The 144,179-nt window shown below is 47.3% G+C and overlaps 1 protein-coding gene across 2 annotated transcripts; it reads left to right on the top strand.

Annotated features, from left to right (window-relative positions):
• Nucleotides 1–48,256: 48,256 nt before the first annotated feature.
• On the top strand, nucleotides 48,257–130,921 carry LOC146869713 (uncharacterized). 2 transcript variants are annotated; one of them, XM_085654550.1, is made up of 5 exons: nucleotides 48,257–48,401; nucleotides 91,368–91,406; nucleotides 102,666–103,454; nucleotides 124,131–124,252; nucleotides 129,297–130,921. In XM_085654550.1, exons 1-5 carry the CDS (start codon nucleotides 48,323–48,325, stop codon nucleotides 129,585–129,587), a joined length of 1,320 nt encoding a protein of 439 aa, XP_085510676.1. In that variant the 5' UTR covers nucleotides 48,257–48,322; the 3' UTR covers nucleotides 129,588–130,921. The 2 variants fall into 2 exon arrangements, with proteins under 2 accessions (XP_085510676.1, XP_085510671.1); XM_085654545.1 differs by lacking the exon at nucleotides 48,257–48,401 and adding an exon at nucleotides 69,861–69,993.
• Nucleotides 130,922–144,179: the final 13,258 nt, after the last annotated feature.

The raw sequence follows: 144,179 nt of genomic DNA, 5'->3' as shown, positions 1-144,179 counted from the left end.
GCCACTTATTTACACCCTCTGCGCCAATATTCTGTCCTCCTAACAGTATTTTTTATCGATGGAGATATTGTCCACTTTCAATTAACTGCAGTCAGGTTCACCCCGACGCCCGCAGCACTGGCTGTACAGCTCCGCTGACACACCTCGGCATCCTGTGAGTTTACGCGGCGGGTCTCCCATCTGTGACAAGGAAACAAAACGAGCCTAGGCGTCGGCTCAACATCTTGTAGTGTTGGGAAAAACACTTGGAATCCCGGTTCCTAAAGAAACAAGCAGTCACGATAGTCCCGGCAGCTTCGAAAGTGAAAGCGCGTGCAGCGTGCTGAATGTAAACAAAGCTTGTCATCTTGCCTGAAGTAGGACAAACTCAATAAAGAAAATATTGCTTACAACACTAAAACAACACGTACCGTGCAGGAACCGAAGTAAAGGGGCCAGTAACCATGGGGGGTTGCAAATGAAGATAAGGCCGTACTAAAGCAGTACTAACAAGCCTATTAAGGAATCAGAAGCCAGCATTTAAGAAGGACAAAGACACAAGCCAATGAAAAATCTGGGCGGGGGAGTGGGCGGGGCTTCTCTTCTGTACTCTACTACAACAGATCACCAGAGCAGCGCATGCACGCTGGCTCAGGCTCGTCCTAAAAACTACATGAAGTGGGCAGCTTAAGGATAATTCTTATAAATACCCTCATATGAAAGAGATGCAAATACCAATGTCTTTTTAAGAATTTCATAGTTAGGTGATATATTGGAGAAAAATTGTATGTTGCTAATAGCACAATGTTATTTGTTTTTCCATGTTAATTGTGAACTTTATGTTTATAACAGCTCTTCAGTAGTCCAATCATCAACCCAAGAAGTCTAAGAGCTACTAATCAAGGTAGTAACAGAAGAACCCTAGAGAAAAGGCAGAGGCTGTCTCTTCTCAATGCCCATTCCCATTGCCCCTCAGAGTCTCATTCCCAGATCTCTTACAATTATATGGATAATGAGGAGAGGTCAGGTGGGGCATTGGGAGTTTAGCATCATTCTGCTTCTATGACAGATGAGTTATTAATCTCTGATAATTCGAATGACCCAGGAGATTTACTGTGTTTATTTTTTTGTTTAATGTTGTTGGGGCACTGCTACACTCTCTCCAGCCCTCCGCCACATTACAAAAATACTTTGTGGTGCCCCTAGCACTCCTAGGAGCACCACTAGGATCCCAAAAGTACTTAAAGAAAAGCCCTTGCAAGGTATTATGGGGCACTCCCTAGCTAGAGAATTGAATGTGAAACGAGCGGCTACACAGATAATTTCACATTCATAGTGTTTATTTATTTATTTATACATTTGGGGAGGGGGCACATGGCCCCCAGATACAAGCTATTTTATGGCCCTAGGTACCCCATCCCTTAGGGCCAATCCGTTGTTTTTTTTTAATGCGGAGGGGGTGTGCTGCCTTTCTTCATGAGGCACAAAAGAGCTCTGGGGACCCCAACCTCTGGGGCCATTCATTTGCTTTTGGGGAGGGGGGCATCTGACCTCCAAACCTTTCTCCATGGGCCTGCAAAGGAACCCGGGAACCCTATCACCCAGACCAATGCTTTTTTCAGGGGGAGGACTTACAGGGTTCCCTCCCAGGGCCAGGTAAGGGCCATGGGGACCCCACCCCCTGGAGCCTGATTGCAGCAGTGTCCCAAGGACTCCATCCCGCAGCACACTGCAGTTTCCTGTCTGCAAGAGTGTGAGTTGGGGGAATTTCAACTCCCTGCTCATGTAGGCATGGAACACAGACTTGCTCCTGCCCAGTAGGATCAGAGAAAAGCTGTACAGTTCGGGTGGGAGCAAACCACAGCCGTCAGCTTACACCACATTGTAATGGGTGCAGGTAGGGGATCCGAAGGTGGCTGCTGTGTCTTCCCCTCCAGCCCCATTGGCTCATTCTTCTGTGGGTGTCCCAGGGTATTTTAACGTCTTTTGGCTCTGAGGATGGGGTCCCAGGCCTGTAATTCACTTAGGGATGCATATGGTATGCCCCTCCACATTGAAAATGTGTTGGGCCCAGCGGTTGGAGACTTGGGGAGCCTAGTATTGGCTTGGGGATGTGGGCTGCATGACCACATTCCCATTCAAATATAGTGCAGCTCCAGAGGATGAGGTCCTCTCCCCAGGGACTGTTACCAGCTCGGGACGGGTGGGACCATGTGCATCCCTCTCCTTCATATATTATAAAATTAACCCTCCCCTGGCCCTGGCCCATCTGGGGGGCAATAAAGCTTAAAAAGGTGGGAGCCTGTTTTTTTTATTTTTAGAATCAGTAACACAGGTCTGTGGTACTGATTTAAAAAAAATAAGTTTGGGGTCCCAGTGGAGATCCCTCTGGGACCTCACCACCAAGCTGAATGGGGAGCTGGGTATCCTTACCTTACCTTACCCCTCATAAGCTTTTTCATAACTTTTTTGGACCTGATGCTTAGTCCCCCAGTCCTAAAATGACTGCTGACAAATCATTGTTGATATGGTGGTAATCAATCAGATCATATCTTTAGAAAAGTTGGCTCTGCGGATCCTCCACAGTGTGATACATACATACATTTCAAAGCTTAATTTCACAAAAGCTACTAAATGCTTTGTGGACAAAGTTCTAGCTGTCTGTCAAATTTGGTGTAGTTCCGTTCTACTATTTTGGCTGTAGCTGTGTCTAAGTTACTTATTGAAAATTGCATGGGGAAAATGCATTTAGGGATCCCCTCCATTTTAATCAACCGCTGCTTGACGGATCACCCCAAAACTTTACAGGGAGCTGCTGAGGTTGATGAGACTTTTTAAAAATGTTTTGTTAAGATTCATCAAATGACATTAACATTATTCGCAAACCAACAAAATCAATTTCCTATGGAAACGTGGTGTTAACTATAACTACCCAGTGATGACTGGGTAATGTATCTGTGTATGTGAGTGTCCTGAAACTTTATCTTGAAGGGGGTCCTAAAGGCGTGGAGTAGGAGAACATTGAACCCTGGCCCTGAACTGATAAGTATAACTTGCACCACTGTAATGCACTGCTTATGACCACACATATTACAATAATGATGACATTTGAAATCTAGTGCAGTGCAAATTATGTTATGACAGTTATGTGTACTTATTTGCAAATTTCAAGGATTTGTTTTGGTTTTAAGCAATAGTGCTTTTCAGTGAATTTATTAGGTTTTTTTTTAAGCAAGTTAAAATCGTACTACCTTCCTCATGTATAACTCCACTTTAATCTTTGTTTTCTAGTCAACATATATATGTACCCATTTTACTTCTACATTCCCTTTCCTTCTTCTCTCCCCTGCATCCTAAAATTACCCTTACCTTCATTTACCTCTACCTACCTATAAACCCTAAAACCACCCTTACCCCCCTTTACTAAACCCTAAATCCTAAATACCCGTATTACCCTTATCTCTATTTACCTCTACCCACCCAGAAACCCCGGAATCCCCCTTAACTCTATTTGCCTCTTCCCACAATATTGCCCTCTTTTTTTATATAACATAAACATGTATGGTACTTAAACATAAACTTACTTGTGTGGTAAATGCTAATTGGTAAAGGCTGTTCCCCTAGAATGGCTACTGCAGAACAAATACTAGTACAGTTTGAAAGCAGATAGAGGATCAAATGGAAGTGTCTAACCTTCCCATCTTCATCTTGCATAGCAAGGACTGTAGCCCTTGGACCCAGTTATTTGACCAGAATACCCAGAGTATAGTTGTCTTTCTCCCAAATTCAGTCTTTAAAAGTTGGTCGGAAAGACTTTACATTAGACTATGTTGTAAACAGCTGGATTTGACACATGCAAGCTAGTGTCAACTATTAGAGGTGGTGAGTGCTGGACACCTGCGTGGAGATTAATGACCATGGCACACATTCCTTCTATCTCATAAAGCTCATGCCTAAGAGGATGATTCACCGTCTATCAAGCTGCAATCATATTGGATGAGTAGCAAGCGTGGGCACCGCCCTGGAGGTTTCAAACATTGAGGGTGGATGTAATAAGACGAGGAGCTTCTGAACTGCTGGATACAGACCACCTTCAGAAGCATGGACTGTGAAGTGAGCAATTACCAGCCAGGCTGCCCTGGAAAATCCCAAATTATGCCGGGAAGGGATTGAATATGATAACTGGGTTCATGGTAGATGGATCACAGACAGATATGTTCCTAACTTACATGAGAAGCCATTTTAAAGTGAAGAGGAAATTGAGATATGGTCGCCGGTCTTTCTACCCTTGACCAGCCTGCAGCAGCGGAAAGGGCAGCTTTGAATGCTCAGTCTTTTTGGCAGAGGGAGTTTGTTCTTGTGCACAGGCATCTTCCTTTTGCTTTAGCAGTAGTCCACCTGGGGGGCTGGGAAGATGTGCTAAATTTGTGAATATTTTAAATCAATTACTGTTGAATGTCCGGGCGATCGACTTTTCAATAAAATAACATCAGTTAACAAACTACATCATTCACAATTAGTACTGGGCTACCTGCTCAATAGTGGGGTGTAAGTAAGAGCGGATTTGGAGGAAAGTGCCCCCCTAGGATGGACGGCACCGGATAGCGAGGATTAAACCTTCCTAGAAGAAATATTTGGTGTTTTAAGGTCCCTACAAGAAGATTACGGTGGGTATTTACGGGAACCTTTATATTTTGGCATCCCACGCTGGAGAGGGAGGTACCAGGAGGGTAGGTCAGAGATAAGAAGAGGGACAAGCTCAGCAAGCATTAAGCTCAAGCAAGTACATTGGAGGATTTAAATATGATAAGATCAGAGGGCACTAATCAATCTCTCACCTTAGATCGCACTGATCCATTGGGCCCAGGGAAAGGATTTATACGTAACTGCATTCTTGCTCACCGTAACTATAAACCAGGTCTGGGTAAATATCTCTGACTATTTATAATGAATATTTTATATTGAATATGAATTTTTGTGGATATGAGATTCTGTTTTACTTTAATGAAGGAAATTGTGCATTTAGATTGGGTCAGATCATGGCTCATGGCACTTGAATAAGGTATTTTGTGCTGACTACCTGAATAACTGAATATTGCGGATTTTAGTACTAATTAAGCATTTGCAAATGTAGACTATTGTTGCTGATTGTTTGTTTATTTTATGCTTGCTATGGATTTATATACTATACAATACAATTTTACTACTACTACAGTCAGACAGAGTCCAAGAATATCCATCTCAAACCCTCGCTACGTGAGTCGTATCTGCAGAGTATTGATTCATTGGCAATGGCTGGGGTGATCCCTCAATGATCAGCCTTACACACCCCCCTCTGCTCTTGAAGCAGTGCACCCCAGCAATAATCTCTGGGTTCAGAGGTGTTGAATATGTACTCTGTCTTTCAAACTCGGTGGAAATGTGTTCAACGAACCGTCTAATGTTCTGATATTCTAATGATCATTGATATGGCTCCAAAGATAACTGCACGATACCGGGGATACTGGCAGCCATGCCAGATCCCATAGAGGCAATGGTGCCAATGGCACCTTGGAATGGACACCACTGCCTCCAATGAGGGCCTGCACCCACGCAATACACTTGTGGTTAATACCAGAGAGTGACATGGTCACCCTCAAGAATTGCTTTGCAAGCCTTCTGAGTTCTTCATGGGTGTTACCTACAATTACAGTCCAGGTTGGGGGATTCCTCCCTGCCCAGTGCACTGAGACTGCTGCAACATTGGTTTGTGACACAGATTAGTTGGTAATAACACACCACAGCTGCCAATGGGAGGGCAGGGCAGGTTTTTGTTTCTACTCCTAATCTGTAAATAGGCGGATAGGGTGCTGATTCTTTATTCACATAATAGTGAAGGGATTAAAATCTTGCCCCTGCATTGTAATCATTGTGGCAACTGACAGAATTGGGGTTATCCTATTATGGAGCTCACCTGGATCGTTGAGCATTGATGGAGTATCGATGGAGCATCAATGGACCATCAATGGAAAATTGAGCCAGCGTCCTTTCCCTTTCAGTGGCCCTTTGATGATCTCTTCCTTAGTCCCTCTTTTAACCAAATCCTCAGCCCAACACAGGAAAGAAAGGGGTCAGATGTTCAGAAATTATAATACATCAGCCATTGCAGCGTTAAGGATTTATGCCTTTACAACGCATGCCATTACCACACATGAAAAAACAACAAGCATTGGCATAGCCAATAGGTCTTGCCTTTGGGACCTTATAAGTTTTTAGCCATGCAACAGTTGCATAACTAAACACTTATAAGGTCCCAAAAGCGAGACCTATTGGCTATGCCAAGCGGCTGCAAAAGTGAGCGATCAAACATCAAAGCGGCCGCAAAAGTGAAAGTAATCACGGTAAAAGAGGCGCGCGAGCCCGCGCACATGCACTGTAGCTCTAGGCTGGCCTGGTAGCACTTTTTGGAGCCCTCTCAATAAGTCTCGCCAGACCAGCGCATGCGCTGGGTCAGGCGAGACCTAAAAAGAATTAAGTGACATCATAGATAGGTTAAAATGTAAGTTAAATAGTAACATTTTAAACTAGAACAAATGCTGCAATTCACATTATAGTTAAATGAAGCAACTATCGCTTGAACACTCACTATGCACAGTGATGTAATTATTGATGTAATCAGTGATGTTATCAATGATATCATAGATCATGTCATGAGTGATGTAATATGTCAGGTCATATGTGAGATAAGCAGTGCATGGCGAGGGTAAAAGTTATAGTTAGCTTAAAATGTTATGTTTTAACTTACATTAGCAGCTCCTATGGATTTGTTTTTTGCAGAGAATTTTTAAGACTTTTTTTTATGTAAAGTAAGATATTTTACCATATCTAACTAGATGGTCACATTAATTTTTGTTGGCTTTAGTTCTGTGCGCCGCTTGGTGTTGACTACAGGATCTGGCCTGTGGCCTGGCACTGTATTAAACCTCCCGTGGGTGGGCGACCAACCCTTTGACCATGCGCAGCATGGGGTTGGAAGCAGAGCCTGGCAAACAGCCAACTCTCATTGGGCGACGACCCTTTCACCGTGCACAGTTCAGCATGGGGTTGGCTGCTAGGCCCAGCCTGCACTAAGGGACACCCACTCCACCTTTTTTTTAAATTGTTTTTCAAGCCTGCAGAACTCTCAGGGGACAAAGGGGGCACACTAGCTACCCCAAACTTACCAGATGACTACAGCAGCCCATACAAAACATTTTAGGAAAACAATTGACCACAGGTATGTACTACTAACCTGCCCCTTATGGTTGATTTTTTTATTTTATTTTCAGGACATGTTCAGGAATGCTCATGTCCTCTAATGGCAGCCGCAACATATTTCTTCATGTTGAGGGCCTGCCAATCAGAGCACCTCATGTGAGTGAGGCTGCTGATGGGGGAAAACGCTCCGTGGGCCAATCAGATTGCTCTATCATTTGAACTTGTGTGCCTGCGGGTTTGCCACGTTCCATCAGGTATTCATACATTTCGAACCTTAATTTCTCAAAAACTACTGAGTAGATTCACACTACAATACAAATCTGGTGCAATTCATTTCCGCTATTTTAGAATTGCGCTGTTCAAAAATCACTATGGAAATGGAATGAGGAATTTTTGTTTTGGGACTACCCCCTTTTTCTCGGCCCCCACTTGACAGATAACTCCAAAACATTCCAGGACGGACTTGAGGTAGATGAACAGTTTTTGGAACATTTTGTGAAGATTTGTCAAGTGGCACTAAAGTTATTAGCAAAGCAAAATATTAATTTACTATGGTAACAGAGTCTTAATTATAACAACAAAGTGGCACTCACCGATGTGTAATATATATGCGTGTGTAGGTGTATTTGTGTGTGTGTGTGTCTATGTATATGTATGTGCACACATACACAAATTTACTGAAATAAACAAAAGTTAAACGGACATTATTGTTAAGTGAAAATGTCACTTAAAACATACCATTTTAAACAAACAAAACCATTGAAATTCACCAGTTAATGTTATCTCAAGTAACTATAACTTGTGCCCTAAAGTCACTATAACTTGCTTCCCCACCATGCACTGTGTTATCATCAATGATGTTATTTCAAATATTGCAGTAATGTCATCAATGATGTCATAGAACATGTCATGAGTGATTTAATATAGGAGAAATTAGCAGCGCATGGCGAGGTGCAAGTTATAGTATCTTTAGGTGTAAGTTATACTTACTTTATAGTTACTTGAGATTACTTTAACCCCTTCAGTGCCCATGACGAGCTGGACTCGTCATGGGCCGCGGTGGCGCTGTGCCCATGACGAGTCCAGCTCGTCATAGACCCCGCCCGCTAATACAACGGCCGGCACAGGGCGGGGAAAGGGGCGGGCACTGAAGGGGTTAACTGGTGAACTGTATTGGTTTTGTTTGTTGAAAACGGTATTTATTAACTAACATTTTCACCTAACTATAACATTCCTTTAATTTCTTTTTTTTTCAGTATATTTCGATGGCGCTTTAACAAAAAAAGGATGTTCATCATCGTGTGTGAGTTGGGTTTGGGCACCCAATACTCCCACTGCCACTGCCTTTGACTGTGCATGGTGTGGGGTTGGGCATGGGCCTGGCCTGCAGCTTGCCCTGTGCCCACTCTCCCTTGGGCACCCTATCCCCCATGGGCACGTCCAGGTGACCGAATGATGTAACAATATAAAAGGTGTCATTTCAAGAAGGGAAGGCCTAGTGACTTTCTAAAAGGTTCAGAACACTCAAATGCAAAAGGCAGACCTATTGGCTTTATCAAGGGGCCACCATGACAACATATATAAAGCAGACCTCCTAACTTTGTCCAAAATTCACCAATAACCATAATCAAATATGTATTTTATAAATTCACACATAGCAATGTTTAATAAAAGTGATGGTCATCAAATACTTTCAAAAAAGCCTTTAAAAAAAGCATTTCCATGTCTGAGGATTTTTAAAACACTATTCAGGTTACAAAGTGCAGCTATAGGGCCAACCAGAAGGGGTCGCCGCACTCCAGCTGAAGAGCATAAAGCACCAACTCAGAGGGCTTTAAAAATATGGTAAGATCTCCGGGGGGGTATCAGGCAAAAAAAAAAATTCTGATACTTCTGAATTAATTTGCCTGAGTGATTGGAAGACCCAATTGAAGAGGAACTAAACACATCATTTTATGAAACTAATAATTGCCAGTGCAGATGTGTTCAGTTGGAGCCCGTTGTGGAGAAAACAGAATATCAACATGGCAGCCATGTTTAATGACCCTGCACCAATTGGTTAAGCGGTAAGCTCTAGCAATATAGGAACACAAGTATACACAAAAGCCTGAAAAGGTACTCACCAAATTTGTTGTTGAGTAGTGTTCCCTCTTCGTGCGTTCAATTTCCTCAAAGGAAACACTGAATGGTTCCCTGACTATTCGGGTGATTCCTAATTTTTCATTTTTTTAAACATGTCTTTTTATTGAACGTTGTATACATACCACAACAACCTTTAACATTAGCACTGTCTTACATCTCAGAATACCTTCAAGCATCGTTCAAGCTCCTCCCGTCTCACCTTTGTCTCCCTACTTGCTGTATGTTCCTCTCTGAATTTTCTTTCGATATTCCCCATCTTCGTCAGCTAGGCCCAAGTTCTCTTGGATAAGGTCCCTATAGAAGTTCCATCCATTCCAAATCATCCCCAACTTCCGGGGACATCCTCCAACCTCACACACCACCTTTTCAGCTAACATGCACCAATCCATGTCCCGCTTCCATGCCCCAAGGTCCGTAGCCTAACCAACACCCCATGACTTTGCTACATTTCTCTTTGCCACTGCCCGGCCCAATGTCATCTGTGTCCGCTGAGCCCTGCCGAGCCCTGCCTCTCCCAAGATATTAAGAACACATTGTGTGGCGGAGACTGTTAGGCCCCCCATCTTCTCCCCCCCCACCTTACCCAAGCATTTCACCACTTCAGACTCGAATTCCTGTATTGGTGGGCATTTTCACAGGATGTGTAAGAAGGAACCAGTCTGCCCACAGGTGTGTAAACAATGTGCATCAGCAGCCATCCCCATCTTTACCACACTCGTTCGAGCATAGTGGGAGCGGTGGATGATCCCTAACTGGAAGCCTGATCGCTTGGCCACCTCCCTAGGAGGTGCGAGGGCCTTCTCCCATTCTCCATCTTCAAGACCATCAAGCTCCCTATCTCATAGACCCCTTAGGTGCTGCAGGTCATAAAGTATGTGGTTCAGTTGCTCTAACAGGTCAGTGACGTAGCCTTCCAGGGCATGGGATCTCCCAACATTCTATCCTCAAGTGGGAGGATTCTTCAATCTAAGTCTCCCTTGGAAGCACAGCTCTGAGTGCATGCCAGAGTTGCCTATACTTGTATGTATAAAATAGTGATAATTCCTATTTGTAAAATGCAAACATATCACCCCTTAAGGGTTTCAAGGTGCTGGGGGCCATCGGGAAGATTAAGTGAGCTATTGGCCAGGGTCACAAGATGCTGAGCTAAGTTGCCGCTGGCACCAGGGATCGAACCGTGAGCCCAGCGCGCTGGAGTCAGCCTCTCTGGCAACTTAGCCACACCTCTCCCTATGTATCGGAAGGGGCCAGTTGGTATTCCCCCTGTAAGTCAGTTAGGGTGGTAACATCTCCCTGGGTCCATATGTCTCCAATTGTGGAATTTAAATGATTTCCCATTTGTCAAACCCCGGTTGCTTCCTCTGTGTCCCCAGAATCTCAGCATCCCAGAGCAGAGTCGCCTGTGTAGCCGTGTTTTTCCTCCCCTCTTATGTTGGAATGATTTTCCAAAGTTTCACTACCCTCATGATGGGTTTCTGACCAGTCTGCCACCCTCTCACCACAATATATAGGGTGTTCAAGTATCCCCACAGTCCAGTACACACATATCCATACTGAACGCTGGCTCCATCTGTGGAAGGAAACCCAGCTATTAATCGTGCTCAGCTGTGACACCCAGTAGTATTTCTGAATATCCGGCAAAGCAATGTCTCCATCGTACCAACCTCTTGTACACTTGGGTAGCTCTGTTTCTGCTGGGCCTCCATTCCATAACAGTGATCAGACGTCCCCCTCAATCTTTTCCAAATAATATTTGTGGACCTCAAAAAGGGTGTTCTGCAGTTAATTAAAAAAGTGTGGTTAAGACATAATTTTAAATATTGACAGTCTCCCTAATAGAGAGTGGCAAAGACCGCCAGTGTCGTACATCCTGCCATAACTTATCTAACAAGGGGGCCAGATTATTCTCATAAAAGAGTTCAGTGTCCGGTGTTACATATATTCCCGGGTAGCAAAAGCCCGTCCACGCAATGTCGCCACACTGCCTGATGGCAGTCACAGGTCTGAACCCTATGCGGATACACCAAGGATTTATGCCTGTGGATAGTGCCGCCCGAATGCTTGCCATAAATATTTAATAATCTGCAATAAACCAGACAGTGTTAACTCTGTGTCAGACACATAAAGCTGCACGTCATATGCGTATAGTGATATTTTGTCTTCCCAATGTGCCTCCCCATTGCAATCCTCCAACCAGTGAATCCCACCGGATCCATGCCGCCAAGAGTTCCAGGGCCAGATAAAAAAATTAAGGGCCAGCCCTGCCTGGTACCTCTCCGGAGTCTGAACCGTCAGGAGTGCCCACCTTTAACGCTAATTTACGCCATCGGGCTAGTGTATAAGAGGTGGACCAATTGCATGAAGTGGGTCCAAATCCCAATTTGGCCCTCACCACTAAGATATAGCCCCATTCCACTACGTCAAATGCCATTTTGACATCCAGTGTCAGCACCAGGGCCTGCTCACGTAAGTTGGTCTTCTGCGCCAGTACCCCATGGAGGTGCCAGAGATTAAATTTAGTGCTCTGGTGAGGCATAAATTCTGACTGACCTGGATGGATCAGGGATTGGATCACTGTATTTAGGTGCCTGGCTAACATTTTAGCCGATATTTTGACTTGAGCCAATATTCTGATTTCAGCATTTAAGAGCCTATAAGAGGCGCTGTCCTTCAGCTATTTCCCCGAAGTAGTATAATAGGGATCTCATTTAGACCCATTGCTTCTCTGGATCGGATCTCCCTTACCGCAGTCACCAGTTCCCCTTTTGTAATATCCATCACCAAGAATTCCCGATCTGCACCCGCCAGACTTGGCAGGTGTATCTCTTGGAGTAACGGACGGGCATTGTTGGCCGTTGTATTTACAGCCGGGGAGTATAGCTGGGCGTAGTAGTCTAGGAATGTCTCTGGTATACAACGTCTCTCCCTGACCAGTTCTCCCACCCCTGTCTTGCCCTCCAACACTTAGTTTTGGGACTGATCTCTATTATCATACCACGCCAAAAGCTTGCCTGTTTTATGTCCTACTTCATACAGATGGTTTGTGGCACAGTGTTCGCACAAGCAGCTTCTGCAGCCAGGTCATTATATTCCCTTTGTTTTAGGGATAAAGTGTGCCACACTTCCGGTCCCCTCACTGGTGTGAGGTGTTGCTCCAATGACAGTGTGTCCCCCTCGAGTTCATCAAGTTTGCTCCTCCAGTCCCTCTTGCAATCTGAAATATGGGAACTCACCTGACCCCTAACCACACTTTTATATGCCTCCTAGGGAGTTTGCGCCAAGTCGACCGAGGCCAGGTTCTCTTTAAAGTAGTAGTCTGTGCTTTCAATAAGACCCTCTTATACAGAGATATGGTTCAGGTACCAGGGATTTATTGATCGGGTCGCATCAAAATCATTTTTCTCAAGCGAACACCACCCATACCGGGGAGTGGTCAGAGATCCCCCTCTCTAAATGTCGAACATCTGAGTAATGATGTACCTGTCGGTGTTGTGTGAGAAGGTATTCGATGCATGAGAGGCTACCTTCTGTGCCAGAATAAAAAGCACATTTCTGTCCCTCCAGGTTGTGTTTGAACCATATATCAAACTTGGGGAGAGGATGTAGCCTTACGGTTAGAGTGGTCAACCTCGAAGCTGGGGTACCGGGTTCAAGTCTCAACAATGACGCTCAACATCCTGTGATTCTGTGCAAATCACTTAATCTCCCTGTGCCTAACAAAAATTAATGAGTCAATCTGTAATGAAATTGGTGCTCATGTTAAGTGCTCTGATACCCGATGTCTCAGGTTTAGTTCGCGGTATATAAAACTGTAAAAAGAAAAAAAACATCCCCAGAGCGGTAAGAAATTCTGAAAGTGGATTTTGATCCATCCCTATGCACCGTGGGAGCCATTGGTCCTACTCTTCGCTGACTGCTAAATTAAAGTCACCCCCCCATGATCAGCATTCCGTCTGGTAATTGTAGTGGCAGAGCACTAAAGTCAGGGAGCATGGAGGCATGCATATGTGGTGGCACATGTATTGAATATATATTGATTGTCAGCTCATCCCATCACCCCGATAGTGGCACATACCTCCTGTATGAGTCCAGCTATGTGCATTGGGCAGTAAAATGGGTCCTCCATTTCATTAAACCCCCTCACATTGTGACCGCTGTGAAGGTGGTTGCATCGTAATGTGGGCAGCAGGACTGCCGACTTCTAGTCAGGCGGTCCTGCTTCTGTTATGGTGCTGGTCGGACAATAGTACGACTGGCATCGTAATATGGCTCTTAATTTTGGTGTTGCTGGGAGAGATTCTGAGCCCCCTGGCCCCCTGCTGGCCTTCAGCCTTCAAGCCAGTTCCAGGCCTCCTTCGGGGATCCAAAGTTCCAAGTTTTACCCTGCATCAACACTCTAAACTTTGCCAGGAACAACATTGAATACTTCAGGTCTGGTTGTCGCAGTGTCCTTTTCACTTCATTGAAACTTTGTCGGAGCCTCTGGATTCGAAGCCAGGAAAAATGAAGCCAGGAAAAAAGCTGATGGCTATATTGTCATGTTTAAGGGGCAGCCCTGGATGTCCAGCCTGGAGGATAGCATCCCAATCTCTGTGATTAAAGATGACAGTAAAGATGGTTCAAGGTGCCTCGCCATGCCTCGCCGGAGGCCCAGGGACCCTATGTGTGCGTTAAATTGAGAAGAACTTAGAAAGACACCACGGTTGTACATTATTTAGGATTAGGTATTCAAGGAAGAGAACTGCACTTGGGCCCTCCACCCTCTCCGGGACCCCAACCACTTGAATGTTATTTCTCCTGGAGCATCATTCAGAGTCCTCCAGGCTAGCGTCCACTGACACTGTGCACGGCCGAAGGCTCTCTCATGATCCTAGTCTCTGCCTTGAGGGCTGCAATCTAGTCTTCTGCCTCTTTCACCATCTCCCCCATTTTTCAGAGGTCAGCCCTGACAAGTGTATCCTCTGTGGTGACTAAATCGGTCTCTGTCAATAAGGAGATCCAGACCCCTTATATCACCTCCAAAATGTACTTGAGGATGAGGGCCTCGCCCTCCTGTGAGGAACCTGCTCCCGGCTCTTGCAGCACCCCCGGTCATCTCCTTGGGAAGGGCACATCTGTCTAGTTTCCCTTGTTGTGAGGCCTTTGCCCATTTGCGCTCATGGTCTCTCAGTTTTCCCATCACCTGCTGAGGGGTTCCCCTCAGCACCCGTCCATTGAAACTGGGGTCACTAACTCTGGAGGGGCCAAGGCCTGTGAATCTGCCCCAGATCTGGGATATCGTTAGCCAGTGGTAGTCAGCCATGGGAGTCTAATCACCAAGCTGGTCCTCAACACCGATGAACCCCGCACTGGGCTCTTTGTTCTTTAGCACTTTTCAAGTCTAGTGACCAGAACTTCTTCAAATCTTCTGACGTGCACCTCCTTTCATCCCCTATTGATATACCGGGGTCTCTACTTTCTGAGACACTCCGGTACTCTGTATGTTGGCAGGCCCACATGGGTCCCAGGCCCCTCCTACTGCAGCATGCCCTCTCCATCTTTCACACAGCCATGGCCCACATTCCATCTCATCTGGACCACCTCCGCTGGTCTAAAAGGGTTCCTCCCCTTTGTCTCCATGTCTATTCATTCGGCTTTCTGTCACCACTACTGTGGCCCTGCAGAGCAAGGGCTGCCAACCCAGTGGAGGCAATCCCACATCTCCTGAGTCCTCATGGGATTCACAGGGGACATGTCAGCAGAAACACTCTTGGTAATCTAACACTGATGCGGAGCCCAAGAATCTGACTCAGCCCCACGCTGTGCTCTTCTACTTTTGGCGGAGAACCACCTTGCTGCCACAGCGCTACAGTCAATCCTCGCTACGGGCTCTCCAACTTCTCCAATGGTCTTCCCCCCCGTTCCCCACAGCACAAGCAGGTGCCTAGCAGGTGGGGAGAGCGGATTGTTGCATGGATGTGTGGGGATTTATCGGTATAGGCAGCGGAGCCATTTCAGCAAGCAATCATCTTGCTCAGTGGTTGACCACAACCCACAATTCCTCATTTTTGACATTGGACAGAAAAAACTTCACCGAAAACGACTCTACACAAAACGCGCTTATCAGCGTCTCCTGAGACATTTTTCTGCAGTGCTTCACTAGGTACCATTCAGGTATTTGTAGAATTAGAGTTAAAAATGCTATGAAGTGAATATTTACTTAGTTGAGGTATTACTCAAAAGTAATATATATTTAATACATTTTTTAGTACTACTAGAGTTGGCTTGTTTGTTCCTATATGCCTTGTTGTGAAGACCCCATAGTTACGAATTCCATGGACTACCTTCACCTAGTGACTTACCAAATTACTCATAAGGAATATTGACTTAATTTTCAAGAATATAAACCCAAGAGAAGAAAACTATATCAAGTGGTATGCCTTAAGGATAATGCCGACAATCATCCTTTCATGAAAGAGAGGCAAATGCCAATGTTATTTCGGGTTTATCAAAGTTAAGTGATATATAGGAGAGAAGGACTAGTTACCTTCAGTACCACCTTCTCTGGTTGAGACTATCTAGCAGTAGCGGCTGCTGCTTAATGGCGGTGGAGGGCGAATCACGCGGGACCGGAAATGAAATGAAAATAAAAAACACTTACCTGTGTGCTGCTGCCACATCTCCGTCCTCTTTGCCCACTTCCAGGAATTCCGGGCAGGAAGCAGACACAGGAAGCACCCAGGCTTCCAGACTTTCCTAGTCAATCACAAAGCTGCTGATTGCAGTGTCACTGCTGATAGCAGTGTCATGATTGGTCTGACAGCCATGACTCGAGGCTCAGAGAGGGAGCTGGGGACTGGGCGTGTTCTTTATTGAGGCTGTAATACAGCCTGGGTGGAGAGCATGCAAAGTGTGCATAACTGTTTGGCCGGCCCAAGACAACCAGGCAACAATCATTCATGCGCACTTAGGAGGGTGCCACCACTCCTCCCCCTGTTCCTCTGACAGAGACCAGCCACACCCTGCCCCTTACCAGCTGAGCAAGGATGAAAAAATAAAATGATAATAACAATGCGTCAATATTGCTTTATTTTTCCTTTGTCACCTGCTCACAGAGCAGTGATTTGACGCTCGTCTGCCTTAGCCAAGGAGCCGCCCCTGCTATCTGGTTGCAGATTGCTTACCTTATAATTGTCCACAGGCACCCGACTTTATATCGACAGTTTTAGTGAGCAGTACCCCATGAGGGCCAGTAGGTGGTGCCTTTCAGCTCTATGTGGCGTCATCCAAGTCAGAAGTGATGTGCACGGTGCCTATATAGGTGCCACCCCAGCAGGCTAACATCAGTTTTTTTCCCACAACTTTCCATGCTAGGAGCGCAGAGACCCAAAGAACAATAGCAACTGATGAGTAAAACTAGGGCCCCTGAAAGAGGAGAGCCCTGTCCCTAGAAATCCCTTCGCAGAGCGGGGACGATGGATGGGTCCGTAAGGAATCTACGGCTAGATAGAGTCTCTACCAGATAAGGCGTTACTGAAGGTAAGTAAGTTGTTCATCTGATAGAGACTTCTAGCAGCATATTCCTTACCTCAGAATAGATACCCAAGCAATAGCTCCCCAGAGGTGGGTCTGCAAAACAGTTTCACTCCAAAAAGTCTTGCAGAACTGAACCGGCAAAGTTTTCATCCCGACGAACCAGACTGTCCAGGCAGCAGTGCTTGGTAAACATGTGGACAGATGCCCATGTTGCTGCAAACTCCTCATGTTGACGCAGTGGTTGAATCTTTTGCTCTGTTGGAATGAGCACACCAATCCTCAGTGTGTTGCTGCCTAGCCGATGCATAGCAGCTCTGAATGCAGCACATGATCCATCAGGAATTCCGCCGGAGACCAGAGTCCCTGATCTCCCCATTTCCTAGATGGCTGACCCATCCCAGTAGGGATGCATCCGTCACTACTGTGAGATTGATTGGGGAAGACAGAAAGGTCTGCCCCTGACCCAATTGCAGTTCATAGCCCACCAGTGAAGGTCTTTTGCAGTTCTCTTCAAGATCTGGACCATGTCGGAGAGATTTCTCTGATTAGGGGCCCACTGGAACTTCAGGTCCCACTGAGGAGCCCAGATATGCCAGTGGGCATGTGTCACAAGCAGGATGCTGAAGGCCATGAGACCCAGCAGCCTCTAAATCAGTCTCACCAAAATCCACGCTAGAGGCTGAAACATCAGTATTATACCCTGAATAGCTTGGAATCGTTGTTCAAGAGGATAAGACCAAAACCGCATCATGTCCAGAAAAAGGGAGAGTCTGAGAGGGAGTCAGGTGTAACTTTGGCACATTAATAGTGAACCCCAGCAAGTACAGGAGTTCCGTCGTAGTCTGGAGGTGGGAGACGACAGCTTGGGGAGAGCCCGCCTTCAACAGCTAGTCAAAGAGATAGTGGAAGACTGGCACCCTTGATCTCCGCAGATGAGCTGCAACCACCGGCATCATCCTGGTGAACACCCGAGAGGTGAATACAAAGTGCATGTTGCATACCGTGCATCGCAGGTAAAGCCTGAAGGCAGACAGGATGGGAAAGAGGAAGTAATCATCCTGCAAGTCCAACGATACCATCCAGTTTTCCGGGTCCAGGGAAGACAGGATTTAAATGAGCCTGCGCGTTTTGATGTTCTGCTTCTTGAGGAAGATGCTGACATGGCACAGGACCAGGATTGGATGAAAGCCTCTGTCCTTCTTTGGCACCAGAAATTAGAGGGAATAGCAACCATAATCTACTTCTGGCACCAGCACCATCTCCATGGCTCATAGCGGAGAAAGTAGAGGTTGTCCTCCATCAGTCTTTCGGACCTGTGTAGTATGGAGGTTGGGGAAGTCACAAAGGTGAGATAGAAGCCTCGTCAAACTGTTAATATTGATGTCAATTTACACAAAGATATATGTATTTTCAAAAATGTGATCAAGTCACTATTGTCTATATCTCCCAAAATGACATCTCCATGAACATCAAGTAAGAAATACGTGGTCAGGCCTTCTGTGCTACCTAGGCCTGAGGCTACTGATTACAGGTTGGGTGGCACGTAACCAGTCGGACAAACACGCACACAGGAAAATCCCAGATTAGTCCCACAGATAGGCAGCAAAACCACCATGGTCCCAGGAGATTGAGCCTAATAAAGCACATATGGCTGGATGGGTGCATGCATTCCCAAAAAAACATAAAGTTAGATGTCACATGAATTTAGGAACACTTGTCCAATCAGAGCACAGCACACGCAGTAAATGTAGTAATCACATGCTCTCCATGCCAGACACCTGGACACTTCACCCATTGAACCTCATTTTGTCTACGCAGGGTCGGGACCCACCTGCATTCATCATCATGTGGCTGATTTACAACCCCATGACTAGGCCTGCATTCCTTCCTTTAAAATAAGATCTACATTGTTTTATGATGCTCCAAAGACTGCATGTAATGACACTCAGAACGGACGTATGTTGAGACAGTCCTCAGACCCATTTCTGTGAATATTTCCCAGCCGAAGCATTCAATTAAACAAACTGTTCCTGTTTTGCCAAACGCCTCTTGTCTTTTGTTTTTTCAAGGTAAATTTATATTCCTGCAACATAACAATTTGAAGAGTCCACTTGTCTGATGTTATAGACGACCAGTAAGGCAGGTGATGGCATATCCTGCCTCTCACTGTGCCCATAATGGATTAAATGCAAATTAAGGGGTTTGAAGGCTACAACTGCTGGGAGAGTGGTGGACTGGCCAAACCTCTTGCTGCCCAACCCAAAGGCTCTGTGGGTACAGCACCCCCAGCCAAACAGAGACTGGGAAGCTTGCATGCCGTGGTAGCTGGGAGTGTAAAGACGGGTGGCCACAAAAGGAGCAGTTGGGTAGGGGAAATGGATAGACCCAATGATCTGGCCGTAGCCCTACTATCCTTGAAGCGCTCCTGCGCTGAGTCTGCCTTGTCTCCAAAGAGAGGGGTGGCATCAAAGGGCGTGTCCATAAACAATGCCTAGACATCCTGTGAAAAGCCAGTCCTCAGCCAGGCGTGTCGCTGTAAGGCCAACATCAATGAAACTGTTCTGCCTAGTGAGTCAGTTTTGTCAAGTCCACATTGGATGGTGAACTTTGCTCCTGTAAGCAACAGCTTGGAAGAGTATGGCCCGGGTCTCCTCTGGGACCGTTGGCAGCACCTGCACAACTATATCCCACAGCGCATGGAAGTAGCTGCCCAAAGGCACAAAGGCACATAGTTTTCAAAGACCGCAGTGCCAGGCTGGCAAAATAACAAATTCTCTTCCCTGAGGTATCCAGCGTCTTGGATTCTCTATTCAACAGGGTGGTAGGGAAGGTGCCAGGATTTAAACAGGAGGGTGAGGCTTGGACCAACTAGCTCTCGGGGATAGCGTGAGGAAGCTGCTTTCTCTGGGGTGAGGTAATCGTCCTGTTCACAGGAGCCCCTGTTCAGGGTGTGGACCAAGACTCTAGTGGGAAGTCTGTAAGGACTTCTTCAAAGGGAAAAGCGGTTCTGAAGGGGACACTCCCAGTTGAATCACCACTGTCAAGACATTAGTCTAGATTGCCACTGAGGGCAGGCTAAGGTCTATGACCTAGCTACTATAACGAAAGATGCTCCCTCCTCCATTGCCATGTTAAGAGAAGAGACCATGCTAGTATCTGGAGAAGTATCTAGTACACTGGCATCTGCTAGGTCCTCCCACTAGTCCATATTTGCACCTAGATGATGGTATTCTTCAGGGTCCAGCGACCCTTCCCATTCCTCCCCGAGTCCCTACCCATATGAATAGAGTTCAGGATCTGACCTGGGAGGCAAGGCCCAAGTCGGCGTCGGGCGACACCCCTTCGGATTCGTGTTGGAGTCGGGGTTTAGAATGGGGATGGCGGCACCAGGGAGCACTGGCAGTGCCAGGAGCACTGGGGCCGGGGATGATAGAGGTGGTATGACCTGCACCGGTCCAGATCCGTCCATGGCACCAAAGTCCCCAACTGGCACTGGAGTCGCATGCACAGGACAAGTAGGGGCCCATCCCAAACCTGCATGGCCTGAAGGCATGTTGGCGAGAACAGGCCACTCGAGCTACTGGATTTGAGCGGAAGTTGCTCTGGCTCTCGGAAAGGTGAGGTGGCTTGAAGTCGGCTCAGGCACTGATTCAACCGCATTCACTCCCTTGTCTCGTAGGATAACTTTGATGGATGGGCGAAGTCCTCTTCGACTTCTTGCTCTTCTTTTTTCGGTGGAACTTAGCCAAGAGGATTGGAGACTTTGAATGCAACAAAGTCTTCAGACTCTGCAACTAATCCTGGGTCCTTACTCTCGACTGGGATCCAGACCATCGTGGCGTTGCCTATTGAGCCACCAGGAGCTTGAGGGACTGCTCCATCAAGGCCTGCCGGTCCATGCTGCGACAATCGAAGCAAGTCTTCATGTTGGCCACAGTCGAGGCACCAAAGGCAATAAAGGTGCATGTCTGTAACTGACCTCTGTCAATGACAGGTGCTGCAGGGCTTGAAGCCGATCTTCCTAGAGAACATTCCTGTTATGTCAGGATAAAAAGGTCTTAAAAAAGCTTCAACAGAAGTTGAAAAAAGCTCAGTCAAATAGTGGCTGTAGGGGTAGCTCTCTCCGGATCTGCACTGAGTGGTGCGGAAAGAAAAGAACAGACTTCAGAGCGCTGGGGTGGGGCATATAAAGCCAATGCGCATGTCACTTCTGGCGTGGAGGATGCCATGTGGAGATGAGTAAAGCCACCTACCGTAGTGCAGGAGTACTTCTCAAGAAAAATTTCCATATTTAGTCTGATGCCTGGGGAAAATTCAATGGTAAGGAATCTACGACTAGAAGTCTATATCAGATATCACCATTACCTCCCATGAATAACCCTTGAATCCTAAAAAGACCCCTCTTTCTCTTTACCTCCACCTAACCCTAAATCCTGAACTCACCCTTAACTCCTTTTACATCTACTCGCACTATTACCCACTTTTTTAAAATAACATCAAAATGCATGTTGTTTAAAAAAAGAAAAAATGTTCCTGTGTGATAAACGCTACATGGTAAAGGCTATATCCATAGAATCATAAGTACAGAGCAAATAGCAGTACAGTTTGGAAGTAGATAGAGTATCTAGTGGAGATGTCTACCGATACCATCTTCATCTCGGGCTCAGTTTTTCGTCCAGAATAACCAGAGTTAGGTTGTCTTTCTCCCCAAATTCAGTCTTTGAAGCTTGCCTGCAACACTTTGCATTACACTATGTTGTAAACAGTTGGCCTTGATAAATGCAAACTAATGCAAGCAATTTGAGGTGTTGAGTGCTGGACACATGTGTGGGTGATTGATTGTCATGGCATGCATCCCATCTATCTAATAAAACTCGTGCTTGAGAGAATGATTCACCGTATATCAAGCTGTAATCATATTGGCAGAGTAGGCAAACGTGCACCGCCCTTAAGGTTTCAATATTAGTATAAGGAGCTTTCTAACAGCTGGATACAGACCACATCCAGAAGTATGGACCAGTGAAATGGCTAGTCACCAGCTAGAAAACCAAGGCTGCCCTGGAAAGTCCGAAATAATGCTGGGGAGTAATCAAATATGATAACTGGGTTCATGACAGGAGGGAGCTTCAAAAATAGACTTCAAAATCAGTTTAAGAGTATCCTGGAAAATTTTTGAATGTGATCAGAGGGCAAAAAAGCCACCTTCTCTTTTATGCGAAAGATGCCACAAATCGCTAAACATGATAGAAAGTATGTGTTCTCAATCAACTAATGCATAATGAGTAAAAAAACTTTGATATGTTCAAGCTAGCAGAGAGTGAACAGTTCGTCTGTCCCATGAAAAAGGTAAGGTGAGGGCCCATTTCATTTCTTTTGTCCACCTTTCAATACAAATACAATGAGGGGACCTTGCATTACATAGCTCAGGATATCAGTGAAAGCTGCACTTAGGCAACACCCGTTTCAACAGTACTTATTTTCTGCAACCCCTAAAAACACTATTTTATCATTAAACCATTGTAGAGAATTATGTTTTATTGTTGAAAATTGGTGCTTGGAACAATGTTTTATTGCTGAACATTGCTGCCTGGAATGGTGTTTTATTGTTCAACATCGGTGCCTGGATTGGTGTTTTATTGTTGAACACTGGTGCATTGAATGGTGTTTCATTTTTGAACTCTGGTGCCGGGAATTGTGTTTCATTGTTCAAACTGGTGTCTTTAATGGTGTTTTATTGTTGAACAGTGGTGCATGGAATAGTGTTTTATGGTTGAACAGTGGTGCCTTTAATGGTGTCTTAATGGTCAAACTGGTGCCTTTGATTTGTGTTTTATTGTTTAACATTGGTGCCTGAAATGGTGTTTTATCACTGAACATTGGTGCCCGGAACTGTGTTTTATTGTTGAACAGTGGTGCATAGAATGGTGTTTCGTTGTTGATCACTGGTGCTTGAAACGGTGTTTTATTGTTGAACATTATTGCCTGGAATGATGTTTTCTTATTGAACAGGGGTGCCTGGAATGATGATTTACTGTTGAACAGTGGTGCCTGGAAATACGTTTTATTGTTGAAAAGTGGTGCCTGAAATGATGTCTTATTGTTGAACATTGGTGCCCGGATTGGTGTTTTATTTTTGAACATTGATGACTGGAATAATGTTTTTATTTTGAGCATTGATGCCAGGAATGATGCTTTATTGTTAAACAGTGCTGCCTGGAATGATGTTTTATTGTAGAACAGTGATGTCAGAAACAGTGTTTTATTGTTGAACATTGGTGGCTGGAATTGTGTTTTATTGTTGAACACTGGTGCATGGAATTGTGTATTATTGTTAAATACTAGTGCCTGGAATGGAGTTTTATTGTTGAACATTGGTGCTTGGAATGGTGTTTTCTTGGTGAACACTGGTTCCTGGAATGGTGTTCTATTTTTGAACAGTTGTGACTGGATTGATGTTGTATTGTTGAACACTGGAACCTGTAATGGTGTTTTATTGTTGAAAATTGGTGCCTGAAATTATTCTATATTGTTGAACACTAGTGCCTGGAATTGTGTTTTATTGTTAAACAGTGGTGCCTGGAATGGTGTTTTATTGTTGAACAATCAGCGCCATTACCTTTATAAGCAAATTCCTTCAGTTCACACATTGCTGCGATCGTTAGGAAGTTCCCCGCTGTGACAGACCTCATCAGACACCAGGTAAGTGCGCTCATAATGCACGCGCTCCCCACGGAAGAATTTTTCCAGAGGAGCCCTATCTGACAAACATAACCTTATTGGTTCAGATCGGCTTCCCTAATTTCCACGAATCCGCACACGACGCCTGTGCTGACACTGCCCTTGCTGGCTTCATGAATGTTCCATTCTCAACAGTTAAAAACGTTTTTATATTTGCGGATACCCCTGATTTCACCGCCATTGAACACCAGACTAATCAGTCTAATCACCTCTCCTCTAGTTCTCCATACGACCCTTGCAGGACATCTGTGAGACCGCCAACGTGGCTCCAACTATTCTAATTCTGTCACAGCTCTACTATTAATTGGTAAGCCTCAGCCCTCCTTGCGCTTCATATAACTTGCTTAATTAGCACACCCCGCTTTTAACGGCAGACCTTTCCTCCCTTCTCAGGTTAAAACTCCTCCAGCGCCACCGTGCACCGAAGCTTCCTATAGACCATCACCTTGCAGCACTACCAAATTCTGGTACGCCTTTGTCATTATACGTGCCTCCCATACCTCCGCACCCGCAATACATAGTCTCTATACTAACAAAGTGCGATTGAGCACTCGAGAGACTGCTCGTGCAGCTCCATCCTAAATTTGCCACTCGGTCCACCTAGGACATACCGCGCATATTTCAATATGACACCTGCATAGGTAATAAGCGCCCACTCACATCACTTCATCTGTCAATCCTCTGTGTGCATACTTTCTTCTCTGGACCCTATGTGGCTCGCAACAGCTATCTCACCTTAATCGCCGACACCACTTGTTAATCATCACGTGTTCCTTGACTGCATGCTCACAGTGGATTGTCCACTTCACCCTGATCTTGCCCACGCATTTTACGCATCTTGACGGGACTCCTTGTTCCCTTTTTTAACTCACTGCACAGGTATTTCACATCATTTACAAGTATGCTAGATCATGTTCTGTACGTCTTCAACATGATCATCTGCCCTGCATCTTTCGCCCTCTCTATGCCTCACTCACATCGTATATAATGCACGTCAGATGCACATGCACATTCTCATTCTCACAAACGTTCTCCTATACGCCGGATGCCATGCCAGAGACTGTTTCACGTGCACTTGTATGTATATATTGTCCTTTGCCCATATTGAATCCTTTGCATTTCCTCTCTCTTTTTCTCCATGTTAAGTTTTCCCATGGTTCTAGTCATTGCAGGCATATGTACACAGGCATGTTATTTCTAATGTCCTGAAGATGATCCTAGTATGTTCTCTAAGGATCGAAACGCCGTCGACAAGTTGTACACCTTATACACTTCCTTATTTATCTATTACTTTGTGTAACAGTGTCTCTCCTATGATCTGTTTGTCCTATCAAAACGTTGTTTAAACAAAGAATTTGCTTTGCCAGAGCCTTCTGCTTTATGTTGTACGTCCCTTCACTATAGTTGGATGCAGGCTTGTGTCTTACTTAAATTGTTCCTTGCTTATTATTATGTATAATTACCTGATTGAATATTAAATACCTGGCCGGCTGGACAGTGTTTAAATATAGCACTGATTGGGTCTATATTTACTGTTTTCTTTAATTAATTTTTGTCTAGGGTCCATTGTCTTTAGAAATAGTGGTTCCAGGAATTATGTTTTATTGTTAAACACTGGTGCCTGGAATGGTATTTTATTGTTGAATGCTGGTTCCTGGAATGATGTTTTATTGTTTAAAGCTGATGCCTGGAATGATGTTTTATTATCCAGCACTAGTATCTGCAATGGTGTTTTCTTGGTGAACACTGGAGCCTGGAATGGATTTTTATTGTTGAACAGTGGTGCCTGGAATGATGTTTTATTGTTGAACATTGGTGCCTGGAATTATGTTTTATTGTTGAACATTTGAGCCTGGAATGGTGTTTTCTTGGTGAACACTGGAACCTGGAATGGATTTTTATTGTTGAACAGTGGTGCCTGGAATGATGTTTTATTGTTGAACATTGGTGCCTGGAATGATGTTTTATTGTTGAACATTTGAGCCTGGAATGGTGTTTTATTGGTGAACACTGGAACCTGGAATGGATTTTTATTGTTGAACAGTGGTGCCTGGAATGATGTTTTATTGTTGAACAGTGGTGCCTGGAATGATATTTTATTGTTGAACATTTGAGCCTGGAATGGTGTTTTATTGTTGAGTACTGGTGACTGGAATAGTGTTTTATTGTTGAACAGTGGTGCCTGGAATTATGTTTTATTGTTGAATAGTGGTGCCTGGAATGATGTTTTATTGTTGAACACTGGTGCATGGACCGGCGTTTTATTTTTGAACTCTGTGGCCCGGAATGGTGTTTGATTCTTAAACACTGGTGCCTGGAATTATGTTTTATTTTTGAAAAGTTGTGCCTGGAATAGTGTTTTAACACTGAACATTGGTGCCTGAAATTATGTTTTGTTGTTGGACATTGGTTCCTGGAATGATGTTTTATTGTTGAAAAGGGGCGCCTGGGATGGTGTTTTCTTGCTGAACAGGGTGTGTTGAATGATTTTTTAGTGTTGAACATTGGTGCATGGAATGATGTTTATTGTTGAATAGTGGCCCAAATGGTGTTTTATTTTCAAACATTGGTGGCTGAAATTATGTTTTATTTTTTAAGTTTCATGCCTGGAATTATGATTTATTGTTAAACAGTGGTGCCTGGAATGGTGTTTTATTGTTGAACACTGGTGCCTTGAATGGTGTTTTATTGTTGAACATTGGCGCATGGAATGATGCTTCATTTTTTAGCAGTAGTGCCTGGAATGGTATTTTATTGTTGAACACTGGTGCCTTGAATGTTTCATTTTTTAATACTGGTGCCTGAAATGATGTTTAATTGTTTAACAGTGGTGCCTGGAATGGTGTTTTATTGTTGAACAGTGGGACCTGGAATGGTGTCTTATTATTATTTGTTGGCATACAGTTTAGCGTTTTTTAATGTTCACACAGCTGTGGCTAGAAGAGCATTTATTGTTCATTGACTGCACTAGTATGATTTCATTGCCTATAAACTGATGTTTACATCAGTGTTGTCTACAGTGGTCTGTTGTGGTTGAACAATTGTAGCTTGAATAGCACTTCCTTTGTTATTAGAGGTATCTAGGATTTTTTGTTATGGTGATAGCTTGTTTCTGGAATTGTAATTTATTGTTAGACATTTTCTATGGAAATATTTTGAACGCTGACTGGTAATATGTGAAAACATATATTCTTGTCGAAAATTGAATCCAGAAGGTACTTAGCTGTTCATTGTTTGTTTCTGTAAAAAGTACTTGTTACTTGTTTTTCAAATGTTTTTATTATTGTACAATTTTAAGAAGTATGAATTCTTACTGTAAATACCCTGTACTCCGAAGGATTGTGTTTTGGTTGATTTTTTTTCCGGTATGTTGTTGATTGTTGACTCGGACATGTTTTTTATTCGCGGTGGGCTGTGTCGTTCTATTTTCCGATGCTTGTGCGTGAGTGACTCTCACGTTTGATCTGACTTCAGGTATCTCTGACTCACAAGAGTCTAGTTTCATTCAACGGTTTTATAGTCATTCATCACTCCCGAAGGGTGCTATTTTGGTGAGGTCAGGTGCATGAATTACATTTTCAGAAAGTGAGTGACTGAACTCTGTGCCAGCACTGAGAGCCGCTCCCATGAATTTAGATACAATGCGGGCGTCTTTGATGATCGCCTGCTGTGTGAACGTACATATAATCAACATACATAAAGGTGGGACCAAGCACCACACTTACTTGTGAACGCATTTCTGGGGCTGCTGGACCTGTGGCGTGTGGCCTTTCAGGCAGCCAAGGAAGGGATTCAGGAGCCATGATGACCCGGGGAAGGCGAGGAGCAGACGCCGCCTTAGCGGGCATCATTCTGCTGCTGGTTGTACGTCTTCACACGGCAGGTAAGAGGCTTCTTAAACCGCCTTCCAACTCGAATAGTGCATTAGCAGCCAGCAACGACTTCAAGTCCCGACGGTTAACCACGACCTTTCATCCTTTCAAGGTCGATAATAACCTGATAAAATGAATGATGCCACATTAAGGATGCATCTGTGGTCCAAGACGGGTCCAGGCTGTTGTGGCGTGCAATTTCCTTCTGCGTAATTACGCAAATAATTACAATATGGATTTTTCTAGCAAACTCAATAGCGCCAAAAATAACCAAACCGACCAGCCCCTTTCGAGGTCTGATCATTCGCGTCATCGCCGTCCTCTCGCGAGAGGATGCTTACCTGGCACGAGTCCGCAGTGTGAGAGGCTGCGGTGCGAGGGCATGAACACCTAGGGCAAACCCCGCTGTCAGACATCTGGCAGCGGTGCAGCCCTCGTCAGTAATGTTAGAGGGTTCATGAAAAATCCAAGTGTTACTACACAAAAAACAAGGGTAGCAAACGCACTCCAGTAGCAGTGTGTGCAGTGGGGCATTTTGTAACACACTGATCTAAATACACAAGTATGGTGTGCTGGGGTGCTTGCCCCTTGCGGAGAGCACACTTGTGATTGAAAAGGCCTCTTGAAATACCCATAATACTTTGCGGTGCAAAAATGAAACGTGTGAAAATAAGATTTAGGCACCTGTTTATCTTTTTCGCATAAGATCCGTAAACCGTATGGTTTGTTTTGCCACAATCACAATCTTTTTCCCATCACAATTAGAAAAAATAATGGACCTCAATTTTACTTTGTTTGTTGCTGACAGATTTTGAGATCTGTTTAGTTCATTTACAAGTATTTACATTTTGTTGTGTGTTAGAAAACATGCAGCCTTTCCTTTCACACCTCCTGCGCCCAGGCAATATTATCGTTTGGCTCATATTATAAGATTCCAAATACAAAAGGAACGGAAAAGTAAGAAACCTTCATGTTAAGTAATCATTTGTTTGGCTTTCTGCTGTTCGCTGCACTTATGTTTTCTTTACAGGATTCTTTTTTCTAAAAACAAAAAAACAGATTGGCATGTTTTGTGTAATTTCAATGTTTTTTATAATTCTCTTTAATAGCGAACCTGCAAAGGCATAACAAAAACAACATATGGAAAGCTCCAGGCCTGACATCATCACGCATATAATCAGAGCCCACGTGTCTAATTTTATATATAACCGGAGCCCACGTGTCTCATTTTGTATAATCGGAGCCCATGCAGTTCTGTACAGCCGGGGTGGCACCTGTCTCCAGAGAGTCATGTGCATGTCTGTGACCCCATGGGCCCAGGGTCTCCAGCCCCTTGTTACAGCTCTGGCCAGCGTCCACAGGCACTATTTTAGGATCAAACAGTGTCTGTATATTCGCTCCATTGTTATCAGACCCCGGAGATTTGTTGGGGGCACCCCAGGGATTGGCATATGGGCTCTTCCGCATGCATGCCCCGGTCCATATTTTGGGTTCCCCCCCGAGATTGTCCCACTGCCCCATAGTTGGACAATGTCCCTCTTGGCCTTCATCAGTTTAACCTTGCAGAAGGGTAAAGCATATCTTGGGATTGTTTGATTTCTTCATATCCCAAGGTGCACCAGCTGTGGGGTGAGCTTAATTGGTTCTCCCATGACGCGGGACAGTCGGTGTCCTATCCTAGACCAGAATGGCTCTACCATGGAGCATTCCCAAATAGTGGGGATCAGGGGTCTTGGCCGGTGACCGCAGCGAAGGCATATATCACTGTATGCCCTTCCGATTCTAAGCAGACGTGTTCTGGTGAAGTTTGACCTGTGGAGAATCTTCACTTGGATGAGTTGGAAGTCTAAGCTGATCACGATGTCTCCATGGTATCTACTGGCCTCCTCCCTATCTCCGTTGGCCAACGCCTCTAGTTCCACCTCCCATTAATGCCTGGGACCCTTAAGCAGGCCATGACTGTTGGCGATCGGTGTCCTATAGATTAGGGATATAGATTGTTTTCAGAGTGGTGCCGTCAAGAGTTTACATTCCAGATGACACTCCTCCTCCGGGGACTCCAACAGGGGCCATATTTGGTCAGTGTGTGCTTAAGTTGTGTGTAGAGGCCGTGTGCTGAGTGTCGGCAAACTCATATTGTCGTTGGAGTTCATCAAACGACAAGAGACCTATGGGACCCAACATGTCCCCTAACTTTGAAATGCCCAGCCAATCCTATTTGAAGTGTCATTAGTAGAAAGAATAGTACAGTTCAAAGGTAGAGTGAGTGTCAGAAGGGAATATTAACCATCTGCGTCTCATCATTTGAGACCGCAGCCCTCAGGCCCAGTTCTTTTACCAGAATAACCAGAGTGTGGTTGTCTTTCTCCCCAAATTCAGTCTTTGAAAGCTTGCCTGCAACACTTTGCATTACACTATGTTGTAAACAGTTGGCCTTGATTAATGCAAGCTATTGCTTCACACCTGCGTTGGTGATTGATTGTCAAGGCATGCATCTCACCTATCTCATAAAACTCATGCTTTAGAGAATGATTCACCGTCTGTCAAGCTGCAATCACCCTGGCTGAGTGGTAATCGTGGGCACCTCCCTTAAGGTATCAAACATTAAGGGTGGATGAAATAAGACAAGGAGCTTCCCAACTGTTGGATACAGACCACCTACAGAAGCAGGAAACTGTCAAATGACAAATCACCAGCCGGGATCCTAAGGCTGCCCTGGAAAATCCCAAATAATACCTGGGAGTAATCGATTATGATACTGGGTTCTTGACAAGAGGGCGCTTGAATAATAGACTTCAAAATCAGTTTAAGCGTATCCTGGAAAATTGGGAATGTGAGGGGAGGTTGAAGAAGGAATCTTCTTTCTTATGCCCCTTACAAAGATGCCTCAAATCACCTAGACAGTGTATCTCTGAGAAGCTGGCTTGGTTAGTATATGGTGCACACTTATGTAAGTGGGCACCCTGCACCAATCCAGACAACCCTTATGGTGATTTTAGTGATCTTAGACAACCTTAGAAGCTCTCTAAGTGGTCGCTAGGGGGAGAACAAACCATATACAAATATAGTGCTATGCAAACCACGACTCAAGTCAAGACTATGCCTAGAAGATGCAGAATTGCCGGGGACCCAAGAAACCACCTAAGGTAAGTAACCAGGAACCCCACAGAGGCTGTGCACAGAGTGGGAACACAGCCGAGAGATCAATACAAGTCAATGGGTAAGTCGCGGTTGCAAGATTAAAGAAGAAGAACCCTTCCCAGGGGACCCTGAGGACACCCCATGGAAGACAGTAGGTTGGAGAGCCAGCCCACCCATGGATACCCTCGGATTCAGGATATCTACAACCACTGTTGAGCACAATCGAGGACTTCAGGACGAGACCGCTGTGGCAGAAGAATGAAGAGTCTGTTTGAACCCTGGCGTGGGTTTGTGTCGAACAGTACCAGAAAGCAGAGGGTACAGATTCTATGCCACACCAGGATGTCCTGGAGGCATGGGTGATGAAGGCCACTCAAGTTCAGGAAAACAGGTCAAATGATGAAGAGGCTTCAAGTACGGGTACAACAAATCGGTAGCTCGGCCTGAGCCACTTGGATGCTGAAGATGACAGGATCTGTCCGTCCAACCAACCGCGTCGGCATGCGTCAGTTATAGCAAGGACAGACTCGTCAACAGAACATTTCAATGCGTCCGACTCCGTCAGTGTGAGTCGGTCATAGTAACCATTGCCATTACCGCGTGAAGGAGCAACGCAATGACACAGGGGTTTGGTTGCAGTGCGTTCTATTAGGGATGCTGGCCTTAACTCGACGAGAGGACAACCCCGGCCTCGAGGGAATACAGAACCACCACCTGTATTGCTGAGCCTTGGAGAATCCGGGGAAGCCCAGGTTTGGCAGACTGGTCGATTTTGCTAAGGTGCCTGAGGATGGAGGGGAGTGACTCCTTCACTCCAAGTGAGATTCCTTTGGATGTCTTTATATGTCCACAGGCCCAGGACAGAATCTTTTTGGAGTACAGACACTGATGGTGCAGCAGGTTTGCAGGACTACGAGGTCAGGAGTAGAAAGAGTCTTCTCATTTGCAGTCTCTGTCCCAGAGCAAAGGAAGATGCAATCAGTTTTGTACGGTCAGTGCAACTCGGCCAGAATATCCAGACGGTCAAAGTTGAAGTAGGGTTGGAGATTATTCAAATCCCACGCCGAATCTGGGATCCCATTCAATGGTAAGCTTGCAAGTACCCTAAGGAAAGGGTTAGGACGATTCAAGGTTCCCTCCCAAGGGAGGGGTTGGACAGTGGGAAGGATACTCCCATGTCCTTTGTCCAGTTTCCCACAAGAGCGGGAGGCAACGGCTCCCTGAGCTGGTTTGAACTGGACTATTCAAGGAGGGCACCAAATGTGACCCTCAAGCAGACTGAGTGGCAGTGACAAGAGCACCCACCTGGCCCCAATACACTGAACCCTGTCTGGAAAGTGGTCAAACCTCCTTGTCATAGGATACCTATTGTTCTGTCTTCCCCTGCTCAAGCTTGGCTCAGCAGCAGGAGGGCAGAAAAGTGTGTCAGGTCGACAGCAGCCATGTCATGCTGTACTGGTCTAGAAGATTGGTACCGGGAATACTGAGGGCCACCCGGAGGAGATGTACAGTGCATGGAATCATGGTGAAACCAAACATGATAGGGTTTGTTACAGCCAGTTTAGAGATGGTCATCGCGTAATGAGGCATGGCCACTCTATGTATCGTAATGGCTGATGCACTTACAACTCGGAAGAATGGACTACGAAGGTTCTAGGGGTGTCCTCTTCATGCATGGCCTCCCTCATACTTAGAACCAAGCCCCCTTACTTCAGGATTGAAAGGCCTGCCTTAGGGGTGACTTATAGGTTTTAAGTACAGTGACCTCAGATATAGGGAATACTATATCTGTCGTAAGTGGTGCTAGCACCAGCTTACACAGGCTGCAATGACAGTCCCGCAGTTACCATTTGAGTGGTCTCCAATGGGTGGCAAATTACATGTTTCAGCCCATGGCAGACCCCTGGGGTACCAATGCCCTGGGTACCTCAGTGCCATTTACCAAGGACTTATACACCAGTATCCAACCTGGGATGTACCTAAGTACTACCATAACCAATTTAGGGTAGAAAGCACAGAGGATGGGGTCCTGAGTAGCAGCATCCCAGTTAGAGTGGTCTGAAACAGCACAGCAAAAGGCCAAACGTCGGGGTAACCATAAAAGCAGATCCTACGTTCCTACAGTATCCATGCTAGAAAGTCTGTACTATGATTCAACAGTTGTGAGTTGAGTAAAAACTGTTAGATATGAGCTAGAAGCTAGCTAATAGTTAGTCTGTCCCATGAAAAAGGTGGGCTTACAGGTGCCGTCGAGAGTCCATTTTCATTGCACAGAATGATGTTTTATTGCTGTCTCCAGACAGTCATGTGCATGTCTGTGACCCCATGGGCCCAGGGTCTCCAGCCCCTTGTTACAGCTCTGGCCAGCATCCACAGGCACTATTTTAGGATCAAACAGTGTCTGTATATTCGCTCCATTGTTACCAGACCCCGGAGATTTGTTGGGGGCACCCCAGGGATTGGCATATGGGCTCTTCCGCATGCATGCCCCGGTCCATATTTTGGGTTCACCCCCGAAATTGTCCCACTGCCCCATAGTTGGACAATGTCCCTCTTGGCCTTCATCAGTGCAACCATGCAGAAGGGTAAAGCATATCTTGGGATTGTTTGATTGCTTCATATCCCAAGGTGCACCAGCTGTGGGGTGAGCTTTATTGGTTCTCCCATGACGCAGGACAGTCGGTGTCCTATCCTAGACCAGAATGGCTCTACCATGGAGCATTCCCAAATAGTGTGGATCAGGGGTCTTGGCCGGTGACCGCAGCGAAGGCATGTATCACTGTATGCCCTTCCGATTATAAGCAGACGTGTTCTGGTGAAGTTTGACCTGTGGAGAATCTTCACTTGGATGAGTTGGAAGTCTAAGCTGATCACGACGTCTCCATGGTATCTACTGGCCTCCTCACTATCTCCGTTGGCCAACGCCTCTAGTTCCACCTCCCATTAATGCCTGAGACCCTTAAGCAGGCCATGACTGTTGGCGATCGGTGTCCTATAGATTAGGGATATAGATTGTTTTCAGAGTGGTGCCGTCAAGAGTTTACATTCCAGATGACACTCCTTCTCCGGGGACTCCAACAGGGGCCATATTTGGTCAGTGTGTGCTTAAGTTGTGTGTAGAGGCCGTGTGCTGAGTGTCGGCAAACTCATATTGTTGTTGGAGTTCATCAAACGACAAGAGACCTATGGGACCCAACATGTCCCCTAACTTTGAAATGCCCAGCCAATCCTATTTGAAGTGTCATTAGTAGAAAGAATAGTACAGTTCAAAGGTAGAGTGAGTGTCAGAAGGGAATATTAACCATCTGCGTCTCATCATTTGAGACCGCAGCCCTCAGGCCCAGTTCTTTTACCAGAATAACCAGAGTGTGGTTGTCTTTCTCCCCAAATTCAGTCTTTGAAAGCTTGCCTGCAACACTTTGCATTACACTATGTTGTAAACAGTTGGCCTTGATTAATGCAAGCTATTGCTTCACACCTGCGTTGGTGATTGATTGTCAAGGCATGCATCTCATCTATCTCATAAAACTCATGCTTTAGAGAATGATTCACCGTCTATCAAGCTGCAATCACCCTGGCTGAGTGGTAATCGTGGGCACCTCCCTTAAGGTATCAAACATTGAGGGTGGATGAAATAAGACAGGGAGCTTCCCAACTGTTGGATCCAGACCACCTACAGAAGCAGGAAACTGTCAAATGACCAATTACCAGCCGGGATCCTAAGGCTGCCCTGGAAAATCCCAAATAATACCTGGGAGTAATCGATTATGATACTGGGTTCTTGACAAGAGGGCGCTTGAATAATAGACTTCAAAATCAGTTTAAGCGTATCCTGGAAAATTGGGAATGTGAGGGGAGGTTGAAGAAGGAATCTTCTTTGTTATGCCCCTTACAAAGATGCCTCAAATCACCTAGACAGTGTATCTCTGAGAAGCTGGCTTGGTTAGTATATGGTGCACACTTATGTAAGTGGGCACCCTGCACCAATCCAGACAACCCTTATGGTGATTTTAGTGATCTTAGACAACCTTAGAAGCTCTCTAAGTGGTCGCTAGGGGGAGAACAAACCATATACAAATATAGTGCTATGCAAACCACGACTCAAGTCAAGACTATGCCTAGAAGATGCAGAATTGCCGGGGACCCAAGAAACCACCTAAGGTAAGTAACCAGGAACCCCACAGAGGCTGTGCACAGAGTGGGAACACAGCCGAGAGATCAATACAAGTCAATGGGTAAGTCGCGGTTGCAAGATTAAAGAAGAAGAACCCTTCCCAGGGGACCCTGAGGACACCCCATGGAAGACAGTAGGTTGGAGAGCCAGCCCACCCATGGATACCCTCGGATTCAGGATATCTACAACCACTGTTGAGCACAATCGAGGACTTCAGGACGAGACCGCTGTGGCAGAAGAATGAAGAGTCTGTTTGAACCCTGGCGTGGGTTTGTGTCGAACAGTACCAGAAAGCAGAGGGTACAGATTCTATGCCACACCAGGATGTCCTGGAGGCATGGGTGATGAAGGCCACTCAAGTTCAGGAAAACAGGTCAAATGATGAAGAGGCTTCAAGTACGGGTACAACAAATCGGTAGCTCGGCCTGAGCCACTTGGATGCTGAAGATGACAGGATCTGTCCGTCCAACCAACCGCGTCGGCATGCGTCAGTTATAGCAAGGACAGACTCGTCAACAGAACATTTCAATGCGTCCGACTCCGTCAGTGTGAGTCGGTCATAGTAACCATTGCCATTACCGCGTGAAGGAGCAACGCAATGACACAGGGGTTTGGTTGCAGTGCGTTCTATTAGGGATGCTGGCCTTAACTCGACGAGAGGACAACCCCGGCCTCGAGGGAATACAGAACCACCACCTGTATTGCTGAGCCTTGGAGAATCCGGGGAAGCCCAGGTTTGGCAGACTGGTCGATTTTGCTAAGGTGCCTGAGGATGGAGGGGAGTGACTCCTTCACTCCAAGTGAGATTCCTTTGGATGTCTTTATATGTCCACAGGCCCAGGACAGAATCTTTTTGGAGTACAGACACTGATGGTGCAGCAGGTTTGCAGGACTACGAGGTCAGGAGTAGAAAGAGTCTTCTCATTTGCAGTCTCTGTCCCAGAGCAAAGGAAGATGCAATCAGTTTTGTACGGTCAGTGCAACTCGGCCAGAATATCCAGACGGTCAAAGTTGAAGTAGGGTTGGAGATTATTCAAATCCCACGCCGAATCTGGGATCCCATTCAATGGTAAGCTTGCAAGTACCCTAAGGAAAGGGTTAGGACGATTCAAGGTTCCCTCCCAAGGGAGGGGTTGGACAGTGGGAAGGATACTCCCATGTCCTTTGTCCAGTTTCCCACAAGAGCGGGAGGCAACGGCTCCCTGAGCTGGTTTGAACTGGACTATTCAAGGAGGGCACCAAATGTGACCCTCAAGCAGACTGAGTGGCAGTGACAAGAGCACCCACCTGGCCCCAATACACTGAACCCTGTCTGGAAAGTGGTCAAACCTCCTTGTCATAGGATACCTATTGTTCTGTCTTCCCCTGCTCAAGCTTGGCTCAGCAGCAGGAGGGCAGAAAAGTGTGTCAGGTCGACAGCAGCCATGTCATGCTGTACTGGTCTAGAAGATTGGTACCGGGAATACTGAGGGCCACCCGGAGGAGATGTACAGTGCATGGAATCATGGTGAAACCAAACATGATAGGGTTTGTTACAGCCAGTTTAGAGATGGTCATCGCGTAATGAGGCATGGCCACTCTATGTATCGTAATGGCTGATGCACTTACAACTCGGAAGAATGGACTACGAAGGTTCTAGGGGTGTCCTCTTCATGCATGGCCACCCTCATACTTAGAACCAAGCCCCCTTACTTCAGGATTGAAAGGCCTGCCTTAGGGGTGACTTATAGGTTTTAAGTACAGTGACCTCAGATATAGGGAATACTATATCTGTCGTAAGTGGTGCTAGCACCAGCTTACACAGGCTGCAATGACAGTCCCGCAGTTACCATTTGAGTGGTCTCCAATGGGTGGCAAATTACATGTTTCAGCCCATGGCAGACCCCTGGGGTACCAATGCCCTGGGTACCTCAGTGCCATTTACCAAGGACTTATACACCAGTATCCAACCTGGGATGTACCTAAGTACTACCATAACCAATTTAGGGTAGAAAGCACAGAGGATGGGGTCCTGAGTAGCAGCATCCCAGTTAGAGTGGTCTGAAACAGCACAGCAAAAGGCCAAACGTCGGGGTAACCATAAAAGCAGATCCTACGTTCCTACAGTATCCATGCTAGAAAGTCTGTACTATGATTCAACAGTTGTGAATTGAGTAAAAACTGTTAGATATGAGCTTGAAGCTAGCTAATAGTTAGTCTGTCCCATGAAAAAGGTGGGCTTACAGGTGCCGTCGAGAGTCCATTTTCATTGCACAGAATGATGTTTTATTGCTGTCTCCAGACAGTCATGTGCATGTCTGTGACCCCATGGGCCCAGGGTCTCCAGCCCCTTGTTACAGCTCTGGCCAGCATCCACAGGCACTATTTTAGGATCAAACAGTGTCTGTATATTCGCTCCATTGTTACCAGACCACGGAGATTTGTTGGGGGCACCCCAGGGATTGGCATATGGGCTCTTCCGCATGCATGCCCCGGTCCATATTTTGGGTTCACCCCCGAGATTGTCCCACTGCCCCATAGTTGGACAATGTCCCTCTTGGCCTTCATCAGTGCAACCTTGCAGAAGGGTAAAGCATATCTTGGGATTGCTTGATTGCTTCATATCCCAAGGTGCACCAGCTGTGGGGTGAGCTTTATTGGTTCTCCCATGACGCAGGACAGTCGGTGTCCTATCCTAGACCAGAATGGCTCTACCATGGAGCATTCCCAAATAGTGTGGATCAGGGGTCTTGGCCGGTGACCGCAGCGAAGGCATGTATCACTGTATGCCCTTCCGATTATAAGCAGACGTGTTCTGGTGAAGTTTGACCTGTGGAGAATCTTCACTTGGATGAGTTGGAAGTCTAAGCTGATCACGAAGTCTCCATGGTATCTACTGGCCTCCTCACTATCTCCGTTGGCCAACGCCTCTAGTTCCACCTCCCATTAATGCCTGAGACCCTTAAGCAGGCCATGACTGTTGGCGATCGGTGTCCTATAGATTAGGGATATAGATTGTTTTCAGAGTGGTGCCGTCAAGAGTTTACATTCCAGATGACACTCCTTCTCCGGGGACTCCAACAGGGGCCATATTTGGTCAGTGTGTGCTTAAGTTGTGTGTAGAGGCCGTGTGCTGAGTGTCGGCAAACTCATATTGTTGTTGGAGTTCATCAAACGACAAGAGACCTATGGGACCCAACATGTCCCCTAACTTTGAAATGCCCAGCCAATCCTATTTGAAGTGTCATTAGTAGAAAGAATAGTACAGTTCAAAGGTAGAGTGAGTGTCAGAAGGGAATATTAACCATCTGCGTCTCATCATTTGAGACCGCAGCCCTCAGGCCCAGTTCTTTCACCAGAATAACCAGAGTGTGGTTGTCTTTCTCCCCAAATTCAGTCTTTGAAAGCTTGCCTGCAACACTTTGCATTACACTATGTTGTAAACAGTTGGCCTTGATTAATGCAAGCTATTGCTTCACACCTGCGTTGGTGATTGATTGTCAAGGCATGCATCTCACCTATCTCATAAAACTCATGCTTTAGAGAATGATTCACCGTCTATCAAGCTGCAATCACCCTGGCTGAGTGGTAATCGTGGGCACCTCCCTTAAGGTATCAAACATTGAGGGTGGATGAAATAAGACAAGGAGCTTCCCAACTGTTGGATACAGACCACCTACAGAAGCAGGAAACTGTCAAATGACCAATCACCAGCCGGGATCCTAAGGCTGCCCTGGAAAATCCCAAATAATACCTGGGAGTAATCGATTATGATACTGGGTTCTTGACAAGAGGGCGCTTGAATAATAGACTTCAAAATCAGTTTAAGCGTATCCTGGAAAATTGGGAATGTGAGGGGAGGTTGAAGAAGGAATCTTCTTCCTTATGCCCCTTACAAAGATGCCTCAAATCACCTAGACAGTGTATCTCTGAGAAGCTGGCTTGGTTAGTATATGGTGCACACTTATGTAAGTGGGCACCCTGCACCAATCCAGACAACCCTTATGGTGATTTTAGTGATCTTAGACAACCTTAGAAGCTCTCTAAGTGGTCGCTAGGGGGAGAACAAACCATATACAAATATAGTGCTATGCAAACCACGACTCAAGTCAAGACTATGCCTAGAAGATGCAGAATTGCCGGGGACCCAAGAAACCACCTAAGGTAAGTAACCAGGAACCCCACAGAGGCTGTGCACAGAGTGGGAACACAGCCGAGAGATCAATACAAGTCAATGGGTAAGTCGCGGTTGCAAGATTAAAGAAGAAGAACCCTTCCCAGGGGACCCTGAGGACACCCCATGGAAGACAGTAGGTTGGAGAGCCAGCCCACCCATGGATACCCTCGGATTCAGGATATCTACAACCACTGTTGAGCACAATCGAGGACTTCAGGACGAGACCGCTGTGGCAGAAGAATGAAGAGTCTGTTTGAACCCTGGCGCGGGTTTGTGTCGAACAGTACCAGAAAGCAGAGGGTACAGATTCTATGCCACACCAGGATGTCCTGGAGGCATGGGTGATGAAGGCCACTCAAGTTCAGGAAAACAGGTCAAATGATGAAGAGGCTTCAAGTACGGGTACAAGAAATCGGTAGCTCGGCCTGAGCCACTTGGATGCTGAAGATGACAGGATCTGTCCGTCCAACCAACCGCGTCGGCATGCATCAGTTATAGCAAGGACAGACTCGTCAACAGAACATTTCAATGCGTCCGACTCCGTCAGTGTGAGTCGGTCATAGTAACCATTGCCATTACCGCGTGAAGGAGCAACGCAATGACACAGGGGTTTGGTTGCAGTGCGTTCTATGAGGGATGCTGGCCTTAACTCGACGAGAGGACAACCCAGGCCTCGAGGGAATACAGAACCACCACCTGTATTGCTGAGCCTTGGAGAATCCGGGGAAGCCCAGGTTTGGCAGACTGGTCGATTTTGCTAAGGTGCCTGAGGATGGAGGGGAGTGACTCCTTCACTCCAAGTGAGATTCCTTTGGATGTCTTTATATGTCCACAGGCCCAGGACAGAATCTTTTTGGAGTACAGACACTGATGGTGCAGCAGGTTTGCAGGACTACGAGGTCAGGAGTAGAAAGAGTCTTCTCATTTGCAGTCTCTGTCCCAGAGCAAAGGAAGATGCAATCAGTTTTGTACAGTCAGTGCAACTCGGCCAGAATATCCAGACGGTCAAAGTTGAAGTAGGGTTGGAGATTATTCAAATCCCACGCCGAATCTGGGATCCCATTCAATGGTAAGCTTGCAAGTACCCTAAGGAAAGGGTTAGGACGATTCAAGGTTCCCTCCCAAGGGAGGGGTTGGACAGTGGGAAGGATACTCCCATGTCCTTTGTCCAGTTTCCCACAAGAGCGGGAGGCAACTGCTCCCTGAGCTGGTTTGAACTGGACTATTCAAGGAGGGCACCAAATGTGACCCTCAAGCAGACTGAGTGGCAGTGACAAGAGCACCCACCTGGCCCCAATACACTGAACCCTGTCTGGAAAGTGGTCATACCTCCTTGTCATAGGATACCTATTGTTCTGTCTTCCCCTGCTCAAGCTTGGCTCAGCAGCAGGAGGGCAGAAAAGTGTGTCAGGTCGACAGCAGCCATGTCATGCTGTCCTGGTCTAGAAGATTGGTACCGGGAATACTGAGGGCCACCCGGAGGAGATGTACAGTGCATGGAATCATGGTGAAACCAAACATGATAGGGTTTGTTACAGCCAGTTTAGAGATGGTCATCGCGTAATGAGGCATGGCCACTCTATGTATCGTAATGGCTGATGCACTTACAACTCGGAAGAATGGACTACGAAGGTTCTAGGGGTGTCCTCTTCATGCATGGCCACCCTCATACTTAGAACCAAGCCCCCTTACTTCAGGATTGAAAGGCCTGCCTTAGGGGTGACTTATAGGTTTTAAGTACAGTGACCTCAGATATAGGGAATACTATATCTGTCGTAAGTGGTGCTAGCACCAGCTTACATAGGCTGCAATGACAGTCCCGCAGTTACCATTTGAGTGGTCTCCAATGGGTGGCAAATTACATGTTTCAGCCCATGGCAGACCCCTGGGGTACCAATGCACTGGGTACCTCAGTGCTATTTACCAAGGACTTATACACCAGTATCCAACCTGGGATGTACCTAAGTACTACCATAACCAATTTAGGGTAGAAAGCACAGAGGATGGGGTCCTGAGTAGCAGCATCCCAGTTAGAGTGGTCTGAAACAGCACAGCAAAAGGCCAAACGTCGGGGTAACCATAAAAGCAGATCCTACGTTCCTACAGTATCAATGCTAGAAAGTCTGTACTATGATTCAACAGTTGTGAGTTGAGTAAAAACTGTTAGATATGAGCTAGAAGCTAGCTAATAGTTAGTCTGTCCCATGAAAAAGGTGGGCTTACAGGTGCCGTCGAGAGTCCATTTTCATTGCACAGAATGATGTTTTATTGCTGTCTCCAGACAGTCATGTGCTTGTCTGTGACCCCATGGGCCCAGGGTCTCCAGCCCCTTGTTACAGCTCTGGCCAGCATCCACAGGCACTATTTTAGGATCAAACAGTGTCTGTATATTCGCTCCATTGTTACCAGACCCCGGAAATTTGTTGGGGGCACCCCAGGGATTGGCATATGGGCTCTTCCGCATGCATGCCCCGGTCCATATTTTGGGTTCACCCCCGAGATTGTCCCACTGCCCCATAGTTGGACAATGTCCCTCTTGGCCTTCATCAGTGCAACCTTGCAGAAGGGTAAAGCATATCTTGGGATTGTTTGATTGCTTCATATCCCAAGGTGCACCAGCTGTGGGGTGAGCTTTATTGGTTCTCCCATGACGCAGCACAGTCGGTGTCCTATCCTAGACCAGAATGGCTCTACCATGGAGCATTTCCAAATAGTGTGGATCAGGGGTCTTGGCCGGTGACCGCAGCGAAGGCATGTATCACTGTATGCCCTTCCGATTATAAGCAGACGTGTTCTGGTGAAGTTTGACCTGTGGAGAATCTTCACTTGGATGAGTTGGAAGTCTAAGCTGATCACGACGTCTCCATGGTATCTACTGGCCTCCTCACTATCTCCGTTGGCCAACGCCTCTAGTTCCACCTCCCATTAATGCCTGAGACCCTTAAGCAGGCCATGACTGTTGGCGATCGGTGTCCTATAGATTAGGGATATAGATTGTTTTCAGAGTGGTGCCGTCAAGAGTTTACATTCCAGATGACACTCCTTCTCCGGGGACTCCAACAGGGGCCATATTTGGTCAGTGTGTGCTTAAGTTGTGTGTAGAGGCCGTGTGCTGAGTGTCGGCAAACTCATATTGTTGTTGGAGTTCATCAAACGACAAGAGACCTATGGGACCCAACATGTCCCCTAACTTTGAAATGCCCAGCCAATCCTATTTGAAGTGTCATTAGTAGAAAGAATAGTACAGTTCAAAGGTAGAGTGAGTGTCAGAAGGGAATATTAACCATCTGCGTCTCATCATTCGAGACCGCAGCCCTCAGGCCCAGTTCTTTTACCAGAATAACCAGAGTGTGGTTGTCTTTCTCCCCAAATTCAGTCTTTGAAAGCTTGCCTGCAACACTTTGCATTACACTATGTTGTAAACAGTTGGCCTTGATTAATGCAAGCTATTGCTTCACACCTGCGTTGGTGATTGATTGTCAAGGCATGCATCTCACCTATCTCATAAAACTCATGCTTTAGAGAATGATTCACCGTCTATCAAGCTGCAATCACCCTGGCTGAGTGGTAATCGTGGGCACCTCCCTTAAGGTATCAAACATTGAGGGTGGATGAAATAAGACAAGGAGCTTCCCAACTGTTGGATACAGACCACCTACAGAAGCAGGAAACTGTCAAATGACCAATCACCAGCCGGGATCCTAAGGCTGCCCTGGAAAATCCCAAATAATACCTGGGAGTAATCGATTACGATACTGGGTTCTTGACAAGAGGGCGCTTGAATAATAGACTTCAAAATCAGTTTAAGCGTATCCTGGAAAATTGGGAATGTGAGGGGAGGTTGAAGAAGGAATCTTCTTCCTTATGCCCCTTACAAAGATGCCTCAAATCACCTAGACAGTGTATCTCTGAGAAGCTGGCTTGGTTAGTATATGGTGCACACTTATGTAAGTGGGCACCCTGCACCAATCAAGACAACCCTTATGGTGATTTTAGTGATCTTAGACAACCTTAGAAGCTCTCTAAGTGGTCGCCAGGGGGAGACCAAACCATATACAAATATAGTGCTATGCAAACCACGACTCAAGTCAAGACTATAAACAACCGCAATGGACCGCACTCCGCTAGCTCCTCCTCCGGGTCGCCCCAAGGGAAGCTGGTACATGAAGTTCTTGAGTGGTTCACCCCAGTGGGTGCAAGTAAGTACTTGTTGAACTGATGATCTCTGATGGAGTTCTTGAGTGGTTCACCCCAGTGGGTGCAAGTAAGTACTTGTTGAACTGATGATCTCTAGACCCGATACATGTCCCGGGTTTTAAAATATCGCCCGAGACATGGCTCGGGTTTCGGGATAACTTCCCTCCTCAGTAGAGAAAATAGTTAGGGGTGGAAGAGAGGGCCGCCAAGCAACCATCAAGGGCCTCAGTGCCCGCACAGGCACGCAGGTGCGTCGTCCAGGAGCACGTCAGCTCAAAGCTCGAGGGAGCCATTTTTATAAACAACCGCAATGGACCGCACTCCGCTAGCTCCTCCTCTGGGTCGCCCCAAGGGAAGCTGGTACATGAAGTTCTTGAGTGGTTCACCCCAGTGGGTGCAAGTAAGTACTTGTTGAACTGATGATCTCTGATGGAGTTCTTGAGTGGTTCACCCCAGTGGGTGCAAGTAAGTACTTGTTGAACTGATGATCTCAAGACCCGATACATGTCCCGGGTTTTAAAATATCGCCCGAGACATGGCTCGGGTTTCGGGATAACTTCCCTCCTTAGTAGAGAAAATAGTTAGGGGTGGAAGAGAGGGCCGCCAAGCAACCATCAAGGGCCTCAGTGCCCGCACAGGCACGCAGGTGCATTGTCCAGGAGCTCGTCAGCTCAAAGCTCGAGGGAGCCATTTTTATAAACAACCGCAATGGACCGCACTCCGCTAGCCCCTCCTCCGGGTCGCCCCAAGGGAAGCTGGTACATGAAGTTCTTGAGTGGTTCACCCCAGTGGGTGCAAGTTGTTTATAAAAATGGCTCCCTCGAGCTTTGAGCTGACGAGCTCCTGGACGACTCACCTGCATGCCTGTGTGGGCACTGAGGCCCTTGACGGTTGCTTGGCGGCTCTCTCTTCCACCCCGAACAGTGGTGCCTGAAATGATAATTTATTGTTGAACAGTAGTGCTTGGAATGGTGTTTGATTATTATACACTGGTGCCTGGAATGGTATTTTATTGTTGAACATTGGAGCCTGGGATGGATTTTTCTTGTTGAACAGTGGTGCCTGGAATGATGTTTTATTGCTGAACATTGGCGCCTGGGATGGATTTTTATTGTTGAACATTGGTGCCTGGAATGATGTTTTATTGTTGAACATTCGTAGGGGGAATGATGTTTTATTGTTGAGCAGTGGTGCCGGAAATCATGTTTTATTGTTGAATATTGGACCGTGGAATGGTGTTTTATTGTTGAACATTGGTGCCTGGAATGAAGTTTTATTGTTTAACAGTTGTGCCTGGAATGGTGTTTTATTGTTGAACAATGATGTCTGGAATGGTGTTTTATTGTTGAACGCTGGTGCCTGGATCAGTGTTTTATTGTTTAACAGTTGTGCCTGGAATGGTGTTTTAATGTTGAACATTCGTGCACGGAATGATGTTTTATTGTTGGACAGTGGTGCAGGAAATCGTGCTTAATTATTGAACATTAATGCCTGGAATGGTGTTTTATTGTTGAACATTGGAGCCTGGGATGATATTTTATTGTTGAACACTAGTGCCTGAAATTATGTTTTATTGTTGAACATTGGTGCCTGGAATGATGTTTTATTGTTGAACAGTGGTGCCTGGACTGGTGTTTTATTGTTGAACAATGGTGCCTGGAATGTTGTTTTCTAGTTGAACATTGGTACCTGGAATGGTGTACTATTGTTTAAGAGTGGTGCCTTGAATGTTGTTTCATTGTTGAACACAGGTGCCTGAAATTAAATTTTAATAATTAACAGTGGTGCCTGGAATGGATTTTTATTGTTGAACATTAGTGTCTGGAATGGTGTTTTATTGTTGAACAGTGGTGCCTGGAAAGATCTTATATTGCTTAATGGTAGTTCCTGGAATCTTGTTTTATTGTTCATCACTGGTGTCTAAATTAATGTTTTATTATTGTACATTAGTACCTGAAATTGTGTTTTATTGCTGAACATTGGTGCCTGGAATGGTCTTTCATTGTTGAACAGTGGTGTCTGGAATTGTGTTTTATTGTTAAACATTGGTGCCTGGAAAGGTATTTTATTGTTGAACATTAGTGCCTGGAATAGTGTATTATTTTTTAACATTGGTGCCTGGAATAGTATTTTCTTGTTAAACATTGGTGCCTGGAAATGTGTTTTATTGTGGAACATTGGTGCCAGGAATGGTGCTTTGTTTGTGAACATTGGTGCCTGGAATGATGGTTGTTGCAAGGTGAAAGTATTATGTGATATGGAGGGGTGCCTTGCCATGTAATACTCGCACAAAACACAAAGACGGACCCCCAAGTACTCCCTTGCATAACTTTTTGCGGTCCTTTTAGAGAGGCTAGAAGCAGACAGGCTACTTAGAGGAACAGGTGCTAAGCATTTCACATCACCAACATGGACAATAAGTAATTGACACTGCTTGAAAGAAATTCAACACCAATTTATAACAATAGTTCTGATATTTATATATTTGTAGCCACCAGAATCAAATCGGTACATACAGGACAACCGGTGTTATCAATTTCAAAGCATTAAATATATCAGTACTTTGTAGTGTAAATCCATATAAACGTTGCGGACAATGGGCAACACACATAAATGAAATCGGTTACTTAGAGAGTGAGTTCAACTGAACCCACTTGAGGTTAAGGTCTTGTGATTCCCTAGACCAGTTCACAAAAGCTTGGAGAATGTTACCTGGCTCAGGGGAGCAGGGTGCAGAGGTTTTCTTTAGCTGTCAAATGGAGCTGTCAATCAGGCTTGTGGTCTTTAAATGGCTACCTTAGCAAAAAGCTACTTGTGGTCTGTGTTGAGCAAAAACATTTGGCACCTAAGCAAGGAACTGGCACTGGACAAGGAGCCACTAGGCAGATCCCATCTACCTGGCTCGGCGGTCCCTGTCACAGAGCTGCAGTTGAATCTCTCCTCTTGAAGTGCCAAGTAAAGCAAGTAGTAGTCGGATTGACCACCAGCAAGTCTTGGTTTCTGCAAGCACTGCGATTGAGGACATTTTCTTCCAGAGGACCAGGGTCACAGTGTAGAAAACCGAGCTTTGCTGAGGGTCAGGGCTACAGTTCCAAGAAGTCACATGCACAGTGACTTTGAGCAGCCATGCCGGATAGCTTGGAGGACGGTACTTCAAGTTTGCAGACTACAGGGGACTAGTTCCTCGAGCCCAAGAAAGTTCTTGTGAAGTCTGGAGTTTGCAGGGGGGTTCACCTACCTTCTGGAACTGGTCTCATGCCTTGGTTGAGTCGCAATTCAGCTGGTGCAGGGTGGCTGCCACAGGTGCAGAGCTTAGCACCGCTTCGTGGAGTCCTGCCTTGTTATCACATTGAAGCTAAGGTTCTGGTGTCTGGGGTGCCCATTAAATCTTGAATTTGGGGGGTGGTTAATGGATTCAACAACTAGTAGCAATGGGTATCTAGTCCTTCTGCTTATCTGCTCCAGTAGTGACCATATCCAGTGTGAGTATGTCACTAAAACATATCAGAACCTGCTTCTTAGCATAAATTCAAATTGGGGTGGGGCACGCTTCCTGCATAGTAAATTTCCCACCTGCCCGTGAAAAACAGTGGCTCGAACAGGGGGAAGCTTTGTCCTCGAGTGGGGGACAAGTTCCTTTGTTCCATGGTGCCGGTGAAGCCTTTGAGGTTCACCAACGTGATGGTCCATTCACTAGCCATCCTTAGTGGGCAGAGGTGTCACCTCTTGGGTACACAGGTCCTTTGTCTCTGGCCTCTGGGAGTGGCACACACTTCCTAGCATGAGGGCAAACTTCTGTCTTGGCGGAAAACCCTTGGGAAAGCTTGCCAAGGCACGAGAACACTGGTTTAACTTAGTTTGCACTGTCTAAAGGGTCACCTAAGGACATACTGATTAAACCTCAATAACCACCATCGAGTCACGGGTAAAAAAGAACAGTGTTTGATACCAAAGATAAAATAAATCAACTATCCTCGAGCTGGACATCTGGGGTGTGTAAAATGTCCAGCTCATATTATCCCATGGGAGGTCGGTCACTTGCGGTAGATTTAAGTTTAGAATGCTACCACAGGCCAAAGCATGCTTGCATATATATTTCCACACATATAATATAATGCACTCTGCCTCCTGGGCTATAGGAGGCCTACCATAGATGTGACTGACATATATTAAATGCAGTGAAGTGACCCGGTCACACATGGTGTGTTCAGGGTTGAACTTGAGCAGGCAAACTGCTCGTGCAGATTTGACAATGCAGAACTGCAGACTTTACTTGGGTTACCCAGGGCAGCCCTGGTACCCCTTTTGCAGCCCTGCCCTGGGTACCTCTGGTATCATATACTAGGGCCTTACAGGGGAGTAAAAGTACTTGCCAGGTGGGTATACCAACTCTCACTTACAATTTAAGGGAAAGAGCACTTGTGCTGGGCCTGGTGAGCGGGACCCAGCTTTCTTTCAGATCAATTTCCACAGCTTCTAGCGGTTCAAATGGGGGCAAAAGAGTGGGAGGGGTGCATCTGAAAGCTGCCCAGTTTGTAACAATGGGTTTTGCTGCCCAGTTTGTTACAATGAGTTTTATCTAGAAGTTGTTTTAGTAATGATTATTTTTGGGACAGTGTTTTATAGTTTACAGAATGTATCTAGAATTGATGTTCAATAATAAAGTTTTGTTTCTGTTTTTGGGTTTTATATTTGGTTATGGCTCCCTTTAATACTAAAAAAGTTAGCTGATATTTTACACAGCCTTATAACTGATGTAATGAGCCCCTGCGCTCTAAAGTTCTGTTTTCCGATACCTGTGTGTCGGGTGATTCTCACGTTTTATCTGACTTCAGGTATCACTGACTCACAACATTCCAGCTTCATTCAAGATATTACACTCTTTCATCACTTCCGATAGGTGCTATTTTGGTGAGGTCAGGTGCATGAATTACATTTTCAGAAAGTGAGTGACTGAACTCAGCGCCAGCACTGAGAGCCACTCCCATGAATTTAGATTCAATGTGGGTGTGTCGTTGATGATTGCTTGCTGTGTGTACATACATACATATATATGCATATATAAACCTGGGACCAAACACCACACTTACTTTTGGATACATTTCTGAAGCTGCTGGACCTGCTATTTGTGGAGTGTGGATTTTAGGAAGCCAAGGAAAGGATTCAGGAGTCATGACCTGTGGAGTGCTAGGGTCAAAAGTCCCCTTAGCGGGCATCATCCTGCTGCTGGTTCTACGTCTTCACACGGCAGGTAAGAACACTTCACTGCTTAAAGTGCTTTCCAACTAGTGCATTAGTTGCCAGCAATGACTTTGAATCCCATCAGTTAACCACAGCCATCCATCAACTCAAGGTCAATACATTGAGTGCCATTGAGCTGTGTACAGCAAGGTGCTTTGAGAGTTTGATGATGTCAGCCTAATCAAAGAGTCCAGCTGTTGGTGTTTTTACTTAAATAACTGACAAAATGATGGAACATTAAGAATGCATCTGAAGTCCAAGTAGGGTCCAGATTTGTATTGGTGCGAAAATGTTGCACAATTTCCTTTTGTGCGCTTATGTGAAACTACCCAAAAATAAGTGAAATTACACAAAAAATGCCAATATGTTTTTGGGCAAAAAGAATACAGCGAAAATCCATAAGCACTACAAACAACAGCCGCTCAAGTTCTGTTAATTTGCCTCCAGTGGTCTAAAAATGGGATTTTGTCTCGGTGTATACATGTGTTGCCAGAATGGGTGGCGGGGGTGGACGGGCAGCAAACAACAGCCACTCATGTTCTGTAAATTCACGTTCTTCCAGTGGGTTTGCAATAGGATTTTTATCTTACATGACTTCCCAGTATGGGTGGCAGGGGTGGGAGGGCACAAACTCCTGAGCCCAAATGCCGCTATCAGACATTAGGCTGCAATGCTACCAAGAGTGGTATTGCAGACGTCAATACTACGTCACCAATGTCGGAGGGATCATGAAAAATCCAAGTGTAACACAAAAAATAAGTGGAGCAAATGCACCTTAGTGGCAGTGTGTCCAGTTGTGCACTTTGGAACACGCTGCTCTAAATAAATGACCAAGTATGGTGTGCTAGGGTGCTGCCTTTTACAGAAGGCAGATTTGGGATTCAAATGGCCTCTTAAAATGCCCACTAAACCTATTCGGTGCACAAATACGTGTGAAAATAAGATTTTGGGTCATTTTTATCTTTTTCGCATAAGACGAGTAAACTGCCTCAGTTTATTTTGTCACTATTAAAATAATTTTTCCATCACACTTCACAATTAGAAAAAATACTGGACCGCATTTTTAGGTCGAGTCTTGGCAGTGCGCATGCACTGGCTGGAAGACCTGCTGTAATCACTACATGGAGTGTAATCCCTCCAGCTGCTTGCCATTGGTTCACACCTGTGTCACTCTTATTCGCTGTCTCCTGATTTGTTCATGTCTCCAATACATCAATTTAGTTTCTCTCAAGCAGCACCGCTCAAGTTCAGATTAATTCAACTTTATTAGTGCCCCTTAGCTGATGCAATGCAAGTACTATTTATTTGCATTTTGCACGTCTGTCTCTTTTGCCCCATTGCTCCTTTTCTCAAATCGCTTGTACTCGCTTGTTTGAGCTTGATGGATTTTGTTAACTTTTCATGTTTTTCTGTTGTTTATGTTAAGTTTGATTTGAAATGGCACCGCTGCCTCCGTGGTGCAGACGCAGCGCCCCACTGTCATGTTTTATGGGTGAATCGTACAGCCGATTACAGGCTTTGACCTGCAATCAGTTGTGATGTGCTCCACCCTCACGTTAATAAACAACATAAGATTCCAAAATACCGGAACCGCACGGTCCCATCCATATAGTGCTGGCCTGATCGCCGCCTTGGCAGGGGTTTTAATCGCACCTGCCAGCTTATATTTCCGGAATCCTTAGCAACACCAGAGCCGCCAGTAACAGCAGCTGCAACCCTATTTTGCCAACAACATACGGCTATTTGAGACCAAGGGCAACAAGCCCAAGCGCGTGAATGACAAGATAAGCTTACCAGCAAAGTCCAGCACCTCAGCCAAGCGATGTTTCATTTCGTTGTGAAATGCTGTGAGCACCATTCAGATATGGAAGAGGAGGAGGTAAAAACAGACTCCCTGAAAAGAGAAACTCTTTACTAGTGAGACAATCTTTGTGATCAAAGAAAGCACTTGGGGGTTCTTGGGTTTACTGCATAGGACTTACCTCTGTATCTCACATACAGCATGTACTTGTGCGCTGAAGGGTCCAGTCAGGAGGGTTTCCGGCTCAGCACTTTCCTCTGTTTTGCGGCACTCATACTGCTGTATGGAGGGCCCGGGCCAAGCCCAACTGCAAACGTGTTAAACTAGTGCATCGCACCTTCCCCCAGCCTGCTGCTCAGTCTGCTGCCTTCATCTCCCAGCTGTGCTATATTTACCACTGCCTCTTTCCTCACACTCCTGCTGTTAGAGTATTACTCTTGGCTTTGTTGCTAACTGGACTCCGACTTTTTTGTTGTCTCCTCTCCTGCCCTTGTGTATTGCTAGCCTCTGGCTCTTTCTGCTACTTCCTACCCCCTGCGTTCATCATTTTTTAACCTACTGCATTTTGTCCCAAACTCCCCTCCGACCCCCTTTTATCCATGATTGAATAAGAGAGCTGTGCCCAGGTGACTGGGAGTTGTGTTCCATTGAATAAGAGAGCTGTGCCCAGCTGACTGGGAGTTGTGTTCCATTGAATAAGAGAGCTGTGCCCAGGTGACTGGGAGTTTTGTTCCATTGAATAAGAGAGCTGTGCCCAGCTGACTGGGAGTTGTGTTTGATTGAATAAGAGAGCTGTGCCCAGGTGACTGGGAGTTGTGTTCCATTGAATAAGACAAGAACCATAAACTCTGTCGAAGAATTGAGCCCTGATAGGTTTTAGCAGAACTGTGTCTACTTCCAGAGAGCTTTCCCAGAATATTTAAGTGGTTTTTACAGTTTTATATAGCGCAAACTTGACCCGAAGGCATTGGACCCTTTACATGAGCACCAGTTACATTTCAAAAGGACACATTCCTTTTTGGTTGGCACGGGGCATTAAGTTATTTTCCTAGAATTACAGGATGATTGAGTCGACGCTGAGACTCGAAAGTCGGCACCTCGGGCTCTTATGCTACATCCTCTGGTTACTTTGCTTGCTGCAGATATATTCTGAAATGTGCTTAGTTTATTTACAAGTATTAACATTGTGTTGTTGTGCGTTAGAAAACATGCAGCCTTTCCTTTTACACTTCCTGCGCCCTAGCAACATTGTCACTTGGTTCACATCACAAGAGTCCAAATACAAAAAGAACTGGACAGTAATCACAAACCTTTGTATTGCTGTTCACTGTGCTTTATGTTTTCTTACAGGATTCTTTGTGCAAAAAAATCTAGATTGGCATTCTTTGTGTAATTTCAAGTTTCTTTTGAAATTCTTTTCATTTAGCAAAACTACAAAGGCATAACAAAACCAACATATGTCAAACTCCAGGCCTATGACATCACCATGCAAAAAATTGGAGCCCACGTGCCTCATTTTGTATAATTGGAGCCCATGCAGTTCTGTACATCAGGGGTGGCACCGGTCTCCAGACAGTCATGTTCATGTCTGGAACCCCATGGGTTCAGCGTCATCCGCCTCTTGCTACAGTTCTGACCCACAGGCACTATTTAAGGATCAGACCGTATATGTATATGCGCTCCATTGTTCCCACACCCTGGAGATTTGTTGGGTTGATATATGGTCTCTTCTGCATGCATGCCCCTGTCCATATTTTTTGGCCCATTGGTTCACCCCGGGATCGTCCCACAGCCCCATAGCTGTACAATGTCCCTCTTGGCCTTCACCACTGCAACGTTACCGAAGGTTAAAGCGTATGTAGGGGGTGTTTGATCGCTTAAAATCCCAAGGGGCACCAGCTGTGGGGTGACCTTTATTTGTTCCCCCATGACACTGGACAGTAGGTGTCCTATCCTAGACCAGAATGGCTCTACCGTGGGGCATTCCCAAATAGTGTGGATCAGGGGTCTTGGCCTGTGACTGCAGCGAAAGCATGTATCACTGTCCGATTCTAAGCAGACGTGTTCTGGTGAATTATGCCCGGTGGAAGATCTTCAGTTTGATGAGTTGGAAGTCTAAGCTGATCGCGTCGTCTCTCAGGTATCTACTGGCCTCCTCCTTATCTCCGTTGGCCAACGCCTCTAGTTCCACCTCCCATTAATGCCTGAGACCCTTAAGCAGGCCATGACTGTTGGCGATCGGTGTCCTATAGATTAGGGATATGGATTGTTTTCAGAGTGGTGCCGTCAAGTGTTTACATTCCAGATGACACTCCTTCTCCGGGAACTCCAACAGGGGCCATATTTGGTCAGTGTGTGCTTAAGTTGTGTGTAGAGGCCGTGTGCTGAGTGTCGGCAAACTCATATTGTTGTTGGAGTTCATCAAACGACAAGAGGCCTATGGGACCCAACATGTCCCCTAACTTTGAAATACCCAGCCAATCCTATTTGAAGAGTCATTAGTAGAAAGAATAGTACAGTTCAAAGGTAGAGTGAGTGTCAGAAGGGAATATTAACCATCTGCGTCTCATCATTCGAGACCGCAGCCCTCAGGCCCAGTTCTTTTACCAGAATAACCAGAGTGTGGTTGTCTTTCTCCCCAAATTCAGTCTTTGAAAGCTTGCCTGCAACACTTTGCATTACACTATGTTGTAAACAGTTGGCCTTGATTAATGCAAGCTATTGCTTCACACCTGCGTTGGTGATTGATTGTCAAGGCATGCATCTCACCTATCTCATAAAACTCATGCTTTAGAGAATGATTCACCGTCTATCAAGCTGTAATCACCCTGGCTGAGTAGTAATCGTGGGCACCTCCCTTAAGGTATCAAACATTGAGGGTGGATGAAATAAGACAAGGAGCTTCACAACTGTTGGATACAGACCACCTACAGAAGCAGGAAACTGTCAAATGACCAATCACCAGCCGGGATCCTAAGGCTGCCCTGGAAAATCCCAAATAATACCTGGGAGTAATCGATTACGATACTGGGTTCTTGACAAGAGGGCGCTTGAATAATAGACTTCAAAATCAGTTTAAGCGTATCCTGGAAAATTGGGAATGTGAGGGGAGGTTGAAGAAGGAATCTTATTTCTTATGCCCCTTACAAAGATGCCTCAAATCACGTAGACAGTGTATCTCTGAGAAGCTGGCTTGGTTAGTATATGGTGCACACTTATGTAAGTGGGCACCCTGCACCAATCCAGAAAACCCTTATGGTGATTTTAGTGATCTTAGACAACCTTAGAAGCTCTCTAAGTGGTCGCCAGGGGGAGACCAAACCATATACAAATATAGTGCTATGCAAACCACGACTCAAGTCAAGACTATAAACAACCGCAATGGACCGCACTCCGCTAGCTCCTCCTCCGGGTCGCCCCAAGGGAAGCTGGTACATGAAGTTCTTGAGTGGTTCACCCCAGTGGGTGCAAGTAAGTACTTGTTGAACTGATGATCTCTGATGGAGTTCTTGAGTGGTTCACCCCAGTGGGTGCAAGTAAGTACTTGTTGAACTGATGATCTCTAGACCCGATACATGTCCCGGGTTTTAAAATATCGCCCGAGACATGGCTCGGGTTTCGGGATAACTTCCCTCCTCAGTAGAGAAAATAGTTAGGGGTGGAAGAGAGGGCCGCCAAGCAACCACCAAGGGCATCAGTGCCCGCACAGGCACGCAGGTGCGTCGTCCAGGAGCTCGTCAGCTCAAAGCTCGAGGGAGCCATTTTTATAAACAACCGCAATGGACCGCACTCCGCTAGCTCCTCCTCCGGGTCGCCCCAAGGGAAGCGGGTACATGAAGTTCTTGAGTGGTTCACCCCAGTGGGTGCAAGTAAGTACTTGTTGAACTGATGATCTCTGATGGAGTTCTTGAGTGGTTCACCCCAGTGGGTGCAAGTAAGTACTTGTTGAACTGATGATCTCTAGACCCGATACATGTCCCGGGTTTTAAAATATCGCCCGAGACATGGCTCGGGTTTCGGGATAACTTCCCTCCTCAGTAGAGAAAATAGTTAGGGGTGGAAGAGAGGGCCGCCAAGCAACCATCAAGGGCCTCAGTGCCCGCACAGGCACGCAGGTGCGTCGTCCAGGAGCTCGTCAGCTCAAAGCTCGAGGGAGCCATTTTTATAAACAACCGCAATGGACCGCACTCCGCTAGCTCCTCCTCCGGGTCGCCCCAAGGGAAGCTGGTACATGAAGTTCTTGAGTGGTTCACCCCAGTGGGTGCAAGTAAGTACTTGTTGAACTGATGATCTCTGATGGAGTTCTTGAGTGGTTCACCCCAGTGGGTGCAAGTAAGTACTTGTTGAACTGATGATCTCTAGACCCGATACATGTCCCGGGTTATAAAATATCGCCCGAGACATGGCTCGGGTTTCGGGATAACTTCCCTCCTCAGTAGAGAAAATAGTTAGGGGTGGAAGAGAGGGCCGCCAAGCAACCATCAAGGGCCTCAGTGCCCGCACAGGCACGCAGGTGCGTCGTCCAGGAGCTCGTCAGCTCAAAGCTCGAGGGAGCCATTTTTATAACCAACCGCAATGGACCGCACTCCGCTAGCTCCTCCTCCGGGTCGCCCCAAGGGAAGATGGTACATGAAGTTCTTGAGTGGTTCACCCCAGTGGGTGCAAGTAAGTACTTGTTGAACTGATGATCTCTGATGGAGTTCTTGAGTGGTTCACCCCAGTGGGTGCAAGTAAGTACTTGTTGAACTGATGATCTCTAGACCCGATACATGTCCCGGGTTTTAAAATATCGCCCGAGACATGGCTCGGGTTTCGGGATAACTTCCCTCCTCAGTAGAGAAAATAGTTAGGGGTGGAAGAGAGGGCCGCCAAGCAACCATCAAGGGCCTCAGTGCCCGCACAGGCACGCAGGTGCGTCGTCCAGGAGCTCGTCAGCTCAAAGCTCGAGGGAGCCATTTTTATAAACAACCGCAATGGACCGCACTCCGCTAGCTCCTCCTCCGGGTCGCCCCAAGGGAAGCTGGTACATGAAGTTCTTGAGTGGTTCACCCCAGTGGGTGCAAGTAAGTACTTGTTGAACTGATGATCTCTGATGGAGTTCTTGAGTGGTTCACCCCAGTGGGTGCAAGTAAGTACTTGTTGAACTGATGATCTCTAGACCCGATACATGTCCCGGGTTTTAAAATATCGCCCGAGACATGGCTCGGGTTTCGGGATAACTTCCCTCCTTAGTAGAGAAAATAGTTAGGGGTGGAAGAGAGGGCCGCCAAGCAACCATCAAGGGCCTCAGTGCCCGCACAGGCACGCAGGTGCGTCGTCCAGTAGCTCGTCAGCTCAAAGCTCGAGGGAGCCATTTTTATAAACAACCGCAATGGACCGCACTCCGCTAGCTCCTCCTCCGGGTCGCCCCAAGGGAAGCTGGTACATGAAGTTCTTGAGTGGGTTACCCCAGTGGGTGCAAGTTGTTTATAAAAATGGCTCCCTCGAGCTTTGAGCTGACGAGCTCCTGGACGACGCACCTGCATGCCTGTGTGGGCACTGAGGCCCTTGACGGTTGCTTGGCGGCCCTCTCTTCCACCCCAAACTATTTTATCTACTGAGGAGGGAAGTTATCCCGAAACCCGAGCCATGTCTCGGGCGATATTTTAAAACCCGGGACATGTATCGGGTCTAGAGATCATCAGTTCAACAAGTACTTCCTTGCACCCACTGGGGTGAACCACTCAAGAACTCCATCAGAGATCATCAGTTCAACAAGTACTTACTTGCACCCACTGGGGTGAACCACTCAAGAACTTCATGTACCAGCTTCCCTTGGGGCGACCCGGAGGAGGAGCTCGCGGAGTGCGGTCCATTGCGGTTGTTTATAAAAATGGCTCCCTCGAGCTTTGAGCTGACGAGCTCCTGGACGACGCACCTGCGTGCCTGTGCGGGCACTGAGGCCCTTGATGGTTGCTTGGCGGCCCTCTCTTCCACCCCTAACTATTTTCTCTACTGAGGAGGGAAGTTATCCCGAAACTCGAGCCATGTCTCGGGCGATATTTTAAAACCCGGGACATGTATCGGGTCTAGAGATCATCAGTTCAGCAAGTACTTACTTGCACCCACTGGGGTGAACCACTCAAGAACTCCATCAGAGATCATCAGTTCAACAAGTACTTACTTGCACCCACTGGGGTGAACCACTCAAGAACTTCATGTACCAGCTTCCCTTGGGGCGGCCCGGAGGAGGAGCTAGCGGAGTGCGGTCCATTGCGGTTGTTTATCAAGTCAAGACTATGCCTAGAAGATGTAGAAGTGCCGGGGACCCAAGAAACCACCTAAGGTAAGTAACCAGGAACCCCACAGAGGCTGTGCACAGAGTGGGAACACAGCCGAGAGATCAATACAAGTCAATGGGTAAGTCGCGGTTGCAAGATTAAAGAAGAAGGACCCTTCCCAGAGGACCCTGAGGACACCCCATGGAAGACAGTAGGTTGGAGAGCCAGCCCACCCATGGATACCCTCGGATTCAGGATATCTACAACCACTGTTGAGCACAATCGAGGACTTCAGAACGAGACCACTGTGGCAGAAGAATGAAAGAGTCTGTTTGAACCCTGGCACGGGTTTGTGTCGAACAGTACCAGAAAGCAGAGGGTACAGACCCTATGCCACACCAGGATGTCCTGGAGGCATGGGTGATGAAGGCCACTCAAGTTCAGGAAAACAGGTCAAATGATGAAGAGGCTTCAAGTACGGGTACAACAAATCGGTAGCTCGGCCTGAGCCACTTGGATGCTGAAGATGACAGGATCTGTCCGTCCAACCAACCGCGTCGGCATGCGTCAGTCATAGCAAGGTCAGACTCGTCAACAGAACATTTCAATGCGTCCGACTCCGTCAGTGTGAGTCGGTCATAGTAACCATTGCCATTACCGCGTGAAGGAGCAACGCAATGACACAGGGGTTTGGTTGCAGTGCGTTCTATGAGGGATGCTGGCCTTAACTCGACGAGAGGACAACCCAGGCCTCGAGGGAATACAGAACCACCACCTGTATTGCTGAGCCTTGGAGAATCCGGGGAAGCCCAGGTTTGGCAGACCGGTCGATTTTGCTAAGGTGCCTGAGGATGGAGGGGAGTGACTCCTTCACTCCAAGTGAGATTCCTTTGGATGTCTTTATATGTCCACAGGCCCAGGACAGAATCTTTTTGGAGTACAGACACTGATGGTACAGCAGGTTTGCAGGACTACGAGGTCAGGAGTAGAAAGAGTCTTCTCATTTGCAGTCTCGGTCCCAGAGCAAAGGAAGATGAAATCAGTTTGGTACGGTCAGTGCAACTCGGCCAGAATATCCAGACGGTCAAAGTTGAAGTAGGGTTGGAGATTATTCAAATCCCACGCCGAATCTGGGATCCCATTCAATGGTAAGCCTGCAAGTACCCTAAGGAAAGGGTTAGGACGATTCAAGGTTCCCTCCCAGGGGAGGGGTTGGACAGTGGGAAGGATACTCCCATGTCCTTTGTCCAGTTTCCCACAAGAGCGGGAGGCAACGGCTCCCTGAGCTGGTTTGAACTGGACTATTCAAGGAGGGCACCAAATGTGACCCTCAAGCAGACTGAGTGGAAGTGACAAGAGCCCCCACCTGGCCCCAATACACTGAACCCTGTCTGGAAAGTAGTCATACCTCCTTGTCATAGGATACCTATTGTTCTGTCTTCCCCTGCTCAAGCTTGGCTCAGCAGCAGGAGGGCAGAAAAGTGTGTCAGGTCGACAGCAGCCATGTCATGCTGTCCTGGTCTAGAAGATTGGTACCGGGAATACTGAGGGCCACCCGGACGAGATGTACAGTGCATGGAATCATGGTGAAACCAAACATGATAGGGTTTGTTACAGCCAGTTTAGAGATGGTCATCGCGTAATGAGGCATGGCCACTCTATGTATCGTAATGGCTGATGCACTTACAACTCGGAAGAATGGACTACGAAGGTTCTAGGGGTGTCCTCTTCATGCATGGCCACCCACACACTTAGAACCAAGCCCCCTTACTTCAGGATTGAAAGGCCCGCCTTAGGGGTGACTTATAGGTTTTAAGTACAGTGACCTCAGATATAGGGAATACTATATCTGTCGTAAGTGGTGCTAGCACCAGCTTACACAGGCTGCAATGACAGTCCCGCAGTTACCATTTGAGTGGTCTCCAATGGGTGGCATAATACATGTTTCAGCCCATGGCAGACCCCTGGGGTACCAATGCCCTGGGTACCTCAGTGCCATTTACCAAGGACTTATACACCAGTATCCAACCTGGGATGTACCTAAGTACTACCATAACCAATTTAGGGTAGAAAGCACAGAGGATGGGGTCCTGAGTAGCAGCATCCCAGTTAGAGTGGTCTGAAACAGCACAGCAAAAGGCCAAACGTCGGGGTAACCATAAAAGCAGATCCTACGTTCCTACAGTATCCATGCTAGAAAGTCTGTACTATAATTCAACAGTTGTGAGTTGAGTAAAAACTGTTAGATATGAGCTTGAAGCTAGCTAATAGTTAGTCTGTCCCATGAAAAAGGTGGGCTTACAGGTGCCGTCGAGAGTCCATTTTCATTGCACAGAATGATGTTTTATTGCTGTCTCCAGACAGTCATGTGCATGTCTGTGACCCCATGGGCCCAGGGTCTCCAGCCCCTTGTTACAGCTCTGGCCAGCATCCACAGGCACTATTTTAGGATCAAACAGTGTCTGTATATTCGCTCCATTGTTACCAGACCCCGGAGATTTGTTGGGGGCACCCCAGGGATTGGCATATGGGCTCTTCCGCATGCATGCCCCGGTCCATATTTTGGGTTCACCCCCGAGATTGTCCCACTGCCCCATAGTTGGACAATGTCCCTCTTGGCCTTCATCAGTGCAACCTTGCAGAAGGGTAAAGCATATCTTGGGATTGTTTGATTGCTTCATATCCCAAGGTGCACCAGCTGTGGGGTGAGCCTTATTGGTTCTCCCATGACGCAGGACAGTCGGTGTCCTATCCTAGACCAGAATGGCTCTACCATGGAGCATTCCCAAATAGTGTGGATCAGGGGTCTTGGCCGGTGACCGCAGCGAAGGCATGTATCACTGTATGCCCTTCCGATTATAAGCAGACGTGTTCTGGTGAAGTTTGACCTGTGGAGAATCTTCACTTGGATGAGTTGGAAGTCTAAGCTGATCACGACGTCTCCATGGTATCTACTGGCCTCCTCACTATCTCCGTTGGCCAACGCCTCTAGTTCCACCTCCCATTAATGCCTGAGACCCTTAAGCAGGCCATGACTGTTGGCGATCGGTGTCCTATAGATTAGGGATATAGATTGTTTTCAGAGTGGTGCCGTCAAGAGTTTACATTCCAGATGACACTCCTTCTCCGGGAACTCCAACAGGGGCCATATTTGGTCAGTGTGTGCTTAAGTTGTGTGTAGAGGCCGCGTGCTGAGTGTCGGCAAACTCATATTGTTGTTGGAGTTCATCAAACGACAAGAGGCCTATGGGACCCAACATGTCCCCTAACTTTGAAATACCCAGCCAATCCTATTTGAAGAGTCATTAGTAGAAAGAATAGTACAGTTCAAAGGTAGAGTGAGTGTCAGAAGGGAATATTAACCATCTGCGTCTCATCATTCGAGACCGCAGCCCTCAGGCCCAGTTCTTTTACCAGAATAACCAGAGTGTGGTTGTCTTTCTCCCCAAATTCAGTCTTTGAAAGCTTGCCTGCAACACTTTGCATTACACTATGTTGTAAACAGTTGGCCTTGATTAATGCAAGCTATTGCTTCACACCTGCGTTGGTGATTGATTGTCAAGGCATGCATCTCACCTATCTCATAAAACTCATGCTTTAGAGAATGATTCACCGTCTATCAAGCTGTAATCACCCTGGCTGAGTAGTAATCGTGGGCACCTCCCTTAAGGTATCAAACATTGAGGGTGGATGAAATAAGACAAGGAGCTTCACAACTGTTGGATACAGACCACCTACAGAAGCAGGAAACTGTCAAATGACCAATCACCAGCCGGGATCCTAAGGCTGCCCTGGAAAATCCCAAATAATACCTGGGAGTAATCGATTACGATACTGGGTTCTTGACAAGAGGGCGCTTGAATAATAGACTTCAAAATCAGTTTAAGCGTATCCTGGAAAATTGGGAATGTGAGGGGAGGTTGAAGAAGGAATCTTCTTTCTTATGCCCCTTACAAAGATGCCTCAAATCACCTAGACAGTGTATCTCTGAGAAGCTGGCTTGGTTAGTATATGGTGCACACTTATGTAAGTGGGCACCCTGCACCAATCCAGAAAACCCTTATGGTGATTTTAGTGATCTTAGACAACCTTAGAAGCTCTCTAAGTGGTCGCCAGGGGGAGACCAAACCATATACAAATATAGTGCTATGCAAACCACGACTCAAGTCAAGACTATAAACAACCGCAATGGACCGCACTCCGCTAGCTCCTCCTCCGGGTCGCCCCAAGGGAAGCTGGTACATGAAGTTCTTGAGTGGTTCACCCCAGTGGGTGCAAGTAAGTACTTGTTGAACTGATGATCTCTGATGGAGTTCTTGAGTGGTTCACTCCAGTGGGTGCAAGTAAGTACTTGTTGAACTGATGATCTCTAGACCCGATACATGTCCCGGGTTTTAAAATATCGCCCGAGACATGGCTCGGGTTTCGGGATAACTTCCCTCCTCAGTAGAGAAAATAGTTAGGGGTGGAAGAGAGGGCCGCCAAGCAACCATCAAGGGCCTCAGTGCCCGCACAGGCACGCAGGTGCGTCGTCCAGGAGCTCGTCAGCTCAAAGCTCGAGGGAGCCATTTTTATGAACAACCGCAATGGACCGCACTCCGCTAGCTCCTCCTCCGGGTCGCCCCAAGGGAAGCTGGTACATGAAGTTCTTGAGTGGTTCACCCCAGTGGGTGCAAGTAAGTACTTGTTGAACTGATGATCTCTGATGGAGTTCTTGAGTGGTTCACCTCAGTGGGTGCAAGTAAGTACTTGTTGAACTGATGATCTCTAGACCCGATACATGTCCCGGGTTTTAAAATATCGCCCGAGACATGGCTCGGGTTTCGGGATAACTTCCCTCCTCAGTAGAGAAAATAGTTAGGGGTGGAAGAGAGGGCCGCCAAGCAACCATCAAGGGCCTCAGTGCCCGCACAGGCACGCAGGTGCGTCGTCCAGGAGCTCGTCAGCTCAAAGCTCAAGGGAGCCATTTTTATAAACAACCGCAATGGACCGCACTCCGCTAGCTCCTCCTCCGGGTCGCCCCAAGGGAAGCTGGTACATGAAGTTCTTGAGTGGTTCACCCCAGTGGGTGCAAGTAAGTACTTGTTGAACTGATGATCTCTGATGGAGTTCTTGAGTGATTCACCCCAGTGGGTGCAAGTAAGTACTTGTTGAACTGATGATCTCTAGACCCGATACATGTCCCGGGTTTTAAAATATCGCCCGAGACATGGCTGGGGTTTCGGGATAACTTCCCTCCTCAGTAGAGAAAATAGTTAGGGGTGGAAGAGAGGGCCGCCAAGCAACCATCAAGGGCCTCAGTGCCCGCACAGGCACGCAGGTGCGTCGTCCAGGAGCTCGTCAGCTCAAAGCTCGAGGGAGCCATTTTTATAAACAACCGCAATGGACCGCACTCCGCTAGCTCCTCCTCCGGGTCGCCCCAAGGGAAGCTGGTACATGAAGTTCTTGAGTGGTTCACCCCAGTGGGTGCAAGTAAGTACTTGTTGAACTGATGATCTCTGATGGAGTTCTTGAGTGGTTCACCCCAGTGGGTGCAAGTAAGTACTTGTTGAACTGATGATCTCTATACCCGATACATGTCCCGGGTTTTAAAATATCGCCCGAGACATGGCTCGGGTTTCGGGATAACTTCCCTCCTTAGTAGAGAAAATAGTTAGGGGTGGAAGAGAGGGCCGCCAAGCAACCATCAAGGGCCTCAGTGCCCGCACAGGCACGCAGGTGCGTCGTCCAGGAGCTCGTCAGCTCAAAGCTCGAGGGAGCCATTTTTATAAATATATAAATCAGCTCAAAGCTCCCTCGAGCTTTGAGCTGACGAGCTCCTGGACGACGCACCTGCATGCCTGTGTGGGCACTGAGGCCCTTGACGGTTGCTTGGCGGCCCTCTCTTCCACCCCAAACTATTTTCTCTACTGAGGAGGGAAGTTATCCCGAAACCCGAGCCATGTCTCGGGCGATATTTTAAAACCCGGGACATGTATCGGGTCTAGAGATCATCAGTTCAACAAGTACTTCCTTGCACCCACTGGGGTGAACCACTCAAGAACTCCATCAGAGATCATCAGTTCAACAAGTACTTACTTGCACCCACTGGGGTGAACCACTCAAGAACTTCATGTACCAGCTTCCCTTGGGGCGACCCGGAGGAGGAGCTTGCGGAGTGCAGTCCATTGCGGTTGTTTATAAAAATGGCTCCCTCGAGCTTTGAGCTGACGAGCTCCTGGACGACGCACCTGCGTGCCTGTGCGGGCACTGAGGCCCTTGATGGTTGCTTGGCGGCCCTCTCTTCCACCCCTAACTATTTTCTCTACTGAGGAGGGAAGTTATCCCGAAACCCGAGCCATGTCTCGGGCGATATTTTAAAACCCGGGACATGTATCGGGTCTAGAGATCATCAGTTCAGCAAGTACTTACTTGCACCCACTGGGGTGAACCACTCAAGAACTCCATCAGAGATCATCAGTTCAACAAGTACTTACTTGCACCCACTGGGGTGAACCACTCAAGAACTTCATGTACCAGCTTCCCTTGGGGCGACCCGGAGGAGGAGCTAGCGGAGTGCGGTCCATTGCGGTTGTTTATCAAGTCAAGACTATGCCTAGAAGATGTAGAAGTGCCGGGGACCCAAGAAACCACCTAAGGTAAGTAACCAGGAACCCCACAGAGGCTGTGCACAGAGTGGGAACACAGCCGAGAGATCAATACAAGTCAATGGGTAAGTCGCGGTTGCAAGATTAAAGAAGAAGGACCCTTCCCAGGGGACCCTGAGGACACCCCATGGAAGACAGTAGGTTGGAGAGCCAGCCCACCCATGGATACCCTCGGATTCAGGATATCTACAACCACTGTTGAGCACAATCGAGGACTTCAGAACGAGACCACTGTGGCAGAAGAATGAAAGAGTCTGTTTGAACCCTGGCACGGGTTTGTGTCGAACAGTACCAGAAAGCAGAGGGTACAGACTCTATGCCACACCAGGATGTCCTGGAGGCATGGGTGATGAAGGCCACTCAAATTCAGGAAAACAGGTCAAATGATGAAGAGGCTTCAAGTACGGGTACAACAAATCGGTAGCTCGGCCTGAGCCACTTGGATGCTGAAGATGACAGGATCTGTCCGTCCAACCATCCGCGTCGGCATGCGTCAGTCATAGCAAGGTCAGACTCGTCAACAGAACATTTCAATGCGTCCGACTCCGTCAGTGTGAGTCGGTCATAGTAACCATTGCCATTACCGCGTGAAGGAGCAACGCAATGACACAGGGGTTTGATTGCAGTGCGTTCTATGAGGGATGCTGGCCTTAACTCGACGAGAGGACAACCCAGGCCTCGAGGGAATACAGAACCACCACCTGTATTGCTGAGCCTTGGAGAATCCGGGGAAGCCCAGGTTTGACAGACCGGTCGATTTTGCTAAGGTGCCTGAGGATGGAGGGGAGTGACTCCTTCACTCCAAGTGAGATTCCTTTGGATGTCTTTATATGTCCACAGGCCCAGGACAGAATCTTTTTGGAGTACAGACACTGATGGTGCAGCAGGTTTGCAGGACTACGAGGTCAGGAGTAGAAAGAGTCTTCTCATTTGCAGTCTCGGTCCCAGAGCAAAGGAAGATGCAATCAGTTTGGTACGGTCAGTGCAACTCGGCCAGAATATCCAGACGGTCAAAGTTGAAGTAGGGTTTGGAGATTATTCAAATTCCATGCCGAATCTGGGATCCCATTCAATAGTAAGCCTGCAAGTACCCTAAGGAAAGGTTTAGGACGATTCAAGGTTCCCTCCCAGGGGAGGGGTTGGACAGTGGGGATGATACTCCCATGTCCTTTGTCCAGTTTCCAACAAGAGCGGGAGGCAAAGGCTCCCTCAGCTGGTTTGAACTGGACTATTCAAGGAGGGCACCAAATGTGACCCTCAAGCAGACTGAGTGGCACTGACAAGAGCCCCCACCTGGCCCCAATACACTGAACCCTGTCTGGAAAGTGGTCATACCTCCTTGTCAGAGGATACCTATTGTTCTGTCTTCCCCTGCTCAAGCTTGGCTCAGCAGCAGGAGGGCAGAAAAGTGTGTCAGGTCGACAGCAGCCATGTCATGCTGTCCTGGTCTAGAAGATTGGTACCGGGAGTACTGAGGGCCACCCGGAGGAGATGTACAGTGCATGGAATCATGGTGAAACCAAACATGATAGGGTTTGTTACAGCCAGTTTAGAGATGGTCATCGCGTAATGAGGCATGGCCACTCTATGTATCGTAATGGCTGATGCACTTACAACTCGGAAGAATAGACTACGAAGGTTCTAGGGGTGTCCTCCTCATGCATGGCCACCCTCACACTTAGAACCAAGCCCCCTTACTTCAGGATTGAAAGGCCTGCCTTAGGGGTGACTTATAGGTTTTAAGTACAGTGACCTCAGATATAGGGAATACTATATCTGTCGTAAGTGGTGCTAGCACCAGCTTACACAGGCTGCAATGACAGTCCCGCAGTTACCATTTGAGTGGTCTCCAATGGGTGGCATAATACATGTTTCAGCCCATGGCAGACCCCTGGGGTACCAATGCCCTGGGTACCTCAGTGCCATTTACCAAGGACTTATACACCAGTATCCAACCTGGGATGTACCTAAGTACTACCATAACCAATTTAGGGTAGAAAGCACAGAGGATGGGGTCCTGAGTAGCAGCATCCCAGTCAGAGTGGTCTGAAACAGCACAGCAAAAGGCCAAAAGTCGGGGTAACCATAAAAGCAGATCCTACTTTCCTACAGTATCCATGCTAGAAAGTCTGTACTATGATTCAACAGTTGTGAGTTGAGTAAAGACTGTTAGATATGACCTAGAAGCTAGCTAATAGTTAGTCTGTTCCATGAAAAAGGTGGACTTACAGGTGCCGTCGAGAGTCCATTTCATTGCACAGAATGATGTTTTATTGTTGTCTATTGGTGCCTGGAATGGTGTTTTCTTGTTGAACTGTGGTGCCTGAAATGGTGTTTCATTGTTGAATACTGGTGCATGGAATGGTGTTTTATTGTTGAACAGTGGTGCCTGTGACGATGGGTTTTTAGAACATCGGTGCGTGGAATGGTGTTTTATTGTAGAACAGTGGTGCCCGGAATGATGTTTCATTGTTGAACACTGGTGCCTGAAATGATGTTTTATTGTTGAATATTGGTGCCTCGCATGGTGTTTTATTGTTGAACACTGGCGCCTGGAATGTCTTTTTTATTGTTGAACAGTGGTGCCTGAAATTATAATTTATTGTTGAACAGTAGTGCTTGGAATGGTGTTTGATTATCATACACTGGTGCCTGGAATGGTATTTTATTGTTGAACATTGGAGCCTGGGATGGATTTTTCTTGTTGAACAGTGGTGCCTGGAATGATGTTTTATTGCTGAACATTGGCGCCTGGGATGGATTTTTATTGTTGAACATTGGTGCCTGGAATGATGTTTTTTTGTTGAACATTCGTAGGGGGAATGATGTTTTATTGTTGAGCAGTGGTGCCGGAAATCATGTTTTATTGTTGAACATTGGACCGTGGAATGGTGTTTTATTGTTGAACATTGGTGCCTGGAATGAAGTTTTATTGTTTAACAGTTGTGCCTGGAATGGTGTTTTATTGTTGAACAATGATGTCTGGAATGGTGTTTTATTGTTGAACGCTGGTGCCTGGATCGGTGTTTTATTGTTTAACAGTTGTGCCTGGAATGGTGTTTCAATGTTGAACATTCGTGCACGGAATGATGTTTTATTGTTGAACAGTGGTGCAGGAAATCGTGCTTAATTATTGAACATTAATGCCTGGAATGGTGTTTTATTGTTGAACATTGGAGCCTGGGATGATATTTTATTGTTGAACACTAGTGCCTGAAATTATGTTTTGTGGTTGAACATTGGTGCCTGGAATGATGTTTTATTGTTGAACAGTGGTGCCTGGACTGGTGTTTTATTGTTGAACAATGGTGCCTGGAATGTTGTTTTCTAGTTGAACATTGGTACGTGGAATGGTGTACTATTGTTTAAGAGTGGTGCCTTGAATGTTGTTTCATTGTTGAACACAGGTGCCTGAAATTATATTTTAATAATTAACAGTGGTGCCTGGAATGGATTTTTATTGTTGAACATTAGTGTCTGGAATGGTGTTTTATTGTTGAACAGTGGTGCCTGGAAAGATCTTATATTGCTTAATGGTAGTTCCTGGAATCTTGTTTTATTGTTCATCACTGGTGTCTAAATTAATGTTTTATTATTGTACATTAGTGCCTGAAATTGTGTTTTATTGCTGAACATTGGTGCCTGGAATGGTCTTTCATTGTTGAACAGTGGTGTCTGGAATTGTGTTTTATTGTTAAACATTGGTGCCTGGAAAGGTATTTTATTGTTGAACATTAGTGCCTGGAATAGTGTATTATTTTTTAACATTGGTGCCTGGAATAGTATTTTCTTGTTAAACATTGGTGCCTGGAAATGTGTTTTATTGTGGAACATTGGTGCCAGGAATGGTGCTTTGTTTGTGAACATTGGTGCCTGGAATGATGGTTGTTGCAAGGTGAAAGTATTATGTGATATGGAGGGGTGCCTTGCCATATAATACAAAGACGGACCCCCAAGTACTCCCTTGCATAACTTCTCGCGGTCCTTTTAGAGAGGCTAGAAGCAGACAGGCTACTTAGAGGAACAGGTGTTAAGCATTTCACATCCCCAACATGGCCAATAAGTAATTGACACTGCTTGAAAGAAATTCAACACCAATTTATAACAATAGCTCTGATATTTATATATTTGTAGCCACCAGAATCAAATCGTTATATACAGGACAACCGGTGTTATCAATTTCAAAGCATTAAATATATCAGTACTTTGTAGTGTAAATCCATATTAACGTTGCGGACAGTGGGCAACACACATAAATGAAATCGGTCACTTAGAGAGTGAGTTCAACTGAACCCACTTGAGGTTAAGGTCTTGTGATTCCCTAGACCAGTTCACAAAAGCTTGGAAAATGTTACCTGGCTCAGGGGAGCAGGGTGCAGAGGTTCTCTCTAGCTGTCAAATGGAGCTGTCAATCAGGCTTGTGGTCTTTAAATGGCTACCTTAGCAAAAAGCTACTTGTGGTCTGTGTTGAGCAACAACATTTGGCACCTAAGCAAGGAACTGGCACTGGACAAGGAGCCACCAGGCAGATCCCATCTACCTGGCTCGGCGGTCCCTGTCGCAGAGCTGCAGTTGAATCTCTCCTCTTGAAGTGCCAAGTAAAGCAAGTAGTAGTCGGATTGAGCACCAGCAAGTCTTGGTTTCTGCAAGCACTGCAATTAAGGACATTTTCTTACTGAGGACCAGGGTCACAGTGTAGAAAACCGAGCTTTGCTGAGGGTCAGGGCTACAGTTCCAAGAAGTCACATGCACAGTGACTTTGAGCAGCCATGCCGGATAGCTTGGAGGACGGTACTTCAAGTTTGCAGACTACAGGGGACTAGTTCCTCGAGCCCAAGAAAGTTCTTGTGAAGTCTGGAGTTTGCAGGGGGGTTCACCTACCTTCTGGAACTGGTCTCATGCCTTGGTTGAGTCGCAATTCAGCTGGTGCAGGGTGGCTGCCACAGGTGCAGAGCTTAGCACCGCTTCGTGGAGTCCTGCCTTGTTATCACATTGAAGCTAAGGTTCTGGTGTCTGGGGTGCCCATTAAATCTTGAATTTAGGGGGGGGGGGGTTAATGGATTCAACAACTAGTAGCAATGGGTATCTAGTCCTTCTGCTTATCTGCTCCAGTAGTGACCATATCCAGTGTGAGTATGTCACTAAAACATATCAGAACCTGCTTCTTAGCATAAATTCAAATTGGGGTGGGGCACGCTTCCTGCATAGTAAATTTCCCACCTGCCCGTGAAAAACAGTGGCTCGAACAGGGGGAAGCTTTGTCCTCGAGTGGGGGACAAGTTCCTTTGTTCCATGGTGCCGGTGAAGCCTTTGAGGTTCACCAACGTGATGGTCCATTCACTAGCCATCCTAAGTGGGCAGAGGTGTCACCTCTTGGGTACACAGGTCCTTTGTCTCTGGCCTCTGGGAGTGGCACACACTTCCTAGCATGAGGGCAACCTTCTGTCTTGGCGGAAAACCCTTGGGAAAGCTTGCCAAGGCACGAGAACACTGGTTTAACTTGGTTTTCACTGTCTAAAGGGTCACCAAAGGACATACTGATTAAACCTCAATAACCACAATTGAGTCACGTGTAAAAAAGAACAGTCTTTGATACCAAAGATAAAATAAATCAACTATCCTCGAGCTGGACATCTGGGGTGTGTACAATGTCCAGCTCATATTATCCTATGGGAGGTCGGTCACTTGCGGTAGATTTAAGTTTAGAATGCTACCACAGGCCAAAGCATGCTTGCATATATATTTCCACACATATAATATAATGCACTCTCCCTCCTGGGCTATAGGAGGCCTACCTTAGATGTGACTGACATATATTAAATGCAGTGAAGTGACCCGGTCACACATGGTGTGTTCAGGGTTGAACTCGAGCAGGCAAACTGCTCGTGCAGATTTGACAATGCAGAACTGCAGACTTTACTTGGGTTACCCAGGGCAGCCCTGGTACCCCTTTTGCAGCCCTGCCCTGGGTACCTCTGGTATCATATACTAGGGCCTTACAGGGGAGTAAAAGTACTTGCCAGGTGGGTATACCAACTCTCACTTACAATTTAAGGGAAAGAGCACTTGTGCTGGGCCTGGTGAGCGGGACCCAGCTTTCTTTCAGATCAATTTCCACAGCTTCTAGCGGTTCAAATGGGGGCAAAAGAGTGGGAGGGGTGCATCTGAAAGCTGCCCAGTTTGTAACAATGGGTTTTGCTGCCCAGTTTGTTACAATGAGTTTTATCTAGAAGTTGTTTTAGTAATGATTATTTTTGGGACAGTGTTTTATAGTTTACAGAATGTATCTAGAATTGATGTTCATTAATAAAGTTTTGTTTCTGTTTTTGGGTTTTATATTTGGTTATGGCTCCCTTTAATACTAAAAAAGTTAGCTGATATTTTACACAGCCTTATAACTGATGTAATGAGCCCCTGCGCTCTAAAGTTCTGTTTTCCGATACCTGTGTGTCGGGTGATTCTCACGTTTTATCTGACTTCAGGTATCACTGACTCACAACATTCCAGCTTCATCCAAGATATTACACTCTTTCATCACTTCCGATAGGTGCTATTTTGGTGAGGTCAGGTGCATGAATTACATTTTCAGTAAGTGAGTGACTGAACTCAGTGCCAGCACTGAGAGCCACTCCCATGAATTTAGATACAATGTGGGTGTGTCGTTGATGATTGCTTGCTGTGTGTACATACATATATATGCATATATAAACTTGGGACCAAACACCACACTTACTTTTGGATACATTTCTGAAGCTGCTGGACCTGCTATTTGTGGAGTGTGGATTTTAGGAAGCCAAGGAAAGGATTCAGGAGTCATGACCTGTGGAGTGCTATGGTCAAAAGTCCCCTTAGCGGGCATCATCCTGCTGCTGGTTCTACGTCTTCACACGACAGGTAAGAACACTTCACTGCTTAAAGTGCTTTCCAACTAGTGCATTAGTTGCCAGCAATGACTTTGAATCCCATCAGTTAACCACAGCCATCCATCAACTCAAGGTCAATACATTGAGTGCCATTGAGCTGTGTACAGCAAGGTGCTTTGAGAGTTTGATGATGTCAACCTAATCAAAGAGTCCAGCTGTAGGTATTTTTACTTAAATAACTGACAAAATGATGGAACATTAAGAATGCATCTGAAGTCCCAGTAGGGTCCAGATTTGTATTGGTGCGAAAATGTTGCACAATTTCCTTTTGTGCGCTTATGTGAAACTACCTAAAAATAAGTGAAATTACACAAAAAATGCCAATATGTTTTTGGGCAAAAAGAATACAGCGAAAATCCATAAGCACTACAAACAACAGCCGCTCAAGTTCTGTTAATTTGCCTCCAGTGGTCTAAAAATGGGATTTTGTCTCGGTGTATACATGTGTTGCCAGTATGGGTGGCGGGGGTGGACGGGCAGCAAACAACAGCCACTCATGTTCTGTAAATTCACGTTCTTCCAGTGGGTTTGCAATAGGATTTTTACTTTACATGACTTCCGAGTATGAGTGGCAGGGGTGGGAGGGCACTAACTCCTGAGCCCAAATGCCGCTATCAGACATCAGGCTGCAATGCTACCAAGAGTGGTATTGCAGCCGTCAATACTACGTCACCAATGTCGGGGGGATCATGAAAAATCCAAGTGTAACACAAAAAATAAGTGGAGCAAATGCACCTTAGTGGCAGTGTGTCCAGTTGCGCATTTTGGAACATGCTGCTCTAAATAAATGACCAAGTATGGTGTGCTAGGGTGCTGCCTTTTACAAAGGGCAGATTTGGGATTCAAATGGCCTCTTAAAATGCCCACTAAACCTATTTGGTGCACAAATACGTGTGAAAATAAGATTTTGGGTCATTTTTATCTTTTTCGCATAAGACGAGTAAACTGCCTCAGTTTATTTTGTCACTATTAAAATCATTTTTCCATCACACTTCACAATTAGAAACAATACTTGACCTCATTTTTAGGTCGAGTCTTGGCAGTGCGCATGCGCTGGCCGGAAGACCTGCTGTAATCACTACATGGAGTGTAATCCCTCCAGCTGCTTGCCATTGGTTCACACCTGTGTCACTCTTATTTGTTGTCTCCTGATTTGTTTGTGTCTCCAATACATCAATTTTGTTTCTCTCCAAGCAGCACCGCTCAAGTACAGATGAATTCAACTTTATTAGTGCCCCTTAGCTGATGCAATGCATGTACTATTTATTTTCATTTTGCACGTCTGTCCCTTCGCCCTATTGCTCCTTTTCTCAATCGCTTTTACTCGCTTGTTTGAGCTTGATGGATTTTGTTAAGCTTGCATGTTTTTCTGTTGTTTATGTTAAGTTTGATTAGAAATGCACCGCTGCCTCTGCGGTGCAGATGCAGCACCCCACTGACATGTTTCATGGGTGAATCGTACAGCCAATTACAGGCTTTGCCCGGCAATCAGTTGTGATGGGCTGCACCCTCACGTTAATAAACAACATAAGAGCCCAAAATACCGGAACCGCACTGTCCCATCCATACAGTGCTGGCCTGACGCTGCCTTGGCAGGGGTTTTGATCGCACCTGCCGGCTTATATTTCCAGAAACTTTAGCAACACCAGAGCCGCCAGTAAAAGCAGCTGCAACCCCATTTTGCCAACAACATATGGCTATTTGAGACCAAGGACAACAAGCCCAAGCACGTGAAGGCCAAGAGAGGCTTACCAGCAAAGCCCAGCACTGCAGCCAAGCGATTTTTCATTTTGTTGTGAAATGCTGTGAGCAGCATTCAGATATGGAAGAGGAGAAGGTAAAAACAGACTCTGTGAAAAGAGAAACTCTTTACTAGTGGGACTTTCTATGTGATCAAAGAAACCACCTGGGGGTTCTTGGGTTTACTGCATAGGACTCACCTCTGAGTCTCACATACAGCATGTACTTGTGCGCTGAAGGGCCCAGTCAGGAGGTTTTCCGGCTCAGCACTTTCCTCTGTTTTGCGGCACACATACTGCTATATGGAGGGCCCGGTCCAAGCCCAACTGCAAACGTGTTATACTTGTGCATTCTGCCTTCCCCCCAGCCTGCTGCTCACCCTGCCGCCTTCATCACCCAGCTGTGCTATAGTTACCACTGCCTCTTTCCTCACACTCCTGCTGTTTGAGTATTTCTCTTGGCTTCGTTGCGAACTGGACTCCGACTTTGCTGTTGTCTCTCCTCTCCTGCCCTTGTGTATTGCTTTCCTGTGGCTCTTTCTGCCACGTCCTACCCCCTACTTTCATCATTTTTTTAACCTAATGCATTTTGTCCAAAACTCCCCTCCGACCCCCTTTATCCACCGTTAGCACAAGTTTTCTCTCACAGTCTCTCATTTTCATTGCTCTGCCCTTTCTCTACTCACCGGTCCTCCTTTCCTCCCCTTCTTTTTCTTGGTTCATTTGGCCCTTTTCCTCTTACGTTCTAAATCCCTCTTCACCTCTGTATATCCATCTGCCCTTTCTGTCACCAAGTTCTCTATTGCTTGTTTTCCCCCTCCTCACTGTCTCAGTTTAGTCCCATCTTCTTTCTCTCTCTCTCACTGCCTCACTTTTCTTGCCCAGTTTTCCTCTCATTTTTTCGCTCTCCGCCCCACAGCCTCCATCTCTCTCCTCTCATCTCCCTACGGCAGAATGGCGCAAGGAACTCGACCTGTTTTTCTATGAAAAAATCATGACTATTCAAAACAGCTTCCAGAAACCAGCACCTCTATTACAGAGTCAAGGGCCGTGGCTATCTCCTTCCACACCCACCTATGCCACCTTAGACATCTTTGCTCCGATCTCCCTCGCTCAGTCTCTAGCAGCATTAAAAAGCCTCAAATCCGGCTCCCCCCTCCTGAACCTTATATTTAATACCTCGCTGGTTACAGGGGAGATTCCTTCTATGTGGAAAAAGGCAAAAGTCTTACCGCTACTAAAAAAACCTGCAGCAGACCCTAAGCAAGCAGTAAACTACAGGCCTACCTCCCTTCTCTCAGCTTTCTTTAAAATTCTGGAGAAAGAAGTTAATCGCCAACTCTCCAGGTATCTGTAAGATAACGGTATTCTCCACCCTACTCCACCCCTTCCACAGGGGTCGGCGCTCAGCCCCACGCTGTTTAATATATATGTGTCTCCACTAGCAGCCCTCATACGATCATTTGGTTTCCAGCTGACCTCCTATGCCGATGACACACAAATAGTGTTATCTATACAAAAGGGTAAAGAGGCTGAGACTGGTCGGGACTGCTATAACTGCATGCAGTCTATCGCAGGCTGGATGTCAGCAAACTGCCTCAAGTTAAATGCAGGGAAGACAGAGGTGATCATTTTTGGAAACCCCCCAAATCTCTGGTCCACCGATTGGTGACCTGAAACATTGGGTCCACCTCCATCCCCCACTGTTAAGGCAAAGAATCTGGGAGTGATGGTGGACTCTAAACTGTCCTTTGGGGACCATATCGGCAGAGTGCTTTCCTCCTGCTTCCATCTCTTCAGGATTATGACGAAAATTAAATTTCTTCTTCCTGTGGCTAGCCTTAGGACAGTAATAACTGTGCTCATTCTGTCTCGCCTAGACTATTGTAATGCCCTGTATCTTAACATCCTAAAAAGGCAGCTGAACCAACTGCAAGTGGTGCAAAATGCAGCACCAGGGTCCTTCTGGGTATCCCTAGGTTTGTCTCAGCTAAGAGGGGACTTCGGGACCTCCAATGGCTTCCAATGAAATAACGTGTGGAATTTAAGGCCCTTTGCCTGGTCTTTAAGGCCCTTGAGGGGCACGGCCCTGCCTTTATGAGACAACATCTTCAATGGTACATTCCCTCCAGGGCTCTACGTTCAGCTGAGGCAAAGCTGGTAAAAGTTCTACGCGTTAAAACAGCCAGTTGGGGGGGCAGGAGTTTCTTTTGCTGCACCGCAAAGGCCTGGAATGGCCTCCCCCTGCAGCTTAGAGGAGCAGCCGGGCTCCTAGAGTTTAGAAGGGGCCTGAAAACCTGGCTATTTTCTTAATTGGACATTCTCTCTTTCACCATGTAGGCAACATTTCAGCGCCAGGACACCTCAGGGTAGCAGTGCGCTTTATAAGCATCATTAACATAACATAACATAAAATCTGGCTTCCACCCCCAATTTAGCATGGAGCCCGCTCTCCTTGAAGTTGTAGAGCACGTCCGGAGCACCCTGGATAGGGAAGGTAAAGCCATGCTGATACTGCTCGACCTCACAGCGGCATTTGACACCGTGCCCCACCTCAAGCTGCTGGAGCGCCTTCACGAGATAGGGATCAGACACCGGGCCTTAAGCTGGTTAGCATCATTCCTAAACAGACGGACCCAGGAAGTCTGGCTGCCACCGTATACAGCTTAAACCAGACCCCTGTTGGTGGGTGTTCCGCAGGGGTTGGCCCTCAGTCCTACTCTGTAAAATGTATACCTGACAACCCTTGCTACTCTTGCGGGGTCTCTTGGCGGTAAAGTAATTTTGTACGCAGAAGACATGCAGCTTCTGTTTACATGCGAGAAAGCCTTCGACTCGGACGGTAAGCTATGAGCTGCCGGGCACAGTGGCAGCTGCACACGCCGAGCCAGCCTGCTGCAGCCTGATCCGAGCAGTATGAGTGCTGTGCTGTCCTTCCAACAGGTAGGCCAAGCCGCACAAGAGCTGTGCCCAGGTGACCGGGAGTTGTGTTCCATTGAATAAGACGTGTCTGTTTCACAAGAGCCATGAACTCTGTCAAAGAATTGAGCCCTGAGAGCTGATAGGCTTCAGCAGAACAGTGTCTACTTCCAGAGAGCTTTCCCAGAATATATATGTGTTTTTTACAGTTTTATATAGCGCAAACTCGACCTGAAGGTATTGGAGCGCTTTACATGAGCACCAGTTACATTTCAAAAGGACACATTCCTTTGTGGTAGGCACGGGGCATTACGTGATTTTCCTAGAATTACAGGATGATTGAGTGGACGCCGAGACTCAAAAGCCGGCAGTTCGGGCCCTTATGCTATATCCTCTGGTTACTTTGCTTGCTGCAGATATATTCTGAAATGTGTTTAGTTTATTTACAAGTATTTACATTGTGTTGTTGTGCGTTAGAAAACATGCAGCCTTTCCTTTTACACTTCCTGTGCCCTAGCAACATTGTCACTTGGTTCACATCTCAAACTTTTGTGCTGCTGTTCACTGTGCTTATGTTTTCTTACAGGATTCTTTGTGCAAAAAAATCTAGATTTGCATTCTTTGTGTAATTTCAAGTTTCTTTTGAAATTCTTTTCATTTAGCAAACCTACAAAGGCATAACAAAACCAACATATGTCAAACTCTAGGCCTATGACATCACCATGCAAATAATCGGAGCCCACGTGCCTCATTTTGTATAATCGCAGCCCATGCAGTTCTGTACATCAGGGGTGGCACCGGTCTCCAGACAGTCATGTTCATGTCTGGAACCCCATGGGTTCAGCGTCATCCGCCTCTTGCTACAGTTCTGGCCCACAGGCACTATTTAAGGATCAGACAGTACATGTATATGCGCTCCATTGTTCCCACAACCCGGAGATTTGTTGGGTTGATATATGGTCTCTTCTGCAAGCATGCCCCAGTCCATATTTTGAGCCCATTGGTTCACCCCGGGATCGCCCACAGCCCCATAGCTGTACAATGTCCCTCTTGGCCTTCACCACTGCAACGTTGCCAAAGGTTAAAGCATATGTAGGGGGTGTTTGATCGCTTAAAATCCCGAAGGGCACCAGCTCTGGGGTGAGCTTTATTGGTTCCCCCATGACACGGGACAGTAGGTGACCAGAACAGCTCAACCGTGGGGCATTCCCAAACAGTGTGGATCAGGGTTCTTGGCCTGTGACCGCAGTGAAAGCATGTATCACTGTCCGATTCTAAGCAGACGTGTTCTGGTGAAGTATGCCCGGTGGAAGATCTTCAGTTGGATGAGTTGGAAGTCTAAGCTGATCGCGTCGTCTCTCAGGTATCTACTGGCCTCCTCTCTATCTCCGTTGGCCAATGCCTCGTGCCACCTCTGATTAACATAACATAACATGTGTATTCATAAAACCCACGATTACCCATAGGTGTCCTGCCACTGAATAACAGATGTTTATTGTTACGCAACTCAATGGTACTCATTTGATCGACCTCAAATGGATAAAAGGCTAAGTGGACTTACGGAGATATGAACCTGTGACCATGAGGTTGAACACAGATCCTTGCAGTGGCTGCTTTAGTCCACCGAGCCACCAGACCCGGCTTAATGCCTGAGACCCTTAAGCGGGCCATGACTGTTGGCGATTGGTGTCTTATAGATTAGGGATATAGAATGTTTTCAGAGTGGTGCCGTCAAGATTTTAAATTTCAGATGACACTGATCCTCCGGGGACTCCAACAGGGGCCATATTTGGTCAGTGTATGCTTAAGTTGTGTGTAGAGGCCGTGCGCTGAGTGTCGGCAAACTCTTATTGTTGTTGGAGTTCATCAAATGACAAGCGGCCTGTGGGGCCCCACAAGCCCCTTAACTTTGAAATGCCCAGCCAATCCTATTTGAAGTGTCCTTAGTAGAATGAGTGCTACCTTTCAAAGGTAGAGGGGAGTGTTAGAAGGGAATGTTTAACCATCCTGTTTTCATCTTGTGCAATAAGGACTGTAGCCCTTAGGCTCAGTTCTAGGACCAGCATGACCAGAGTTCAGTTGTCTATCTCCCAAATTCAGTCTCAGAAAGCTTGTCTACAACACTTTGCATTATACTTGGTTGTAAACAATTGGCCTTGATTAATGCAAGCTATGTGAGGTGATGAATGCTTCACATCTGCATGGGTGATTGATTGTCATGGCATGGATCCCACCTATTTAATAAAACTCATGCCTGAGAGAATGATTCACCGTCTATTAAGCTGCAATCATACTAGCTGAGTAGCAATCGTGGGCACCGCCCTTAAGGTTTCAAACATTGAACATGGATGACAAGAGATGAGGAGCTTCTGAACTGTTGGATACAGACCACCTACAGGGGCTGGAAACTGTCAAATGACCAATCACCAGCCGAGACCCCAAGACTGTGGTTTTGGTTTTCAGACTGATTCCGAACACACCCACCGGATATGTACGCCTGTATTCCAGCTAGCTCACAGTGCCACTATGAACTCCTCTTACCAAGGAGCGGATTGTTTCTGGCAACTATCGAACATGACAACCCTGACCCCTTAGGGGTCATGGAAACAGTACAGTACTGTTTGCTCAGTTTGTGCAGAGAGATACACAGAGTAAATGGTGGGGACGTTTTCAATAAGCAATTATTGAACCAGCATTATTCTAGTGTAAAACTTGTGTGCTGCAACAGATATAAACTATTATAAGCACCAACAGAGTAAAAGGATGGTAGATTTCTACCATCATGCTAAAACAATGCGTATATGCAGGCATATAAATACTTGACAGTAATAATTCATACTCCTACGATCCTAACCCTAACTAGATGTTCCTAAATTTACCTAGCATGTATGTAGGTGTTTAGCCAAGAATCCCCCAAAGACATAACTAACCCCATTACCTGGTGTGAGAGAATGAAGGACCCGTTGGTCTCGAGATGGACAACCACGCGAGGGATGTCAGACTACTGCGTGCTGGAGTGTCTGCATGCAGGAGCTTCAGGGTCTCGTGTCAGCATGGAAGTCTTTCACCTCTGCCTTCCTCAGCAAAGATAGGGTTTTTATATACCCAAAAGGTTCCCGCAGGGGTTCTACCTTGGTGTGTCAAGTTGGCCGAGGATGACGAAAAGAGATGACCCTTTTACATAGTTATTATGCAGAAGATGGTGTCCTGCTGTGATTCTGAGAAATGTCATGCATAATAAATGAGGCTAGTTTTCAGAGAAAAACCACACAACATATATGCAGCACCCAACTAGGTAAAAGGTCAGCACACACCTGTTATGTGTATGTAATGGTACGGTAAACGTAAGTGAAAGGTTAGGTGGCTAACCAAGCCTATATTGGGGTACATTATAAATCATAACAATTGGAAAATCGCAAACCATGCTGGGAAGCGGTGAGATATGATAATTGGGTTCATGGCAATAATTGATAAATCAGCTTAAGAGTATTCTGGGAAATGAGGAATGTGATCAGAGGGAGAAGAATGCACCTTGTTTTTTATACCCATTCCACAGTCACCACAAATCACCAAGACAGTGTATCCATGATAGAAAGCATGTGTTGATACATGCAATGAGTAAAAATGGTTAGATATGTCCAAGCTGGAGGAGAGCAAATAGTTAGTCTTTCCCATGAAAAAGGTGGGCTTCTAGGCACAACCGAGGGTCCTTTTCATTTTTATGGTGTCCCTGTTTTAATTTATAATTCGGTGACCTGGCATTACATAGCTCAGGAAACTAAGGAGAGCTCTAACCAGGCGACACCGTCTCTCTTCTTGGGTAGGCATTAGTAGTAGTATGTTGCACTCCCTTGTCACATCCACATGAATAACAGCAGCTGGTGGGTTCATGTTTCTAAAGGAGTGAAAGGGTCCCACAAAGGAGCCCCCTGGACAGTTGTGACATTTTTACTTTGTGCTTCTGGATGGACAAACCCTGGAGGCACAGAAAACTGTAAGAGACTCTTCCTTTGAAGCCCTTCTTCTGAGTGGCTGCATTTCACAGACACTAGTTTCTCCACCCCCAGAAATAACCTTTATAGGGTTCCTGTTAAATCCATGGGGGAAAAAACAGGAATTTTGAGAGTTTGTGTAATGCCATGTCAAATCCAGATGTACCATGCTGAGGAACTCTCAGGCTTTGCCCGCTTGCCTGCAGGTGAAATCTTCAAGTGAAATAGAACAGAGCTGCTGTTTTGCTGTTTTGCAATCTGACAGGGCTGCTAACTCTTGCGAGCAGTCCCATCAGAATTATCGGCACTCTTAACAAGGGACTGAGTGTCTTTTCTTCTTTACAGTTACTTTGGTGACTCCGGGTCATACATATAACGCTATCTAAATCTAAAAACTGCCCTATATTCCTATGCTGAAGTGAGGCATTAAAAGCCCTATTCATAAAGGTAAAGTTACATGTATAGATTTAATCATGTTTAAACTAACTATTGCTTCTAGATGAAAGTCTACACTTTTTTGCTATTCAGCATTTCCAAGTCTTCACCAGGAGGTGGACCATAATAAAACAAAATTTACTACGGTAAAGTTACTACTGATAATTTTTCACATATAGTTGGAAGACTCTGCAACCGGGATATACGTCTCCCTATAAAGTGCAGGGGAGAAAAATCTATTTTCTTAATAATTATAAACCTATTTTAATGTAAAATGAGAATTAAAATTAAAAGAACTTTAACAGCAATAAAAAAAAATACATTAAACTAGCTCATCAAATATTAATACATTATTTAAAAAAAACTAAATATAACAATTGATTTATAAAAGAACTTCACCTTCCCTAACATTTTTTACATTTAATAAATGGTTAGTTAATGTACTTTAAAGTTATTTTATTACTTAACTTATTTTTTTTTAGAGTCCTAAAATGTCCCATCATTATTTAAGAAGTTAATTAATTAATTAATTTATTAACTTGAAAGCATATGTATATTAATAATGAACTTATATTCACTGGGAAAAAAGAAAGATTAACGTGATGATACATTTTGGTGACAGTATCAGTTAAAAATAAAATTTTAAATGAAAAACAAAACCACTGAAATTCACTAGTTACAGTTAACTGAAGTAACTATAACCTGCGCCATGCACAGTGTTGTCATCAATGATTTAATTTCAGATGTCCCATTGATGTTATCAATGATGTCATAAAATACATCATGAGTGATGTAATATGTGAGGTCATAAGTAGTGCATGGCACAGATAAATAGGGCTTTTCATGACAATTTGACACCAAAACAATGATTGTTCTACACGCATATGACTGACTCCCTCATTGAAGATGCGTCCCTGTCATTGGCGCTGGGGTGGAAACGGAAACTAATTATTGTTCTCAAGCTGGAATTGACCCAACCATAGGATCATCAATAATTGTGGCAATCCGAAATATACTTGAATCTATTTTGTCTCTTATCTAGAGTGCTGAAAGATTCTGCCCATAATATTGATATTGTTCAGCTATTTCATAACAAATGTAAGATCTAAAGAGAGAAAGACTTCTATATGATGAATATTGCATACCAAACATTATAAGATGTGAAAAAGAGCGTCAGACCCATGGTGAAGATAATGTGCAAAGTAACAAGGAGTTTGGCAAGCTACTCCTGGAGGCAGATATTATTAGACCAGATCAGACTAAAGAAGATAACCAAGGAATTCTCAAAGTTCTCAAGAAAAACAAGGATAATCACCAGAAAGACAATTTGAAAGGGAAGAAAATACGATTGTTGACATCAAAGATGTGATTACCGAAACTGATGATGTATATTCTGTCTTTGGAAAGAAGAACTCTAAAACTGGTTGCCACAGATTGAACTAAAAGAGAAAAGAAAAAAAGTATGCAAAGAGGTATGAGATTAATCTGCTTTGATAAAAGTAAAATGAATAAGTCTTGTAGAGATTAAGCCTGGGCAAAGCACTACGCAACGCTCGCGTAGTTTGCAAAGTTTGTGCTACTTCGCACTACGCGAATTGCATGTAGCACAGTGCAAATATGCGTAGCGTAGCATTGCGTAGTGCAGCGGTCATTTTTTGCTTACTCGCGGTCCTCAACATCAAGTTGGCGACCGCGAGCAAGCAAAATGACATCCCGGCGAGACTTTTTCCTTGTTCGCGATCAGCAACATCAAGTTGACGATCGCGAGCGTGTAAAGTAAACATCCCGGCGAGATTCTCAACGCGAAGAGGTCAGGTTTCCGCACTGTGCAATCATTGAAAACGGCATCTTGCACAGTGCGAACAGGGTACTACGCAGTTCGCGAAGTGCTACGCGTAGCTCGCGTAGTGCGAAGTGCACTTTGCGTACCTTCGCGTAGTGCTACTTCGCAAACTACGCCCAGGGTTAGAGATGAACGAAAAGAGACTCCGAAGCTTAACCATCTGGTAAATAGATTTACTATAGTAATACCTATAAATGAAGAGGATACGGAAGTGGAAATAACTCCTCCCGCACTCAGGAATGTGGAAGTTAATGATCAGCCTCCAGAAAATTCAAAGAAACAAAACATAAAAGCATCAGGCAAGAAAGGAAATAGATCTGACCCAAACATATCTAATAATAAACAAAGCAAACCTGAAAATGAAGAAGAAAGGGAGAGCCACTTAGAAAATTTAGAGAGGGCCCTAAGATCAAAATAAAAGGGATTTAAATAAATTGGAGCCAGTAAAAAAACAACAACAAAAAAACACTTGTTTTACAATTTGCAGATTGCAATCCAGTTTATCATCCCTAAAGCTTGTTGCCTTCACCCTCCTGTTTTCTGAACCCATGCTTGTTGGCGTTTAGGACTCTGCACGCTTTATCACTGCTAACCAGTACTAAAGTGCTTGCGCTCTCTCTTTAAAACATGATAGAATTAGCTTATACCCAATTGGCATATTGCATTTATGTGTAAGTCCCTAGTAAAGTGGAACTACTTGTACCAAGGACCTGTAAATTAAATGCTACTAGTGGGCCTGCAGCACTTATTGTACCACCCATTTAAGTTGCCCTATAAACTTGTCTCAAGCCTGTCATTGCAGCCTGTGTTTGCAGCTTCAACCTACCATTTCAACCTGGCAAAATGAACCTTTTGCAAAGCTCAAACATTCCTTTCTTATACATATAAATCAACCCTAAGATAGGCCCTGAGCTGCCAAGAGGACAGCGTGTGGTGTATTTAATATTAGGACATGTATTTTTAAGTTTTACATGTCCAGGTAATGAACTTTTCAATTTGAGTTCAATATAGTAAGGCCCATCTTTCCCACAGGATAACATTGGAGCAGCTTTATTGCATTTGATAAGGAGTAACATCCAAATGGAAACAGGTAGCCAGTTCATGTTTGGTGTCTTTGGAATTGTAATGAAAAATCCTTTCTTAGGGTGAAGCCTGCTTTTGCATTACAATTTTGAAAATGCCACTTTTAGAAAGCTACAAACACCTACAGGGGTTAAGCCCAAAGGACCGGGGCCAGGTAGGGCTATTCAAAATTCAGAACACAAAGCAATGAACCCGGCTCTGTACTACCGTACACTCCTACTACTTATGGAGTAACGAACAGTCAACTCTTTTATCTGTCCGAATGGAATTTTTATTAGACCATTCCTGTTTCTTTAAAAGTTAATCAAAACAATTTTTTGGACTGAAAAAGAAACATAGACTTATCAAATTCACACATGAACTTACACATATATACAATTCACAATAACATACACATACAGACAAAAATGGACTGAAACATTGTGAAAAAAATTATTAGCAACAGCTTGCAACATGACAAAATCAGCAAATGAATTCATACAATAATCTGATGCAAAACACATTTTTAGAAAAATGTACATCATATACAAAACTTAGTAATGAACATGAACATATCCAATGTTATGAACCACATGTGTTATTCCAGCTCCAGCGTCAAAAGTGTATCTGAATAGTGTATCAATCCTTTATCCAATAGTTTCCTTCAACACTCGCTGCATTCAGAATTAACTAAATGCCTCCCAAAATGCAAACCGTTTTAAGACCCAGGCGAATAGTACTGGGACTATCAACAGGGCTTCATATAAATGGACCCTTTATATGAAACGGGACAGTGGGGTATTCCTCCGGCGTTCCTGGAACGGGAAATCCAATTGCAGAATAGCTCATGGAGTGAGATCCGATCAGGCAACAATGGAGCTTTGTCAAGGAGGACTGAGACCCCAGATGGACTAAGGCAAGGATGTACCTTGCCTGCTCTGGCATTCTGAATGTATACAGAGGATACACCTCATGTTTTGAACTCCATTTGCTCATTTCTGCCAGATCCCTAGGCCTGGGCGGTAAATTCTGTTCCGCTCGCGGACTTTGCAGAATTTGGGGAATTTTGCGTTCCGCAGAGAACCCCGAATAGGCCAAAATTGTGCGTTCCGCGGCTTCGTGTAATTTTTTGCTTGTCCGTGTTCTCAAAATGCGTGTTCGCGAGATATTTCCCCCGAGCATGCAAACAGCGTTCACGATCAGGAAAAAAGCATCGTGAACAAGCAATTCCGCGTGTTCACGGAATTTCTGCATGTTCGCGGAGATTTTTTTACCATTTCACAGAGCTTTGCGTAGCGCGACTATGCAAATTCCGCCCAGCCCTACCTATCTCACACCTGTTCTGTGCAGACGATACTCACTCAATGGACCCTACACCCACAGGCTGGCAGAGGCAGCTGAAGGAATTTGCTAAATACTTTAAAGTACATAAAATATCAAAACGAAGCTATGTTTTTTTACTAAAAGAATAGGTATAAAAATGAAGGAGTGGATTTTGAATGACCAATAATTAGAGGTTGTTAACGAATATACTCATCTAGGAGGGATTTTCTAAAGCAATCTGAATGTTATTACAGATATTGCGGTCCTCTAACAGAGAGCAGAAACAGTGGCAGGGGCACTGAAAAGAACGTATTATAAATTGGGCGGGCGTGGCTTCCAATCTTTGGAGGTTCTGAAAGACACATATATGGAAATTGTTATTTTTCTGATTTATGGCGGTGAGATAGAAGAGAAAGAGATAAGGTGTCTTTAGCCTGTGAAGTGAGGGCCTGGAAGAATGGTTGGGTCCCCCGAGGGGGACAATACATAGTGGATTAAGTAAGGTTGGAACTGGGATTAACACAAATTATATTTAAATACTGTCAAAGGTCAATTAGCTATTGGCATACAATACACATCCATTTACAGTCTTCTACTAAGGATGCAAAGTGTGAAGATCTAAACTCCATCATGCTTAGTGAAACCAGGTGATCCTACCCCCATTTAAAAGAAACAGATTGAGGAAATGTCTGCCCTACTGAAACAGATCTACAGAATGAGCTGAGATGTGCGCATGACTGGACTCAACCTATACCTCTGCACTGCATCTATGAGTGAAGCATACACTGGGTGGAGGTAAAAATAAGATGAGGACCCCAATTTATTTTAGGGAAAGCGAATAGGTCTGAGATGAGACAAGACGTTGATCCTCTACAAACCTTCTCCTTTGTGGAACAGCCCCATCACAACACTGCACCCGATTCTGTTTTGCACATATTTTGTACATGTAGGAAATTAATAGTTTATATGTAAGATTGTATTATTTCTGTACACTCCGGGACATTTTAAAGTTTCAAGAGAAGTTTTTTAGAATAATATTCTATGCACATCGTTGTTCTGGCCACCCTGCACTTTAATGCACCCTTACATTTTGAAGTATTTTTTATTGAAGAGCAGAGGTTGGGCAGACTTGGGGGTATTTGCACATTCTTTAGCACTTTAATGTTTAAAGATCATTTAGAGGGGCAGCTAAGACTGTTTCATATATCTGTGCCTCGTTAATATGCGTTCCAGTACATCTCTCCATGTATGAGGAGGCTCCAGTGCTACAAGGACAGTGTTTGAGTACTGTTCATATAGCGCCACTTTGATCTTTTTGCACTTTGGCGCTGGATTGGCTCCTGCACTTTACTGTATCACTGAAGTTCAGAGTAAAGAAAGATGAAGCTATACTTTGCACATTGATTTTCATCTTAAAGCATTTTTCCACACAACCCTGAGCCTGCCTTAAAGGGATCTCTGTACCGATAGTGATGGTCTGGGAGTAGGGTTTTGATTGCTTGGTGACACAGAAATGGAAAAAGAGGTTGACGTGTGAGGCATGATTTTTTTATTTTGTTATAGCAAAGCCTATTTTAAATCTGTAATGTAATTGTAAGTGCTACTGTCTGTTTTGCCTTGGTAGGCACAGGACTGGCTTCTATTGCCAAGGCAACCTCCCACTTGGGCCTTGAATCTCAAGTTGTTCTAAGGTGGAGCAGTGAGGACTTCAGGTGTGGGCAGTAAATGGAGCCATGTGCCTATGGGCAGGTAGTCCATCTGCCCACCTCCTTACTCATAGGTGAGCAAACTGCTTAGTTTCTGGCAGTGGTAACTCGGCCGGCTCTGCGTCAGAGGCATCCTGCCAGCAGCCAGCCACCACAGCCCCCAATTCATCTGCAATGGAGGGTCCACCTGCCAAGACTGTGTCTTGCTGCCCCCATCCGCCCGTCCAGGCATGGCTGTCGCAGGCAGGGGAAAACACATCACTCCCCATGCACTGGAGAGGACTCCCAGCCTATCAGGGGCATTGCTGTAAACCGGAATTCTTTTTTCTCTTTCTGAATAACAAAAAAGGGCCCCCCGTCTGCCATGCCACGAGAAAGCAGCAGGCTCAGACACTAACTCTTTTCCACAGTTGTGCTCCTGATGGCTTGGCGGAGTTACATGAAAACTCAGCGAGATCCCGCAGTGTTACACACGTTGCGCAGCTCGCACTGATCTTAGACGCTGGGAGCTCATTCTGTGCTGAAAAACCAGTGCAAACGACACCACGCGGCACGCCAGAGGGCGCTGCTTCTCGAGTAGATTTTGCTGCCGTTTGAGTAAACTTTCTACTCGATTAACAGCTATCTAACCACGGACAGTCGTGACTGCCCACATTGGGGAAACCTTCCTGGGTGACCTCCTACCACTGGAGCAGAATTTATCACCCACCCCTGAAAACAGTGCTCTGCTCCCCTGTGCCCTCTTGAGGAAGGATGGAGAAGCACAGCTATTCCATGATCTGCTCCCTCATAGAAGAAAGACAGATGACCGTTGTACTGTTCTCTGCCTCATGGAGGGTCTAAGAACTGCAGCTGTACAGCGCTCTGTGCGCGGGGGTGACCTGTCCCAGGACACCCCCGCGCCACACGGCCACCAGCTGTGTGTGTGCCTCTCGCCCTCTGCTGCCCGCAGCCTCGTTGGGACTGCCTCTCTGCTCCCAGACCCTCCGCAGCATTTCTCGAGCGTGTGTTGTACTATTTGTGTGAATTCCCTGTGTAACATTGTTTATTTCCTCCTTTAACTGCTTTTATTTCCTTTCTGTATTGTGCCACTGCCAGGCTTCTTTGCTGTTGTGTCCCCCTGTGCCCACCCCGCTCCCCGCTTCCCGCCGCCGTCCAAGCGGCCACGCCCCCTTTTGTTTTGTGCCCTCCCCGCTCCCGCCTCCCAGCTGCTCCTCCCTCCCTCCCACTTGGCCATAAATCACGACCACGCGGCGCAGGTGAGTGTGACCTGTCCCAGGACACCCCCGCGCCGCACGGCCACCAGCTGTGTTTGTACCCCTCGCCCTCTGCTGCCCGCAGCCTCGTTGGGACTGCCTCTCTGCTCCCAGACCCTCCGCAGCATTTCTCGAGCGTGTGTTGTACTATTTGTGTGAATTCCCTGTGTAACATTGTTTATTTCCTCCTTTAACTGCTTTTATTTCCTTTCTGTATTGTGCCACTGCCAGGCTTCTTTGCTGTTGTGTCCCCCTGTGCCCGCCCCGCTCCCGCTTCCCGCCGCCATCCAAGCGGCCACGCCCCCTTTTGTTTTGTGCCCTCCCCGCTCCCACCTCCCAGCTGCTCCTCCCTCCCTCCCACTTCACCATAAATGGCGACTGCGCGTACGCGCAGCGGTCACGCGCGGTGGGCGTGCCGATTGTGCGCCGAAGGCGCGCCAAAGGCAAGCCCGTCTGCGCCCGACCGCGCCCAGCGCCAGAACCCCTGGTCCCCACCGACGCAAGACGACCCGACAGACCTACGACGCCGCTGCCCTCAACGCACTCAATGGCGGCCAGAACCCCGCCTGCTGCCGAGCCGCCCCGAAACGCTTCCACGAACCCTTCACCTGCACAACCTGCAAGTTTACCTGCCTCCGAACATGTACCACGCCCGCCAAGCCAAATCCCAGCAGCGACCTCAAATGCATCCGGCTCAACACCCGCTCCGTCCACAGACACGCCGTCGAACTCTGGAACCTCCTCGACACAACATCACCAGACGTCGCCTTCCTCACTGAAACATGGATGAACGCCTCCTCAGCCCCCGACATCACCGTCGCCATCCCAGATGGATACAAGATCATCAGGAAGGACCGCGTCAACCAGACCGGAGGAGGCATCGCCATCGTCCACAAGAACACCATCCGCATCACGACCGACGCCGACGACACCCACACCGCCGCCGAACACCTCCACTTCCAGATCCTCACCGACCCAAAGACGACCCTCAGAGGAACCCTCATCTACAGACCCCCGGGACCACGCTCACAATTCAGCGAAGACATCACGGACTTCATCAGCCCACACGCCCTCCGCTCCACCGACTACATCCTCCTAGGGGACCTCAACTTCCACCTGGAGAACAACAAGGACCGCAACACCATCACCCTGCTGGACAACCTCGCCAACCTCGGCCTCAAGCAACTGGTCAACACCCCCACCCACTACGCCGGCCACACGCTTGACCCCGTCTTCTCATCCAGCAAGCACATCGCCTTCAGCCACTCCACCAAACTTCACTGGACCGACCACAGCTGCGTCCACTTCAGCTTCAGAAAAACCACCACCCACCACCACCCGCAACAGGTTCCTCATAGGAGCTGGAGCAAGATCACCGCCAACCAGCTAACCGCCTCCCTCAGCCAGAACCCACCTGCCAGCACACCGGACCCCAACGATGCAGCCCGCAACTTCACGCAATGGCTGACCGCCTGCGCCGACGACCTCGCACCACTGAAGAACCCCCCCAGCAAACCCAGAAGCAAGAAGGCCCCCTGGTTCACCGAAGAACTCAAGGACTCCAAGAAGACCTGCCGCACCCTCGAGAAAGCCTGGCTCCTCGACCGGACCACTGACAACATGACCGCCCTCAAACACGCGACCCGCAAGCACCACCAGCTCATCCGCACCACCAAGAAGAAATCACTGAAGGATCGACTGGACAACAACGCCCACGACAGCAAGGAACTCTTCAGCATCGTCAATGAGTTCTCCAACCCCAGCACCGGCAACAACGACATCACGCCTTCACAAGATCTCTGCGACTCCCTCGCCTCGTTCTTCCACCGCAAGATTGCCGACATCCTCAACAGCTTCGACACACCATCCTCGCACCCTACCGTCGAACCAACGCACCCCACTGCCACCCTCCGCACCTGGTCCGCAGTGACCACCGAAGACACAGCCCGCACAATGAACACCATCCACTCCGGATCTCCGACTGACCCCTGCCCCCACCACATCTTCAACAAGGCCGACTCCACCATCACACCCCAACTCCGAGACGTCATCAACACCTCCTTCGACACCGCCACGTTCCCGGAGAGCTGGAAGGATGCCGAGCTCAGCGCCCTACTGAAGAAACCAACAGCGGACCCCACCGACCTCAAGAACTTCCGCCCCATCTCGCTCCTCCCTTTTCCTGCCAAAGTCATCGAGAAGATCGCCAACAGACAGCTTGCCGCCTTCCTCAAGACGAATGGATCCCTCGACCCCTCGCAGTCCGGTTTCAGAGCCAACCACAGCACCGAGACCGCCCTCATCGCAGCCACCGACGACATCCGAGCCCTTCTCGACAACGGGGAAACAGCGGCACTCATCCTCCTGGACCTCTCCACCGCGTTCAACACTGTCTGCCACCGCACCCTAGTCCAACGCCTCAGCAACACCGGCATCCAAGAGAAGGCACTGAAGTGGATCATCTCGTTCCTAGCTGGAAGAACACAGGGAGTCCGCCTCCCCCCGTTTCGTTCTGAAGCCACCGAAGTCATCTGCGGCGTCCCACAAGGATCATCACTCAGCCCCACCCTCTTCAACGTCTACATGAGACCCCTCGCAGCCATCGCACGCCAACACAACCTCAACATCAACTCCTACGCCGACAACACCCAGCTGATCCTCTCCCTCACCAGAGACCCCGACACCACCAGAACCAGCCTCCACGAAGGGATGAAAGACATCGCCGAGTGGATGAAGAACAGCCGCTTGAAACTGAACTCAGACAAGACGGAAGTCCTCATCCTTGGACCATCACCGTCCGCCTGGGACGACTCCTGGTGGCCCCCTGCCCTGGGCACCGCCCCCAAGCCGACAGACCACGCAAGCAACCTGGGCTTCATCCTGGACTCCTCCCTCTCCATGACCAGACAAGTCAACGCCATCTCCTCTTCATGCTTTCACACCCTCCGCATGCTCCGCATGATCTTCCGATGGATCCCGATCGAAACCAGGAAGACGATCACCCAGGCCCTCGTCACCAGACGGCTGGACTACGGAAACACCCTCTACGCCGGAACCACAGCCAAGCTACAGAAAAGACTACAACGCATCCAGAACGCCTCCGCCCGACTCATCCTAGACATCCCTCGACGCAGCCACATCTCCGGCCACCTGAGGAACATGCACTGGCTCCCCGTCAACAAGAGGATCACGTTCAGGCTCCTCACCCACTCACACAAGTCTCTCCACAACCTGGGCCCCAAGTACCTCAACGACCGCCTGACCTTCCACACGCCCACCCGCCAGCTACGATCCGCTAGCCTCGCCCTCGCCGCCGTACCACGCATCCGAAGAGCCACCGCCGGGGGCAGATCCTTCTCCTACCTGGCAGCCAAGACATGGAACTCCCTCCCCATCCACCTTCGGCTGACCCAGGACCACCTCGCCTTCAGGAGAGAACTCAAGACCTGGCTGTTCGAGCAGTAGCGGCCCCCTTCCCCCAAGCGCCTTGAGACCCTTCCGGGTGAGTAGCGCACTATACAAGTGATATGATTGATTGATTGATTCTGTCTTCTAGAGGTAGGGTGGAGACCTACAGCCCTGATGCACCAGAGGTAGTGCAGAGAACTCTAGCAATACTCTGCTGCCCTCTAGAGGCAGAATGGAGAAGTGCAGCCCTAGTCTTCTCTGCACTCTAGTCAAAGGAAGAACTCACTGCACTCAGGTCCCACTCTGTCCCCTAGTGGAAGGGGAGAGAACTGCAACTTGGCCAGGCACTGAATCCTAGATGGAGCTGCAGCTATTTCATGATCTATAATGTAGTGGAAAGAAGAAGCACAGTGGTTATACAACCACTCACTCCCCTAGTGGAAAGAATCAACCACTGCGGCCACGCTAGCTTCTGCCCTCTAGTGGCAAGGCATAGAACATCACCAGAGTTTTTTTATACCGTCCTGTAGGCAGAGGGAGCAGAAAGAATGCTGATTGGCCAGGTACTGGCCTCTAGAGGGAGATCTGCAGATACTTTATGATCTGCTCTGTAGTGGAAGTAGGATAGACTGCAGCTGATGGTTTCTACACCTCTAGTGCTCTTTTACAGCCTCTCTCGTTCAAGGTGCCGAGAAGCACAAGGACCGAAAACTGAGCTAGGGACATTTTTTAATAAGGCTGGAAAAATGTGTAAATTTTCATGTTACACCTATGTGATTTCACATACCTTTTAGCCTCACTTGTACACTGTACAAATAACTAAGTCTAAGCGGTGAACTCCGCTCCGCTCGCGGAGTTTTGGGAGTTTTCTGCACTCAGCTTTACGCAGAGCTCGCGGAGTTCCCAAAAACTCCGCTTCGCGAAGCAGAGTTTTTTTCCTCGCTCGCGTTCGTCAACATCAAGTTGGCAAGTGGGGAAAATCCACCTCCCGGCGACATTTTTCTTTGTTCGCGATCATCAACATCAAGTTGGCAAGCGCGTGTCTGAAAAATCAACCTCACAGCTAGATTTCTCAACTCGGGCGGTCAGATTGCTCATTGCTCATGACTGCTCGCGATGAGAAACCTGCAGCTCGAGTAAAAATCTACTCAAGAGGCAGAAAGGAAGCAGCGCCCGCTTGCGCTGTGCATGGTGCCGTTCGCGATGATTGCACAGTGCAGACAAGCACCTGGCACTGAAAATCATTGCGAACAGCATTTATCGGGAAAAACTCCGCCGCTTGTGGAGCTCCGCGTAGCGCTGCGGAGTTACTCCGCCCAGGCTTAGAACTGTACAAACCAGCGGGAGACTGATTTGTAGAGAAAATGTATTGTTGAGAGAGATTTTATGTTTGAACCTGATGGTATTTTGTATGACTTTTTTACGTGAGGTGCATGGTCGAGCACAACAAAAGATGCACGATACTGTAATTCACATTACACCACAAAAGCATGATTGTGTATCATTTTCGTGGAATTTCCGACAGCCCTATTCACCCTCATTTGTGCACTTTACGTGTTTTGTTATCTTACTTTGTGATTGCACACCTTTTAAGTTATGGTCACGGCTTTGAACCCATCATCAAAGATGTGATGTTTTAATGATAACTTTTTATCTCCACAGTTGGAGAAGATACTGTAGATGACACCATTGCAGCTGCCAGTAAGTCAACCCTCTTGCACCTTTTATTTCTTACATTTATGCTTCTTTTAGACACATTTCTTGAAGTCTTTACAAACTCACACATCCTGCTGGTTCACTGAACACCTTCCTTCCATTTCTAGCACCTTGAAACAACCCTGCCATCTCATTTCTCAGTTTTCAACTTCCAGAGCCCGGTGCCTTCCTGCTTCTCTCTCACCCCCATGCATTCATAGTTATGAAAGTAGTGAGACGGTGACCAACAAGCACCCCCAAACCCAAAACAACTCATTTTATATTGTTCCCAAAGCTGTTAAAGATGATGGTTCAAACTATCTCCATCACATGTGGCATGAACCGCCAAAAGAAAAAGAAAGAGAGTCTCTCTCAGGGAGGGCTGCACCCTGGCGTTTAATACCAGGACGGGGCTAGCGTGATCCTAGTGACTGGCTGCTCTGAGCCCCTCTCTCTTACTGACCAGTACCACACCCTCCTGACCCCGGTGACCTCTGCACTCACTCCCGCTCTAATGAGGTAGACCAGACTCGCCTGACCCCTGTGACCTAAGCTCAACATACCCTACCCTCCCTAACTCCTTGGACCAGATGCGCCTGACCCCAGTGACCTAAGCTCTACATACCCTGCCCTCCCTAATGCCCAGGCCCAGACTCGCCTGACCCCAGTGATCAGCAGCATTGCACCCTACCCTTCCTAACTCTCATGACCAGACGCGCCTGACCCCAGTGATCAGCAGCATTGCACCCTACCCTCCCTTACTCCCAGGACCAGACGCGCCTGACCCCAGTGATCAGCAGCATTGCACCCTACCCTTCCTAACTCTCATGACCAGACGCGCCTGACCCCAGTGATCAGCAGCATTGCACCCTACCCTCCCTTACTCCCAGGACCAGACGCGCCTGACCCCAGTGATCAGCAGCATGCACCCTACCCTCCCTAATGCCCAGGCCCAGACGCGCCTGACCCCAGTGATCAGCAGCATTGCACCCTACCCTCCCTTACTCCCAGGACCAGACGCGCCTGACCCCAGTGATCAGCAGCATTGCACCCTACCCTTCCTAACTCCCAGGACCAGACGCGCCTGACCCCAGTGATCAGCAGCATTGCACCCTACCCTCCCTTACTCCCAGGACCAGACGCGCCTGACCCCAGTGATCAGCAGCATTGCACCCTACCCTTCCTAACTCTCATGACCAGACGCGCCTGACCCCAGTGATCAGCAGCATTGCACCCTACCCTCCCTTACTCCCAGGACCAGACGCGCCTGACCCCAGTGATCAGCAGCATTGCACCCTACCCTCCCTAATGCCCAGGCCCAGACTCGCCTGACCCCAGTGATCAGCAGCATTGCACCCTACCCTTCCTAACTCCCATGACCAGACGCGCCTGACCCCAGTGATCAGCAGCATTGCACCCTACCCTCCCTTACTCCCAGGACCAGACGCACCTGACCCCAGTGATCAGCAGCATTGCACCCTCCACTTCCTAATGCCCAGGCCCAGACCCGCCTGTCCCCAGTGACCTGGAACATTGCACCCTACCCTCCCTAATGCCCAGGCCCAGACTCACCTAACCCCAGTGATCAGCAGCATTGCACCCTACCCTTCCTAACTCTCATGACCAAACGCGCCTGACCCCAGTGATCAGCAGCATTGCACCCTACCCTCCCTTACTCCCAGGACCAGACGCGCCTGACCCCAGTGATCAGCAGCATTGCACCCTACCCTCCCTAATGCCCAGGACCAGACTCGCCTGACCCCAGTGATCAGCAGCATTGCACCCTACCCTTCCTAACTCACATGACCAGACGCGCCTGACCCCAGTGATCAGCAGCATTGCACCCTACCCTCCCTTACTCCCAGGACCAGACGCACCTGACCCCAGTGATCAGCAGCATTGCACCCTCCACTTCCTAATGCCCAGGACCAGACGCGCCTGACCCCAGTGATCAGTAGCATTGCACCCTACCCTCCCTAATGCCCAGGCCCAGACTCGCCTGACCCCAGTGATCAGCAGCATTGCACCCTACCCTTCCTAACTCCCATGACCAGACGCGCCTGACCCCAGTGATCAGCAGCATTGCACCCTACCCTCCCTTACTCCCAGGACCAGACGCACCTGACCCCAGTGATCAGCAGCATTGCACCCTCCACTTCCTAATGCCCAGGCCCAGACCCGCTTGACCCCAGTGACCTGGAACATTGTACCCTACCTCCCAATGCTCAGGACCGGACTCACCTAACCCCAGTGACCGGAAGCATTGCACCCTACCCTCCCTAACTCCCAGGACCGGACTCACCTGACCCCAGTGATCTGCAGCATTGCACCCTACCCTCCCTAATGCCCAGGCCCAGACTCGCCTGACCCAAGTGTCCTAGAGCATTGCACCCTACCCGCCCTAATGCCCAGCACCGAACTCGCCTGTTCCTAGTAACATGGAGCTTTGCACCCTCCCCACCCTACCGCCCAGGACCGGACTCACCTGACCCCAGTGACCTGCAACATTGCACCCTACCCGCCCTAATGCCCAGGACCAGACTCACCTGTCCCTAGTGACCTGGAGCACTGCACTCTACCCTCCCTAACAACCAGGACTGTACTCGACTGACCCCAGTGACCAGGAGCATTGTACCTTACCTTCCCTAATGCCCAGGACTGGACTCGACTGACCCCAGTGACTGCAGCATTGCACCATACCCGCCCTAATGCCCAGAGCCAGAGTCTACTGACCCCAGTGACCTGGAGCATTGCAACCTACCCTCTCTAAAACCCAAGACTGGACTCGACTGACCCCAGTGACCTGGAGCATTGTACCTTACCTGCCCTAATGCCCAGGACTGGACTCTCCTGATCCCTGTGACCTAGAGCATTGCACCCTACCTAATGTCCAGGACAGGACTCACCTGACCCCAGTGACCTGCTGCTCTGGGCCCCTCTCTCTTACTGACCAGTACCACACCCGCCTGACCCCAGTGACCTGGATCATTGCACCCTACTCCCCTTTATGCCCAGAATCGGACTCCCTTGTCCCTAGTGACCTTGAGTATGGCACCCTACCATCCCTGATGCCCAGGCTCGGACTCGCCTGTCCCTAGTGACCCAATCTCTGCACACCCTGCATTTTTAATGATCAGAACAGAGCCCGCCTGTCTCTAGTGGCGTGAGCTCTGCATGGCCCTCCCTGGTTAATCAGCGGGACAGGACCTGCCTGCCCCTGGTAACCTATAGCCCCTCACCCAGTCTCCCTAGAATGGACATGATAGAATGCTCTGACCACTGTCAGCTCTGACTCTGCACCACTCACTCTCAAATGACCAGGCCTAAAGCCTGTCTGACCTAGTGATCTGAGCTCCACACCGCCCTCTAATGACCAGGACTGGACCCACCTGTCTATATTGGACCTAAAGCCAGTCCGACCTAGTGACCTAAGCTCCACACTGCCCTCTAATGACCAGGACTGGACCCACCTGTCTATATTGGACCTAAAGCCAGTCCGACCTAGTGATCTGAGCTCCACACCGCCCTCTAATGACCAGGACTGGACCCACCTGTCTATATTGGACCTAAAGCCAGTCCGACCTAGTGACCTAAGCTCCACACTGCCCTCTAATGACCAGGACTGGACCCACCTGTCTATATTGGACCTAAAGCCAGTCCGACCTAGTGACCTAAGCTCCGCACTGCCCTCTAATGACCAGGACTGGACCCACCTGTCTATATTGGGATCTAAACCAGTCTGACCTGGTGTCTTGAGCTCCGCACCCCATTCTAATGACCAAGACTGGACCCACCTGTCTATATTGAACCTAAAGTCAGTCTGACCTAATGACCTGAACTCCACACCCCTTTGTAATGACAAGGGCTGGACCCACCTGTCTATATTGGGACTAAATTCATTGTGACCTAGAGGCCTGAGCTCCGCACTGCCGTCTAATGACCAGGACTGGACCCACCTGTCTATATTGGGATCTAAACCAGTCTGACCTGGTGTCTTGAGCTCCGCACCCCCCTCTAATGATCAAGACTGGACCCACCTGTCTATATTGAACCTAAAGTCAGTCTGACCTGATGACCTGAGCTCCTCACCCCCCTCTAATGACCAGGACTGGACCTACCTGTCTATATTGGGACTAAAGCCAGTGTGACCTGGTGACCTGAGGTCCACACCGCCCTCTAATGACCAGGACGGGACCCATCTGTCTATATTGGGACTAAAGCCTGACTGACCTGGTGACCTGAGCTCCTCACCGCCCTCCTTCTCTAGTGACCAGGACTAGACATGGATTACTAGTGGTGCTTGCTTCTCTTGGCTGTGCTCCCTGGATGGCAGGGGTCCAATCTTGTACCTCTGCTCTCCATGGTTCCCAGCGCTCTCTTCTGCTGCCCCCGCCCTCTCTGACCGCCTGTGCTCTATCCTGCTGTGCTCCAGTCAGATGGCAGGGGCCCAGTCTCGTACCTCTGCTCTCCATGGCTACCTATGCTCCCTTCTCCTGCCCCCGCCCTCTCTGACCGCCTGTGCTCTATCCTGCTGTGCTCCAGTCAGATGGCAGGGGCCCAGTCTTGTACCTCTGCTCTCCATGGCTACCTGTGCTCCCTCCTGCTGCCCCCGCCCTCTCTTCCCGCCTGTGCTCTATCCTGCTGTGCTCCAGTCAGATGGCAGGGGCCCAGTCTCGTACCTCTGCTATCCATGGCAACCTGTGCTCCCTTCTGCTGCCCCCGCCCTCTCTGACCGCCTGTGCTCTATCCTGCTGTGCTCCAGTCAGATGGCCGGGGCCCAGTCTCGTACCTCTGCTCTCCATGGCTACCTGTGCTTTCTTCTGCTGCCCCCGCCCTCTCTGACCGCCTGTGCTCTATCCTGCTGTGCTCCAGTCAGATGGCAGTGGCCCAGTCTGGTACCTCTGCTCTCCATGGCTACCTGTGCTCCCTTCTGCTGCCCCCGCCCTCTCTGACCACCTGTGCTCTATCCTGCTGTGCTCCAGTCAGATGGCAGGGGCCCAGTCTCGTACCTCTGCTCTCCGTAGCTACCTGTGCTCCCTTCTGCTGCCCCCGCCCTCCCTGACCGCCTGTGCTCTATCCTGCTGTGCTCCAGTCAGATGGCAGGGGCCCAGTCTCGTACCTGTGCTCTCCATGGCTACCTGTGCTCCCTTCTGCTGCACCCCACCCTCTCTTCCCGCCTGTGCTGTATTCGGCTGTGCTCCAGTCAGATGGCAGGGGCCCAGTCTCGTACCTCTGCTTTTCATGGCTACCTGTGCTCCCTTCTGCTGCCCCCGCCCCCTCTGACCGCCTGTGCTCTATCCTGCTGTGCTCCAGTCAGATGGGTGGGGCCCAGTCTTGTACCTCTGCTCGCCATGGCTATCTTTGCTCCCTTCTGCTGCCCCCGCCCTCGCTGACCGGCTGTGCTCTATCCTGCTGTGCTCCAGTCAGATGGCAGGGGCCCAGTCTCGTACCTGTGCTCTCCATGGCTACCTGTGCTCCCTTCTGCTGCACCCCACCCTCACTTCCCGCCTGTGCTGTATTCGGCTGTGCTCCAGTCAGATGGCAGGGGCCCAGTCTCGTACCTCTGCTCTCCATGGCTACCTGTGCTCCCTTCTGCTGCACCCCACCCTCTCTTCCCGCCTGTGCTGTATTCGGCTGTGCAACATGTTAATGGCTGTGATCGCTCTTGCTCTTTAGCATCTTTTAGTGATTTCTCCATCCATGCTCCCTCGTGCTAGATGTGCCTCTTCTGTATCTCTGTGCTCCCATCATCTGGCACAGCTCCATCTGGACATCTATGCTCACTCCTGCTGCTGAGTGTCTTACTGCTGGTAGGGCTCCCTCCAGCTGGCTCTCCTCCAGAGGGCAGGCTGCGCTCTCTTCTGTGGGGCTCCCTCCAGCTGGCTCTCCTCCAGAGGGCAGGCTGCGCTCTCTTCTGTGGGGCTCCCTCCAGCTGGCTCTCCTCCAGAGGGCAGGCTGCGCTCTCTTCTGTGGGCTTCTCTCCAGCTGGCTCTCCTCCAGAGGGCAGGCTGCGCTCTCTTCTGTGGGGCTCCCTCCAGCTGGCTCTCCTCCAGAGGGCAGGCTGCGCTCTCTTCTGTGGGGCTCTCTCCAGCTGGCTCTCCTCCAGAGGGCAGGCTGCGCTCTCTTCTGTGGGGCTCCCTCCAGCTGGCTCTCCTCCAGAGGGCAGGCTGCGCTCTCTTCTGTGGGGCTCCCTCCAGCTGGCTCTACTCCAGAGGGCAGGCTGCGCTCTCTTCTGTGGGGCTCTCTCCAGCTGGCTCTACCCCAGAGGGCAGGCTGCGCTCTCTTCTGTGGGGCTCCCTCCAGCTGGCTCTACTCCAGAGGGCAGGCTGCGCTCTCTTCTGTGGGGCTCTCTCCAGCTGGCTCTACTCCAGAGGGCAGGCTGCGCTCTCTTCTGTGGGGCTGCCTCCAGCTGGCTCTACCCCAGAGGGCAGGCTGCGCTCTCTTCTGTGGGGCTGCCTCCAGCTGGCTCTACCCCAGAGGGCAGGCTGCGCTCTCTTCTGTGGGGCTCCCTCTAGCTGGCTCTACCCCAGAGGGCAGGCTGCGCTCTCTTCTGTGGGGCTCTCTCCAGCTGGCTCTACCCCAGAGGGCAGGCTGCGCTCTCTTCTGTGGGGCTCTCTCCAGCTGGCTCTACTCCAGAGGGCTGGCTGCACTCTCTTCTGTGGGGCTCTCTCCAGCTGGCTCTACTCCTGAGGGCAGGCTGCGCTCTCTTCTGTGGGGCTCTCTCCAGCTGGCTCTACTCCAGAGGGCAGGCTGCGCTCTCTTCTGTGGGGCTCTCTCCAGCTGGCTCTACTCCAGAGGGCAGGCTGCGCTCTCTTCTGTGGGGCTCCCTCCAGCTGGCTCTACCCCAGAGGGCAGGCTGCGCTCTCTTCTGTGGGGCTCCCTGCAGCTGGCTCTATGTCAGAGGGCAGGCTGTGCTCTCTTCTGTGGGGCTCTCTCCAGCTAGCTCTACCCCAGAGGGCAGGCTGCGCTCTCTTCTGTGGGGCTCTCTCCAGCTGGCTCTACCCCAGAGGGCAGGCTGAGCTCTCTGCTGTGGGGCTCTCTCCAGCTGGCTCTAATCCAGAGGGCAGGCTGCGCTCTCTTCTGTGGGGCTCTCTCCAGCTGGCTCTACGTCAGAGGGCAGGCTGTGCTCTCTTCTGTGGGGCTCTCTCCAGCTGGCTTTACTCCAGAGGGCAGGCTATGCTCTCTTCTGTGGGGCTCCCTCCAGCTGGCTCTACGTCAGAGGGCAGGCTGTGCTCTCTTCTGTGGGGCTCCCTCCAGCTGGCTCTACGTCAGAGGGCAGGCTGTGCTCTCTTCTGTGGGGCTCCCTCCAGCTGGCTCTACTCCAGAGGGCAGGCTGTGCTCTCTGCTGCTTTCTTTTCATCTGCCACCTGGTGCCTATGCTCTCTCCCGCCGCCTGCCTTTGCCTCTACCTCATGATACCTCTGATTACTTTGAGCATTTCCCCTCGCCATGCTCCCCCTTCCTGCCGGGGGCTGTGCTCCCTTCTGGTCTGGTTCTGCCTTCAGAATGGGACTCTTTTCGGGTGACTGCCCTTCCTCTGACTCCTGGTGCTTCTGCCTGCTGGAGGTTCATCTCTGAAGAATTGCTTTTTAACTTAATACTTGGTGGACATATCTCCCTAAAAGTGTTGTATTTTGGTTTATGAGCAACAGCAACCACACCAACAGCTTCAACAGCAACAGTAAACACAGCAATAACTACACCAGCGAACACAGCTGCTTACATAGCGTCAACATCAGCAACAATAAGATGAACAACAGCTGTCTCCACAGCAGACAGAACAGCAGTGAAACCAGCCCCCACTAGAGCAGCAGCAATCAATCAATCAATCAATCAATCAATCAATCAATCAATCGATCAAGTAGTATTTGTATAGAGTGGCTAATGACTCTGGGGGCATCCTGGCGCTTTGCTGCAGGTATCAGTCAAAGAGACGGGTCTTGAGTCCCTTTCTGCATTGGTTCAGTGAGGGTGAAGTGCGGAGGTGGAGAGGTAGAGAGTTCCAATCTTTGGTGGCGAGTTGGGAGAAGGCACGTCGTCTGGCAAGGCTGCAGTGGATGCGAGTTACCTGAGCAAGGGAGAGGTATGCGGAGTGGAGGTTTCTGGTGGGTTGGTGGAAGGTCAGGCAGCAGTTTATGTATTCTGGTCCTTGGTTTTGAAGGGCTTTGTAGGTTTGGGCCAGGAGTTTGAATTGGCATCTCTTTTGCACATGGAGCCAGTGGAGGTCTTTCAGGTGCTAAGTGATGTGTGTCTTCTTGGGCAGGTTGAGGATCAGTCTAGCTGCTGCATTCTGGCTTGTACAGAGTCTTTGCATGAGTCTGATGGAGGTTTTGGCATAGAGTGCGTTGCCATAGTCAAGCCGGCTAGTGACAAGGGCTGATGGGGAGCCATCTGAAGACTTTGCAGAGCAGGCAGATCATGTGGAAGCAGGCTGAGGTGATGGTGTTGACCTGATGTTTCATGGAGAGTTCGCTGTCCAGTATGATGCTGAGGTTGTGAGTATGGTCTTTCGGTGTGGGGGTACGTCAGAGCTTTGCTGGCTGCCAGGAGTCATTCCAAAGATTGTTGTGCCTGCCGAAGATCAGAACTTCTGTTTTGTTGGTGTTGAGTTTCATGCAGTTGTCTTTCATCCATATTGCAACATTCTTCATGCAGTTATGGAAGTTGGACTTTGTCAAGGTGGTGAGAGGGCGAGCTTTGTGCATAAGAGATGATGTTGATGTTGAGCCATCTGATGATGTATGCTAGTGGTGTCACGTAGATGTTGAAGAAGGTAGAGTTGAGGGATTAGCCATGGAGAACTCCATAGATGGTATGTTTGGGTTGCTAGGTGAAGGGCAGGAGGTTGACTCTCTGGGTGCATCCCGTGAGAAAGGATTCCATCCATCTGAGCACATTGTCTGTGATTCCAATCTGACATAGTCGACCGATGAGTGTGTGATGGGAGACAGTGTTGAAAGCTGCGGACAGATTCAGGAGGATGAGGACAGCTGATTCTCCTCTGTAATGTAGGGCTCGGATGTCATCTGTTGCTGTGATCCGGGCTGTCTTTGTGCTGGGGTTGACCCTGAATCCCGATTAGGATGGGTCCAGCAGTTGGTTTCTTTCCAGATGATCGGTTAGTTGGAGGTTGATGGCTTTCTCCAGGGCTTTAGTGGGGAACAGGAGGAAGGAGATTGGATGGTAGTTCTGGAGCTCTCTGGGGTCTGTCGATGGTTTCTTGAAGAGAGATCTGACCTCTGTGTGTTTCCATGCATCGGGAAAGGTGGCTGCATTTATGGAGGTGTTGAGGATGGTGGTGAGCGGGTAGCGGATCTCATGGCTTCCAATGTTGAAGAGTTGATAGGGGCATGGGTCTGTGGTTGCTCCTGAGTTGATGAAGTTCATCAGGATGTCCATTGTTGATGTGTTAAGTTGATTCCATACTGTGATCAGGGGTTGGTGGCTGTGGTTGTTGCGTTGCAGAGGAGGTTGGAGGCTTGGGGATTTAAGTTTCTGTAGATTGTTGCTATCTTGTTGTGGAAGTGGTCAGCCAGGGAGTTGAAAAGTTCTTGTGAGGGGGGGTTGAGTTTTCTGTGGCTGATGGGTAGTCGAACTCTGACGATTGTGAAAAGTTTCTTAGTTTGGTTGATGCTGGTTTTGATGCAGCGTGTCAGGGCCTCCTTTTTTTAGGATTTGATCTGGCGGTGGTAGTGGTTGAGGGTTAATTTGTAGGCGGTTAGGTCAGCATCGTCCTGATGATTCGCCATCTTCTTTCCAGTTGTTTACACCCACTTTTTGATGCGCTGAGTTCTGGTGTGTACCAGCTGGCTGGTTTGGTGGGTCAGTGCATTTCGGCTGGTTTGGTGGGGGCGACTTGGTTGGCAGCGCTGGTGATCCAGGCATTGATACTCTCTACTGTCTGGTTCAGGTTGGCGGTAATGTTGGACTGAGCTGTGCTGAGGGCGTTGGTCCATTGCTGTTGAATTTCCTTGGTCCAGCTGCGATTGGGAACACTGTGCTGGTTGGGGGTAGTGCATGGCGAGCCAGTGAGTGTGAAGTATACAATGGAGTTGTCCGTCCAGGTGAGTTCTGATGTTTGGCTGATTCTGATTCTGTTGCTGGACGTAAAGATGGGATTCAGCGTGTATCCTGCTCGGTGTGTGGGGTAGGTGACAACCTGCTTAAGGCCAATGTTGTCTAGGCTTTCCAGTAGGTTAATGGTGTTGGTGTTGGTGGAGACATCGAGGTGGAAGTTGATGTCTTCCAGGAAGATGTAGTGATCAGATTTGACTGCGAGAGGGGTGATGAATTCTGCAATGGCATCGCTGAGGCTGGTTCGTGGTCCTGGCAGCCTGTATGCGAGGGTGCCTTTGATGGTGGTTTTGGCATTGTTATGGTCTGGAAATTCATGTTTTCTATAATTGGCGTGGTGTTGTCATTGGTGATGGTGCAGGTGATCGATTATTTGTGTGCAATGGCAATGCCTCCACTGTGTCTATTGGGGCAGTCTTGGTGTTTCATCTTGTAGCTGCTGGGGGTTGCCATGGCAATGTCTGGGGCTGATGTGGGGGTGAGCCAGTTCTCTGTGATGAAAGTCACGTCAGGGCGATGGTGAGATGGTGTCCCAGATTTTGGTGGCGTGTTGGCAGAGTGATCTGGCATTTATTATGGGGCAATTGAGTTGATCTGGTAGAGTGTCGGCATCTGGGGTTGGCGTAGCGTTGTTCGATGAAGCAGTTGTTAATGGAGGTGTGGTGGTGAAGTATCCTGCTGTGGATCGTGGTGATGCGAATCAGCAGTAGTTGTGTGCAGGGTCCAGGGAGTTCTGCGGCGGTGTACCTGTGGTAGTGCGTTGGGCCAAGGTTCCTGGCAGTGGGTGCAGTCCAGGCATGGACAGGTGTGGACGGGTGTGGACAGGCGCAGACGGACTTGCTTTTATGCCCATGCTTTGGCCTCCAGTAAGTAGCCCTGGGAGGTGGTAGGGGCTGTCCAGGAGGTGGGCAGGCAGGGGGGAAAGTGGCACAGAGTGGAGAGAACTGGAATGAACTGGGTGACGGCAAAAGAAAGGCAAAAGCAATTGGGAAAAAAAACGAAGTACAATCCTAGTCTGTAACAGCTCCCAACATTTTACAATTACAGGTGCAAAAAGGGTGAACACGCAATGCACAAATAGAGGTCAGGCAACAGAGTCACACACTATTTCAAACAGTCGTGGTGAAGTTATAAATGCTGTTTCAGTAATACAGTGATCCAATATATTAAAAATGTATTATTAAAATGCAGATCCAACATATCCATGGGAGGCTCCCATCACTACAGAGAGAACATCAGTAACTACAGCAACAACCACAGCTGCCACCACATCGAAGACAACTACAGTGACTACACCTCCTACCACAACACGTACCACAACTACAACAGCAGCCACAACAACAGCCACAACAACATCATCACTGGCTTTTACCACAGCTGCCACCACATCGAAGACAACTACAGTGACTACACCTCCTACCACAACACGTACCACAAATACAACAGCAGCCATAGCAACATCATCACCAGCTTTTACCACAGCTGCTACCACTTCTGCTGAGACAGCAAGGACACCCGACAGCTATGCAAGAACTACCTCAGAGACCAGAGGAGTGACGACAGCACCTACCTCAGCAAGCACCACAGCAACGACAACTACTGTAACCCCAACAGCTATAATAACAGATGAGAACACAGCATTGACTGATGATGGCAACATAGGTGACTTAACAGAAGGGAACACAGTACGTATCACAACTGGCACCACATCAACGACAACTTCTGTAACCCCAACAGCAATAAAAACAGATGAGAACACAGCATTGACTGATGATGGCAACATAGGTGGCATAACAGGAGGGAACACAGTACGTATCACAACTGGCACCACCGCAACGACAACTTCTGTAACCCCAACAGCAATAATGACAGATGAGAACACAGCATTGACTGATGATGGCAACACAGGTGGCATAACAGGAGGGAACACAGCTACTACAGAAGGCAGCACAGGAGGGAACACAGCTACAAGCATAGGAGGTAATGCATTTTGTATTCATCCATCATTCATAGCTTGATGAGAATGATTGGCTTGGTGGTCATCATACGTGCAGGGTTGAAGCAACTGACAGGCCCAGAAAGGCCAGACCCGTTTATAGGGCCTCTGTTTTGAACATTTAATTATTTTAGCCTTTATTTGTAAAATCACAATGGACTGCTGCAGTGAGGTGGATGACGGTTGTGCCAATCAGACCCTAGTGGGAGGATCTTGTGCATGCATTCTGTCAACCACGGCTTAGTGGGAGGAGATTGTGCGTGCCAACCAGGGTCATCCTCCATTCCTCCCTCTGGTAAACAGAAACTGAAAGAAAGAAGGAGGAGGAGTCTGAGCTAAGACTAGGGGTTGAGCATGCACCTCCCGGACCCACAAATTTATCACAACAAATGGATCGATGATGGAAAGGTAGGTTGGTGTCCAGTGTCAAAGTCACGCAGTGTGGGTGTTGCGGCTGGATCAGAGACATGGCTAAAAAGAACAAAGTACTTTGTAGCTGTTTTTTTGAATTTTGGTCTAATTATAATGAAAACTTCCTAAATGAAAAGTAAATGCAGGTTAAACTAATCTGTGAGAAATGCATTGTTCTGATAGGAAGGCCCAGTTGGTTAATGCAATTACTTCAGATGTCTGTGTGCCAAACTGGAGGACCAGAGATTGGAATTCTGGTTGGAGCACTAAAGAACTATTACATCCTCCATGTGGGTGGCTGCCTGGCTGCCTTTGTTCTGACCAGGTCGGTACTTTGATGTCCTTGCGAGTAAAAACTAAAATAGGAAAAAGCTGTGAAATTCTGCATTCTTAGCTCTGGAGATCTAAACCTGAAACAGTATACAAATATAGAAATAATTAAAAAAAGTGTTTGAGTGAAGTCTAAATAATTTTTACATGGTTAGTCAAAAAAAGAGATGGGTAATTGCCATTCCTTTTCACCTACAAAAACATGGCGGGCCCTTCCACAAAGTGAAAAAAATTGAAAGAATATTTTTCTGGCACAGGTAGCAACCCTAGCTGTCCATATTATAGAATGGGGTGACACAAATCATGCAAGAGATTCATGTTTAAGTGCTGAAAGTGCTTTCCAAATGTATATGTATAAGTAAACAATCGTATCGTGCCTAGTGGAGAGCAGCTTAAACAGGTTTTGGTTTAAAAGAAGCATCCCAGATCTAACAAACTCCCTTACAGAACCTCTGAAAAAGAATGACTCTTTGTCCATCATTTAAAGCAGATGTTGCCTTCCAAGCAGATTTGAAATTTGCTATCAGTCAGACTATTAGTTAGAACTAGTTGGTGAGCATAACTCACGTAATGTCTTTTAGTATAATTAATTTTATTATTTAATTTTTGAGTTTTATATAGCGTGAACATGACCTAAGGGTATCAGAGCGCTTTACAGAGCATGCACATCAACATTTACCAGAGCTTGCACATCAACATTTACTGAAAGTCCACAAGGGAAATGAAGACAGCAAAAAGTGTACATGGTGATAACTTATAAACGAAGGTGGCATACCATAGACGGGTGATATAGTTCGGAGGTAGCGATGGTAGATTGGTTCTAAAGTTGGGGGGATGGGTAGATATTTTCGAGGTAGAGTTGCTCAGGCTCTTTGAAGGATGTTGGGAGAAGCATCAGGGAAGTCAATTATATTCAGAGGTTTTTTTTATTATTATTTGGAGGGATGAAGTAGTTTGAGTGTTTTTCTGAAGTGTAGGAATGGTTGGTTGTCATGGAGATCCTCAGGCAGGGCATTCCAAATTGTAGGTGCATTCCCAGGGAAGGTTGGGGTGAGTGATTTTTCTTTCTTAAATTTGGGTAAAATTAGTAGAGTGCTTGAGCTTTGTAGGAGTCTTTTTTGTCCAGATTTTGATAGTTTTTTTGGGAGACAGGTTGTCTTTTCCTTGGAAACAGCTTTATGGGGTTTGCAAGCCATTTCGAAAATACTTCTTGCTTTAATTGGTAGCCAGTTGAGCATTTTGAGTATGGGGGTGATGTTTTCATAGCAGCTTTCTTCAGAGAGAAGTCTGGCTGTTGCATTGAGTGTGGAAGATGCCAGATTGCATTACCATAGTCCAACTTAGAGAGGGCTAAGGATTTTACTACATTCTTTGGTTCTTCAAGTGTATGAAGAGTTTTATTTCTTTTAGATGATTCATTGTGTAGAAGTCAGTTTTTGCTGAAGCATTCATGTGGTCGCACATGCTCAGGTTATAGTTAAGTGTAATCCCTAGTGATTTGACAGAGTTGGAGGGAGAAAACTTACTGTTTAGTGCAGTTAGGTTATCAAGCCAGTTGAGAAGGGGATAGGACGTTCCTTGGATGAGGAGGAGTTTGGTGCTGTTGACACTGAGTTTTAGGTGGTTGTTTGTCAGCCAGGATTGGACTGTGGAGAGAATGTTGTTAAGTTGCTGGATGTCTTTGGGTGACGAGAGTGTAATGGATAGATGGGTGTCATCTGCATAGAGGTGGCAGGCAATTGTGGCTTGTTTCAAGATGACTGTGCGTGGTTCCATCTAGAGGTTGAACAGGGCAGGGGACAGGATTGGTTGGGTAACTTCTTGTGGAACGGATACTGCTGGAGTAGTAGATGTGTTCAATTTGATTAGTTGAGATCATCGGTTCAGGTTTGAAGCAAACTACTGGAAGATGGTACCATTGATGCCAGCACCCTGTGAGAGGGTGCTTAGGAGAATGTTGTGATTGACAGTATCGCAGGCTGCTGAGAGGTCAAGGAGGATTAGGAGGCAGGCTTCACCATCGTCTAGAGATCTGCATATGTCATCAGTGATTTTGAAGATTGCAGTCTCCGTACTGCAGCCTTTCCTGAACCTTGATTGAAAGGTGTCATGAAGGTTGAATTTTTCAATATGGCTGATGAGTTGTGAGAGCACACATTCCTTGATAGTTTTGGCAAGGAGAGGGTGGTTGGTTATACGTCCGTAGTTGTCAAGGTCATTCTGGCTGGCTACTGGCTTTTTGATGAGGGGGTGTCTTGGCCGAGTTTGAGGGAGGCCGGCAAAGAGTCACTGGATAGGGAGGAGGTAATGATTTTGGTCCATGTTGGCGTGATGATGTGTCTCCGGCTTTTTGACAAGCAATGAGTGAAGGGGGTCAGAAAGGTGTGATGTCGACTTCATGGATGCAAGAATTATATTGACTTCTTCTTCAGAGATATTTTCAAACTTGGACCAGCTTGCATTGTTTTTAAGCTGTATGGGATTGTAGTTGGTGTTCTGGCTAAATGGGGAGGTGGGTTTGGCTGGCCCGTCATTAGTTGGAGGTGTGACCATGGTCAGACTGTCTTTGGAAGGAGGCTCATCCATGGTAGGGGGGGAGAGAGTTTGATGTATGGTTTTTTTGCATTTGCAAATTCCTCACAGTGCTTAACAGAGGTATCAGATGAGTGTAGTGGCAGAGAGGAGGTTTGCTGTTTGATGATATTGAAATGGTCTTTAGGACAATTTCTGGAGTGGTCAAATTGGGCTCAGAAGAAAGAGGATTTCTCTCTGTAGATATGTTTTTTGTATTTCAGGTGTTTTGCCCAGAGGAGAGAGAGATGGATCAGTGAGAGTTCTTTCAGCCAGCCTAAGTTGCCATCTCTCAATATTCAGGCATTTATTGAACCAATATCTAGACGGGATAGATCTTGATTTATTGAGGTTTAGAGGGGGCAACAGTGTCAAGAAGTTCTGTCATTTTAGTGTTATAGTTGGAGGTGAGGTCATCGGTGGAAGTGAGGCCTGGTAGAGGTAGAAATTTGAGAACTGATTAGGGATTCTAATTCTGATTGGGGTATTTTGTGCATATTTCTCGTCCAGTGCTTAGGACGATTAGTTTGGGTGTGGATCTCAGGGTGATTGACGTTGATATCAAATAGAATTAAGTGGTGGTCAGTCCAGTCCGATGGTAAGATGAACTGGACGGATATGGCATTCTAGTTGGAGATGATTGTGTCGAGGGTCACACCCTTTTTATGAGTTTGCTGTTTGTATAGTGTTACCTGAGACCTTTTGATTCAAGAAGAGTGTTTAAGGCTTGTACTGTAGTATCTTCCATGTTAGGTGAAATTTCCACAAAATGATGCGTAATTATGCAAAATGAATCTCACACTCAAAAAATAACCCAAGTTGTTTATTCATGTAAAGTTGATTGTGCTTATAACACTGCCATTAGTGTTCTGAATTTGTAGTTTTGTGCTCATAAATTCCCTGCACTGTGCAGCTCAGGTAAAAAAATCTATATCAAATGCTTTTTGACCACCCACGGTAAAGGAACTGTTGTTCACATTCAAAATGCTATTGTTTTCATTCTGTTTCCTAGTTTTGTGCTTAAAAATGAGCTGAATGATCCACTTGAGTAAACATCTGCCTGAAATGCCACTTACGTTTAAAAATTACCAAATGGTAAATCATGCATTGAAGTTTTCTCATCAAAATTACGTGATGTGGTGTAATGGGGTAACCTTGGTAATTTTGCAGGAATGTTATTATGCAAAGTTGCCAAAATGATGCCAATTATTCCAGCTTAATTCAAATTTCACCTGGTCCTAGTTAGAACTTGGGCAGATGTATGACCGTTTTTTGCAGTCGCAAATGGGAATTCGGCCCATTTGCGACTGCAAAATGGTCTGCCCCAAATACAAAACATAATTTGTGAGTTGCTAAATTATTAGCGACTCACAAAATATGGTTTGCGACTTACTATTAGGAAGGGGCGTGCCAAGGGCGTCCCTTCCTAATAGCGAGTTTGACTGGAATGTATGATTGTTTTGCAACCTCATTTGTGGTTGCAAAAGACTCGCAGTCTACCACCCTTTTCAAAGGGTGGTAAGCCACTTGCAAATGAGAAGGGGCCCCCATGGGATCCCTTTCCCTTTGTGAATGGAGGCAAAAATATTTTTTAAGAGCAGATAGTGGTCCCAGGCACCACTGCTTGCTCTTAAAAAATGGAACTGGAAAGTTTAATTTTTCTTTTTTAAATGCATCCCGTTTTCCTTCAAGGGGAATAGGCTGCATTTAAAAAACAAAATTGCTTTATTAAAAAAGCAGTCACAGACATGGTGGTCTGCTGACCCCAGCAGGCCACCATCCCTGTGAGTGCTAGCCATTCCCAATGGGTTCGCAAATTGCGACTGCCTCACGAATATTAATAAGGCATGCAATTAGCGACCGCATTGGGAATCGTAAACAGTGTCTGAGACACTGTTTTACATTCACTTTTGCGAGTCGCAAATTGTGAGTCGCAAATCGATGCAATTTGTGACTCGCAAATATGAATGTTCATACATCTGGCCCTTAAGGCCTTTTAAACTTTGTCCAGTTCTTAGCATTGTTCATCCCGGTAAAAGAGAGACACAGATGTACACTAAAGAGTCCAGATATAAGACTTTGGTAGAAAAGTAGGACTGAGTATTAAAGGATAAGTTCCATAACTCACAAGGAGATGTAACAACACCCAGTGATCCAAACTTTGCATTCATGCTGTCAATATTGGAGTCAAATACTCCTCATTTTGGCCCTGCATACACATTTAAAACATGACTTATGCATGTTCTCGCAAACACTACTGCTTCCCACAAACCCACCTACTCCTCCTATTCATACTTTATAGACACAGCAGTCTCTAGTCCCAGTGATTTGCATGACAGGACAACAGTGATCTTTGATAACACCTCACACCTCAAAAATGGCTTCCTCAGCACACATCTTTGCATCACATCATCGTAACCAATGAAGTCCACTGCAGATTAGTAATGGACGTTCTTAGAGAGTCTCCCAGCCAGCTTTACACATGCTCTGCAGTACCCCTCGAGCTGTACTCAGCGCGTTATGTGCAGACCAGAAATGCGTCATTGCTTTCATGTTCTACCAGCATGTTCCCTACATGAGCAGAATTCATTCATTCAGTTTGAGTGTAAGGGTCCTTACAGTGCCTCCATCTCAAGTTCTTCGACTGGTCCTGAGACATGCTGCCCACACATGGTACCATCTCTAGACCTGCCAACTATTAAAAAAGAATGTTGTTTTGTGAGGAGGAGGCGGGCCTTGAAGGAGAAGGTCTATGTGCTGAGAAGTACTGAAGAGGCACTTTTGAACCCCTCCCCATCTTAACCCCCTCTGCCAAAAATTAGATTAGAATTCTTGATTCATATTACAGTTAAGACCCCATAAGGTACTGTGATACTGTCATTTCTTCTCATCTTCACTATCTCTTGGGCTGTAACTCCAGTGACACTGATAGGAAAATATATATAATAGATATAAATTTAGGGGCCCGATTCACAGAAGTAGTCTGAGAGGAAAGTATAACTTTACGACTTTCAGTATTCACAAATGGCATTTACGAGAAGTCAAATTAGACTTTTGGTCTAAGTTTAGACCAAAAGTCCAACTTAGACCCAAAGTCCAACTTTAGTAGTAGTAAAGTTAGACATTTGGTGTAAGATATTCTTTTGGTCTAAACTTCGACCAAAAGTCTAACTTTAGTAGTAGTAAAGTTAGACTTTTGGTCTAAGTTAGACTTTTGGTCTAAACTTAGAACGAAAGTCTAACTTTACTACTCGTAAATGCCCTTTGTGAAAACCAAAAGTCATAAAGTTAGACTTTCGTCTCACATTACTTCTGTGAATCAGGCCCTATATCTATCTATCTATCTATCTATCTATCTATCTATCTATCTATCTATCTATCTATCTATCTATCTATCTATCTATCTATCTATCTATCTATCTATCTATCTATCTATCTATCTATCTATCTATCTATCTATCTATCTATCTATCTATCTATCTATATTCACTAAAAATACGTTATAGCTAGGTTCATAATTTATGCACAAAAAACCATAGATGTCATGGGTAGAGTTATCTCAAGTTATTATCACTTGTGACTTGGGGTAACTATAATTTGCGCCCCACCAGCAACAGTTTGCTCATCAATAATTTTACAGCAAATGTTGCAATGATATTCTCAAGTATGTCATAGAAGATGTTATGAGTGATGTAATATGTGGGATATTTACAAGTGCATGGTGAGGGCGTGAGTTATAGATACCTTTGGGCACATGTTATAGTCACTTGAGATAACTAACTATAACTGCTACATTTCTATGGTTTTGTGCGTGTAAATTGTGAATCTAACTATAACGTCCCGGTAACCTTCGGGCTGAGTCCCTAGTTCCAAGATGGTTATAGGTAGAGTTATCTCAAGTTATTATCACTTGTGACCTGGGGTAACTATAATTTGCGCCCCACCAGCAACAGTTTGCTCATCAATAAGTTTACAGCAAATGTTGCAATGATATTCTCAATTATGTCATAGAAGATGTTATGAGGGGGCGTGGCTTGGCGCGCGATCAAGATGGCCGCAAGCTAGCGGAGCTCCGGCGCATTGGTGCCTGCATCCTGTGAAATATCCTGTCAGGGACCCCCATAGCAGCCGAAAATGATGGTGGAGACGGCTCGCTCACCCCCCGCTGCAGCGGTCTGCTGAGCGGAGCGCGAAGTTGCTGGGCGGCGGCTCGGGATCGCCCGTGGAGGGAGACCGGCGGCTGGTGAGGGGCGCTGGAGCCCTGCGGCCGGCCGCACACGCTACTGTGCACCGCGGCTTGCCACGTGACCCCTGGGCCGTGACCGTTGGAGCGCTGGTTGTGGCGGCCTGGTGGCGCGGCGGAGCTTGGACCTCCGGAGCAAACTGAGGGTATATCGGAGGTCCGCACCGGGAGCACAAGCAGTGGAGCGGCGACGTTCGGCAGGTCAGTGGAGTGGCCGAAGGTGCGGACGCAGGAGGCCGCTGATTCCCGAGTGTGGGGCCTCCTGCCTGGCCGCCGCTTGGACGGGACGCGTTCGGAGCTGAGCGGAGGTGGGCCCTGTGATCCGGGACCCGCCGGGGCCCGGCAGCCCGGAGGAGGCGGTGGAGGGGGTGCGCCCCCCTGCAGCGGTGATCGCGTGGCTGCCCCGGAGCGGAGACAGCGGACGGGAGAGGCGGCACGACCCCGGTGGGACCTGTAGCTTGGGAGCCTCGGCCCTTCAGGAGGTGGAAGGCGAGGGATCACGACGCCTGACGCTTGGCGCGCTGCGAGACGCCCACCGGCGGCGGACACTTTCTGGCTCCCCACGTTGTGGCACCTGGACTGTGACGGCGACCGCTGAGCCGGGACGGGAGGCCGCCTGGAGGTAATCGGCTGCTCCTCGGCGGGTGGCGGAGTTGGGACATCGGCTGCGCTGACCGAGCCTGAGACATTGGGTGCGGGGCCCCGGACGTGCAGGGGTGGACCCGAGGAGGACTTCCGAGGCGCCTGGTGGATGGTCTCTGGGGATCACGCTGGTCTCGGGCCCGTGGTGCGCCAAGAGGTGCGTCGCTCGCTCCGGGGGTCACCAGGGGCCCCCGATTGGACTTGACCGGTTTTGCTTCTTTCACCCCCCCTCTCTCCTTCGCGGCCTTCCCCGGTGCGGTGCACTGGTGGGTGCGGTGGGGCCCTGACACAGCGGCTGGTTCTGAAGAGGAGGGGCCTGCTGCGGCTAGACCGGACCCATCTACTGGCGGACTGGACTACGGGCGGATGCCCACTGCACAACAGTTGGTTATGGGCCGGCTGCGCAATGCCCAGAAAGACGGCCGGGCCCCGGTGATAGGACTGGGCCCTGCCCTGGCGCTTGGAGACCCTGAAGCGGCCCCGCCCACTGCTCTGCTGGCCGCCAAGCTGGACTCGGTACTGGCGGCTGTGGAGCGGATCGGCTCCTCGCTGGAACAGACTAGGTCGTCGTTGGAAGCCCACATCGACAAGGTCACGGTCGACTTCACGCTGCTCCACGCGGACCACCGCAAGTTGGCAGACAAGGTAGAGCAGCAGGAGCAAACTCTCCAGGGGGTGCAACCAGTTGTGTCTACTCATACAGCCGCCCTCCAGGATCTCATTGACCGCGTCCATGCATTGGAGGACCGCGCGGATGATGCAGAAGGGCGCTCTCGGCGCAACAACGTGCGCGTGGTGGGCCTGCCGGAGGGCGAGGAGGGGAGACAGCCGGAGCAATATGTGGAAGTGTGGCTACGCAACCTGATCGGATCGGAGAAACTCTCCCCGCACTTCGTGGTGGAGCGTGCCCACAGGGTCCCCACACAGAGGCCCGCCCCGGGGTCCCGACCGCGGCCCTTCCTCTTCAAACTCCTCAACTATCGGGACAGAGACGTGGTGCTCCGCGAGACCCGGGGGATGGGCGACATCACTGTTGGCGGTGGACAGGTGCATTTCTTCCCGGACTACACTGCCCTGGTGCAGAGACGCCGCAGCAACTACCTGGCGGTGAAGCGGCGCCTGCGAGAACTTGGGATGTCATATGCTCTTTTGTTCCCCTCCCGCCTGCGGGTGGCCACCACGGATGGTGTCCGCTTCTTTGACACGCCATCTGAGGTCTGGGATTGGCTGGATGACACAGGGCGCAGTGATGGCCGGCGGCCGCGGAGTCAGGAGGCTACCACACCGCGCGGCAGGAGATCTCGCCAAAGGCAGGGAAGGAGGCGGCGGCACGCTGAGGGGCGGGGGCTGGGGGTGGCCCCCAGCCCGGAGAAGAGCAGACTGGAGCGCCAAGATGCGCTGGCAGCGGTGGCCACTCTCGGGTCGCCGGACGGCAGGAGTGGAGACGCTGCCCACGAGCGGGGTGAAGTGTTGTCCAGCGGCTCGTCCTCCCCATCAACTATGATCTCTGACGACCAGCTGTTGCCGCTGGTCACCCCGCAGACATCGGACCAAGTGATGTAATATGAACGAAACTTTGAGAGATCTGGGGTCGCGGCTGGAGGTGCTCCTTGGGTATGGGCGCTCCAGTCCTCAGACGGACACTTTGTGGCTCCTGACCGTGCAGTGGGCGGAGGCATGAGCTGCGGATGGGAGCACGCTTGCTGCTGGAACTCCGGGGACTGATGGATCAGGTGGGCTGCGGTGGTGGCTGGACTTCCGCCCCCCTGTGATAGGGCGGCTGCCCGAGCTAGGGTTCATCTGCCTTTGTGGGTGGCGTGGTGTGGGGGGGGGGGATCCTGCACTCCCCGGGCCGGCGCTGCGCTCTGATTCTGGGGGTCCCTTCACGTCACATATACACAGGCATCCCTGCAGATGTGCGCCCGCGCGGATTGAATCTCACTTGCCTGCCCCCTAGCCACAATTGGGCTTAGCTCTACTTAGCGAGCGTTGTTACATGGTTTGGACGATTACCCGTAAAGGGGTTCGCCCTGTCAGTTCAGTTGGCCTGTTTGGCTCGGTTTTTCGCACGGCTTCATGGTGGTGCGTAGTTGCGTTGAGGTGTTTATGTTGCAGCTTTCTACATAGTCAGGTGAAGGCCCGCCGCCCCCCGCCCTGGACGGGCGTCCCTAACCCCCTGCCATAGTATTACCCTTAGTCCTTTCCGCATGGCTGTTACAAATGTGATTACATGGAATGTCAGGGGCATGCATACACCGGCGCGGCGATACTCAGTCTATGCATACATGCAGCGACACGCGGTGGCAATCGCTCTCCTGCAGGAGACACACATGACGGCCGGGGAACTGGGTAGGCTGCGTGCGCGCTGGAGGGGGCAGGTCTATGGCACCACGTGTTCGGCGCACGCTAGAGGCACGCTGATATGGATAAGGGCGGGTACCCCGTTTGTCTGTCTGCAGGCGCTGGTGGATCCTGGTGGGAGGTACACCTTAGTTCATGGGAAATTAGATAGCCAGCAGGTGCTGCTGGGGTCTCTTTATGCGCCGAATGTGGAACAGCCCTCTTACCTGGCCAGCCTGTCGTCGGTCCTGGAACCGTTTATCGGCCTCCCCTGGCTTTTGGGGGGGGACTTTAATTCCGTGCTGGATGTGCACATGGACCGGTCCTTTCCGCCCCTGCGGGGCACGCAGGTGGGATCGAACGCCAGGGCCCTCGCCGCATGGCTGTCTCACTGGACGCTCACCGACCTGTGGCGGAATGCCCATCCGGGCGACCGAGTGTACTCTTACTACTCCGCGGTCCACGGCCTCCATGTTCGGTTGGATAGGGTGGTGGGCACCCATTCGGTGCTTCCGTGGGTGACCCGGGCGGAATATATGGGTAGGACGCACTCTGACCACAATCCACTTATTCTGGGGCTTCGCTGGAGACCCGATAGGCCCCCGGTGCCGACGTGGCGTCTTCAGACAGCGGCGCTGGAGGAGCCGGAATTTCGGGCCTCCCTGGGCACTGCAGTCGAACAGTATTTCGATCTCAATGAGGGCTCCACGGATAGTGAGCTGATAGAGTGGGACGCGCATAAGGTGTACATCAGGGGCCACTGCATAGGTGCGACCTGGAATATTCGGAAGCAGTTGGCGGGGGCTCTCGCCTCCTTGGAATCTCGCCTCCTCTCATGGGAGGTGCGTGGTGACGGGGGGGCTCGGACGCGAACCGCCTATCTGACCTCCGGGCGCAACATGCCGATCTCCTTGAGCGGCTCCGCTGCCTTAATTATGCGGCGCACTCGGCCCGGGTACACGCTACGTCAGACAGGGCGGGGAGGCTTCTGGCCTGGCTCATCCGGCAGGATGCGACCCGTACCCCCGTGGGTGCGATCACGGGGCCGGACGGTGTGCTGGTTCACACGCAGTGGGAAATCCACCGGGCGTTCACGGCACATTACACCTCTCTGTACCGGTCAACGGGCAGGAGGAATGCGTGTGATCTGGATGAGTTCCTGGAAGCGGTGGAATTACCGGTGGTCCCGGAGGAGTACCATGAGAGCCTGGAATGCCCCCCCACGATGGAGGAGATAGGGGACGCTATTTCCTCTTTAGCCTTAGGGAAAGCGCCGGGACCGGACGGACTCCCGGCGGAATACTACAAAACTCACTGTGAGTCCCTTATCCCTAAGCTTCATAGTCTCTACTTGGCCGCCCTAGAGGAAGGCACATTGCCGGCGTCGCTGAAGGAGGCTTATCTGATCTCCCTGCTTAAGCCGGGGCGAGACGCCATGCAGCTGGGGTCCTATCGCCCGCTTGCCCTACTCAATACGGACTATAAAATATTGGCGAAGGTGCTGGCGGAGAGGCTGACGCCGGTGGTGCCTGCGCTGGTGCACAGCGACCAAAATGGTTTCGTGCCCAAGCGCAGCACTTCACTTAATTTGCGGCGGTTTTTCAGGGTAATGGGGGAGAGCACCCGACCATGGCCCAGGGCGGGCTGTTTGGTCCTGGACCTCGAGAAAGCCTTTGATTGCTTGGAGTGGGGATACCTGGTGTCGACACTGTCGCGGTTCGGATTGGGGCTGGGCTTCCTGCAACTTGCGGCTCTGCTGTACAAAGGGCCCACGGTGCGGGTGCGCACGGGCCCATATGTCTCGGATCCCATCGTAATTGGCCGGGGCACTAGGCAGGGGTGTCCGTTGTCGCCCCTCCTGTTTGCGCTTGCAATGGAGCCGCTGGCGGCGACGCTCCGTGGGGAACTTGTGGACGGCATCCCGCTGGGGGACGCAACCCACCAGGTGTAACTTTATGCGGATGACCTCCTAGTATATGTCAGGGATGTATCTTCCATCCCTGAGGGGCTGGATCGCATTCTACACACCTTTGAGCGGCTCTCAGTGCGGGTACAGTGGCAGCCGGACACCTTTCGCTATCTGGGTGTCCAGATCTATCGCCGCCCGGAGGACCTAGTGGAGGGTAACCTAGGACGCGCGGTGACCGCGATACGGACCCAGATGGCGTTTTGGGGCACGCTTACTCTTTCGGTGACTGGCCGAATAGCGCTCGTTAAAATGGTGGTGCTGCCCCGTCTGCTGTATTATTTTGCCAACTTGCCGGTGTACCTACCGGTGTCCTTCTTTGCGCCCCTCACGCGCTCCCTCCGCGACTTCATATGGGGAACGGCGCGCCATAGAGTTACGCTGCCAAAATTGTGCCTTCCCGTGGGTGGGGGCGGGCTCGGGATGCCCTGCCTGGAGCATTACTATCTGGCCGCACAGCTGCAGTGGGTGGCTCGCTGGCTGGCTGACAGGTGTCGAGAGGATACGGCGACAGCGGAGAATCCGCCGCTGTCATTGACCGAGCTCCTCAGGATTTTTCATCCGACGACGGGAGCGCTGAAGCCGGAACCGTTGCTGTTAGTGGTGGCTTGTAAAAGCTACCGAAGAAGCCTCCGGCTGACGAGGGCCACGCTCCCATACGCCCCAACCATCCCACTGGAGGGTTCCCCTTGTGGGCGAGACACGTTGGGAGCTGCGGAGTTGCGGGATTGGCACGCAGTTGATATCCACACCATGGAGGACCTATACCATGAAGGGGGCCTCTTGCCATTTGCGACCCTTGCAGAAGAGACGGGGCTGGCGCAAGGCCAGTTTCTCCATCACCGGGCCCTGATAGAGACTCTGGTGGGTCACTGGGGGGACCTGCAGGTGGAACCGGAGCAGCATTTAGTGCTGCAGTATCTCCATGTCATGGGCCGAGGAGGACACCTGATCAAGTGGTTCGCTGGGGCCTTGCGGATTCATGCGGCGCCGAGTCTGGGGACACTGCGCGGGAAGTGGGAGGGGGACCTTGCCCGCCCTATGGTAGACAGGGAATGGGAGGGAGCGCTGAGGGGGCCAAGGAGGGTGCCCCGAAATATGAGATTCCGTCAAATACAGTTCTTTGTCCTACACAGGGCCTACCTCACACCGGGCGCCATCAATAAGTATTTTTGCAGAACGGATGCGTGCTGCCCCCGTTGTGCGACGCTTGGCGCCGACCTGATCCACATGCTGTGGGGCTGCCCCACACTGCAGATATACTGGCAAGCGATACATGTGGATCTCCGCAGGTGTACGGGCCGGGAGATTCCATCTGAGTGGCCCACATACCTGCTGCATCTCTTTCCCCGACCGCCACCGGCTAAGGTGGCCTGTCGTTTCCTTGATCTGGGGATAATAGTGGCTAAGCGGCTCATCACCAAGCGCTGGAAGGCGGATACCGCACCGCATGTGCGAGCGTGGCGTTGCTCTTTTATGGTGTGGGCAAAGGCAGAAGAGGTGGCGCTTCGGCGGGAGGAGACACTGGGCCTTAGGGCGACGCCCGTCCTCGCCCAGTGGGGGGAAATGAGGCAGCTCTTGTCGCAATCGGAGGAGGTGGCCCCGGGGGAGGACACTGCTGCGCTGTAGGAGCCGCGTCAGGCGATGGGGCACTGTTCGCCTGATAGAGACTCCGCACTGGTGGGGGCGACTGGCTGGCTGGCGAAGATAGTGCAAGCCGCAGATTGGATATAAGCGCCTGATTTCCCTTTTTGAGTGGTGGGGGCCAGGGAGGGCGGAGCCTGATGGGAGAGGGGTCAGCGGAGTGGGGGCCGACCAGACTAGAAGATACAAGCTGCTGTTGTACATTGTTTTAGTTGTTGGATTGTTGGAAGGACAGCTGCCCCGCTGCAGACTGGGGAGTATAGTACTGTTTGTATAATTATCCAGGGAAGCACTGAGAATAGCACACAATTGGCATCGACGCTGGTGAGCGGATGCTCTCCACTGGGGCTGGGCCAAAACAAGACGAATGGAGATGGATTTACTTATGACCTCACAGGTTATATTTTGGGACACAACCGGTTACAGTACACCTAATGTAACGCACCATGCTTGTATCAGTTATACATTGACGCCTGACCACAAGATTTATGTAACAATGCTATTTGATGAAGTATGATGTATTGTGTGGTTCTACCTGCAACGAAAACTCTAATAAACAGATTCCTAAATAAAAAATAGAAGATGTTATGAGTGATGTAATATGTGGGATAATTACAAGTGCATGGTGAGGGTGTGAGTTATAGATACCTTTGGGCACATGTTATAGTCACTTGAGATAACTAACTATAACTGCTACATTTCTATGGTTTTGTGCGTGTAAATTGTGAATCTAACTATAACGTCCTGGTAACCTTCGGGCTGAGTCCCTAATTCCAAGATGGTTGCCAACACTTCCTGGTTGAAGTGTTGCCAGGCAATCAGATCTCACCAAGAATCTGTTGGATCCAGGGAGAACTTGTGTTCCTAGATATTTATGAATCCTTTTTCTTTATTAACTTTAAAAATGCTGAATGAATTGACACCAAACTACAAAAAAGGCTTTTCTTGACCAAGAGCTAGCTTTCTGCCAAATTTGGTGTAATTCTGTTCAGCCATTCGAGCTGTAGGTGTGTTAAAAATCCCTATGAGAAATTGCATGGGGAGAACTCGTTTTGGGACCCACATTTTTCTCAGCCCCTGCTCGATGAATCACCCTGTAACTTTCCAAACAACAGCTGAAATAAGTGGCAAACTGGTTTAGAAACTTTTGTGAAGATTTTTCAAATGACTCCAAACTTATTAGCAAAACAAAACCTGGTTTTCGTAATGTAAGTAGGTCCTAACTATAACTACCTAACCTTTGTTATAGTTAGAAAAACTAAATGTATTCTTTCTGTACAAACTAAACTTAAAATACACAAACATTACAAATTCAATTTTAACTCTGTAGCTATGCTAGCACTTGCCACTGTACCATGCACTCTGTTGTCAGAAAAGGAGTCATTTGCGATGTCATCCTGGTTTCAAAAACTATTGTTTTAGATGGTATCAGTGAGATGATATAAAACAGTATAAGTAGTGCATGGAGAAGGCGCAAGTTGTTATTAAATTAGTGTGGCTACCGAGTTGAATACACAGTGTATGGAGATGTGCAAGTTATAATAATTTGAAGGTGTTGCAAAAAGTATAAATTAAAGTTATAAGTTTAGAAATGTTTATTTTGTTAGTTTAAGTTTTGTTTGTAGATTTAATACATTTATATTAATTCAATGGGGGTGTACGAAGTATAAATATACAGTATAACTTAATAATTTGTAATGTTTCTGTTATTTTAAGTGTGGTTTGTCTAGAAAGAATAAAGATTTACCAGCTATAACTAAGGGTTAACCTTTGCTTTTTACTTTGACTTTCAATGTTTTTGTATTTTTAATAAACATTTGTTTCAATTCATACAGTTGCTTTAGTCAAGTTGAATATTATTAAGAGAAGTGTTGTGAAGTAGCATGGAGGAGAGTGTGGTACAGTATACTGTCATAGAGTATACTGTCGTAGAGTGTAGTAAAGTGGATTGTGGTACAGAGGAATTTTATACTGTGAAATGGCGTACAGTGAAGTGGTGTAAGTTGGAGTGACACAGAGTGGAGTGGTGTAGAGTGGAGTATTGTAGAGTAGAGTGGATTGTAGTTTGTAGCATATAGTGGAGTGGCATATGTATAGTACAGTAGCATGGAGTACACTAGAGTGGACAGGAGAAGTGTAAAGTCAAGTACATTTTTATAATTTGGAATTACATTTTGTATAGTATACTGAAGTTGTGTGTCGTAGAGTGTTGGAAAGTGACGTGGAGTGGAATAGAGTGTTGTACAGTGTGGCATACAGTAGGGGCATAAAGTGGAGTAAAAAATTGTACATTGTAGGGGCATAGAGTAGAGTACAATTTTAATGGTAGCACAAACTGTAGTATAGTATAGTGGAGTTGCATATAGTGGAGTAGAGTGTGTTGCAGAGGGACAATGTGGAGTGGAGTGCTGTATAGTGCCACAGAGTTGGGTAACATGTGAAACAGTGGAACAGAGTCTAATTGAGTCCAGTGGAATGGCATAGCATAGAATGGAGTAGCGTGTTCCAGAGTACAGTGGGATAAAGTCGAGCTAAGTGTATTGGTGCAGAATAGAGTGGATTAAAGTTTTGTAGAGTGGAGTGGTGTGTGGTATAGTGGACTGGAGTGGTGTGTTGTAGAGTATTGGAAAATGTTGCAGAGTGGAGTAGAATGTCACAGAGAGAATTAAAGTATTCTATAGTGGAGTGGCATGGAGTAGCATAGAGTGTGGTACAGTATGGTAGATTGAAGTGGGACAGACTGTCGTAGAGTTGACTGGCAGAGTAGCGTACAGTGGAATGGCATAGAGTACAGTATTGTAGTAGAGTGGAGTACAGTGGAGTTGTGTCTTATAGAATAGAGTATATTAACTGGGGTAGAACGAGTAGAAAGAATTGTGTAGAGTGGAGTAGAGTGGAGTAGAGTGTTGTAAAGTGCCATAGAGTAAAGTAGAGTGCTGTACAGTGGCATTAAGAGGAGTACATAAGGGTCATAGAGTGTTGTTGAGTGAAATATATTGTTGCTGAGCAAACATAGTGGAGTGGAGTTGGGCAGAGTGGAGCGGAGTAGAATGCATTAGAGTATAGTGGAGTGGTGTAGAGTGGAGTAAAGTCCAATAGCTTACAGTTGAGTGGCATAGAGTGGGACAGAGTGGTATTACTACAGTAGAATAGTACAAAGTGTCATAGAGTGTACTGGCATGCAGTGGAGTGGTGTTCACTGCAGTGCTATAGAGTGGAGTAGCGTACAGTGGACTTCTGTTGAGTGGAGTGGTATACAATGGAATAGCGTACAGTTCAGTATCATACACTGTATATTAGAGTGGAGTGGCGAACAGTGGAGTAGTGTTTTTAGGAGTAGAGTATAGTGGAGTAGCGTACTGCGGAGTGAGGTAGAATGGAGTTACATACAGTGCAAGAGCATAGATTATAGTGTTTAGAGTGTAGTGGCATACAGTGGAGGGGTTTAGAGTGGAGTGGCATACAGTGGAGTGGGGTATAGTGGAGAAGCATACAGTGTACTAGCGTACAGTGGAGTGGCGTACAGTGAAGTGGCATACAGCAGAGTGTGGTGGAGTGAGATAAAGTCAAATAACATAGAGTTGAGGGACATAGAGTGTAGTTGGGCACAGTGGAATAGCATTTAGGGAGGGGCGTAGAGAGGAGTGAGGTACAGTGGAGTGGCGTAGATTGGAGTGGTGTATAGTGGAGTGGCGTACAGAGCAATAACATACAGTGGAGTGGCATCCAAAGGAGTGACGTTGACTGTGGTGGGGTAGAGTGGAGTGGCATACAGTGAACTGTTGTAGAGGACAGTGGCATTCAGTGGAGTGGGGTAAAATGGAGTGGAGCACAATCTAATAGCATAAAGTTGAGTCGCATAGAGTGGAGTAGGGTAGAGTGGAGTCCCGTAAAGTGGAATAGCGTAGAGTGGAGTTGTGTGGCGTAAAGTGCACTGGCATAAAGTGAAGTGGCATAGAGGGAAATAGTATACAGTATAGGAGCATACACTGACATAGTGCACAGTGGACCAGCATAGAGTGGAGTGGTGTACACTGGAGTGCCGTAGAGTGGCCTGGCGCAAATTGGAATAGCGTACAGTTGACTGGCATAGAGCAGGGTATAGTGGAGTGGAACACAGTGGACCAGCATACAGTGTTGAATAGCGTAGACTTGAGTGGCTTGCAGTTTCGTTGCGTAAAGGGGAATAGCATATAGTGGAGTGGTGTACAGTGAAGTGAGGTAGAGTGTAGTGGCATATAGTCCAATAGCATAGGGCAGAGTGGCCTAGAGTGGAATAGTGTATAGTAGGGTGGCATAGAGTGAACTGGCGTAAAGTGGAGTAGCACAGAGTGGAGTGGTGAGAGTGGAGTTGCGTAGTGTGTAGTAGCATAGAGTGAAGCAGCATAGAGTGAAACAGTGTGGAGTGGAGTGGCGCAGCTTGGAATTGCATAGAGTGGAGTAGAGTAGAGGGAAATATGTACAGTGAAATAGTGTTGAATGGATTTCTGTACAGTGTATTTGCCAGCAGTGAAGTGGTGTAGATTGAAGTGTCATACAGTTGAGCAGCATAAAGTGGAATAGCATACACTGGAGTTGTGTACAGTGTAGTAGCATACAGTAAAATGTGTTGAGTGGAGTGGCGCATAGTGGAATAGAGTAGAGTGGAGTAGCTTACAATGGAGAGGCACAGAGTGGAGTGGCATACAGTGGAGTGTTGTAGAGGGGACTGGCGTAGAGTGGAGTGAGGGAAAGTGTTGTGGCATACAGTGAAATAGCATAGCGTGGCGTGGAGTAGACTGGAGTGGCATACTGTGTAATGATGTACACTGCAGTGCCGTAGAGTGGAGTGCCATAGAGTGGAGTTCCATAGAGTGAAGTGTCATGGGGTGGAATAGCGTAGAGTGGAGTGGTGTACAGTGGAGTAGCGTGGAGTGGAGTGAGGTACAGTGTAGTGGCATAAAGTGGAATAGCGTTGTCCAGGTGTTTTTAACCAGTCCATCAGGAGATACCAGTAGCTCGCAGAAATCTTCATTGTAGCTTCAGCCTTGGGTTAATTTTTAAATAAAAACTGAAATAAACATTTCATTTTTCTTTTAAAGTTAAGGAAAGGCAGTGTTTATTTTATATTATCAGGCTGCAGATAGCAGAGCCTGATAATGAGCAGCACTCTACAGATTTATGGTCCATGTGGGTCGCAGAGGTCACTCTTAAACAAAAGTCCTTCTCAACTCACGATTGGAGCATGAGAACAAAATGATATTTCTGAATGCTTTTAAATGAGGGAAATTTCAATGAAGAATTAACTTAATAATTAAGTTAACTCTTCATTTTAATTTTCTCCCTTTTCAAAGTGTCACTTTTACACAGAACAGGCATCTGGCTCCCAGTGGCTGGTAGACACAGGGCCATATTTATAACTTACAAATACAGTTACTTTTTTTAAATGGAAGAAATTTAAAGTGAAGAAAAGTGTTTCTATAAAACATTGTTTTACTGTTTTTCTCTACTTTAAACTAAGCCAATTAAGTCCTATGAATCATGTTTCTTCACTATAAATTCCTCACTTTTAAACTACTGAATTTTCCTGTTATAAATATGGTACCATGTCTACAGGCCACTGGGAGTACAGTGCCTGCTGTTTGTAAAGACACTTAGACAGGGGAAAAATTAAAATGATGAGTTTTATATAAACATAAAGTTTACTCCTTAGTTGAATTTCCCCCCATTTCAAAGTGTCACATTTACATTCAGCAGGCACTTTGCTCCCAGTGGCTGGTAAACATGCTGCCACATTTATAACTGAAAAATGCAGCCATTTTTTTTGAATGGGAGAAATATAAAGTGCAGAAAATGTTTCCATCAAATGCAGAAAATTTTCTTTATTATGAACATTTTTGCAGGACATTTCTCTGCACTCTCTCCATTTAAAAAACGGAGGTACAAATGGGAAAAGGTGTGTTCTGTGCAACAAGCACATATGACACAGGCTCTCACTCACCCACATACATATATCCCATTCATTCACACACATGTTCATGCATCCCCACAGACCATGCACTCACTGACGCACATGGCAGCCCTATCATAGTACCCCTAATCACAGTACGTTGTTCAAACCATAGTATCGGGCTCCATGGACACTAGGTTTAAAAACAATGAAGCTGGGCGAGGGGGTGTCTGGTAAAAATGTGCGAGTTTCTTGGCTGAAGGTCATCACGATTTTCACTGATCGGAAGTAGATTTCATTACAAAAAGGGTTGGAGACCCCTGCCATATAATGTCTGCCTAAGTGAACACTGGCCTCTAGTGGCCGGATTACATATGGTACTGGCTTCAGTCCTGGGGGCCCGCGGTCTTCCTAAGGGCCCAGGACACCCTTGCTCTTCCATGAGCATGTCCTTGGAGGTTGTCTGCAGACTGCCTCATCCAAATCTAGAACACCACTGAACGGGACCGTGGAAGCATTGTACGGACTGCCAAGGACTGCTGCATCCAATATCCCTAACATTTTTTTTCTTACATCTCCCACAGAGACGACCACGGTGAGCGGAGAAGGCTCCGTAAGCGTCAAAGGCCTGACTGACTGGCAGATCATCCTCGTCATCGTGGGGGCTCTTGGGATCGGAGGAGTGCTGACCGGCCTTTTTTTCCTGGTAAGCACACATTTGACTGTGGTGCAACATTACAGAGGATTGGCAGGGTGGTACAAGTAGGAGATACTCAAAATATGGGGCAGGTCCTCCTGAATGGGAGGCAATGAATTTGGATTACTGAAGAGAAGCCATTAGCTAGAGTCACTGCCTGTGAACAACTGAACAGGAATCACTGAGCAGGAGCCACTGAATGGGAGTCAATAGCCACATTAGGGCCTATTGCAGTACTCCACCATCACTAACCACTTAAGTGGCTATTGCAGAACTCCATCACAGGCCACTTTAGGGGCCTATTGCAGTTATCCACCATCACTAATCACTTTAGTGGCTATTGCTGTACTTCACTATCACTAACCACTTTATTGGCCATTGCAGTACTCCATCACAGGCCACTTTTGGAGCTATTTCAGTACTCCAGCACTGGCCACATTAGGGGCTATTGCAGTACTCCATCACTGACCACATTAGGGGCTATTGCAGTACGCCACCATCACTAACCACTTTAGTGGCTATTGCAGAACTCCACCACAGGCCACTTTTGGGGCCTATTGCAGTAATCCACCATCTCTAACCACTTTAGTGGCAATTGCAGAACTCCATCACAGGCCACTTTAGGGGACTATTGGAGTAATCCACCATCACTAACCACTTTAGTGGCTATTGCAGTACTCCATCACAGGCCAGTTTAGTGGCTATTACAGTATTCCACCATCACTAACCACTTTAGTGGCTATTGCAGTACTCCATCACAGGCCACTTTAGGGGCTATTGCAATACTTAATCACAGGCCACATTAGGGCCTATTGCAGTACTCCATAACAGGCCACATTAGGGCCTATTGCAGTACTCCATCACTAGCCACATTAGGGGCTATTGCAGTACCCCATCACTAGCCACATTAGGGGCTATTGCAGTACTCCATCACAGGCCACATTAGGGCCTATTGCAGTACTCCATCACAGGCCACATTAGGGCCTATTGCAGTACTCCATCACTAGCCACATTAGGGGCTATTGCAGTACTCTATCACAGGCCACATTAGAGCCTATTGCAGTACTCCATCACAGGCCACATTAGGGGCTATTGCAGTATGCCACCACAAGCCACTTTAGGGGCCTATTGCAGTACTCCACCATCACTAACCACTTAAGTGGCTATTGCAGTACTCCATCACAGGCCACATTAGGGGCTATTGCAGTTCTACATCACAGGCCACATTAGGGCCTATTGCAGTATGCCACCACAAGCCACTTTAGGGGCCTATTGCAGTACTCCACCATCACTAACCACTTCGGTTGCTATTGCAGAACTCCATCACAGGTCAAATTAGGGCCTATTGCAGTTCTACATCACAGGCCACATTAGGGCCTATTGCAGTATGCCACTACAAGCCACTTTAGGGGCCTACTGCAGTACTCCACCATCAGTAACCACTTTAGTGGCTATTGCATACTCCATCACAGGTCACATTAGGGCCTATTGCATACTTCATCACTGGCCACATTAGGGGCTATTGCAGTACTCCATCACTGGCCACATTAGGGCCTACAGCAGTACTCTATCACAAGCCACTTTAGGGCCTATTGCAGTGCTCCATCACAGGCCACATTAGGGCCTAGTGCAGTACTCCTTCACTGGCCACATTAGAGGCCACCGTCACTGGCTATTTCAGGGACTATTTACCTACTCTATTCTAATTAACACATTTAGGGATGATTGCAACACTTAATGGTCCTTCACCATTTATAGACTATTACGATTTCACCCTCAGAGACCGCTTTAGGGATTATTGCAATACTTCACTGTCACTGGCCCCTTTATTAATGAAAATAATAATAAAAACAGTTTATAGAGCGCTACCTCAAATATACACTTCCCACCTTATCACAGAAACAAAGAATTAAACCCTCTGTTGGAATTACCATGTTTTCAGTCATTTCCTAAAGGACATGTGGTGGTCAGTAGCCTGGATATCTCTGGGTAAAGCATTCCAGAAGTTTGCTGTTTCATGCCTGAAGGATCTTTCACCCCATTGGTGTCTCCTGACCTTCTGCTCTGTCACATTTGTTTCTGGATCCTGATCCTTATACCCTATGCGGTACATATCTTTGGAATTTTTCCTCCAGATATTTTACACCAAACCCATCTAGTCCTTTACGTGCTATTAACAGAGATTTGAATTTGGACCTCTTCCTAATTGGTAGTCAGTGCAGATGATCTAATTCATATGCAACCATGCAGTGTTTAGGGATAGCTAAGATCAGGCGGGCGTTGCATTTTGGATTGCTTACTGTCTCTTCACATCTGTAGAGTGAATAAATGCTGAGGGCTACATGGGTAAGGATGCAAGTTGATCTACAGAACTCACTTGCTTAGTGAAAGCCTGTAAATGATCAAAGATCGCCCTACATTCCCAGCTGATGTCAGTGGAGTAGGGATCACGCCCGGCTCCTCAGCCCACCAAGCAGAGGACCATACATTGGATTGATTACCAAAGATGAAGACCTCTGTTCTCTCTGCATTGATTTTCAGACAATTTCTTGTCATACAGTCACTAATTGCTCGCATACAATTCTGGCAACTACTGGCTGTTCACTGAATGTTCTTTTAAATTGTAAGGACTATTTGACTGCCACCTGCATACGAATGTACCAATAAACCACAGACTGTAATGAGAGCGGCTGAAGGAGATTCATATACGTTAAATAAAGTAGGACTTAATGCGGACCCGTGTGGCACCCCACATGGCACAGAGAAGGGTTTAGCGTGGAATTGGTTTCAGATAAGAGTCCGGGATCTCCCTGTTTGCAATTATTTCAGCACATGTAGAGCGGTGTTTTTAATCCCTAACTGGACCAGCGGGGTCACTAGCAGGGAGTGGCTGACGGTATCGAATGCTGCAGACAAGTCAAGTAATATGAGCATCCCTGAACCTCACTTATCCACCATACACCTGATATCATCCGTGGTGGCCACAAAAGCTGACTCAGTGCTTTCAGGGCTATTGCACTACTCCACCCTCACAGGCCACACTTTAGGGGCTATTGCACTACTCCACCCTCATAGGCCACACTTTAGGGGCTATTTCAGTACTCTATTTTCGCTGGGCACTTTATAGACAAGTCTAATGCTCAACACTCACAGGCAGCCGTATGGACTATTGTAATGTTCCACCCTCACCGGCCCCTTTAGGACCATTGCAATGTTGCACCCTCACTGGCCGCTTTAGGGCCATTGCAGCACACCACTCCCACACACCACTTTAAATACTATTGCAATATGTGACCCGTACTGGGCACTTAAGGGACTTGTACAATATTCCACCCCCACAGACGCATTAGAGGATAGAAATACCTTACCCTCACTGACGGTTTTGGAAAATATTGCAGTACTCACCTTCACAGACCACATTAGAGTGTATTCCAATACTCTATCGTCACTGACCGCTTTTAGGGCTATCGCAATATTCCACACTCACACACTATGTTTAAAGAGTCTTATAGTACTCCACCCACAAGAACGTCTTTAGACAGGCCTGGCTCATCCTAACGGGTAGAGGGGCCATGCCCTCTCACCTTTTGCCCAACAAGAATAGTGTTTGTCAGGATGAGCAAAGGACACTTTTTACCCAGGAGCTAGACATGCGCCAGATGTGCAGGCACCTGAGTGCCTGAGCTAAGGTGACCCAATGAGGGGTTGCAGCAGTCCCAATCCTCCTGGGACCTCTGAGACAGAGCTGCGCTGGTTTCTAAGTGTGATTATTTTAATTTTTGGTGCATGTGTGTGTGTGTATGTATAAACATCTGGGTGAGAGTGTTGTGAATGGATATGTGTGTGTTCCCATCTGTATGAATACATGGGTGTAGGTGAGTGTGTGTGTTTGCGTGTACGCCCGTCTGCCCTTTTCTTGCTAAAATTACCGACAGCCACTGCCTTTAGGGATTATTGCAATACTCCCCCCTCACTTACCTCTTTTTGACAATTTCAGTACCCCAACCTCAATGTATTAGATACTAATGCATTTTCTGAAAAACATCTAGGGAATCCTTGGCCACAATGAGATCTCTCAATACTAACAGTCAGAGCCCTCATTATAGGAAGGGAGACCCATTTCCCGAACCAATAAATCACTTTATTGACAACACAAATCAACCTGTAACAGAGCACATCTTTCAAGAAAACATTACAATCATTGCTTTTAGACAAAAACAGTTCTCAACAGGACACAAACAACCTCCCACCAGGACTCCCATGCAATAGTTGAAGCATTTAATTTTCTGATCTCCAACAATCCTGCAATTTGTGGAGTCAGGACGATCATGACCTCTTGCGGGGTGTTCAAGGGCATTAATTGTTGGTTTGGAAGCAACACACGTGCCAGTTTCTCACCATCATCATGTGTCTAGGCCTTACTTCTATTTGCCAAATTTGCTCTTACATGTTCCCAAAGTTTTTGCAATTGGAGCATAGTATCTCATTGATAGAAATCTCTCTCCGCAGCCTCTTGATGTCTTGATGTCCTTCTGTATTGAGGTCATTTCTACATTACCAGAGTTTTTCTAAAGACACATCTCTCATACCTCCAGCTGGTCCTTCTGTAAGCGATCATTTCTTCTGATAAGACAGGACACTGATAGAAACAATTCTCCAAAGCTCCAGGTTGTGATTCTGTAGGGAGGTGATTCCTATCACATCAGTTTTCCCCAGACAAACATCTCTCCATAGCTTGAGCACTTCCTTCTGTAGGAAGGTAATGTCTGATGGGAAACACATCCCTGAGAGGAACACCCTGTGAGAGCTACAGCTGTCACTGGTGGAAGTTGTTGTTCACAGGGGCATACCCTTGTTGTGAAGCTCTACCCACAGCAGCGGATCTTGCAAGATTTTTATTGATGAGAACTGTCTTCTGGTGTCACCCTTCTTTAGTCTTGAGACATATCTTTCAGTGAATGTGATCATTTTGTGAACATTATCAATGTGTCTTGATTACATCTCAGATGGTGTGGTGTTGATATTTACAAATGCCATCTTTCTTCTCTTTCAGCTTGGCACTGGGCCATTGTCTGGGCTGCTGGGAGGATTCTCAGCGGGCTCCTTTGCCCCAGCAGCTGACCCCTCCGGGAACGCCATGGCAGGGAGAACATCGAACATACTGAGACGAAAGAACCCCTATCAAACATCTGATTCTCAACTTCAGGGGCAACAGGAACCACCCCACAGCCATATACTGGAGCACCACCATGACCAGAGGGCTCGCGACTGTAACCAGAATCAGCACCAGCAAGACAGGCATAACATGGACCGTGGTGGCAGATCTAATCACTTTTACCCTTGAGGAAAACACCCAGGAGGATTGTACCGTGCAATTAGGGGTGGGCGATAAATTCCGTTCCGCTGGTGAAGTTTGCTGAGTTTTGGAGTTTCGACAAAACTCCACCTACCACCCCATAGCAGAGGTATTTCTAATGTGCGGCTCACTAACAATAAGTTGGCGAGTGAAAATTGGCATCCCCTAGTGTAGAGAAAGCTGCCACTCTAGTATAAAATCTACTTGAGTGGCAAAAAGAATCAGTTCCCTCTGGCTGTTCGCACTGATTTTGCAGCACGGAACAAGCTGCCGGCAATAAAAATCAGCATGACATGCTGATTCCACCCTCCTGTGAAACTCTACTGAATCTTGCAGAGTTTTTATGTAACCCCATGGAATTCCACTGAGTGAAACTCCACGTGTTCCACCCACCCCTACTTGCAATACCAGTCTGAAGCTGAATGCACGTGTGTTGTTGTGGCTGTAACAGTAGCTGGTTTTCAGTGTGGGAACTGTGTATTATCTAGGCAAATATATTGACTATTAGGTTCACTCTAATGAATATCTCCTGAACTCTAGTCATCCCACCATGAACTGGCACCACCATGATCAGATGCCTGTGGCACACATTGTTGGTCCGAGCGCCATTCCTTCAACAATGTGGTCACAATTCGATATGCTCCCAGTTTACTGAAGACATGTAATTTTCATCTAACTAACGCCCTCATGAAGCTGCTTATTTATTCGTACAAAGTCTTCTCTGGACCTATGACTTCAAAAGCTTCCTGTTGGTGGAGAGTATCAGAAATCCACAGTCATTCTGTCCACCTAACAAGAAAGGCAAAGAGTGCACCCACTGACACGCTCTAGCGCAGTAGAAAGAGGCTTTGGTGAGACTCTCCACTCAGGTGAACTCTACCTCTATGAGTAGCCACTACTGGTAGGACTACAGCTCTGTGGCTCTCGCATATCTCAAAAGGCATCTCTTGTTCTGACTTACAGTGGAACATATTTATTAAGTATATTTATAATGCAGTGATATCAAATATTCTCTGTATATCTGTGATGCATTGAGCAATTCTGATTAAATGTGAACTACAATAGCATGGAAGGTCCCGTTGGCTCAAATGGCAGTGCCGTCCTTTCTGCACAGAATGTCTTCAAACCCAGACCATGCACCTACATTAAAGTGAAGGGATTTACAAAGTAGCTTGTCTGCTTCCTGTTTTAATCTTTGCTAATGCAATTTGTCTCTCCCAGTGTCATAGATTGCTGATAAGAGTACGTATGTTATCAGAACATCGGAACCAAAATATCGTCTGCCTGAAATATTGTGTCCTGAATATTATTTACAAAAATATTGCCCCTTTAGAGTTAAGAATAGAAAATATACACCCAATGGAACAATATGTTTGTGAACAGATGTTTGACATACAGCAAGAGTGGGTCATCACTATACTGGCACTGCCCAGTCCGGTCGCTATTGTCAGTCTTCATGAGTTAGTCTCACTTAGGGCCTGATCCCTGCGGACGGGCTACTCCTTAATGACGTTGATGGATATCATGTCCGCTAAAATGTAAATCCATAATGACCTATGGGATCTATATTTCAGCGGATGGGACATCTGTCCACGTTATGATGGAGTAACCCGTCTGCCAAAATCCACATCAGGACCTAAGTCTTCACACCTGATCATCTATCTGTTGTCTGCTATTCTCCTCTACACTTGAGACTTGGATGCAATGAGAGCATGGGCTTGTGTCACTGAGTACTTTGGGCACCAGGCCACCTCGCCACCTCTGAAGAGGGGCTTCGGAGTGTGCGGTAGGATGGTCTACATCACAAGAGAGAATCCTCCGTGCAACTGGATCACAGTCACCTTCCGAATGAGCAATTTAGAAACATAACTCCAAGCCTCGCCAATGCCAAGATTTACACCCACCCAAATAAAAGCCTAATAAATACCCCAATATGTTATCTGCAAAACTTCCACCCTAAGTCCAATAACTAATGCTGATATTAAAAAAAGGAGCATCTTGGCTTTAAGGACAATAACCACCTGATTGAAAGAAATATAATCAGACCCAATTTTAAACATACAAATACCTGACACCATTGACTATATGAAGATCAGTCTCAGTGATGTCATAGAACATGTCATAAGTGATGTAATTTGTGAAGTAATAAGCAGTGCATGGCGAGGGTGCGAGTTATAGTTACTTCAGGTCCCGAGTTATAGTTACTTCAGTTAACTATAACTGGTGGATTTCAATTGTTTTTTTAGTTTAAAATGTCATGTTGCAATTGACATTTTCATCTAACTATTGCATCACTTTATCCAACTTTTTTCAGTCAATTTCCAAGGTTTCTTTTTTAATACCTTACTATAACTGTTACATTAAACTTAGATTTTTCAGTGAATTTCTAGGTTGTTTTTTAATGTAAGTCACTGTGAATATATAAGCGGTGGGCCTATTGCCTTTGTGAAGGGGCAACTACATAAATATACAAGACATGCCTATTGGTTTTGTCAAGAGATCACCACATCACTATGTAAAGGCACATCTATTTGCTTTAATAAAAGGTCACCACCTTAAAAAAACAACTTTGACATGTTGACATGTTAGGAATCATCACAAAAAGCAACATATTTTAAAGATATAAAGATATTAATAATTATTGACAAGCATTGCAATGTTAGTGAATAAACATGTAAATAAAACATTTGCATTCAAAACAACAGTAAACATAAGCAAGCTCTTTGTTTTACATTCTTCAGACCACATAATGCAGCCATACGATCAACCTCAAAGGGTCCTTGAAGTCTGAGCTGAAGAGCAAAAACAGTAGCTCCAGGAATGCTTGAGAACATCACAAACGTTTGCCTGGGTCATGCTCTATAGACCCCAGGAAAAGTAGGGTTTTTTTTGTAAAGTATTTCTGGGGTACTGCTGTACTCCCTGCAGCCCTTCTTACAACACTGAAACATGTCCTTATCTGGTGCTTCTCCCCCGTGGCTGGCGAATCTTCATTGCTGCTCAGGACCTTTCCCTCCCGCCGTCGCAGTGGTGAAAAAGGCGACCGCTGTGTGGAGGGATTGGCGGACCACAATTCCCAGGCTCCTTTGCCACTGTAACCGGAACCGGACACCTGACATTTCGCGCACGAAGGCGCTTTAAAAATAATCCCGCCCCCGCATCGCGGGACCGCGTGCGGGCGGCGCCGGGCTAAGCCCGGGCAAAGGGCGGGCCGTCTGAGGCCGTCCGGGGCCAGAGGAGGCCGGGTCGGGCCACCCCCCTTCGCTGTGCTATCAAGACAGTGTTTTAAAGTCTTCGAGGTTTTTGGATCAAAGACTACTACCTCCCCACTGCACCGTACGGTCTGGTCGAAGACAGCAGACGGTAAAGTCTCATCTTCTTTCTAACATAGCGCGAGCCCTACTGTGCAACTTGCATATCCCGTTTTGCAATCCCTGTACCTTCTCAAAATGGAAACACGCAGAAGTACAGTGGGCACATTAGACGCCTACCTATTGAGAGCAGAATCCTTAATCATACAGGAAATACAAACAACTGAAAGGAGGCTTTCATTAGAACCCTCGACAAGATCAACCAGAACTTTTGATGTTCCAAACCTACCCTCACCACCTAAATCACCCACTTTGATGACTGCCAATGAACTTTTGGGTAATACCTCCCTAACCCCATCAGTTCGCAACGGACCCCTGCTAAAAGCTATTTCACCACAATTAAAGGGTCGCTTAACACGAGGGAAAGCTAAAACTAAACCAAGCACTGGGAGCGGGGCATATAAAAAAGGCCAGCTTCCCAAAGTGGGGAAGACTTTATTACATTTAGCCACCTGCGATATAGGCACACAAACAGAGGAAAAAAACCTACCACCCCACGACCAATTAGCTACCCTTGGCGAAACGATTAAGCTATCAGTACAAAACAGTGTCAAGGCAATACAATTAGCAGTCAGCCATGATATAGAAGACAAACTTGGCGAAATGATTTCCTTACTTTCTTCGGTTTTTGAAGATAAATTTGTTCAACTTACAAAAACCTTACTTGATGGCATAACTCGACTAAATCCTCCCAATATACCGCTGGTAACGACTCAATCTAACCTTCAACAAGAACAGAATTCATCTTTCTCTACCAATCATCCCAATAACCCTATCACAAACAACATTCCTACTTCTCCTCCTACAATAAGACCGTCGATCAATCGGGTAACAAAGGGAGCTTTCAGACCAAATACTGAAGCAGAATCATCCGTGAGTTCCCAAGCAAGCCCAAACTATAACAAAAGGGTAGATCCCAATACCTCTACAATCCCAAACAAAGACTGTTTAAACTTACCACCAGCCGCCCGCCCATATGTCCTGGTCCTAACAAACGTTCCTCCTTTACAAAAAGATTCTATAGAAACATGGGTCTCACTAAGAAACAAGGTCACCAACTGGCTCACTAAAAACACCTACTTCCACCCAAGGCATATAAATCAGATCCTGATGGTGAGAAGAGTGGGTTGGATTGGTGACTCTCGAAAAAAAAGTCCTGGAGACTGTAGAGTCGTAAACTTTAGGTCACCAGGCCTAGTGCGTTCCCTACTTAGGATTAACAGGACAACAATACATGAAACTACACACATCAATCTGGTGTCACTTGACTATTTTTATCTTAGCGAGCAAATAAACGCTCACAGAGGGAACGGGTGCATTCTTACCCAAAACAGGTTCGAACAGCTTACCACATTAGAGGAGGTGGATTGACAGCTAACACCATTGGACAATTTTGTCCCCCCAATCGTCACTCTGCCTCTGCCTTTTTCTTTACTAACCAGACACTCTGATTTACATCTTGATAAAGACAAGATCCCGGTCCCTCCTCTTCCCACCTATTCAATATCTATAAACCAACTAGGGATCCCACTTAACTCTGACCAGTTTAGTACCCCTGAAAACATTCCCCCTGTGACAGCTAGATCTCGTAGTGAGGGCGACATTAGCACCACCGCGGACTCTCTTGCACATAAGCAAAACATCTTCAGGACCCCCTCTAGACGTAAGAAAATAAATTCATCTCTAAACATAACATTCTGGAATATATCAGGTCTTCGTCTAAAGATCCAAAACGAAGAATGGATTAAATTTATTAAAGAAAGCAAAATTATCGCTCTCCAGGAGACATGGGTAACCACTCCTACACACATAAACGGCTTCAAGACCTTTTTTAGCCCAGCACTCCCTTTAACATCCGTTAGAGCAAAGGGTGGATTAACCACTTACGTCTCAAACTTAATACCAACCATGGAGGCCCACACTCTTAAAATTGAGACTCAATACCAGATTATACGAGTTACCATAAGCAGAATGCCACCTATTCTAATAGTCAACATCTATAATAACCTTCCAGATACTAGCTTTACAGAGGTCATAAAAGAAATCCGTGACTCCTTACAAAAACAACTTACCTCTAGTAAAGGAAACGAACCAATAATAATCTGGGGGGGGGGATTTCAACTTGGCATTATGCAAGAGTACTATAAATGGTAATTGTGGTTACACGGATCACCTACAAAATGACATCTCTCATTTTTCACATTCCCATAAGGGGTCTCTCATGAACGAGACCATGATCCTCTTCCAGTTGGCCTTTGTAAACGAACTCACTGTCCCCATAACTCCCTTTGTCCCAACTTTTAATGGTAGAGGATTATCCTCTTGCATCGATTTCATCTTGGTAGGGAACATTTCCCCAAACCAGATCACAGATGTCATTACTCATGACTGTGCATTTAGTGACCACTTCCCACTGTCTGTCACAATTCAAACCACTGCCCCACGAAAAAATGCCGAAACAATATATCACGCTGAGCTTATTTCTATGTCCCGCTTGAACGGCTACGCACTTAAATGGTCCAAAATCAACCCTGCCGCCATTTTAGAAACCATAATTAACGCGGCCCGCCCAGCCTTTGAAGTCTGCTTAACGGACTCCTCTTCTCCTGCAGAGATCGCGGCCAATTACGAAAAAATAATACAAGAGGTAAAGAACGCCCTGACAGTGCATCCTCGTGTGCAAAAAACACCAAAGGACAAACCAAAGTTCAGGTGGTTTAATTCAGTATGCTCCAGAGCTCATAAAAATCTTAAAAACACCCTAAAAAAATCCCCAAGAAATATCCTGGAAGTCTCAATGGCTAGGCAAAAATATAACAAAGCAGTAGCATCCAGGAAAAGGGAACTAAAAGACTGGACCACTTTACATAATAGCTGTCAAAATAAAGATTCGGTAACTTTCTGGGAGATTGTAAATTCCTCCTTTCTGACGGTACCAAAAGCTAGTGGTACACTTGAAACGACCATCTCTGAACAAGAATGGGTCACCCACTTTTCAAAAAATGTTTCAATCCCGACTGGGCAACCCACACACACTCACTGTTCATCAACGGTCCGAACCAACCCACTAATTATGAACTTCAACCTCGCAGAGGTTGAGCTGGCCCTGAACGCTAGCAGGTCAGGAAAGGCCCCGGGACCGGATGCGGTCCCTATGGATCTTTACAAATCAAACATCGATCTTTGGGCTCCCCTGCTATTAAACGTTCTAGAGGAGTTGGGATACGTTGGATTACCAATTTCTTGGTCAGACTCGATCCTAGTCCCTATATTCAAAAAGGGAAATAGGAATAGTCCCGCATGCTACAGACCCATATCCCTACTAGATTCCTTTGGAAAAGTAGTAGGTAGAATCCTTTTAGCACGCCTACAAAATTGGGCTGAGACATTCTATCTGACCTTCAGTTTGGCTTCAGGGAAGGAAGAGGTACCATAGAACAGGTCCTCAACCTTACCCTCCTGAGAGGGAAGTATGTTCATGCAAAGGGTGGCAGTCTTTACATGGCATACGTTGACCTATCCGCAGCCTTCGACTGCGTAAACTACAACAAGCTTTGGACCGTAATGACCCAATTGGGCATTGGCATTGACACCAACCTGGTCAATTACATCAGAGAAATTTACTCGAACACTACTACTAGAGTAAGATATGGCTTAGGGGGGCAGTTAACATCATCTTTTGGAATTGAGCGGGGGTAAGGCAAGGCTGTGTCCTGGCTCCCTTTCTTTTTAACATTTACACCAACGGCCTAGAAGTAGCCTTGTTAAAGGGTAGCTAGGACCAACCACACATCAAATTACGCCCAATCCCCGCCCTTCTATATGCGGACGACGCAGTCATACTCGCCCATACCCCCCTTGAGTTACAACGGGCCCTGGTCAGATATACAAACTTTATGAAACACCTGGACTTAAACATTAATGCCAAAAAGACCTTTGTTATGGCATCAGGTAAACAATCACGAAAAATGAAAAATATTTACTTAAACGACACCAAAATAGAGCATACCACCACCTATCCCTATCTAGGAGTCGTAATAGACAACAAAACCAGTTGGAAAAGCGCCATGGAGAACAGAAATTTGCAATTTTTAAAAGCAACAACGGCCCTGAGAGTGTTCGCCCGGAGGTTGGGCAAAAGAGCATCTAAGGAAATGCTAGACATTTATAACTCAAAATGCCTTAGCACTGCGACCTACGGAGCTGGAATTTGGGGAAGCGCACGAGTCACTTTAATTCAAAAGACAGAGAACTCCTTTTTTAAATTTCTGCTGGCAGCCCCGTCGTCCACTTCAACTTTTAACATTCACAGTGAACTGGGACTTCCATATATCACAGATGTGATACGCATGCAGCCTATCCTTTTATGGCACCGCATCTGGTCCACAACGGAATTAAAACTCACTCAGGAACTCATTTTTGATTGCATGAAACTGGAGCACGGACTACACATCACTTGGCTTGCTTATGTTAAAAACTTTCTAACGGATCTGGGACTTGATCACTTTTTTACTAATCCTCAAAATATCAACCTAATCCCTAGAAAAAGAATGCGAGACATGTGTTTAAGCCACTTAACAGATCTGTGTCTGGCACTTGAATTAAACAAAAACTCCGTGCAACTGTCTCTCCCCATACAAACAACAGATCAAATAGAGCCTTACTTGAATTCCACTCTAAGTAATTACGAGAAATTCCTACTGACCAGATTGCGTTTGAACATATTCCATCGCCTAATTGCCTTTCCTGTGACAAATGATTGGACACCCCAACTGACGCTCTTCCCCTGTGACGACTTTTCTCCCCAATCGACATTGCATGTAATTATGTTCTGCAAATTTTACGTAGAGCCAAGAAAGTTATACCTGATTCCTTTTCTGAAACATTTGGGCTTAACCCAATGTCGGCCAGCCTTTATGGCCCTCCAAATGCTAGAAACAGAAACATTGGCAAAAAATATGGCAAAGTTCTTAAAACTCTGTGTGCGACACAGAACAAATCTCTAAATGGAGCCCTGCCTCCTCTGCTTCTTTTTAACATTAAAAAATAGACGGTCTTTATGAGTCACCTAAACATACCCTACGATGAGCTGGGATTAGCCCCCCCATGCATCTTAACATTGCCAGTGGGGGGTTTGTTTTTTCTGTACCGCCCAAATATTTTTATTGTATTTTATCACTTTAGTTACTGTTAAACTTTTTAAACTCACGTGAACACTCTTTATTTGCTGTTTTTGCACTTACCGCCATTCACCCAGGAATAATTAATTCACCTTTTTAAAAATGTTATATGTATACTTGTAAAAGTTTTTTCTTTTATATGTAAATGCTTTTATGGTATGTAATTGCCTTACCGAATAAAGCTCTTTCATCATCACTGAAACATGCTGGGGGTGCCCATGCCCTGACTGGGCCACCACCATGAAAAAAATATATGTGTATTCGCCATTGAAGGGCATTATGGGGGATTCTTTGCAGGAGCAGTGTGTACTTAATGAGCGGCTCTGGCCACTCATTTAATATTATTTCATGATTCTATATTTGTTTGGGTGGGTGTCACGGTAACACCCGTGACACCCACAGTTTTCTTTTATGTTGGGGGTTGCGGGGAGAGCCCCAGGGCCCTTGCGGCCCACTGCAAGCAGACCCATCTGTAGGGCTGCTCAAGGGCCAGCCACGCTTTTCTGTTTTCTTTTTTTTCATTTTTAATTGTGTGCCCTGGCCCCACCTGGTGCACCCAAAAACATGTTTGCGTTTGGGGATGTGGGAAAAATCCCGGTGGGATGGGACCCTCTGGCCATACCATGGCTCAGAGAGGGGGCTGCCGCACTGCCGCACACCCGCTCCCCTTAATATAATACTATGGCGACCTCCTGGGCCCTGGCCACCTGGTGGAATTCTAATTGAAAAGGGTTTGATCCTGCTTTTTGTTAATTTTATTTTTTATTTATATATATAATCCAACAAAGTGCCACCACACCTGCCAAAATCTTTACTGATGGGTGCCTCCGGCATGCATGTGGCCAGCACCAATTAATTATACGCCTAAATCCCTCCACCGGAGCACTCTTGCAGATTCAATGTTGATTTTATTTGCACTGGGCACGACGCGTTTCGGCATCAAGCCTTCCTCAAATGCCCCATGTGAAACAATTTATTTATGTGCAGGTGGTTAAATATTCTGATTGGCTCCCCTACAGTGAAGGCAAGAAAGGACAAGCATTACACAATCGTCCTTCCAGATTGTATTGCGGCCATCATAGCATGTTATTGATCAAATTGTATTACAGTCATCATGCCATTTTGACATCTCAATGATGACAGGAAAGAGTTACTCAATGTTCTTACTCATGCGCTGATATCATATCATATCACTGTTCCTTTTTCTGGGAAGCATTAGCATAGCACGGTAACCCATTCATCTGCCGCATACTGTCCAATCAAAGTTCAATCATTGATGACATCACTGATTACATCATCCAATGAATGTGTTAGTTTGTTTCATACTTTGAACAGTGGTAGGTAAGTATGATCCTAGTTCTCTACCTAAATTTGCAGAACCTCTTTGCTGCTAAAGTGTTTACAATATGTTTATGCTCCTATTGGGTTATAGGTGTGCAGGGGTAGTAAACATGTGATAAACGTTTGTGTATGGGACTTACACTGTGTGCAGGTGACAGTTGATGACCCGCATATAAGCTTTTTGGAATGGAAAAAAAGTGTGTAAAAAGTGCAAGGACTGTATATTTCAAAATCTTTTTATTAGGCAGCTAATGATTCATATTTACACCAAAACTAGTTGGCTGAGAGTAAGGCACACATGGCAACACCAGCATATAGTACATTTCCATTAGGGCAGACTAGTTAATATAGTGCTGTGTAGTGGAGTGGTTAACACAAGCGTGTGGACTAAAGCATCTGATTGCAGAGAGTCTAAGAGTGCCAGAGTAATAAAAAGATAGAGCACAACTCAACCTTAAATGAAACCTACACCAGACACAAGGAGAACTTGTACAGTACTAGAGCATGGAAACAAACATCTGTTACCTGAGAAGGAAAGACAAGTTACGTCACTCCAAAAGAGAAGGAGCCACTCAGTGATTTGGGAACCACAGTTGTGTACAAAGACAGTGTAATCGGGAAAGGAGAGTGTATTCACTGAGGAAAGACCGTAGCTCAGAGAGCAGAGTGTCCCAGCCGACCCAGATAAGGTATTTACGCAAGCCCCTAATATCTTCGGGCTGCAAGGCTGCACTCTCAGCCTGAGCACAGGTACCCATGGAGTGGGCCCAGGCACAGAGGTAGAGTAGGCGACTTCTACCTGAGAGTAATCAGATGCTTAGCTAACAAAAGAGCCAGGCTCAAGAACCGCGCTGTTACTTTGTTCTCTCTGGTGTGTCTGAGCATGCGCAGTAGACTTACCTTCCATGTGCGCAGCGAGGGGTTCCCTGTACAGCGGGCTAAGGGGCATATTAGCAAGGGCTGGCGATATAATTATCGCCGCTTTAGCGTCCGTTTTTGGGCGAAAAGCGGCGATAATTATATCGCAATATCATCAAGGACACGCTAGCGCGTGTTTCCTTGATGTAGAGCCCGTTTTTTCACAGTATCGCCTCGCATCGCTAATGAGATGCAAAAGAGGCGTGGCTGTGAAAACAACACATGTTAATATCGTGAAGGCAGCTTCCCGATATTAACAAGGAGGTGCAGCGATAAAAAAATCGCGCTACCTCAGCCTTAACTCAGGAATTTAACACCTGTTAAATTCCTGACTAAGGCATACTTTTAATGGGATATGGATTATGCTGATAGGACCACAGGGTCCTATCAGCAATGTTATCGCTGTTTTCAATGGAACATCGCTGGAAAACCAGCGATGTTCCATTGAAAACACCGCTATCGCTGAAATATTATCGCCATAGCGCTATGCGTTGTAAATATAGCGTTATCATGGCGATAATATTCAGCGATAGCTGGCGATAAATTTTCTATCGCTATGAAAGGCCAGCGATAATTATCGCTGGCCGTTGATAATATGCCCCTCTGAGAGCAGTGATACCCAGCCAATAGTGGGGGAGCAAAGGGAACGCTCATATGATTTTGTCTAGGGTGAGGTAGGCTCTGTGCAATATGTAGTATTGAAATAATTTAAAACAAGCTCTTAGAGACACCGAAGCAGGGTAAGCCAGGATGTCTGCCATTCTGTGTCTGAGCAGGGACAACCCAGCTCAAGGGCCCAGTGGGAACGCACTGATGTTAGAGGCCCTGCAGCGTGTATACGCAAGAGCTAGCAAACCAGTTTGTTAAGTGGCGGACCGGCAATAGGACATGCAAGCATTGAATCAGTGAATCCATTGTGGGCACCTGTTGAATTGCACCCGATGCTTTCCCATCGTCCGGGTAAAGGAGGTGTATAGTAGAAACGGACACAAGAGAAGCCCAGCATTGGCCATAAGGTCCACCAGAGGAAGCAGAGCGCCTTCTTTATTAAGATCCCCAAGACTATGAAACCCCACTTCATGCTAAGTGCCCATCTCTGCCAGGGAAGTGACCAATCTGCCCCTAGGTGTACCAAGCAGCGAAAGCGACGGAGCGTAGGGCGACATGGAGCGACAAAGGAAGTGAATTCCACGGAAGCAGCGACTCGCGACTAGCATCAGATGGAGGTGGGGGTAATACTGTCTTGGAAAAGGTGCAATATTCTTGTTAATTCCCACCGGGGGAGGCAGTTACAGTGTCGTCCAGCTGGTAACCCGATGCCCACCTGGCTAACCACTGCAGTTGAGGAGCCAGATGGTAATGCTCAAAATTTGGAACTGCTAGGCTCCTCTGGTCAGGGACTAGGTACATGTTTGCAATTGCAACCCTACGTCTCGTAGCATGCTGAATGACGTCACCTGTCAGTTGTGCAAGCGATCGAAAGAAGGGCTTGGGGTTATAAAGAGGGAGATTAGCAAAGAAGGATAGCATACCTGGCACTGTCACCATTTTTGTGAGGGCTATAGTGCCAATATCGGCCACACTCACCAGCGCTCCCGCAGCAACATACAGGTAGCATCATGAAGCAGACAAGACAAATTTTTGGTGGAGAAAATTGCTGCAGGTTTATTAGCATACCAAATATGCCAACATGGTGGGTTATCTTACGGGCGATCCAAAGGCAAGCCACCCCTCGCGGCCTACCACCTGATGGGCCAACTTGCATCTTGGCCTTAGCCAATCGGTGCTTAGCGGTTATGGTGAGAGGATAGCCGTCACGGTGTCAGGGCGAGGGGACAAAGAGGCCGCCAGGTGGGCGGAGGAGGAATTTATACCTCTCCCCAACCCCACCCCGGCCGGCAGTGATGAGCGGGACCCCAAAGGGGTCTCTGGACACTAGGCTGCCCAGTGTGCCATCCTGTGGCACTAAAGGGGCCGCCCTCTTATGAGGGTCCCCTGCGGTGACTTTGCCAGTCAGCCTGCATTGGACCCGCCACTGATAGTGGTAAGAAACACGAGAAAGAAATCTGTGCGTGCAGGGAGGTCACTGCTTGCGTAAGATTGCCATCAAGAAAGTCCGCAAGTGTATGATAGATTCTGATCTCCAAATAGCAGAACATGACAGATTGCCAGGGTAAGAGTGTACCATCCAAGGGCAGGATCAGTCTTTAGTGTCGTGCTGGACACATTCTAGTGTCTCAGTAGGCACTTGTATTGTCAGACACTCCCTTGAGGGCTGGGCACACTTGCATCCCACACCAATCCACCACAGGTGTCATGAGGAATGTGAGCCAGACATAAGACACATGCTCGTAGCAAGTTAACCACTATATTCCCTGTGTCCGTGTCCCTTCTTTAAGTAGCATGTGGGCCGAGTGCCCACAACACTACAATGGTAATGAGCGGGTCTACCTCGTGTGCATGCTGTCCGCCACTTTGCAATTCGTTGCAAGTATGGCCCTAAAGTAAAGGAGCATATCGTCTGCGTAAAGGGAGGTTGAAAGAGTTTGATCTCCAAGCAGACAGCCCCAATGTGAAGGGGAAGGGAAGGGGTGTGGTGCAGTGGGAAGGGTGTTTGACTCTGAGTTACGGGGGCTCATGCTTCGATAGCCGGCGGCAGGTCAGCCCAGCACCTTGTGACTCTGGGCAATAGCTCGCTTAATCTTTCCGACGCCCAGCGCCGGGACACCTCACCTGAGGAAGCTGTGCGCTTTACAAATGCTGGTATTATCATTATTATTATAAGGTGTACCTTGTGCATGGAGGATGTGAGCCAATGGTTTCATTGCTAAAGAGAATGGTATTTGGGACAGAGGACATCCCTATCGGGTGTCTCCTTGGATAATTAGGTCAGAAATAAGTTGGCTCGTTTTGACCCTAGCGGAGAGTTGAGTGTGTAAGGGTTTAATGAAGCAAAGGGAACTGGTTCCCAGGCCATGTTTCGGAAGCACCTCAAACAAATAGGTCCACTCAAGTGAATTAAAGGCTTTTTATGGATCCAGCCAACTGGTCCAGTGCCAGGCAGGAGGAGCGTGCTCCAGGATACAAAACACTGGAACAGGTTGAGGAATGGGCTCCTTGCTGGTACAAACCCATTTTGGTCTTTGTGGACCAAATGAGAGACCAGAGAGGACTCGCGGTCTGCCAGAATCTTAGTGAGTATTTTGTAATCTGCGTTGAGACTCGCAAGTGGTCTATATGACTTCAGCACCAATGGACCCCTGCCTGGGTTAGGTATGGAGATACAGAGAGCTTCACGAAGTGAGGGTAGAAGACAGGCAACTGTCAGAGCCTCATCATGCAGTGTCTTCAAGCGCGGGGCGAGAAGGCATGCATACTTTTAATAGAACTCACGCAGTAGCCCGTCAGGGTCCGGAGTCTTGATAGATGCAAGCGCGCATGTAGCTCCCCATATTTAAAAAACGGAGATATCGCTGTTAAGTTCCACCCTCTGCTGCAGTGGCACTTGAAGGAGCAACACATTAGCTAAAAAGGACCCAATATCCGCCTCTGATACAGGAGACGCTGGCGTGTATAGAGAAGTATAGTGCCTCAGGAAAGCAGCATGTACAGAGAACCCCAGACTTCTTTTGCATTACACGATTTCCAAATGTCTGTAAGACTCCAGGGGTTAAGCCAGCCAGGAAGCGTGCAATCAATCAATCAATCAGTCATTTGTTAAGCGCACTACATGCCCGCGAGGGTCTCAAGGCGCTCGGGGGGAGGTGGGG

The sequence above is a fragment of the Triturus cristatus genome, chromosome 1_1 (genome assembly GCF_964204655.1).
Source record: "Triturus cristatus chromosome 1_1, aTriCri1.1, whole genome shotgun sequence".
Classification (NCBI taxonomy): domain Eukaryota; kingdom Metazoa; phylum Chordata; class Amphibia; order Caudata; family Salamandridae; genus Triturus; species Triturus cristatus.
Note: the sequence above shows the minus strand (reverse complement) of the source record. Positions and strands in the feature narration are given on the sequence as shown.

Coding starts and splice junctions, on each gene's coding strand:
- LOC146869713 (XM_085654550.1), top strand. CDS start 48,323: ATGACCTGTGGAGTGCTAGGGTCAAAAGTCCCCTTAGCGGGCATCATC. Junction 48,402..91,367: donor TCTACGTCTTCACACGGCAG/GTAAGAACACTT, acceptor TTATCTCCACAG/TTGGAGAAGATACTGTAGAT. Junction 91,407..102,665: donor TGACACCATTGCAGCTGCCA/GTAAGTCAACCC, acceptor ATTAAAATGCAG/ATCCAACATATCCATGGGAG.